This window comes from Camelus bactrianus, chromosome 34 (assembly GCF_048773025.1).
Source record: "Camelus bactrianus isolate YW-2024 breed Bactrian camel chromosome 34, ASM4877302v1, whole genome shotgun sequence".
Classification (NCBI taxonomy): domain Eukaryota; kingdom Metazoa; phylum Chordata; class Mammalia; order Artiodactyla; family Camelidae; genus Camelus; species Camelus bactrianus.
In genome coordinates this window covers 10,440,791-10,584,969 of record NC_133572.1, presented here as the reverse complement: position 1 = coordinate 10,584,969, position 144,179 = coordinate 10,440,791, and the positions used below count along the sequence as shown (strand labels likewise).

Sequence of the window (144,179 nt, the reverse complement as noted above, 5' to 3'; positions counted from 1 at the left end):
AACATAACTAGACTTTGAAAGCAAACTTTGGTAAAATTAATAATGCAAAGGAAAATTGTTGTGACCGCTTCAGCTCCTCAGCTGGACACGTAAGCATCCATAATGCTTCACAGGAAAAGAGAGTTAGGAAAAGATAGTCAGACTTTATTGGAATTACTTGTTTTTAGAACTCATTCAATAAAATTATTAGCCAGCTGGCAGCCACAGGACCAAACTGAAGGATTCCTTGTATATCAGAGCCCTACAAGGAAGACATTTTTCACCCCACTGTTATTCTGTGAATTGTTTCTAAACCAGAAAAACAAGAGGCAGGATGAGCTAGCTTCTCAATAAAAGAGGTCACATGCAGAGCCCAGAAGGAACCAGACGCAGGGTGGCAGGGAGCAATCTGGCACCGATGCTCATGTATTTTTCTGGTGCTGTAAAACCTTCAGTGGCTGCAAGTAGTTGACAGTATTTGCAGAAGAGCTTTGGATACGACCAAATGACAGCACTCTCAAGAAATCGTTCAGCACTGCTTTGGAGAAAAGGGGTGCCTTCTATTGATCGAATTGCCCATCCCTTGAGTACTCTGCCTAAGAGGATGGTTATCTTGAAGAAACTGCTATCAAACTCTAGATATTTTAAATATCTTACCTCTTTCACATATTTAATATTTCTTAGTTCTTAAAGAGTCTGTTCTTCCTCTGATACATGTGCTTGCTGCTCATCAGTGCTAAAGGGAATTAACAACAAAATGGGCCCTTAATCATTTTTCTTACTTCATTGAAAGGCGTGATTTGTGGACTTGATTAGGGCTGTAAGTGAACAAGACACTGTGAAGATTTGATGCTCTTCAAACACATCCATTGCAATAATTCGACTGGAAATTTACTGTGAAATTTTCGTCTCCTAGATATTTTGCACACAATCATCATTTAAGCATATGACAAAAATCTTATAAAAACATTAAATGTATTTTAACCCTAGTTATTTCAATAAGTAAAGCCATAAATTCACAGTTCATTCAACACTCATCCAGCATTTACTTGTAGACATCAGTTTATAATATTTACTGCATTTGAAGGAGAAGAGTTTCCTTATTTGTCCAGAAAGCATTGTGTGAACGGTGTTTTCACTAGGGTTGAAGTTTTTAAGAGATGCATACTTTTCGAAACCCTTAGCTTTGTGTGACACACATTTGTAAACTCAAGCAGGGGAAAATACTAATCAGTATAAATATACCACAGGCAACACAGAATGTGAATTCCTTGGAGCAAAGCAAAGTGCGACCTGGGGATTTTCAGCCATCCTGACACTGATTTCCTGCGCGTACCCAGCTGCCATGTGTGTTGCTGCTGTCTTTATCTGCACTGCTCTTCTCCACCCAAATGACACGTAGTTTACTTCCCCTGAGACATCTCCGCTTCCACCAAGCTACTTTATTTTGCAACCCCAAACCAGAAATGTTTACTATTGCTTCTCTCTTCCAGTGTTTCTCATGGTGGATATTGTACCACCATCACATTGTGATGGACGTGAATTTGGTAATGAACACAGATTTCAGATGATTATGAATTTGGTCTGTTTTTGTGCTTATGGAGGAAGGGTCATCAAACATAACTGTACTTACCTTTATAATTTTAACTTTCCTTAAATGTGCATTCAGAAGACTTTTGCTTTTAAAAAGAAGCAAGAGCATAACCTACATTTGGATTGAGGGAATTCTGTTGTAACACAGTGAAAATAATAATTACCTAAATACTAGAGATACAGGTACAAACTATTGTTAAATACAAATTATTTGTTTGCCTTAGTAGAAGATTCAAAAAAATTAATTTAATTTCTTAAATCAAACAAAAATAATGAATGTTAATAACCAGAAAGAAAATATAAAACTCAGTACATTTCTCATGAAGTATTATCGCCAGTTAGAAAACTTTAAAAATTTCATCCACAATAGGCACAAAAGAAAAAATTTTCAGTAATAAACTTTATAAGAATGTACAGTATCTATTAAAATTATCTGTAAAATTATTAAGAGCTTTAAAGAAAATTAAAAGAATGTAGAGGTGAACATTTTACTTAATTGAGAAAATAAAATGGTTTAAAGATATCTCTCTCCCAAATTCCTTTATGTATCTGAGATGATTTCAAGAATAATACTGCAATTTCAATAAGTGATTCTAGTAATCATCCAAAGAACAATGTGTAAAAAGAGTTTAGAAAAAAATGTTGATTTTAGTGACATAATATTAAAATATTCTAAAATAAATAAAGTATAAAATACATTTTAATAATGAGTAAATAAAAATGTGTTGGTTAATAGATAATACAATAATAATAAAGATACATCAAGATAGATGAGCAATTTTAAAGATAAATTGAATGCACAGAAACAGATTCTAGTACATATTATATTGTAATTTGAGATAATACTGGGTACCATAAGTTGATGAATCATTTAATATTAGTGCTAAGGTAGTTAACTATTTATTGAAAGGTCATAACAAATATTTAAATGAATTAAAAGCCAAATAGAATTAGCTATTATGAATACAAAAAAAAAAGGGTAGGTAACATTGGGATAGTAATAGATTTTTAAGCAAAAAATAATAATAGAATACACTAAAGATGAAAAATAATTTTTGCTGGTTAAAAGCAATCATTATTATATGCCAAATTTACCATACCCAGAACTAAAAACCAAGAGGCAAACTGAGTGGATTATTTTTAATGTTATACCTAATGACAAATATTTAAATAAAATAAAATATCATATAAGTTAATATAAAGCAGATAAATATCTAAGAGAAGATTTGACAGAAACAAAGATGTTCCATAAGAGAAAAAACTAAATGATCAATAACTATATGAAAAGGTAACCTTATTAAGAAACCAAACAATACGAGTTAAACTCTGATCACACTTAGTTCGTAAGAAAATAGTTTATAAAGTGATAACATCTAGAATAAGAATGCAAGAAAACGTTCCCTTTGGCATAATGGTTTGAGAATGTAAATTGGTAAGAATTTTAGGGACAGATAATTGACTGTGGATTGTCCTAGTAAACTGATACACTTTAGTGTCTTTAATTCAGTAATTCAACATTAAAAAAATTATCTTCAGGAAATAATCAAGAACTCCTCACAAGATTCATATACACACACATAATTATTTTATGTTATTTTTAAGCAAAAAATAAATGAATGATAATATCTGCACAATGTGAAATATTATGAAGTATTTTAAATGTTTTAATGGTATTTAATGATACAAAGAAATGTTCAAGATATGATAACAAAGCATATGAAGGAATATCTATACCATTAAATCAACTGCAAATAAAAAGGAAAGAAGGCAGTAAGGAAGGAAGGGAAGAGAGGGGAAGGAAGGAAAGGAAGAGAGGGGAAGGAAGGGAAGGAAGAGAGGAAAAGAAAGGAAAGAAAGAAAAGGAAGAAAGAAAAGGAGAGGAGAAAGAGGAGAAAAACAAAGAAAAAATATTTAATGGTTTATTTTGGTTTCATTTGTTGAATGATTTCATACAAAGTAGAAAACTGTAGTCATTCATTTTTATCATACATATTTTTAAACACAAACAAGCGTAAACAAAGTAATGTGACAGGTCTTCATGTATCTTCATCCAGTCCTAATAAATAAATAAACACGATTTGTCCCCATCTGTTATTATCCTCTCCCATGTTATTTTGAAGCAAATCTTAAATATCATATAATTTCATTCATAAGTATTTCAATATATATATTTCTAATAAACAAGGACTTTACAAAAACTATGTTTACCACATCTAAAATATATCAATAATTTCTTAATATTGTCATAAATTGTAAATGTTAATTCTTTAAACATGTTTTAATACAGTATGAAGACCCATAAATTGTAGTTGGTTGATAAGCCTCTTAAGTGTCTCGTAATCTTGTAATAATAGTTTTTAGCATCAGCGCGGTTGACATTCGAGGCTGATGACTGCTGCAGGAGACTGCCCTGTGTGAAGCTGGATGTTTAGCACCATCTTAGCCCTCTATCTAGACTCCAGTAGCACTTCCCAGGTTGTGATAACGAAAAATAACTCCAAACTGTCAAATGTCCCACGGAGAGCAAAATTACCTGCGGCTGACAACTATTAATTTATAAGATCCTCCCTCCATCCTCATCTTTTTTCCCTTCCTTGCAGATTATTCACCAAAGAGCTTGGGAGGGTTGTTGTGTGGAGTGGTCCGTGGTCCACAGTCTTGGTTTTGTCAATTAAATCTCCGTGGTGTAATGTAACACATGCTGTCACCCTCTATGCTTCTTGTAAACGGTTGGATTTAGAGGACCGATCACCTCATGGATGGCTGGAGATATTCTTATTTCTTCCCCTTCTCACCCACCAAATCAAGTCAATCCAGTCCTTTGTTATCAAATCTTTGAATCTTTCAAATTTCCCTACTTTCTTTCTTCTCAATAAACTACCCTCATTTGGGCTCACCTGGATTAATACCACAGCCTCCTACCAGGTCTCTATTTTTCCAATCTTATCCCCGTCCAATATCTTCTTTCTTTACACAGAAGCACAACTGATCTTTCTAAAAATGTTCACGTCATTATGCCAAGCATGGCCCTGCACCTCCTCAAACACTTAAAACCCTTCACTAACTCTCCATGTCCCTCAGGGTATTGTCTGAATTCCTTTCTGGGGCTTACTAAGTATTCTGTGATTGGACAATCTCTTACTTTCTAATTTTTTTTTCTATTCCCTGTATTTTCAAATACATTTCCATACTTTACCTTCATGTATGTTTAATTCATAAATAATGTATACTCTTATTTTTGTATGTGTTTAAATTTTGCGTAAGTGGTAGTGTATTGTTCCTAGCCTTTCACAATTCACTTCTTTTTAGATACACTTCTTAATTCATGTAGATCTAATCCAGCAATCCATTGTTTAAAGAAAACAATTTATTTATCTTTCTACTTCAGTATCTTTGTGTCTCTAATAACTGGCATAACGTTGCTGATTTTAAAAATGTTGATATGCATGAAGGCTAAAGATGAAGTAGTTAAAAATTAAATATCATAAATATTCAAGGATGAGGCTTAAGAAAAGGCAAAGTGCTATATTTCTCATTTCACACTTGAATCTATCTTTTCCATTTAAAAAATTTTGAAAGAAAATCTTATCTGAATAAAACTAGTTTCGTAAACTTGTTATCTCTTCTCCTTTCTCAGCTAGTGATGCCTGGGAAACATTCTGTATCGCACGATGTATGTCACAAAGAAATCTCCAATAATGTCATGACACACAAACAAAATTAAGTTAAATCTATATTATAATGAACATTTGCTAAATAGCACATTTAGAGAGAGGTGGACTATATTTCTGCAAACCCAAATAAGCAATAAAATATGGAACAACTTCCAATATCGGGAAATCCTTATTTCTAACATGTAAGCATATTCTCCTCATTATTTATTAACAATAATGGAGATAGATTGGTCAATAGTCCCAGTCACAGAATGTGAGGATAAAGTACTTTGGGAAATGTCCTCGTTAACTTTTCTTCCAATCTTCTGACACAGCATTTTCTTTGATCTCAACTAACCTTAACTTCTCATTTATTTACATGTTTACTCCTTAAACATAGAAAAACGTAAGCAGACATTGCTCTAGGGAAAAAAATAAAGGATGCTTCTTGAGCATCCAAAATAGAAACTGTTGATGTCCTATGAAATTGTAATTTAAGTGATAAGAGAATTTTTATTGAATAGAATAAAAATCGTTAACAGCAGAAGGAAAAACCAGTCACAATGTAAGACTTTTAGTATGTTCTCTACTCACGTAAGATCAACTAAAATAAGAAATTGGTGAAATCTGACAAATTTCAGATTGCAGTCTGGTAAACTTTCGATTTATTCTGAGCTTGTTGATAGCATCTACTCAAATCTTTTGTTTTATTCATGTGTTAGACAATCACTATTGACAATTAACACCTACTAATTCCACATTTGTTGACTTAAGAACTCCTTTCATTTACTTAGATTTACTTGACTTTATTTATAGAGAAGACCTTTGAAAACCAAACACTAAACCACATGCCCAGATCTAGGAAGATCTGAAGAGGTAAGTCTTGCACATGATTGAGGGAGAACAGAAAATTCTTAGCATCAAGTACACTGCAGATAACTATTGAATAAAAGAGCAGATAGAGAGAGAGAGAGAAATAGATTAGATAAATGATAAATGATAGATGGATATAAATGAGAGAGAGAGGAAGAGAGAGACACACATACATAAATACATAGATGATGGATATTATCTCTTTCAAAATCAGGTTTTTCCAGTGTTCCAAAATTATTTTATGTAAAGAAATTGCCCAAAATATCAGGGAATCCTTTATTCAATAGGCAATACCAAAACAGAGCCCACATTCAAATTGTAAATTATTTTTGATAATCCAACAAGTTAAATTATCCCTTTGTGCTTCTACTGCTTCTATTATTGAAAATAATTAACAATAGACTTACCTATTTTATGATCTAGAATTCTGTTATTTATTCTATGCCTTCTTTTTCGAGTTTATTTGGCACAAATATCATGGAAGCAATACATCTAATTTCATCATTGAAAAGAAAACCCTCACATATATCACTGCTTCTTCAGGTAGTTTTCACTAAAAATGATATGTAGAGGTTTCCAGATCAATTTTAGTTTATGTTCCAAAATTATTTTAATAGTTCAGATTAAACCAAGGTAAGAATAATCAGGATTAGGTAATTTGATATCAAGTATGAAATTTCTGATGTGAAATTTAGAGATGGAGAATAATCTGGAGAAGGGGATGACGGAGGGGAGCCTGATCTATTCCTTGAAATTAAAAGCAAATTCAGATGCAAGCTGTCAAACAAAAGCTGGACTCAATTTCTGCAAAAAAAAAAATGGTCTTTCCTTTCATTGAACACAGGTTCATCTCTCTTCTTTTAATTTCTTTTTCACTTGAACTGTATACATTTTATCAAAATTAAGGCTGATATTTAGGATCCAATTATCTACCCAATAAATAGATACAGCACTAAGTCTAACACATACAATAGAACACCTTGATTCTTATTTCAGAAAAAAAACTGACTACCAGGATTATCCTTGTCCAATTCCTCTCCTCAAATTTCCCTTTTCATTTCCAGTTTCACAAAATAGGGGCTGGGGGGAGGGTATAGCTCAGTGGTAGAGCACATGCTTAGTATGCATGAGATGCTAGGTTCAATCCCCAGTATCTGTTAAAAAAATGTAAAAAAAAAAAAATTAAAAACTGCAATTGAGAATCAACTTTAGGGAAAAAATGGGGACTCTCTTCATCCAATTGTGCTCTTGAGCTTCATTTCCTTACCTTCAAGAACCGACTCTGCCATACATTTCTTCCAATCTATATCTTCAAACTTTTTCATTCTACAGTAACATTCTTCAAGCTTTTCAAGTTTCTATCCTGTTTAAAGAAATAGAAGAGGATAGATAGATAATAATTTTGAAAGAAATATTCTTCCTATCTGCTATAGTTTTAAACTGATACAGCTTTTACTTGTACTCAAAGTTCTTAAAAACTTGGTTTACACTGGCTGATTACTGTTTCTCCAAGTAATTTAGTTTCTTTCTCCACTCCTCCACATGAAATTATTCTGACAAAAATTATTAACACTCACAGAATAAAAATTCTATAGATTTCTATTTAAATATGTACCAGAAGACTTGACCTATCTCTTCTTTGGACTTCAGGATATATACCAAACTTATCTATTAAACATACAGCAATCTAAAACCCATTCTAAATTTGAATTTAACAAGTTTATCTCAAAACCAATTTTTTGACCTTTATCCTTTCTCCCAATTAGTCATAACAACTTTTGAGTCTAGTTTCCTTCAAGAAAATGCTTATTCCCTGGCTTAGGGATTGGTTGGTATGAGACAAGGGAAGGGAAGTTTAAAGTACTAAGATGAGGGAGGAATATTTCAGTTTCTTCACCCCAATCAAACACTGGCATTACCTGGGAAACTTTCAGGAAATACTGATGCCCCAGACACCACCCCCTAATATTCTGATTTAGTGTTTCCGCATCATTCCCTATGTGCTGGACACCATGCTAGTCACCTGGGACAAAATGTTGAGCAGGCCAGGTATGTTCTCTGCCCTCACATAGTTTTTAGTCTACTGATGGAAACAATTAAGCCAGAAGTTACTTTCTAGGATAATAAGCACTGTAGTAGAAAATATACAGATAGTTGTTACAGAAAAAACTGACCAGCTAACTCAGATTCAGAAGGTTAGCAAAGGCCTCTTGAGAAGTGACTTCTGAAAGGGGATCCAAATGAATTAGCAAACCAAAGGTGAGAAGGTGTTTGTGCAGAAGGAAGGGTGTCTAAATCTCTGTATGTGTAAAACTTAGCGGCAAGAAGTGGGCATGACTCAATGAAAGAAATGAAAGACGTTCAGTGTGTTTAAAGCCACGTACAAGTTGGAGGAAAATGATTAGAGCTGAAATTGGAGAACTAAGCAAGGACCACATGATAAAGTTCTCAGTCTCCAAGGGAAGTCATTGAATGTTCCTAATGAGAGGCAAAAAATGTCAATTATAGGCTCATCAGATCAGTACCTTAATAAGCATGGTAGTGGGGAGAAATTGAAACTTTGAGGGGAGTATAAATACATAACAGGAGGAAAAACTTTTCTCTATCTTTCACATTTAAAAAGCCTTTTTCAAAATTTTCATCCTTGTGTTAGGTCAGAAATACCCATGCTACAATCCCCACAAAGTATTTTGCCAAGAATCATGAAACCAATAAACTCTCCTAAAACTCTATGAGCCAGTCTTTCTTGTTTGTTTCTTAATTACATTGTCCTGAAAGGGCCGTGACATCATGTCAGAGGACTCAGTGGATTACTCTCTACCATGTCCTCAAGCCAATAATCTGTTTGTTTGAATTTCTTTAGACTTCTCTTCTACTTCTTAGTAAGAACATAAAACTAACACTGTTAAAATGCAGTAAGTAAAATGTTTAATAAAGTGGATAGATAAAGTTAAAATCTTAAGTGGGTCCTTAGAACAAACACTTGATATAATCAGAGTAAATTCATAAAGAAGATCAAAATGATTAAACAAATGAGGAGCTACAGAATACAAATATGATCAAATCTAATTATTACTAGTTTCTCTGAAGTAAGACACAAAAAAGTGGGATAGAAAAGGGTTTTAAATGATATAATAGAAGAAAACTTTCTGAGATTATAACACTGAATCTGTGCTTAATAGGAAAATACTGTATTCCAGGGGAAAAATCATACCTTTGATAAAAAGGACTAGCGTAACAATTAAAGCAAATGTGCAATGTACTATGTCAGTACATGGGGGTAAAGATTAAATCCTACCAGTGGAATTAGAGAAGGCTTTGTGGCAGATACGTCATTTGAGATATGCCTTGAGGGTTGGATTTCTTTGGAAGATGATAGTGGGGAAAAATGCAGACAATAATTTGAGCAAAAAGAGCAAGTGAGAAATTATAAAGGACCATTTGGAAAAATATATAAATGGAAGGTTGAGAGACAGGTAGAGTTGGAAGTGGACCTTAAGAGCAGAAGTAATTAAGAAAATGTAACCAACATACTAAACCTGAATTTTATTCTGCAAGAAGTTGTTGGATTTTTTGTTAGGCTTCTACATATGTCTTTTCTATTCCAATGCACAAGTCCTACCCCTAAGCCAAGAACTTAAAATAAAAACTTTAATTAGTATTTCAGACTGAATAGCCCTTTCCTCAAAACCAGCAGAGTTTTCCTCAAAACCAGACATATATTGTCAGTAGGTCCCTATTAAAATACAAGTATTTCCATATATTGTCAGGAGGCTATTAGGTGACTGGAGAGCAGAGCAGGCTGTATTGAGAAGTGAAAACAGAGAGAGAGGAGGATAAGGAAGCTCTGAGGCCTGAGTCCTACAAGGAGAGGAGAGGTGAGTGAGCGTCCCAGTGGGCAGGCCCAGAACCACAAAAAGGCACTGGGGTGGTTAGAAAACTACTGGAGCTTAACTTCACTTATGTCACAATTTTGCCCAGGTCAAGCCAGCCCTGAACGAAGATCAGTGCCACACGTGAGGGCCTACAAAACAAATTTCAACCTGTTTTTTGAATGTCTGAAGTAAGAATACATTTACATTTTGAATGTTGATATGATCATTTCGGTTTTCCAGGTTGCTTTTTAACAAAACATAGACCGATGCTAAGACATGTTCATAGTTGCAAGTGGAAATAAAGAAACAGTGATTTTCTAACAACGATGAAAGTAAAAATACAGTAAGAAGATGAAATTGAGATTTTAAAAAGTCGCATAAAATGGACTTCTGATTATAGAGACCTAGTTTTGAAAAGAAATCATGCGTTAGAGCAGTAATTAGGTTAAACACTCTCAGTCCCGCTCAGCACTCTTACGTGTTGGGTATAGGCTAACCTGTAATAACCCAGAGGACAAGGAGGAAAGACTACACCAAGAGGTTTGGGGTTTGTTTTTGTTTTTTTAAATATTAAGTATCTATCTTTGGCTTTCAACGTGCTTTACAACAATGGGAAATTTTTTTTTAATACATGCCTTTAGAATCTTAATTACTTTCTGTTATTTGGAATCTGCTATGGGCACCTGAATAAACATAGGAATTAAAAAGCCATATGAGCCCCTCTCCCCACAAAAATCAGTTGGTCATCACACTTACCTGCAGACGACAAATAATAAAAGAAGCTCAAGAAAGTACTATCAGAATATCACTATTCAGACTTGGAAATAATTAAGCAGAGACCAAGATTTTCTTTACAAAATGGACTGGATATGAATCAATTTTATGCTTAAAAAAAATCTTGACTGGGCATATTTATATCTCCATTTGTTATCATTTATTTAATAATAACAGAATGAGTTCAGTGTTTCATAGCAATTAACACAGAATACGGGGGAAAGAAGTTTTAAAGCATCAAATAAATAAACCCTTCAAAATAAATACAAAACATAAAATAAATCTAGAGTCTAGAGGTGTATGGGTTTCTAAGCTCATCTGGCCCATCCACTCACTGTAGAGGAAGAAACTGAGGCCCAGAAAAAATTTCACTTCCTCAGCGTCACACAGAAGTGAAGCAAGGACTAAGCTGAGAACTCTTGCGTCCCAGACTCATGCTTTAAGCCAGGCAAACTACACTCCATGGATTAAATTGAATTTGCCATCTGTTTTTGTTGGGACTGGATAGTCTCTACATTTTTAATAGTTTAAAGTAATAAGATTTTGTGATACATGAAAGTTATCTGAAATTCAAACTTCAGTGTATATATATATCTACAGTTTTATTAAAAAGTAGCCACGTGTATTCGTTTGTGTATTGCCTGTGGTTGCTTTCACACAACCGAGTTATTAGTTGTAACAGAGACTATTGCCCACAAAGCCAAAAACGTTTACCATCTGGCTCTTTACAGAAAAAGTTTGTTGAACACGACTCAGAAAAAATGAATTTAAGAAACCAGTCCTGAAGCCAGCATTCTGATTTCACCAGTCAAAAAATAACCTGTATATAATTTCTAGTTAATCAAAGTCAAATTTTTTAATGCATTCAAAAAGCTCTTACCATGCTTATTTTCTGCACTATTTGGGTTTCAATTGTTCTTTGCTTCAGGCAAGTTGATTTAGTTGCACAAAACAGAGACACACTCAAGTGAGCTAAGCAAAGGGAATACTGAGGATCTACCCGGAACTCAAGGAAATCCAAGACATCCTGGGAAAGATCTCACGGCAGTGGGAGCTAAAGTATATTTCCGAATTTTGCTTAGCTGTAGCTACTTTAGAAGCAAGAAATCAAGAAACCCTTTTCCTAGGGCTCTGTCATACTTAACTCGGTCATACATCTCACAAGTGTTTATTTTTCTTCTAATAACTAGCTCTTTTGGGTTTTTTTTTTTTTTTTCACTCTATGCTACTTCTAAACTCTCCCTTATGTGTGGTCCCCTCCAGGCACCCTAGTCTGAATTCAGCTTTCATGACCTGGTAGGTATAGCAACTGTGACAAACTGAGGTGATTCTTTAGGTATCTATTAACTTAAATACCAATAAATGCATATGCTTGTCTTACCTCATCCTTTATTCTAGATAAGGGGCTGCTGAGAAGTCTGTGATTTGTCTTCCCTAAAATAAAAAATTCACACCATTGCAATCATCCATGATTCAGAAAATAGTCTGAGAATAACCTTCCATCAGGGTCTGGGGACGGGAATTTTTCCTTTAGAAGAAGCTGTTGTTGGGTTATTATAACCCAAAATGTTTCTTCTTGGTTAGCGTACATAATCTTTTTCTCTATAGCTAGATTTTACTTATTCAGGGAATAAATCACTTCTACTTTTATATCCATGATTGTACCTGATAGAACTTTTTAAGGATTCTCAAAATCAGTTGTGGCATGAATGATTATTTCTGCCAGGTACTATAACAAATAAATCAGCATACTCTGGATTACTCAGAACCAAAAATATCAAAAACAAACAGCCATGAAAATTTATTAGGCTTTTTCCTAAGTGAAAAATGAGTTGAATGTGTCTGTATTTTCACACTCTGGTGTAAAAACTTACAAGCATGGAGTGTAACCGCAGAGAAAGCAAAGGTCCTAAAAATAAATTGAAAATAAAATAAATTCAGAGAAATGGTTTACATATTAAAGATTGATGTTTATTCTCAAGGGCAAGAATAATTCTAGTTAAGAAACTGCTTACTTGGGCTTATCATAGGATATATCCCAAATTTAAGAGGTCTTCTCTTTGTTGGCCCTGAATTGAAAGCTTTTTTGAAAAAAATCAAAGCTTTACTATTAGTGAATTAATTTACAAAATGTAATATTATTTTATGCTACAACTTGACAAAGAATCATTGATTAATGCAATTTTTGTCTTTCCTTCACAAAATTGGTACTGCCATAATCCAAAATTTATAAAAGATAAGGTGAAAAGTTTCATATGTTAAAACATTGAGATAAACATTTCAAATATTAGTAGTAGGGAATAGCTCAGTGGTAGAGCACATGCTTAGCATGCACAAGGTCCTGGCTTCAATCCCCAGTACCTCTATTTAAAAAAATTTCAAATACTGTTTCCACCAACCAGGATTAAACTATATATCAAGTTAAAAACTAAATATAACTTTACAGTATTGTACATTTTTTCCTCTATAGCTCAACATTTAAAAAAATTAATTTTAAAAAGTATATACTATAACTTAATTCAGGCCCACCTAAGACTTCATATTTATACTGTACAAATGAAATTCAAGACAAAGAGAACAAAAGAACATTAAAAATTAACCTAAATTCAGCTTTTCTGAATGATTGTTATAGGCTTAGGAAAGACAAAGTCAAATATTTAAATGCATATATATATATACATAAAATATATATATATATATGTACTGGAAGATTTGTTTAATCAACTTAGATAACTAGAATAATAAATGATCCCAGACGGTGTTATAGTTTTGAAATGAAGAATGCGCTCATCTATATTGTGAATAATAAAATTGACCTTCTTTTACAGAGCACTAAACTATGTGACAACAGTGATTATATGTCTATTCCATGCTATCACGGAAATGTATCCATCTTCCTCTGACATATGAATAACACAATGCAGCATTATTCTTGCTGAAAGAAACGGACTATATGAAAGTTCAGCGTGTTGGGAAATAGCATGCCTACAAAAGTAAAGGAGACGCTCTTCTGATATGACATTAAATTCTAGATCTAGAGTTGTTCTGGGAATAGTTATTTACACTGCTGGTAAATTTCATATTAGAGGTGCTAGTCTATTGAGTACTTTCCTCTTTTTCCTATTGTGAAAAAAAAAAAAAACCTATCCACACACACACACACAGAAAACAAACATTTCTCTAAATACAAAAATCCTGTCCTGGGCTTGTAATATCTCTGTGTTTAAAAATCCCCACAAACTGCTTCTCCCTGAAATAAAATATCTATATATATTCATAGTTATCTAATAATTTGTACTATTGTTCTGCTGACTTTATTTGATTGTAAATTTTATAAAAAAGATTTTAAAACTAATTTTTTTCAACACAAAGAGCTGATATTTTCTGGCCAGTCTAGATACAACAAGTCTGTGTGCATAGTTTCTAAAATATTATCTTATTAAATGCAACCGTATTTTAATACTAAGTTGGACTTAAATTATTTAAATCATTCTATTTTTCATTGGACATATATTTATCTTAATGTTAATATGGTATGATACTGAAAAGAATGTATGCTACCTTAATAGGCTATCAAATTCTGTCCTTCTTGTGTGAATTTGGATTTATCACTGACCATCTTCCACCTCTGTCCCCCCCACTTCCCTTCTGCAACATAACTGCTTACAGGAAAAGCCAATATCAGCTTGGTTTACCAGCTGCAGGAAACATGTTCATCCTTTCTGCATACATGTCACTAAAGGATTCAATACCGATATAAGATACATGGAAACATTCTACTAATATGGCCACTTATACTATATATATATATAATTATGAATCATTTCATTTAATATTATAAAATATTAGCTTCAGAAGTCCTTTCCCTCCACATATATTTATCCTCACAAATATGTGACATAATTTAAAATGTGACAATTTTTGGGATGATTAATTTCTAACAAAGAAAGTATCTCAAGCCATGCAAGAAGAAAATATGTTGCATTGTAATTTGTATTAAAACAAGAATAGTGGCCTTATTGAACTTGGTAATTCTTTTATAACATCACGTATACATTCACTGAAGACGACATTGTCAGCGCACCTGGTAGATGAGTTCACTTGCCTACTGTCTTCCACTGAGGTAGCAAGTGGAAGAAATAGCTGAGGCCCTTTCTCTCTCAATATGAATTCTTACTCTGTGTGAGGAGGCAGAAGTTATAATAAATTTTTCTTCCAGACAAGAAAAACTTGCATCCTTCCCAGCCCCACGAATTGGTGATAAAGTAGATATAAAACAGAAGATCTGCCAAGTTGCTTTTGTTTTTACCATTAGCATTAAATTAATATCTGTCTGCTTTTAGAAAAGTCAAATACCGGAAAAGTAAGTAAGGTAGAGACAAGCAAAATTTAAAATTTGCCCCAGACCTAGACAAAACCTAAACAAATGAACATTTTTGGCTGGTTATTTTGCTTAACACGGTATGAAACAGAAAAAACTTCTGGAAGACTCTGTGCTATTTCAGTTCTAACACACATATAACGTAGTACTGTCTATCGCCCATACATTTTTAAATTTTCCAAATTTGAACTAAAATGTTTCCTACAAACTTTGTATTTTTTAGGTACCTGAGATTAAAGGGGACTGTTAAAAATCAAGAGAGAAAGAAAAAGATGGGGGAAGGAGAAAAATAAGGCAAAATCAGGGAAAGCATTGTCCATTGTGACAACCAATCCATCATGGACCTTTGTCTGAAATTCTCAATAAGCCAGAGCACAAGGTTTTTGTTTGCATAGACTTTTTTTCTTTTCTTTTCTTTTCTTTTTTTGATGACAAGCGGTTTCCCTACTAGATGACTACGATCTTTACCCATGTTATTCTTTCACAAACTAGCAGTGTTCTGTCATGGCTGTGTAGCCTCTCAGGAACTCTCTTCTCTTTCAAGCACATTTTCTAAAAGAATGGACACAGTTCTTTTCCTCTGTCCTTCTAATCTTATTTTTGCCACCAGACTAGCTTCATGTCAAAGTATTAATGTCTATTTTCAGAGAAAAATAAAGCCTCCCTGATAAGTTAAATCTATTGTCCCCAAACTTCTTTGCAAGATGCTCTGTATAAAGTTTTGAGAAATATATATATATATATATTATATATATATATATTTACATATAATACGATATATAATTTTAAAATTGTTTTCTAAAGCATTGTACATTATTTTCTTAAGACCCTGAGACATACTGTTTACCAACAATTCCCATCTATGTGATTGACTCATGATTTGGGGGCCAACTGCTCAGAATGGGTTAGCCAGTGAGCATGGACCCAGGTAAGATCTGGCCCAAGTTTCAGCTAGAGGGGCTTCACTGGGAGTAGGTGGCCCCTTTGGACAAAAATATCAAAGTATCCAGGATAGCGATTGTTGGCCCATTGTGATCTGTGGCAGAAATATGAGAAGTCACCATGGCAAGCATCAAACACCAAAATCCCGTGTTATGACTGAATTATGGGAATATGCTCTAACTTGACCTGCTCCCAGGCAGTGAGATACCCGACCACTGATGATAGATCTAGAATCTGAGTGTCCCACAACACGAAGATTTTTGTCCTTGGAGTCAAATGGAACATAAATTGCAGAATGGAAGGTGAAAGCAGAAGGTTAATAGTTCTCCTGAGAAATAACAAGGGCCTGAATGAGAACAGTGACAAAGGGGGCAGACAGACAGACAGACAGTAACATCATGACATGGTCTTGCTAATCCTGTGCGGGTGCCACAAAATGGCATTGGGAGTGCAGGTGAGAGATTTTGGGGGAGAAAGGGAGACAGAAGCTATCACTCAAGGCTGAAAAGAAGCAAATGTTTTTCATCCTATCCACTTGGTTGAGGTGAATTTAGGTTTTAAATAGTCCTTGTTTAAACCAGGAAGTGATAGCTCAGGACCTTGGAGAGTGTAGTTCAATTTAATTGTTTAGGAGGTACAATATATGCTAGTAATTAATAAAAACACAATATTAAAACATTATGCTATTAGGCCATAGATAAAATGTGTATGTATTCTGAATGCAAAACCAGGACATGTCTGATAATAGACTTTTTTTTTCTCATTTGTAAAATGAATTACACAAAAATAATTCAAAGAGTAAATTACATTTAATTATACACTTGGAGACTAGCTTTTTTTTTTCAATGTATAAAACCTGGACTGATCTGAAAAATCCGGAATGTACAGTCACTAACCATAGAAGATTTGACCACTTAAGTTCAAAACACATAAAAACATAGTTTTAGTCATAAAAACATCAATCATTTTATGAAAAATACATGAATTTGGCAGGGACTGAGGTAAACTTGGTTATCTCCACTATCCTTATGGAATTTACACTTGGGAAATAACATTGTGACTCAACATGCTAATGTACGTTATCTCTTAAGACCAGTTCAGAGGCTAATGCTACCAGTTAGTGAATTTGTTTCTATCAAGGTGCTGCTTGTCCCACTCAGATACCACTTGGTCCAAAGCAGCTTTGGATGAGTAATACAAAAATTTTTGTTCCAGTTCTTTTCTTTTTGCTTCTTTTGTTTTCCTTCCTTTTTTTCTCTTAGATAGACATGGGAATCTATACAATTTTTTCGTAAAAGCATAATGTAATTGCAGACAGCTTGTCCTGAGAGGCTATATGCCTTCATACTTTTAAAATTACATCCTCACCTATTGCTCATCCTAGATGTCATTAAAATTTTTAAAGAATTGTCTTATGATATATTATAGTATTTTCTACATATTGATTTGGATTCTGTTACACTGGTCAGAGAGAAATACCCCAAACTTGGGTCTCTCAGTTTTTAATTTCAGTGGTTACATAGGTAAACTTACATATGTGCTTTAACCTGTAAGGTCGAACTGTGACCATATCATTTTAAGTAGATCATAATCTTGTCAATGTGGATTCACTGATGTTCTTAGAAATTTTTAAAGAATACATAAGGAATGATAAAATTATCTAAAAAAAAGTCTTCACATAAGAAAACTTCCCTATCATAGGAAAGTAAATAAATGCTTGAGATGACTCTGTCACACCAATTTTAATAACATGCATCACTGCCAGTTTTTTAAAGTTCTGTGATTAAAAAAATTAATGTCTCCTGCCCATGCAATGAATTCACTCAAATACTTTCAACAGTGATCCTGGATAACAAAATTCATCCTACTGACATATTGTTTTATTCCAAGTCCACTGAAAATAAAATTGATCACACAGCTAAGTTATGGTCACTATAATTTAGTTGCTCCTTACAGTTGTATCTTAAATGTCATCTGCACTGCCTCAGATATAAAGTCAGTGCAGGATAACTCTTTGTTCCTTCTTCTTTGCCCTTATTTTACTACTGCTTAAAACTTTCAATTAATCACACATTTATTTAAAGCTTTTAGGTTTATTATAAAGCAAAAAAGCCAAACCACATAACCACAGTGACATTAACTCAATGAGTCATTGAATCACTAGCTTTGCCAGAGAAGCAAATCTTCAGTGAGGCACATTTGGCATGTCCTTTACAAGAATTTCTTTGAAAAAGAAAATTATATTTGTGTGCTATGTTTTAATGACAAAACATAAAGAAAAGCCTACAGTGACAATGAATTTTTGCACCCTACCAAAATTTCAGAGTAGACTCCTTAAAAATCACTTTTTTGCATAGTAACTTTATGCAAAATCATTTATAAAAAAAAAATCAACTTCTGCAAATTTCGAGAAATGTACCTAGAGGCACACCTCATTTTGTTGTGTTTTACTTTATCATTCTTCAAGGATACTGCTTTTTTTTTTTTTTTTTTTTTTTTTTTTTACAAATTAGAGGTTTGTGACCACCCTGTATCAGCTCCAATTTTCTAAAAGCATTTGCTCACTTCATGTCTCTGTGTCACATTTTGGTAATTCTAGCAATATTTCAAACATTTTTATTATTGTTATATTGGTTATGGTTATCTGTGATCAGTGGTCTTTGATGTTACTATTGTAACTGTTTTGACTTTTTTTTAGCAATAATGTATTTTTCCTTTCAATTTTATTGAGATATAATTGACATACAGGTTTAAGGTGTACAGCATAATTATTTGACCCAGAGATGTCATGAAATGATTATCACAATAAGTTAGTGACTATCCATCATCTCACATAGGGACAAAATAAAAGAAAAAGAGGAAAAAAAAAAAGTTTTCCTTGTGGTAAGAACGCTTAGGATTTACTTGCTTAACAACTTTCCTATATAACATACAGCAGTGTTAATTATATTTATCATGCTGTTTTTATATGCCTAATAGTTATTTATCTTATAAGTAGAAGCTTGTATCTTTGGCTACCTTCAGCAAAAAATATTTTTAATAAAGGTTGTTGTTTTAGACATAATGCTCTTGCATACTTGATAAACTACAGTATAGTGGAAGCATAACTTTTATACGCACTGGGAAGTGAAAAAACTTGAGTGACTCGCTTTACTGTGATATTCGTTTTACTGCCATGGCCTGGAACAGAACCCAGAACATCTCTGAGGTGTGCCTGTGTTATGCAAAATAAGATAAAGCTGTCACTGAGAAGTAATTGAGGTGTGACGTCAATTTGGTGGTAGCATCTGTAGTCTAAACGATTAGCAGATTCTGTTTGGCATCTGTGGTTATGAAGGAGAAGGAATCCCAAAGAACCTTGAATTTTTAACCCTCAAATCTTGAAGATCTGTTAGAATTGTGATGTCATTGACAGAGTAAAGAAGTCATAGAGAGAGAGGTTAACTTTTGGGGGAAATGCTGTAAGTTTAATTTGTACTAGGTATGCTTCCAGCTAGCAATGTCTAACAGGCAATTTAAAATAATAAGTACTCATCCATTAAATAACATTTTACATTTAACAAAGCACTTTTATAGTCATCATCTCATTTGATCACCCCAAAAAAATCCCATGAGTTGATATGTCAGGACAGATATTATCATTATCATATTTATTTGATAAATGAGAAGATTTTTGGAATGGAAACTGTAAATTTGGGAAGAATACAAAATATTTTGAACCTGCTGTTTATCACCACTATTTTGATGGGTGAATATTTTGAAACTTAACTTTGACACTTTGATACTTGACTCTCTATTTATGAACATAAATATTTTATCCTTATAGAAACTGATAAATGTTTATTTTTTGAAAATAAATGTTGGTTGTTAGAGTAAATCCACTGAGCCAGTTTAATTCTATGACCTATCTGTTAGACACTATAGTTAAATAATTTCCTTATTTCCATTGTCATTTTTCTTTTACCGAAAATGTTTTATTGGGATCATTTCTTTGCCATGTAAATTGTAGGAGACTAATTTGATTAATAAATCAATTTTTTTCCAAATCAAATATTTCAATAATTATAGTTTCTGATGGCTGGTTTTTGGTCCTGGAATTTTCATCATGATCTTGGATCTAATATTATGCATAACTACTTCAGTAAGATATTTTTCCTCACCTATTTTAAAATGTGTTCATGCACAATTACATCCTTATTGTTTTATTTTGTATTGATACTTACTGCAAAATCTGGACTAATACTCACTTTAGAGAGAGAGAGAAAAAAAAAAAGAACCAGAAAAGGATTTAGAGATCGCTAAATTTTAAACCTCATATATGAGAATCTCTAGAAACCAATATTTCCTCAGGAGATTATATTTCCTACCTCACTGCACTCCCTTTATGTTAAGAAGCAATGAGTGAAACTTAGCCTTCCCAGCCAACTGGTGCTGGCTCAGAAGTCCTGAATTAAAGGAGAGGCAAGAAATTATTTCATCAGTATAAAGAATTTCAGATGAAGAATTAACATCGATAAATTGATGGAATCAGATGGAATTTCAAAAGATGCCCACTTGGATTGCTGAGAAAAATGTCTCAGTAACTGCATTCAAATTTTGTTAGCTCACCGTTCAAAACATCTAAGGCCTTAGACTAGTTTCATCACATCTTCCAATATAATAACTTCATACTTTTCAAAAAAAACCACTTCTCATTGTTTAGCAGTGTTAATGACTTATTTGTATTTAATACGTGGAGAGATTAAAGCATTAAGATAATCAGTGTAAATGATACCATGGGAAAATAAGAAACTCTTACTCAGAAAGGCAATGACTTGAAGTTCAAGAGCCCAGGTCTTAGAGTCAGACAGCTGTTTATTCAAGTGCTTCCTCTGCCACATACCGATGGGAGCGCTTGGGTAAGTTACTCTCTCTCTCTCAAGGCCTCAATTTCCCCTTTTATAAATGAAGATCATCAGAGCTCCCACTTTTAGGTTCTTATAAGGATTAAGGAAAATGATGTAGACAGAGCACTTAAGCCAGTTCAAGCAGCATACCAGATCGTTAATAAATGCCTTTTAACTGAAAATTAAAATAGTGTATATTCTAAATGTTTTAAAATGTTTTAAGCTCTACTGATGTAATAGTTTGGCACTGAATTGTATGTCTTTGACATTATCATAGGCATTACTCTCTATTAGTATAAAGATGGCCTGTAGAATCTAGCCATTGGTGCTATAAAATACCACTATCCTACATGTTTACATATACATATATATATATAGTTTTAAAATATGTTTGCGGGGCGGTGGGTATAGCTCAGTGGTAGAGTGCATGCTTAGCATGCGTGAGGTCCTGGGTTCAATCCTCAGTACCTCCACTTAAAAAAAATAGATAAATAAACCTAATTACTCCCCCCAAAATAAAAACAAAGCAATAAAATATGTTTGCAGAAGAAGATGATAGAGATCTTTATGCAGGCATCTTCTGGTAGAACTGATTTCATATTTTAACCATAACAAGGGATACCAAACATTTCCTACATTTTATTTTAAATTTAATGATTTTTAAATTATCATTCTAAACGATACATAAGATCTTATAAAGTAAACATTTTTGATATTCAATTTTGTAAAATACAGCATGTGTATTATCTGTACAGCTCTTTAGAAAAATTGTTGCCATTTTTAAGTAAAATAAATTGTCAAACGCTGTTGCCTAGAGTAAATTTTCAGTTCCACAGTATAGTACAGAATGTTTCTTAGCCTTTATATACATGGAGGATTATTTTAACATTAAGAAAAAATAATGAAGGTGACAACCTGTTAAAGAAAAAAATTAATTTACAGGAATCAACTTACAGTTTCAATATTAATTCATTTTACTCTTGAAGAGTTATAAAAGTTATATGTTAGAATTAAAGCTAAATATAAGAAGCTCTGGGTTTTTTATTATTCCTTGAAAAGTAATTTGGTTGCCACAAAAGCCCAATCTCACCTGGATTGGCAGTGAAATCATATTGATGACTAATAAACATATTTTTAAAAATATTTTTATCAAGGTGACAAAAGAACAGATACAGTAAAGAATGGGAAAATATAAACTACTGAAATACACAATTGTATCTGAAAGAATCATTTCTAATTACAGGAAAGCCTCACTGATATATTCTACCCTTGGAGAAACCAATCTGAATTAACAAAAAGAAAATAAACTATAGAGTCTAACAGGAAATGCACATATATTACTTTCAAATTCACACTGTAAATTTAGCTGCTAATAAAAGCACTTCTAAGTAACAGACTTCCCTTGCGTGCTTTAATAAATAGGTGGGAATCATTTGAAATTAGTTAGACCCATTTGTATCACACGATGTGTTAAAATCTTTAAGAACAGCTTGGTTAAAAGCCTCAAGCAATCTTGTTTACACTATTAGCAAATCTTTGCCTCATAGATCATACAAAAGTAAATTTCAGCCTAGCCTAGTTCAAATTATCATAAATTCTGAATTATATTCAGCATTTTAAAACTGGAAGGGACCTCAGAGATCTTCCAGTGAAGTCTGTAATGGTAAGGTTTTCCTGGCTGTTACATCTAAAATACGTGCCATATGTATAAACAAACTCTAAACATTGTTGACTATTTTCAGAAATGTTAGTGGCACTCTAATGTTACCTCAATATGCTATATCTCTTCAAACTTATCAATAATTTTACTTGATATTCAGGAATGTTTTGCCGTGTGATTTAAAATCATTAGCATTGTGTTGCACTGTTTCTGTTATTTGCCTTAGCTTTTCCTTTCTTGCCCCACTCTGATCTAGAAAGTTCAGGAATAGTAGTCTTCACCCTAACAGTCTGAATAAACACAATGCGCAAATAACATAGCCAACAATTTCAAGAAGTTGTAAGAAGTCAGAGCAGAACTATTACACAGATCTGAAATCACTAGTGATGGGAGCCACCATGTGGCTTTCTACACACATGAGAGAAAGCTTACAATTTCACTCCTGTACTCTGGGCTGCTTAGGTGTGTTTCATATCGTGAGGAAATCGGAGAAGGCTGTACATGCAACATTGCTAAACGATACACTGTAGTTTCCAAGAAACTGGTTCTCTTCCTGCCAGGCTCCCTAACTGTATATTGTAGTTCTGAGAGACTTTTCTGGAACTGATGGGAAAATTATCAAAATATGCCATCACTTCTAGGAAGAAAAAGTGGGGTTTTTGTCCTTCAGCACCATCTGCCCAGTCACCGTGCTTTCTGATATAACCTACTTTATTTATCTATGCAATAAATATGCACTGAGCGGGGACCAGGTGCCCAGCATATGCTGTGTTGCCAAGAGGAATGCAGAAGAAATGTTAGACAGTTTCTGACCTCGAAGAGTTTCATGTCAGATTACAGGGAAAAACACACTTTCGTGAAGCAGCTAAATTACAGCGCATGACGGCGCGCACTACTTTCCAGAGGAGAGGCTTGATTCATGTTACAAGGAAGGGGAGGTCAGGACAGACTCAGGGTCAGGAAGGTGCCCTGAAGAAGATAAATCCAGATCTGAACTTACTAGACTGGGTAGGATTTTCTAGTCTGAGAGAACAATGATGGGCCGTCCAAGTGGAAGAATTACCTAAATGTACAAAAGGCAAGAAAATAACTCTTAAAATGCAAAATGAATACTCCCTGCTATTAAATTAAAATTAATTGAAAAAGTAAAGATTCGCTTTCTCAGTTGTAGTAAATACATTTCAAGTGCTAAATAGCCATGCATGGCTGGTGGTTGGAAGATAGGATGGCGCAAATAATGAACATTTCTATTGTCCTAGAAAGTTCTGTGTAGTATTCATTCCGTAGCAAGATCAACCTGAAAGAAGTGGAGGACTTGGGGTGAAAAGGGAGTGCAGGTCACAGAAAACTTACTTTGAGGGTCAGTGACCAGAAGCAGAAATTCCACTGTGGGTCAGAGCATTTTTGGCACTTTGTGAACTTCATGAAGCCCATACAGCATGCAGAATTTTCCCTCCTCAGAAAGATGGGCCAGTTAGTAGGAGGGACATAGGGGATAAGGAGGTAGTTTCAAAAGGGAGGAAATGAACTAGTTAATGAACTAACTTGTTTGGCGATGCCATCTACACAGTGTGAAGCTGTATAAAAATTTAGTGACATCCGAGGGCCATGAAATGAGAACTAGAGAAAGCAAGCAACCTGTGGGTTGGATGAAAATTCTACCTTGCGAGTAACAGTTGACCTGCAGACACAAGATAATGTCTTACGTTGCTGCAAGCTTAGCATGACTTGTTTGCAAGAAGAGTGAAAGGAAATCTAAATGAAATGACTGAGAGGGAAAAGGTACTAACCAGAGCAAGAGGGGACTGTTGGAAGGGCTCTGAATATTCAGTTACTCAAGCCACCCCACCACGTTGGAAAGGCAGGAAGTCTGGGAAGAAAAATTATATAGTAAGAAACATCTCTTGTCCTGTATCTCTGATAAGTAGGGATTACCAAGTACTCCTCAACCCCCACCATATTAGGACAATGTGACATCTCTTTCTCTTTCTTTAATCATAATATGTGCAGATTTATACAGAGTATCATCTAGGCTTCATCTAGGAGCCTTGTCCATTGCTGAGTTCTAATCATGGTGCTATCTGGTAACATCCAGGAGAACAAAGACCCTGGAGACACCCTCTGACCGTGTGTTCATTATCTTGACCTTGGTAACCATTCTACAGTGTATCTACATATCAAATCATTGCATTGTACACTTTAAATATATATGTTTGTCAATTATTTGTCAATAAATTTAAAAAAGAAAAGAAAACTACCCAGCTGAGCACAGACAAGCCAAAAGTGCTTCCCCAATTTCCACCCAGTCTCACAGGGTAATAATGTAACCATGATAGAATCTTAAAAATATTAAAATGTATTTATCAGGGGGGAGGGTATAGCTCAGTGGTAGAGTGTGTGCCTAGCATGCACAAGGTCCTTGGTTCAATCCCCAGTATCTCCATTAAAGCCAAAAAAAAAGAAAAAAAGACCTAATTACCTCCCCCTCCCTAAAATAAAAAATAAAATTAAATAAATAAAATGTATTTGTTTTTCTCAAACTGCAATCTGGAGATAATCCAGAATGCCAATTCTCTCTCTCTCTCTCTCTCTCTCTCTCTCTCTCTCTCTCTCTCTCTCTATATATATATATATATATATATATATATATATATATATATATTTAATGATTATGTTCCTTTATTGTCACTAAAAGGGACAACTCTGGTATTTTCCTACTGGAGGGGAAATAAAGGTAGCATGTCTCTTCTTTGAACTAACCAATACTTTCAGATTTTATTGGACTTGTTTTTTACCTTTATGGGATTTTAAAAATTATGGGAACTCAAAAGGGATTTAGAGTTTTAAATAAAGTTTTTTAAAGTGAATACTAGTCTTCAGATTATAATGTAGAGATGTAAGTTAAGATAATCTTTGGGAGTAAAGGTCTCAACATCATGTACTTTTTGCTTTAGAGCACATTTTATTCTATCTGGCTGATCATCACTTTCATTATTATTAGTCATTTGTGTGGTTCCTCATTAGTCATTGGAATTATTCATGTATAGTTCCGTTCACTTTTTTTTCTCTATATGACTTTGCTGTACTGGTTGTTCTTTGTTTATATGTGAGCCTAAACCAAGAACAGGAGAAGAAAAGATGACATTTCTTTATAATTTTGCCCTTATGAAAGTCTTAAAAATATCTGACCTGGGTTATATGTTTCAGAATTTAATGCAACTTCTAAAGTCAGTTAGACAATAAAACTGATATGTTAACAGGCAGTCCTCCAAAAAGGATTATGTGGCCAAGCAAATTGGGGAAATGCTTTGTACTCTTCTAGATTTATGATGATTTTTCATACATTAAAGACTCTGAGAAAGAAACCAGGTTACTTTTGTTCTTTAAATTTACATGGCTACAGAAATGTTTTCTTACAAAATAGCTCGTAATTGTACAAGAAACAATTTGCTTTCAGGGATCTCGAAATTGTAAAAGGCAAGGGAGCCACTTTGTTTTACTCTCCCCAAAGTTGTCTTTACCAGCTGTGCTTTTGGGGCAAATATTCCTCAGTTTTTGGGGGAAAGACTTCCACCTCTTATGTCATTCTTCGGATTAGTTCATTCCTCCGTCTCCTCAATATTACCTGGTTACCCTCATGCTCAAGCTGATCACTGGTCGATCTCAGTGATTGCAAACCTGTCTGGTCATCAGAATTGCTAGATCTCTTGAAGAATAAAACAAAACAAACAAATGAAAAACAAGTCTGGGACAGTTCCTTCCCTAGAGCTCTGAATCAGCAAGAGTGGCTGCTGAATATAAGCCAGGATGGTGAACAACTGGTCTGCCTCCAACCCTCCCTGACCATGAAAAGGAACATGTTTGGGACTTCAGAGGTTTTCATAAGGAAAGAAAAGAGGAGATACAACAACTAAATGCAGTGCATGATCCTGGATTGTATCCTTGATGGGGACAAAGAGGGAGGTGGGATGTGAAGGACCTTAATGAGACAACTGATGAATTTTGGACTGTGGATTATATAATAGTACTTTATAATAGTAGGTGATATATGGACTGTGGGTTAGATACAGTATTTTATCATGTTAAAATTTCTGATTTTGATGAATGAAATCTAATTGCAGAAGAGAATGTTTGGTCAGGGGGCAGGGGAAGTTTCCCCAGAAACACACACTAAAGTACTTAGAGGTGAATGGGCATGATGTCTCCAATGTATTCTCAAATATTTGAAGGAAAAGATGCATATATGTATAAATATAGAGATGGAAGAGAATGATAAAGTAAATGGGGAAACACATAAATAACAGGTGAACTTAGATAAATGGTGTACTACTCTAGCAACTTTTCATCATTTTGAAGTTATATCAAAATTTTTTTAAAGTTTAATTGCAGTTAAAACTAAAGGTCCTCACATTTCTCTCCAAAAAAAAAAAAAATGTAATGCTGGGCTATTATCTGATTTAGAGTAATCAAGACAATAGACATCCAAAAAAGCAGTTTGGAATCTCTCGTAACAACTGGAAATTAGAAAGGTGATTTTTCACATATAAATATCTTTAACGAGTATGATTATACACTTGAGAATTGAACAATATAGGTTAAACTGATTACAAAACTTCAGTGACGTAACAAACAAACAAACAAAAACAAAGCATAAATAAAGGACAGAAATAGACTCACAGACAGAGAATACAGACTTGTGGTTACCAGGGGGGTGGAGGGTGGGAAGGGATAGACTGGGATTTCAAAATTGTAGAATAGACTACACTGTATAGCACAGGGAAATATACACAAAATGTTATGATAACTCACAGAGAAAAAAATGTGACAATGAGTGTGTATATGTCCATGAATAACTGAAAAATTGTGCTGAACACTGGAATTTGACACAACATTGTAAAATGATTATAAATCAATAAAAAATGTTAAAAAAAAAACTTCAGTGACGTAAAGATTATTTCTTTTTTTATGAAATAAGACAACGACAAAAAAATATAACACGAAGTATCATTTTCTGAAAATCCATGAGGCTGTCATAAATTAGATAAGTAATGGAGTAATAATTTAAAGTCAGAAGATTACAAATTCAAATTTAATTCTTACTAAGTGTGAGTTTTGAGAAAGTCAATTAACCTTCCTGAGTAACAATTCTCTAGCCTAAAACAAACCTACTCAACATATAAGCCTCATTAGTGAGAAAAAATTTAGTTAAAAAAAATTGCCAATCTATTGCCTTACATATAAGAACAGAAACTTTGTCAAGTATAATATCTCAATCATGTAAATTAAATTTTTAGCCATCTCGTAAGAGCTAATTAGGTCCTAGGTCAGTGGACCTAAGAAAGGATTCCGTCTGAACTGTGAGGTGAAGAATGAGGTATGAGAAGTATGTTTCCAGGGGATAGGGAAGAGGGGATAGTGGCAGAGAAACGAATGAAGCTCTGGCTTACAGAACCATCCTACCAACGTATTATCTAAAGGGACTCCAGATATTCTGATCCAGAAAGAGAAAGGGAAAAACCCTAACATCATTTTTTGCTATGACTCTCCTACCTTGGGGTTTTTAAATCTGATTCTCTGAGATTGATTTGGAGCAACTCTTCAAATAATCTGTTACAAAGTTATGTAAATGTTTTCTGACCACTGAACCATCTGAAATCATCCTTGAATGGCTTTACACAAGAAAATACAAATTGTTTGGATGTGAAATCCTTAGGTCACAATATTATCCTTTCAGTATCTTTAGATATTTCTCATTGTCTTAGAATATTTACCTGTAGTGTCTGAAGCTAGCTGGATACATTTTTCCATGGATAATCCTTTATTTTCTTTTTTACCCATTATTTGGATACTTGACAGTTTTTAATTATGATTCATTTCCCTTTCAATTCAAAAGTTTGTCAATATGACTTTTGTATTCTCTTTTATTGTGTTATCTTGAATTTAGTAAAGTCACTCAAATCTGCTTATGCAGGTCAACCAGTCAAGTTTTCTTCTATTATATCTTTATTTGCTGTTTCTGTTTCATAAGTTTTGGTTCCTTCCCCAGGAACACTAAGAGTCATATATTGAAGCTCCATTTCAGGTCTTATTAACCATCATGTCCTCTTTGATAATTTTCAGCTTTTTATCCTGTTTTTGTATATTCTGGGAGAGCTTCTCAAGCCCATCCTCCATATCACTGATTGATACTTCTGTCATTTTTATAGTTCAGTATTCTCAATGACTTTTAAAATGTAGGCGTTAATTATCCTGTTTTACACTTAGTTTTATTGAAAGTCTTCTTATGCTTATTTATCTTCATTTTTTAATCTCACTCTGTTCTTTATTGCCTGCTGTTCCTGCTTCAGTGAGGCCTGTTCTTCTTGCACTTTATTGAGTATAGCAACAGGTTTCAGAATGTTCTCTTGAGTTGTCCAAGACATTAATTTTAGAAACATACTTTTCCTTTGGGCCTTCAAGCTGGTGATACTTTTTCCTTATTCTAGAATATTTTTTGTTACGTATTGTTTTGCTTTTTTCTCCTATTTACACATTATCAAATGGTTCACTTCCTAAACTCAGTCTCAGAATATAGAATGGGTGGATTACCCTAAACCACATTTTCTAATCAATCAGTGAGAACAAAATCTCCTTCTCAGATTACCCCTAAAAAAGAAGTTAATGTGCCCAGATTCCAGTATGATTTTTAGTTCCTAGCAGGCATTCACTCTGTTGAGGTGGTGATTTCTCTTTTACCTCTGGCCTGGTCCTCTGAAACTCTAAGATACAATGCACAACAACCTAAATGTCCATCTACCCACTGTATCCAGGATATCACTGTCACCATCTTCAGACCTTTGCAGTGAGCAGTCAGTGGTTCCACTCCATACCTTCTGCCCAGCTGTTTCTGAAGGATGCTCTTCCTGAATGGAGAGAAAGGTGGTAAGGGAAGGTGGGGGAGGTCTGAGAATAGACCTTTAAATACATCAAAAGTCAACACCTGAAAAAAATTTTTTTAATATAAAAATGTTAAAAAATAAAAAAGAGGAAAAAAAGTCAATACCTGGATAGTTTTTTTAATTGGTTGTTATAAACCCTGGATATAGACACAGTGGAATAACATAAGGAAACTACAATGTGTCTTCCTTTTCCTTTTAAGTATTCTGTTTGTCTTGAGATGAAACCTGAGGATACCAAGAAAACTGCCCTACTATTGGTTAGCGGAAGTTCCTCCCAGATTCTCGTCTTAGGTTCTTTGAGACTTGATGCCATGTTCTGTTTTTTTAGTGTTTTCTTAAGTATCTTAAGATGTAATTAGCAAAAGGTACATATTAGGACTATTCTAAACAAGTTACCCAGAATGTTCTCTCCCTACTAATAGCCTCTTGAAGTTATTACTTTTAACTGATAGTTAAAATAATGAATAAATGTCACCGGCCTAAACATTCTTACCACTATAAACCTTCCAAAAAAGCTCAATGTTTCTGTACATCACAGGAAACTGATGTGATTCTTTTTGGTGTTAAAAATTACATTGGCTTCTATTTTTCTGTCTCCTTTACTTGTCTTACAAAACTAGTGATTTTAAATACTGATAATTTTATTTAGTCTTTCTGTTCATTATTTTTCCATTTAGTTATTCATGTAGTAAACATTTATTAGGTAGTTACTGCATGCTAGGCCCTGTGATAGACTCTGAAGATACTGGTATATAAGTTCTACCTCCAAGAACTTACCATGTAATCATGAAGACAGATGATGAAACAAGTCTTTATATTATGCTGTAATAAACCTTTCTGAAGGCATCCATAGCGTGAGAAATATCTAAATACTAGTGTCAAGTAGCATCTGATTTTAAATATGCTTAGGTTGTTATTTTTACCCACAACTTAGATTCAGATTTTCATTTTAAACATTGTCTTCGGGACTGTGGCTTTTTTGTTTAATTCAAACCATTTTAATCAGCATTTAAGAAATGTCTACTCTGAGCAAGACACTCCACTTGGCACTGTATGGAATGCAAACCTAAATAGGACAAAATTTGGACCCTCAAAGTTTTTAGCTTTGTTTCTTAGTCCATTCAGGCTGCTATAACAAAAAAACACAGACTGGGTAGCTTACAATCAACAGATATTTAATTCCCATACTTGTGGAAGCTGGAAGTCCAAGTTCAGGCTGCCGGCATGGTCATGTTTTCTTGAGGGTCATCTGGTGCCTTCTCACTCTGTCCTCACATGGGGGAAAAGGCAAAAGAGCTCAGTGGAGTCTCTTTTATGAGAACACTACTTCCATTCATGAAGGCTCCACCCTCATGACTAGGTACCTCCCAAAGGCCCCGCCTCCTGACCATTATACTGGACTTTAGGATTTCAGTATTTTTGTGGGACACAAACATTGAGACCATAGCAAGCAGGGAATACAGACTAACAATAATTAACTTTCAATAAAGCACACAAAGTGTTATAGAAGCATAGTAGCAGAGAAGATTACATCAGTGGCCCTTCACTGAAGGGTGAAACACTGAGCTGGGCCATATTGAATATGATAATAATTGGTACCATTTATTGAGGAGCCTCTATAAGCTAGTTCCGGTAGCATGCAGTGTTTCCTGTACATTATCTCCAGTCTTGGAGAATGGGGCTATCTTTAACTTAACATTATCTGTATCCGTTCAGAGGGCCTAACACAAATGGAATGACATGTATTTGAAACTCTGCTCGAAAATCTTTATACCCATTTCTGGTGGGGGGAGGGGAGCTAGTGGGAGACAATTCGGCAGTTCAGTACTAAGAGAAAGACAGGGGAGACCACGATCTGCGTTAAATTTAGCGCCTTTGGCAGATTGCATAGCCTGTCTGCGTGGCTCATAGCCACCTATAGATGTAAACTTTCCAACCAGGATGCGGACTCGCAAAGAAATAGTTTGAGAATTGTAAATTGAGTAGCATCCTTTTTTGAATTGTATATATCTTACCTCCAAAAGAGTTCAACCAAGAGAAATGTATTAAGTTTGTCTCTGAACTATGAAGAGGTGACAAGTGTTTTCCACGTAAGAATTAAATATCACTGTTGGTGTTTTTTTTTAAATCTCTCAATTGAATTGAAGTACTAGCAGTAGCCAGCATTGCGGTTGGCCCAGCTTCCTAAAAGACACTATCATTTTAAAGCCTCAGATAAGTTTTCTCTCAGCAGTGGCTGATGACTCCGTTCAATATGTGGAAAATTGAAACAGAAGTGTGCAGTTGTGAAGGAGAAATTTGATCTAGGACTGCAAACTTAACAAAACTTGGTGAGGCAGCGGGCTGATGGCTTAGATCTTGAATACATCAGAACAAAGCTGTTGTGCTATTTGTATAGGTAAGAATTAGCAAATATTTTGGAAGATCATTTAGACTATTGGCAACATTTACAAGTTGAATTTTGTCATGCAACATACCTTAACCTTACAGCAAGCTGCTCCTATGGGTTGAGTCAAAAGAAATATATCAAGCCTGTGTTTTTGTTTTTCGGGTTTTTCGTTCTTTCTTACACACTACAGTGTTCCCTATTACAATAGCATTTCTCTTCTTAGGTTTGTCACCCACCTTAGGTCACTCTAAGTGGAAACTTATTTCCATTTCCTTCTAAAGGTATCATTTGTCCTTTTCAAAAAAATTCTTTTCATGGAAAAGAAAATCATCAGTGAATTAAGTCTTCATGTGGTTGTTTAATGGTTAAATAAATTGGGAAGGGACTTTTAAAATATTAGATTCTTTTCCCCAGCTGTTTGGAGGAACAGAGAGTGGCGTGTACTACTTTGTTCGGGAAGTGGTTTTCTTTTTAAAGTGAGGACAATTTTCTTTCAAACGAGTGCTAACAACATGATATTTACTTTATTTTAAATTCTGCTGAAAATAACCTCTGATAAATTATAAAAATAATCTTGGAGCCTCCTCTTGGTTTGTCCTTTTCATCTGACTGAGGTATTGAAAATTAGACTGTTTGGTTTCACTTTCTGCTTCCTTTGAGTTAGGAGGAGGCTGTTTTGCCATTTCAACTCTGTAAGAGAACTGCCAACACCATTAATCTCTTTAAGGATTATTCTTCCCTCCAATTTGTTTACAAAATGTTAAAATAAAATAAACACTGTCGTAAAGCTCCTCCGTCCTTATCAGGTGAAATTTAGGGGTTCTGAATGTAGTGATATTTTGAAAGAAGAGGCTGTGTTTCCCTTAAAAAGACATTGATACTCTGACCAAAAAAAAAAAAAAAAAATAGACTGAATAAGCTTTGTTCTTCTTAAGAATCTTGTTTATTTAACACAGTGAAATGTGTAAGTCAAGCACTAGTTCGATGTAAGATAAAGTTGTCTGATCAATCACTGCAACTTTGGCAATATCTGAACCCCTTTGGTTTGTTCCTGTAAATGCAACAGCTATTTTTAGGCAACACACAGATATATCTGAGATGGCAATAGAGCATTTTGGATTTATTCTGGGAAAAGAAATTTTAAGTTCGGTAAGATCTTACCAAATCTTAGATCAATTACCCTTCAAACTAATCCACCCCATATGCCACTGTGTATGCAGATGTGTAGGAATATGCATATTTGCCAATAATTGCAGAAAGGAGGAAGGAAAGAATTGAGAAATATCTCATAGAATCATTGGAGAATTTTTCCTAAGCCTTAAAAAGCCATTTAAAACAGTACTGAGAATCCGATGCTGCCAGGTTCAAAGTGTTCAATTTCAAAACCCTCCAAAAGACAAATATTAACTCTTTTTCTTAGGACACCAGGCCACATTTTTGTAAAGAATAAGAGTAATCTTGTTTTTGGGATTATTCAAGCTACGTTATTTCTTTAGTAGTACAAAATGGAAGAGCATCCTAGTCGCCTGTGAGTGGGCAACCAGTCCACACGACAACCCAGATGGACTCTGTGAAATGCTAGTCCAAAGAGACAGAGCGAAGGAGAAACCGGAACCCAGGCGTTTGCCAACTTGAAATATGGGTTCTCTCAAACTTTGTGTTTGCTTTTGGCCTTGGGCTTTTATTCAGTTAAACATTCAAATTCCTAGGAAAAACGGCTCACTCCAGCTCTGCACCTCAGTCCTTTGGGGGTTAAAAAAAAAAAAAAGATGAATGTAGCTATGAACTCTGTTCATCTTCAAACTAATGGACTCCCCCTCCCTGCCCCCCTCCGTTGCCTTCCCCTCTCCCCATAGCACCCTTTGTCCACTTTTATGAATTAAAACATGCACACACACTTGCACACACAGGGAATCCTGCCCATTAATTAAAGGACTTGTCAGCCCCAATCCTAGATTCTTACAGTGCAGGAAATGTCTCTCCTTTTAAGTGCAAAACCATAACATTACCATTTCCCCAAGTGCTCTCTGTTTTAGGCTGCTTTCCTAATTAGAGGGATGATAACAGCCCTGCTGATTGGCATTATAAAAGCACTAGTTTGGCTTCATCTGTCCCAGGTGTGCTGTGTAATTTTTTTCTTCTCACCGTTTCAGAGCACTACCTCTCTCCTTCATTGTTCCTTAAAGTTTTCATCTGAGGAATTAATACAGATAAAAAGACATTAGAAAAGAAACGCCACTGCCAGAGCTCATCACCGACACCTTTTATCAAAAGTACAAACTATACAAGTTAGAGGGGTTTTTTTTTCCACCCTTTTGTTTCTGAGGGTTAAGGGGGTGGGGGGGTGGCAGAGGAGAGGAGAGGCTGGGGGAAAAAACACAGCTCTGTCAATGGGCTGAATGCGCCATTAAAACTGGCGTCACTACAAAGGTTAGAGCAGATCTAACTGTCAATACAGCGAGTAGAGTGGAGTCCGGTAAGGGGGAGCTTTGGTGAGAGAGAGATACTTTGATATTTTGGAATGTTAGAAGGGTGAATGTGAAAAATTGGAGGTTGGGGATCTAATTACCCAACCATAATTGGGGGCTAGGGAATAAGTTGCAGTCCTCTCAACTCACCGCAGATCAATTATGTTAAGAGAACATCTGTAAGTAGAACTTAATGAGGTCCATTAGAGCAACATGTACTGCCTCCTCTAACAGTACTTGTCAGCTTCTTGGATGAGCTGAAGGAAGCTGCTAACTAGGGACCTGGCGAGGTGTTTAAATACTGGAGGAGCCGCGCTGGCCCAGTCAGGTTTTGTATGCAGTTCGGGAAGAAAGTGGGAAGGAGAGAAGCACATAAGAAAGACACGAAGGCAGAGGCAGAGGCTTCTTCTCATGTGTGTTGCTGAATTTCGAAGAGCGATGGTGGGAGCGTGTGTGGTGGGGGCAGTAGCCACGTCATCCTTCCCTTGACCAAGACCTTTTCCGGCACCTGGACCTTCAGGGCGTGTTCTCCTTTGCCTCCCCCCCTCACCCCCCAACAACCTGTCTGCTGCCCTTAAAAAAAAAAAAAAGACGGCAACACAGCAGAAGCATCTTTGGGACGCCACAGAAATCATTATTGAACCCCCGCACACAAAAGTAATCTGAGGTGTGTTTCAAAGAAAGAGACAGCTGAAAACTTGAAGACGTATTTAGAAATATACATACATAGATAGATACTGTTTCTTGTGGGAGATCTCCTTTGAGCAAAGGTAAGTAGTATATATCTAATCACCCCCTCAACACCCCCTCCACCCCATTCTGTCATTCCTCTCCCCTTTCCCCCTCATAAGGGTATCACAATATAAGACCCCTGAAAAAGACAGTCTGCCTTTTTTTTTTTTTTTTTCATTAAGAAGGGTTGGGGTAGGGGTGGATTAAGTAAATTCTCTCATCAGATGTAGGATGAGATTCAGAAACGGGGCACAGGAGAAAGGTAATTGGACCAAGAAGATCTACCTCTTTATGGCAATCCTTTTGCAAAGATTTCCGAAGGATCTGTAATTAAACTGGGTAGTTTACTCTCAGGAAATGAAGAAACTGCTTGCCTGGCTGGATCCAACCTTTAGCTTGGCTGAGTAAACAAAAGCACAAATTCTTCTTTCACTTTTTCTGTCTTGCGGGAGGGGTGAGACTTTGGGGTTGGGGGGAGCCGGGAAAACAGGGGGTTTGCTGAGGGTTAATGGTGTTTTTCGCAAAGTGTCAGCAGAAGATGATTAAATTCCACCTCTTGTTCACCAGATCACTTTCTGTGCACTTGTATATTTCATTGTCGGCAACCGCTGATGATCACATCTGTGCAGTGCATTAAGTGGCAAGCCTCTTCATCTGCACGGGGTTTTTCTGATGATTTTTTTCTGTGAATAATTCATATGATTATGAAGAGAAAAACTGCTATTTTCTATCTCTCTCTCTCTCTCTTCTGTAGCACAGATTAAAAAAAAATCTTGCTGTAAATTGCGTGATTGGGGAGATAGCCTGCTTTCAAATAATTTAATTCATGACAAAACCTAATTACTGTCAGGTAATACCCTGTCAGCTTTAATGCATTTCATCAGTCATAATGAAAAGAAGAGCATTTTATGACCCATCTAATTATCATTACATTTTAGGGGAAAATGAATGGCATGGAGCTGAATGTTAACTATTCCATTTTATTCCTTTACACATGTGGTTTGGCATATTATTCACTAAGTTCCTCCTCTCTCTCTCTCTCTCTTCCTTGCTTGCCAGTACAAGTGTGGGGGAGATGGTAAAACTGAGACGAAAAGGAAGATTGGGGGGAAAAGGAGGGGGTGGGAAATGCAATTAGAGATCTGGGTGTTTGTCCCTTAAAAAAAATAAGGTGACAAAGTGGTTAATGTCTTTGCAGGTTGGTGTTGATATCAGGAATCTTACTGCCACAGTCCAAATAGAGTACTAATTACTGCGAATGATGTCACCGTAGGCAGAGGAATAATCCCATCATTTAATTAGTTGAATGATTTAAACAAAGATTTGCATAGATGCACTAATCAGTTGCCATGAATTACAGAGCAGCAGTTGCCAGCGAGGGGTAACAGATCATACAGTTGGAGGGAAAAAAAATCTCATCTCCTTGAACATAATTAATTTAATTGTCCTCATTAGCTGTACCATTTGTTTTGATTTTATTTCTCCCTTTCCCCACACATACTTCTCCCTCCCTCCCGCTTTTCTTCTCAGTGCATTGGCTGAGAGGGAGAGCGCACCACACACACACACACACACACACACACACACACACACACACACGCACGCACACTCTGGGGTGTTCTCAGAGTGGCTGGAGCAGAGAGGTGGGGTAGAACAGCGGGAGCTGTGCGGATGGGCGAGGTGCATGTGTGCCTGCTTAGACGGGCCAGAAAAGCCAAACTTAAGAAATCTGCCTATGTACAGAACAAATCCACTGAAGGGGTTCTTGTTAATCTGCCGTTTGTGACTTTCGTTATTTTTCAGGTTAGTTCTGTGTTTTGTTGCCTTTTAGAGGGAGAAGAAAGCAAACAACATACTATTTTATTACAAGCCTTTAAAAAAGGGAAGGGATAAAAATAAGTCATCAGTGACGTACCTTTATTTTCTAGGAAGAGAAGCAGAATTTAGCCTAAATATTCACCAGGGCTGGGGTGGGGGTGTGTTGATTCTTTTTAAAACTAGAACTAGATTAAAACTGGTGTTGCTGAGAAGGAAAAAAAAAAGTTTTGTGGAGTTCAATAATTGAGTCTTTCTTGGCCCTTAAAACATTTCAGCCAGTGTCATTCAAATCTGGACTATTTTTAAGCTTGACCTCTGACAGGGCTTTTTAAAATCTGGTGGGGATGCTCTGATAGTTGCCAAAAAGAGAGGATGACTTTGAAGTTTGAAAACTTGGAAAAATAATAAGAGATGTTAAAGCTGCCATGGCCTTTACAGATGCAAAGGAAAGTTAAGAGGAGAGGAGGTTGGAGAGAATGGGACCTATTTCTAGGGGGGAAAAAAAGAAAAAGAAAAGAAATCTGTCAAGGCCTCTAAAACAAGCCTAACTGGGCAGTCATAGTGAAGACACTCAATGACCCTTTGACCAAGTTAGTCTTAAAAACGTGTTTCTCGGTGCTCTTGGGTGTTTTCCACTCCCGTGTGCAAATTTCAAATTGGAAGGAATTAAAGTAATGGCAGGAAGTGTTCAGTGGGGGTGGGAGGGGATTCAGTATTGGTACATGGGGAGCAAGTTCACAGTTTGGTTCTTGGACCACAGGAGGAAGGGAGGAAGGCCAGAGTGGCATCGCGGGACCCCACTCCTGTGGCAGACCTGCCCTGCGGAGCAGCGACTTTAGAGAGTTCATTAATGGAAGTCGGAGCCCGGGCGACAGCAGACACCCCCAGACATTTCTTAAAGGGGAGGGTTCTGTGCTTTCCCAGTGTATTCTGGTAGCATTTTGATTCCCTTGCTTTTATTTTAATTTCCATAATTGGCAGCTTCATAACTGGCTTTGGGAGACAGTTTGCTTTCAACGTGACCACCTATTCCAAAATGCCCCGATTATTTTAAGAGCCCTACCCTTTTCCTCCGGAGCTCTTTCGCAGGACTTCTTCTTTTGGACGGGTCCAGGAGGTAGGGTCCTTCCCCGAGTCGACTCCCGCAGAGGTCACTTTTTTGTGTGCGCGGGGTCGTCCCCGGCGTCTGGGAGTAACATATGCGTGTGGTTGTGCTGACTGCACTCGCAGGCTTGTAAATTTTCACCCTGGGAAATTAGCAACAAAGCCCGATCTGTCTTGCGGCTGCTTTGCACTTTCCGAGGGCGGCTGTACTTGACTGAGCTGCAGAACAGGCACGCGAGAGCGAGCGAGGGAGCCAGCGAGAGAGGGAGGGAGAGAAGGAAAGGAGAGAAGAGGGGAGGGGTGGGGGCGAGAGGTAAATAGTCTTAAATCGGAAGGGAGCTGCTTCTCTGTGGTCTTGACAAGCACTGCCTGGGCTCCGCCGGCTCAGTCATAACTGAGTGACCTTTTCTTTGGCTGTATTATGTCTGGCTGGGAAGGGATTGCATTTTGCAGCTGAGAGCCGGGGCTTCCTTCAGCTCGGCTCCTCGCGTGCTGCTGGGGTAAGTTGTCTGGAGCCAGGACGGAGAGAGACAGCCTCGGACTGCAGTTGCCTAAAAGGAGGACACCTGTGGCTCAGATGCGGTCAACACCATTACGTGGCGGATCCTGGAGGACCTCATTATTTTAAACTTAAAAAATAGAGATTTCCCTCCCCCTCTCTCTCTCTCTTTTTTTTTTTTTTCAAACAATGCTTCTTTTTGACCTTTCCCAAGGAGAAGCGCTACAAAGCAGCCACTGTGCTTTCTGAACGGCCTCCCCCTGGATCGCTTAATTGAGAAGGTAAGTGCAGCAACTGGGTGCACACGCGGCGGCTTATTTGTGGTGTGTGTGTGTCTGAGGGTTCGCGCGTGCGTGTGCGGATGTGGGTATTTTTTTTTTCCTTCCCCAGCCTCTCCTAATGAGGCATAAACTGGAGCTGCAGTCCAGCTCCGCACTGCAACTTTCACTCGGGCTGCAGCTCTGCTGAGACGGTTTTGTTTAAATCATGTGAGACTTCATTATTTTTATGATGAGACATGAAATAGATGCAGGCGGAAGATGTTGATGGAAGGAGGGAGAGCCGAGCGGCTGCGGCGCGGAACGTCTCAAGTACGACTCGAGTGGATAATAGTCAAAGTTCACGAAGGAACTGCAGCATATCCACACCCCCGAGTCCCGGGGAGAGACGGGCAGGGAGAGTTTGGAACGAGGCAACGTTCGCTCGGGCCCGGGCCGTAGGAAGGGAATTCTGTCTTAGGTGGGTTCCGGACCGCCCCCTCCCCTTACTGGGGGGATTCATCAGCCCCCTCCCCCAAGAGTTGAAATGACCACCTTTGGGTTCGTGTGGCCACTTCTGCCTCTCCTCACTCTGCCGTAGTAACAAAACGATGTTCCTACGAGATGGGAAAGTGACCATCTGCGGGGCAGGGGGAGACTGGGGAGAAGTGGGGACCCGAGAGCGGTTCCGTGGAGCCAGGTGCCTCTGCCCTAGGATGAGATTCAAACTGATGCGGCACATTTTTGCGGGGGCTACCCAGCTAGCTGTTATGAAATACAAGTCAGATTTATGATCTTTCTCATATTGAACATGATATGCTATGCTGACGCTGCATGTGACAGTTTAATCAAATCCATTTGTTACCACGAAGCTAAAAGGGGCCGCTGGGATTTTCGGATTACGGGCAGAGTTAGGGAAGCATGTGGCTTTGTCATTCGCCATCATTTTGCAAACTGCCACACGGCGAGGGGGCTCTGTGTGTGCGCGGTGTCTCGTCTGGCCGCCCTCGTCCCTTCCCCCACCCCCCGCCGCCGCTCCGACCCGCTCCCAAAGTGGCTTCACAATAGTCGGTCCTCGGCGGTGTAGGCTGCGCACCAGGTCCGCACTTGAGCTAAATCCGAGAGGCCCCCTTCCACTTCCACCTTTGGGCTGGGTGCTCAATGCGAAGCTGCGGCAACTCAGGCACGCCTAAGTCAACTCATGCAGAAAAAGGAGAAAAGTTTTGGTAAGGTTACGATCTATCATAGATGCACTTTGCCGGCGCTCGGCACTCTCGGCTGCTCAGAAGCCTTCCTGCTCTTCCGTTGCTTTTGTGTCTCTCGAAAAGATCCGAAATATTGTTGTAACTGCTTTGAAAGACTGCTGCTTAAACCAATTAATCTTGCTAGGTGCAACAAATACTGCTACATTCTTTGCAAATCATCCCTGTGTGGCTGCAAAGACACAACCACAAAGGGCTGGAGCATAAACTCCTCAAGGGATTCTTTGTTAGAGTGTATGTATGTTTCTTATTTTTTTTTTTTTTATTTTGCATGTGAGCTGCATCAAAATTGAACTCAGTCTTGCAAATCTCTTGTTGGCCTTTGCCAAGCACTAGCACTTTGCTGCCATGGTAACTGTAATTAAACTGATAAGAGTGGAAAAATGTCAGTATCTCTGAGCCTTGCAGCTGCATTGGAGAAAAAGGGAATCAAATTGGTTCCCAGCTCCATTGCTCAAAAAGGGAAGGGGGGTGGTGGAAGGATGGGGAGGGGGGTTGGGAGTTGAAGGGGCAGAACAGAGTTAAGCAGCTCCAGTGCCTGAGATCTGGGGACATCTATTTGCATTGTTGTCCCTTAGGGGGCTGCAGCCTGTAGGGATGCTCTGGGCCAGTGAACAGAGAGAAACAAGCTTTTAGGCCCAATGCAGTTGTCCAATCGAGGAGGGGTGGGGGGGGGTGCCGGGGAGAGGATGAAGATGGGCAGGACGAGAGAAAATCTTTTGTTTGGTACCACTTGGCAATCGAATGGCCGGTGTTGGCCAAATTCTTTTAATCTGTGTCACTGCTCCCAGCTGCAGAACCTGCATTCCCATTTTAGCATCTTCCTGAGGCACCTCATCTTTGCCAACCCCCTTTATGTCTCCCCTCTTCCTGTTCCTTCTCCCAAATCGTTCTCTGCGAAATCTTCTGACGGGGACAAAGTGTTTTCCATTCACTCTGTGTAGTTCGTCCAAAAATATAAAAAACGGTGTGTCTAAGTGCTGCAAATCTTTTATGATGATGATTTTTTCAAGCCCCTGTGTGTTGTGGAGTTGTGGTTACTTTGTTGTGTTAACTACTGAAGCTGAGACTGCGCGGATGAATGGCACAGAACAAGGGCACATAATGGAGGCAATCAACCGTTAGGCCGCCTCACAATGCAATCCAGGCAATTAAAAGCTCACCAGAGTTTAAATGAAATGGTTCTCCTCATTTCTGCACACCGCACTGCACAGGCTATTATTTATGTCTTTTTTTTTAATTATGATTTCCCTTAAACTGTCAAATAACTCAGAATGGCAGGGTCTCAGAGGCAATAAGAATTTCCCTCGGAACAATTTACATGCCAATCTAAAACTAGTTATGAGGCCTGATGGGCTGTAAGCAACTTGTGAAATGTTTCTCGGCTCCGAACACATAACTCGACCCAGACATCTTCTGCTGGGTGGCGCAGGGAGGCTGTTGACTGCTTTATGCCTGTTAGGTCCCTGGCAACGTGGTGACTGGAACATAGTTATTTTTCTGCAACTGTGAACTTGGGTCCTGCCTGTAGTGAAGAGATTTCCTCTTCAAGAGAAATGTGATGATGTCCCCTGCAAGGAGGTACCAGGATGGAGCGTAAAACACCCAACTCCTCTTGACGCCCAAGGCCAAACAGAGTGTAAGAGTTTCAAATATTAATTGGCCTCTGAGTGCTAAGTGGAAATGTCAGCACAACAAAAACATTTGGTGAAGACAAGCAGGGTAGGTGACTTGTGCCAAATGTTGGTATCCCGTCTTGGTTGCAAAGCATTTGGACTAAAGATAACTGACCTTTCACTCTTGGTGGTGGTAAGACAACTCAGAGAAATAAAGCTGAGCTGCAACTAAGAAGGGTTCTGACCCCCCCCCCCCCAAATTCAGCTTGGTGTTATAAAAAAAAATAGTCTCAAAAAGGGGATAATTAGAATAGCCGTTCTCAATATCTCTCTGGATGTTTTCAATAAGGAAATCCAGAATGTCATTTAGTAAATCACAGCTTCTCCCTCCCGCCAGGTAGATGGTTAAGAGACACTTGAGTATGTTCTATACTGGAATGAATGGGATTCATTCCTTGCGGAACCCTGCCAGGTGCTGGTAACTAGTTCTGATCGAAGAAACTTCATTTATTAGAAGTTCTAGAGAGTGAGATTCATCAGAGCCATCAAGAGTGATGATTAATCTACAGTAGCCCCCTTAGCTCGTTCAAAGAGAAGGAACAGAAAGCAGGCTCTAGGAGTACCACCTGCTCTCCTGTACAAATCCAGCTGCTGGTCTGCTGCTCCGACAACCACAGCGCTGCATCTCACACCCGAAGAGCATCTCTCCTGATGCCTCACTGCGATTCCCTGCTCCATCACTTCACCAGAGAAGTTTTTTTTTTTTTTTTTTCTAATGGAAGTTCAACATCACAGCACTGTTAACATGAAATTCATGTATTATTTGTAGCTCAAACAGTTATTTTGCTGTAAAGGTGCTGTTCCTTGATGTCCCTTATCAGTGTGATTAAGAAAGAAAAAGATGATGGAGAATGGAGGGGAGGGGAAGGCTGCATCACCAGGCACCAGAGGAAACTGATGAAGGGTGAGCTATTTTGGAGCAGGAAACATGCAGAAACTTCTCTAGATTATAGCTTGGCATTCCTTTCTCGAGACTGTTTCGAGTGCAGGCACATTTAGTGTTTTGTGTCCTTCTACGTCCAAGTTTAAAACTTTATGCCTAAGAGCTGAGGCATAATACAGCAGTGGGATCTCTGGACTGTAAGGCCACCAGGTCTAGTGCTTCACGGCCACTCAGCTCTGAGCGAGTCCCTTACCCTCTCTTTCACCTCTGTATCATCATTTGTAAAACGAGGGAACTTGGAATCACTAAGGTCCACAGCCCTTTATAGCACTTAAAGCACGTTATTTGATAAATAGGAAGCTCTGAATAGCAGGTCCAGCTTTTTGGAAAGCTGAGTGTTTGATACTTAGCAGAGAAGAAGCAACTCAAAGGCAAATATCTTTTTCATTGAAAAAAACGTCAGTCAAGTTGTAACACTCACAGAGCCCAGGTGGACTCCTTACTTGCAGTAAAGAAGTATTTCTGAAACATACAAACATCCCTGTGTCTAGTCTAGGATGGATGTATGTATGTAATATATTTACATATGGATGTTTGTGTAATTTTATATATATTTAGACTTTGCCTTCTGTTGTTTTCTCTTTCCTCTATAAAATAAGTGCATGTTTATGGCAATAAATTACATAATCCTATACTTCAGTGTTATATAAAAGTATGTAGTACATAGTTAGGAAATCTGCCACCAATACGGGCACTGACTGATGCTTGCGAATATAAATGCATTTAAAAACTTTTAGCACAATGAATACTTTGAAATATCAGAGGCACAGAAGGAAATATTCGGATGCAAACAAGTAACGTAGGATTGGTGAGCTTTTCAGGTAACTGTTCTGTTTGCTTAGGAGCAAACATGTCTAGGTTAGTGCAGCCCTATAAGGGTGCACTTTGTTTCCACCATCGAGCACATATTAAGTGACATTTTTAACCAATAAAGAAAAACTCATTTTTGTCTCCTACAGACTGTGCACAGACTAGTTTCTGAAATAGCTTTCTTTTAGATTGTTAGCCATGTTCTCCTATTTTCTCCCAAAAGGAACTTCTCTGTGTGAGGACACTATGAAACGATTTAACATTACTTAACTTTGTGTGTATAACATCAACTTAACCATGTCCAACGTGAATTCATTATTTTTTTTAACCACTTTAGGGGATGTGACTTTCTAAGTGATTTACAAGGACTTAAAAGTTCGAGCCTCTTTGTTTCCAACATTCAGTTTGATTGCAGTCCGGGCCCTCCGAAGTCTTGACACTCCTGGAAAAAGGCAATATGAAATATTTAACTTGTTGGAGGTCTTTGGACATCTTCTGAGTCCTTCCTGTAGTCGCAGCTGTCTTTTTCTGTTCTTGTCTTCCTTTAGGTATACAAATGCTCTCAGTCCAGCCAGACACCAAGCCGAAAGGTTGTGCTGGCTGCAACCGAAAGATCAAGGACCGGTATCTTCTAAAGGCACTGGACAAATACTGGCATGAGGACTGCCTGAAGTGTGCCTGCTGCGACTGTCGGTTGGGAGAGGTGGGCTCCACCCTGTACACTAAAGCTAACCTTATCCTTTGTCGCAGAGACTATCTGAGGTAGGAATTAGCCTTGCACACCGGTGATGACTGCATTCCTTGTACAATACTGTTGTAAGCGTATTTTGGGGTTTCATTTCCTTGCTACCCGCTTACATTCCTGAAAGATGTCGACCTGCCAGGTGCCTGTCTTGCAAGCAATCGCTTAAGCAATGGGCCAGGAAAGCACACTGTCTGCAAGGGTTCCCCTTTGCCTTCCCTGATGCTCCTGCTTGGGGCTAGCTGATCCCCCTTCCTGTGTGGAAACTGGCAGTTCATGTCAAGGATGTATTTGGTAGAAATCAGCATACGAGATTTTTTATTAGCGCTTAAGTGACAGGGAAGGTCGGGCACAAAGTAATTCCGCGATCTTTCTGTTTTTAGATTTGCTGGAGAAAGTCAGTTTGAAACTCTGAAGTGATAGTAGTATGTTTATGGTACAATTTTGAAAACTTGCTCCAAGTGTAAATACATCTCGCCCCAACCCATGGCATTCCAAGTGATCTTTGCAAAAGAGAGCACTGAGCGATGAGCAGCCTCAGACTTGCTGGGAGCTTGATGGGAAAATAACAAAGTAAAGACCTCCATCGTTATGGGCGACTGCTAGCCATTCTCCCAATTGTAAACATCTGGGCAGTTGCAGGACAGCGTAGATGTTCTTGCTTCTGAAGCCATGAAGCAGGGGCTAAAACAAGTGTGTCCTAGCATTTAGTCCTCAACATATGGACTAATGGGAAAAATTATTTTGCTTTTTCAGGGAACTTGGTGACTTCATTCAGCAGCAGATTACATATATTAATAAAGTAGGATCTATCAAATTAGAGAAATGATATATGGCATCATTTGGGTTTTCATATTTGATACAATTAATCATTTTTCTAGTCTGACGTTAAGTGATTTATTTTGAAATCCCCCCCCCATGACATAAAATTTATCAATCAGCAATAACTCCCCTGTCATTTCGGGAGGTGTTTTCTAGGAAATTTGGTGCTGCCTCATATCTAACCTAGTTATTTTCAGTCTGATTCAGTTTTTATGTATGAGAACATAGGGTTTGATGAACAAGAGGGTGAATCCTTTACTGTTCATCAAATTCTCCTCTTTCCCCCTTAGGACGGCTTCCTCTGCCCGCCCCCTGACTAATCATGACCACTTGTTAGGTGTTCCCAGGGCACAGAGTACCTGTAAGGTGGCAGCAGTGGGAGGGGAGGGGACTGGAGCCCAGCTTTCCCCTAGTTGTGGTGACACCGCTAATCAGAATTAATTTATTCCTATCAGAATTCACTCATCAGAATTCCAGAGTTCTTTTAGACTCTGCAGTCTTTGAATTTTCCTCTTGGAAATAAAAATTTCTCCTCTGCTCATTGTGAACTAGAGCCTGACTTACATGTAGAGTGTTCGTATTTGCTTTCAGTGATTTGACATTGCTTCCTAGTTTTGCTTTCTCGGTACCAACCAATAGTTATGGGCTTTTGGACTCTGTCGTTGACTTTGAATTTGTTTACAGTTGCAGTATCTCAAGTGGATTCATGTAACAGTTCCGAAACATGGAGTTTATATATTGTCTGGGCAAGATTAAAGTGTTCTAATAAGCAGTAAAGACAAAAATTAAGTCAAATTGAAAGAGAGCCTCTTGAAATCTCTGGATATTTGAAATCAAAAATACAGATTTGCTGATGAAATGCCTGGGTTGTGAGTGAAGCTGTTTTGCAGTTGTTAGTCTAGTGGAGAGCAAAGAAAGTAACCTTGTTTTGTTTTATTCTTCCTCATGGTAATAAGAGTAACATGTTCAACTGGTACTTGATAGTCTCAAGGAAGTGTATTGCTGAAGGGAGTTTATCTAAATAGTTTTCATCTCAGAAATTCTTTCTCTAAAAGAGTCTATATGTTTCTTTGGGGATACGACTTTTAGTTAATTTCTGATAGACTCAAACTTTTAATCTTGTTACCTTATTTAAAAAAAAAAAAATCACACTCTTTCAAATATAAACCCTGGTCCTAATTGCCAATATTTTCATTTCTCAGAGTACAATTTCCTCTTAAATTGGTCATTACCACATTAATAGCCAGTTGTTATGTTAACAGCCTAAGGGTTGTTAACATTTCAAACCAAGTTGTTAACAGCAAGCTTATCCTTTATTTAAACTGAAGGTTTTGTTGTATATAACATGACTTTTTTGGCTAGGAGTAATTCATCAACACTTAAAAATTGCAGAAGGGAAATGGGGGAATGGTATGCATCTAAAACACCGTGTTATGTGTTATATATGCCGCAGATGTGGTATCTAGTTTTATGTGGAAAGTGTGTTATCTCAGTGAAATTGTGTCTAGGATTAAAAGCGCATGTCTCTGATTGGCAAATTAAAATAGTCCAAATCTGTATGCCAAATAGACAGATACATTCAAGAAAATTTTATTTACAAATTAAATTCTTTGAGGGTGCATATATAGGCATTCAAAAATGCTTACTGGATGCCTGCTGTGTGAGAGGCATCATTTTAGGTACTGGATGGGAAAGAGAGAGGTGCATCTCAAATTGTTACCATCTAATTGTTTATTAATTACACAAAATCTGCAGTATGATCTTTGAACAAGTATTATTCCATGACACTTTCCCCAAGCTTTGAAAATAATTTTTCTCATTTCCCTCTTCATTAAGCACATTTCCTTCTTGTGTTTTGCACAGCCAATGCTTAACCATTTAAGTCCTATTAAAAAGTAGTTCATTGGTTTTCGGGTCTTTGGCCATTATGTAATATCTTTAAGACACAAAAAAAGCCCTAAGTAACTTATAGGTTTATATTTGTCTATCAAAATTATTAGGCATCTAAGTAAGAATATGGAAAATAATAAAGAAAAAATAGTTTACCCGACCAGTAAATTATTGGTTATAGATATTATCCTGGGCCAGATAATTTTTTTTCATATCTAGAGAAGAGTGAAATATTTTTTGCCAGTTGTATTTAACTTCCTAATTAACTTCTCCATCCAAAACAGAGCACGAGCACAAAAACATTTCTAATGCTGAACAATGAATCTTGAAGTTCTAACATTTTATTTTGCTTTACTCTGAGCAGTGATAGTGATGACATTTTTACAAGTTCTTTGAATGATGAATACAAGAATTTAAATCATAAGATATTTTCTTAGGGCTGTTAAAAACTATTACTGCAGTAAATTTAATTTCTCACACTTTTTTTTCCCCTCCTTTGAGGCATAATTAGCTATATTTAACAAAAAGAAAAGGAAAGATTTTTATAGTTCATTACTGAGTTTCAAATCTTACTGGTTCACTTTCCATAACAAGGCTGGAAAATAAAATATGTTTTATCTTTCTGAAGAACATAAGATGCATATGTCTGATGAGAGAGGATTTGCCAGTTTGTAAGATTGCTCTCCATCTTTGGAAACTCATTAGAAAAGGGAACAGAAAGATTGACTTTTAAAACCTTTCTCTATTAAACAAGCTTTCTGACTTAAACTGTGAAGTCAGTCTACCCATCAATATTTATATTCCAAGACCTAGAAATGTATCTGTTAAAAATGTATCCAAAATATTTATATATATATATTTTTTAAAGTTGAGCTTATGACAAAGTAGACACAGAAGCATCTTTGTACTTTGAACTAAAGAACACGTAAAGTAGATTAGCGACCACTGTGTGAAACTAGCCAAGGTTTAGTGATGGTGTTTACAGGACTGCAGTTACTGCTAAACCTAGCTGTCATTCTGACTGCAGTTTGGAAAATATGAAAAAAGTAGTTAATGTCTAATCAGAGTCTTAGGATTAATATTTATGTCAAGTGTTAAGAAAACAGAACTAGGAAATGTAGCAAAATACATCTCAACTTGGAGGCAGTATGGAATATCAGAATTTACAGCTTAAGCTGTTGGACCATGCTTGCTTGTTTTTCGGTGGAAGCCTGCAACTCCTTACTTGTATATTTTAAGCATGAAGCCGATGAAGGCTGTATCTTGTATTCTTACCAGAGAACGTACTCAAAGCTGTTTGCTGTGACACTTGCTGCGGAGGCTGCTGATAGCTCTTCCTCTATGAGAAACTGAAAACGTCTTCTATAAAATTTAATGCAGTTTGCTATTTTTATAGGATGATATGTTTAAAATGATGGTACTGGGGAAGAGTGATGTTTCATGCTCTACCACAGTGCCAATTAACACAAAGGATTTGAAACTGCTGTACTGATTGCACATTTTATATGCTTTAATATAATAATACGATTTTAAAATAGAAAATTAAAATTAAATGCTACATAGAGCATTAATCTAGCTGTAACTTTATTTCACACTGATCAAAATTGGTGCTCCTAAATTTTTATATACAGTGAAATTTATATTAGTGAATAATTCTGGTCTTAAAAGTAAATATGAATGTGCTGTTAGTATTATTTTATCTGCCAGTTCATTATACAGATTTTATTTTAATGCTGACTGACGGTGTGCATTCTGTTTTTCCTTCATTATCATCTTTTTAATATTAAGGCAGTTGAAAATATCTTCCCTGGAAAGCAGTACATTATTATTATCTGAAAAAGAACTTTTTATTGTTTTAAATTTAAGGAAATTTAAGCTTTTATATGGAATGAAACTCCTCCCAAATAAACTTTTTTCTACAAGTTTCATTTGCGCTTTCTTAACACTTTATTACAGTCATAACTTTTATGATATTTAAATGTCTAAGCTAATCTTAGTATTATGAAATATTTTGGCATATGAGTGTATTACACTTCATGGTTTGTTAAAAAGACTGCTATATTCCCTGCAAATTATCTTACCTTATTTATAACTTTATAAAAAGTTATAATTTTAAGTCCATTTTTTTCTGTTTATTGTAAGAAAGCGTTATTGCATTCTATTTCAAACGTTTTAGACCATCTACCCTTCATGGACCAGTACAAATCGAAAGTGACCATTTTATTTCGTACAATACTTTGGGAGAGCGCCCCTCACTTTGGAAAAATTTGTTGGCTTCACACTAGACAACCTAAGCAACAACTTCTCTGCAACAATCTCTGTTCAAAATAACCCATCTACTCATAGAATTTCTTATTTGTAAATTAATCTGCAATCTCTGTCCTTAATTCTGAATGCACCCATTTTCAGTGAATGAGTATTTAATATAAGTAACCAGTTTAGTTTTGTGTTTTTTTGTTTTGGTTTGTGTTGCAGACTTGAGATATTGTCACTGAAAATAATCCCCACCAAGAATATTAAAAATACAAAAATTCTTCACACTGTTTCTATCTGTCCACTGTTTTTTTTTTAAATCTTTTTATAAAGCATAGAATACTTCAGTCAGAATAGTTTTTACCGCGTAAGATGGATAACTTAAACATACCTGACTTAGCAGAAAAATATTCTGTTTCTACAATTTATTTAGGATTAAATGCATCTGGAAGAACTACATTTGAGAATTGCCAAAATTGCTTATTTTGTACTTTATAAATACAAAGAACTCTGGGAAAGAATCTCTATTTTTGGTTGCTCTTAGAGTGTATCAATGTAAGCCAGGACTTCATTTATAAACTCACCATTAACTTCCATTAAGTGACTAATAATAAATTTTAATGCTGTTTTGACTGCATAAACATAATTTATTAAGGAATCTCATTTTTTAAAAAATGCTGAAAGTAGTAATTTTGCAAATGGTTTTGATCAATATATGCATTATAGAACTGTATTATGTAGTTCAGTTTTCTGTTTCACATAAAAATTATATAGCCATAAAGAAGAATTGGACCAACCTCAATGACCATTGTATTCCTTTTTTCATTACACCGTGAGTCACTGAAATCTTATTTTTGTATTTGGTTTGAAAACATTTTCCAGGTCCTATGAGAATGTCTTCTATTACTCAAAATTACATACTGTAACCTCATCCAAACTTCCACAAAAAAAAAAAAAGTTAACATTTCTTGCTTTTATCAATCTTAAAACATGTGAATTGTAAATGGAAGGCAAAATCTTGAAAACAAGGACAGGAAAAATAAAAAGCAATATTCTACCAATCAACCATATCTTTTTAAAACATCATTTGCATTAGCTATGTTTCTTTAGGTATTTTTCCTTTCCTTTTTAATTTTTTAATCCACTTATATAAGCAGATACTCCCACTGATTCGTGGCACGTCCCTTTTAGGCATCTGAAGAGATGTAGGTGCACATGTGAATGCTGCACATATAGACATTAGAGTCTCTAAAGCTTCCGAATGAGCATTAACTTTTGTCAGAATTGACTTTCACCAGATCACTGTAATTTGGCAGTCTTTGCAACTTGTAAAATTCAGATACTTGATGTCGGCTCATTTCCCAGTATTGTAAACTATAGCACTGACTTCTTGTTATAGGGTATTCACCATTCTAAGAGGAAAGACAAGTTTTATAACACTGTAGGCGCCTAAATTTATTCCCTTGTGATTTTTATCACCCAATTCCTTTTTTTTCTCAGCTCCGATCGAGTTTGATACTGTCTGCTGTATTTCCGTTTCTACCATCGTAACATACCTGTTTTGATGATTAACTGTATGTTCCCCTTTTCGAGGTATTTATAAGAAATTCATTTTGCAGTGGAAGTTACATTGTGAAGCAAGAAATGTGGCATTTAGAGTTTTGTTTCTTACTTTAAAGCAGTTTCTTTTGCTTATTGAGGGCTTTTTGCCCATAATATCCGTATTAGTGGATAACTTTTCTCTAAATGAATTAGGACCTAAGCATAGCTTTTTATTATATTCATCCAACATATTTATTGTATTATGAACACAGTTAATATATCTCCTGCATCAGTCACTTGTGAATTCACCTGTGCATTTTTGTTTTCTTCCCTAGACTCTCAAAACTTATCGATAGACCTTTTTCTTCTCAACAATATTTTTTTGCAGTTATGTAAAGATTCCAGATCTTTTGCTCAATTCTTTTACTCCACAGTGTTAGTTTTTTCTGATGCAAAAATCTCTAGCTGTGGACTTTACTAGTTTTAAAACAAAGTCACACTTGAGATAAATAATCATCTCAGAATAGTTAGATCCCTGATTTGAAGTTGGAAAATTAACATTAAGCTGCATGTATTAAGTTAGGCTCTAACCAGCATGTGTTGTTATGATTCAGTGTAATATTAAAAACTCTCCAACTGGGCTACTGGGAAAATAAAAGACTCTTAGGAATTCAAAGATTATTTGCAGAGGAGTACACCAAAGCCATATTTAAGTAAAATTGTTATTACTAATGCAGTAAAGCATCGTCTACAGTAAAGCCATCCTATTAATAAAAACAGAAAATCAGTTTTAGTAAACATAAATATCAAATATGACACAGATTAGTAAGGGGGCAGGAAATGTCATAAAATGTGCTAATGATAACATTTAATAGTAATTTAAATACCACCAAGGAAAAATAAATTCCCATTCCATTTATGCTTGTGGAATCCCAGTAGGCAACTTCAAGGGAAAAAAGCAAGTTTTAGACATTGTTAGTTTGCTCTTATTTCTGAAAACTTTTAGAACAATGCCATCTTTTTATTATAGCAGTTCGAACAGAGGCACTTGGTATTTTTTAAATGATTTTCTTCTCTTTTTTTGTTTTTAAAAGATTTTGAAATCTCTTAAATAATATCTTTGGATAGATTGCTCACATTTCACCAAAAAACAAAAAAAATGGGGTCAAGCCTGTTAACCCTTTAAAATACCTCATGGCAGTGAACGTGATGCTTCTTTTGTGTCTATGGACCACTTAATAAAAATACATTCTGACCAACAGCTACATATTAGACCAGATGAGATGAGTGACTAGTACCTGTTCCCTTGCTCGGGTGGAGAGGTGAATGAAAAAGGAACCACACCTAACACTAAAAATGAGTGTTAGTTTCAACGGGCAGGTTTATCTGTGTTTTACAGGTGAGAAGGTCAACCATACGTATGAACATAATTTTAAAGCCTGTAAGTATTGCGTGTGAATCCACTGAGGTGTGTCCGTGCTTTGGGAGACACAAAGAAATAATATCTTACTGAATTGGCTTACAATTTATAAGCCAGTATTTTCTGTGGCCATTTATTCGGGGAAAAAAATGAAAAAGGGTCTGAGCTACAAGAACCCCTTCTTTCCACAACGTGTTCTTGCCGAGTACATGGGATTGGAGTTTATATTTATGATTACATGCTTTGCTGTCTCTTTAACAGTTTAAAAATGAAACCATTTAGTCACTTAACAAGTGTTTGTGTGCCAGTATTTCATTCTTATAAATAATGAATGTAGAATTTTGTATTTCTAATTGATCATATGTAATATACGAATACAAAGTTATTAATATTTTACTATGTAAAGAAGAAGGTAGTCAGGGGAAACTGGGAAGAACTTAAGAGCAAGTTATTTTTCAAATTTTTTACAGCTGGTGTACTCACCATTGTTAAGAAACTAAATAAAAAATAAGAAGAGTTTGAGTGGGGTTATATCACATGGAACCAGTACAGAGAATGAGAAGAGGTATAGTCAGGAACAATTAGAAAAAAAAATTTAAGAAGGGAGGTTATGAACAATAAGTAAAAATTGTGCTCTGTAAAAAAATCCCTTTGTAAACCAGTAGTCCCATTACAAAAGCTGAGCTTCAAGCTTCATAGTTCAGTTTTAAATGCAGAATAAGACAGAGTCAGCTCTGTAACTTTCATGCTGTTTGTGTAGTTTCATCTCTTGCCGCAGATACTGGTAAGTTACCAGCAGAGGTACAGTTGACACCCTTGCAAAACACTTAGCATCCTTGCTCCCCATTTTTTCACTCAACAAATATTATTCTGTATACTCTAGTTACCGTACAAAGCCCTAGGATGCAGCTCTGAATAAAACACAGAAATAACTCCTTCCCATGGAGGGGTTATATTCTAGTTGGGGAAACAGATAATCAGCAAAACAAATACTGAATACATTAGGAGAGGATAAACACTCCAGAAAAAGTGGAGCAGTGTAAGAGGTTTGCAGAATTTGGATTTATGGACTCCTTTGTGTGTAATGGGGAGGAGACAAGGATAGGGAAAATTAAACAGGGTGGACAGGGACAGCCCTGTTGAGAGTGTGACTTTAGTAATGACCCGAAGAGAGTGGAGGAGCTTGCCAGGGGGATGTATAGGAAGGACATTCTGGGCACAGGGAGCAGGCAGTGCAAAGACCTTGCAGTGGAAGCTTTTCTGTTATGTTTGAGGAACATCAAGGATGCTAGTGTGGTTGGAGTGAGTGAGGATAGTAAAGGCAAGGACAAGAGGCAGCCACTCTCTGCTCCGTGGTCCTGTGGTGTCCCTGGTCACTGTTCCAACCAAGAATGCCCCTGTACTTTCCGAAATGTCAGGTAAGGAAGTGGTGATACTTCCATCTGGGAACCACTGGAAGCTCACTCAGTTAGGCCATTCCAGACTGGGTTCCTTTTGGGAGTCACAGCTCAACTGCTAATTGGAAATGGGATTATTTTCATGCATTTTTTTTACTGGTAGTTTTTTTCTTTGTGGGAGGTGAAGGGAGAATGTCTTTTTATTTGGCCTCAGCAATCACCCTGTGTGATTAAGTAACAGTTGTGAAATATGTGTCTCAAAATAGACCTCAGGATTAGGTCATTTGTTGCTAACTCATGGGAGATGGTGTAGTTGTATGTTTGAGTTTAAGTTGACACATCTACATACATCTACTAATATGGTTAATGGAGTATTTACACGTTATAATTCAGTGTGAAATACAAAGGATTGTTCTTATTGGTGAGCGAAGGCTGCCGTTAAACTCTGCCCTGATCACAGAGTAATTGATATTTTTGAATACTTAGGTAATAAAAAAAAGTTTAATGTAAATCTTAAATACAAATCAAAGTGCTTGAGCTTGTTTTTATGTTTATAAAACGGGCTGGCATCCGTCATGGATATTGGCTGAGAAGCTGTGCTCATGTTCCTGGAATCTTACAAAGAGGCACAGCATGAACCGGTGAGCTTTTAAAACACTGGCTGTCTATACTCCATACACAAAGAAATCCCAAACGTGCTTTCCAGAAAGCTACAAGGTGGTGGCCAAGTGACTTCCCAAGTCTTAATTCCTCCTGTCACCCTGTACATCCTGAGTGTTTTTTTTTTTTCTCCCTCTTTTTGGTAGATGGGACATCTGTTGTAACTACCGTCTTGTCCTGGTTGAGTCGAAGACCTGTTTTCCTAATCACTTGGTGATTCTCACCTTCCAAAATGGATCTATTTGAGCTTCATTTTCAGGAAAAGTCACTTGATCTTGAGCTGATAGTCTGCTAGGTATTTCAATAATCTGATCAATGGTAGTTATTAAACTAACCATTACCTTTGGAATAGAGGTCACGTGCTCATTTGACTACACATGCTAAATGCTTTATCTTCTCAGTTAACTGTGGATTTCTGCAGTGACCTGAAAAAAAGTTACATATTTTGAGGAAATAAAATTTTTTTTAAAAATTTTTGATTTTTCCTCTGGGAATTTATCTACTAAGTAATAAACAGAGCCTTTTATTTTTACCACAACTTAGTTTTTCTCTGTGATTCTAAAGATACAAGCTTATCCTACGTTCATTTTAACACATACATTGTATTTTAAATAATTTCTGTGTGTTTCTCATTATTCTGCTACACTGAGTGTTATCCTGCCCTCCAAGTATCGTTAATGGCATGTTAGTCATATATGACTTATGATGTGTTCATCTGCTGTTTTCACCTTCTATAATATTAGTTTATAGAGAGAAAATGTCTCATCAGTTCTTGCAAATTCCCTAAGCATCTCCCAAACCGGAGCCTAGGTTTCAGAGGCATGTCAAGGAGCACAATGAGGAGGAATATAGGTTTGACGTCTGCCCTTAATCTGCTGCATCCCAGTTGTATGTTCCTAGGCACGTCACTCAGCCTCTCCAAGCCTCAGCTTACCCATCTGTAAATAGGAGACCCATTTATAGAACCGTCAGGGGGTGTTACAGGAATTGAAAACACTTGCCCACACTTCGATGTGAGCTACTGTTGTTAGAAAGGAAGAACTGCACTGAGTTATGAAGATAAGATAGTTGGAAAATTAAATATGAGGAGAAGATTAAAGAAACAGGTTACAATGAGGTTAAAGGATGATTAATAATCAAGAATATGAAAAGCTGCTAGCATAATAAGATCTTTCACCAACTTTTCAGCTCCAAAGAAGATAGATGCTTAAATACCATGTACTCCTGAAGCCATATGGGGAAAAATGTTTAGCAGTGGAGGTTATTGGAATCTGGAATGGGTTGTTAAATGAAGATTACAGTATATTTTACATAAAATAAGATGAAGCTGAATCTTTGGGGGAATTATTGAACATGAGATTTTCTTTGTAACCGAGGCGATAGTTTTCTAAAGTATCTTACATGCTCGCACTCTCCGTGCTTCAGCATGTGCAACGTCTATGGCCTTGTAAAGTGTGATGTTTAATATCCCATAGGGTAGAATTATATATGAAATTTTAGCTTGCTTTAGGTTTCCTCTGTAGTCTCGATTTTTATCTCTTTTTCCAGAGGTGGCAAGGACAATTGAATGTCAGCATCTTAACTGGTATTCTTTTTCAGTATTCTCTAAACATCTTGATTATATCTCTTTATTCCTCAGGACATTTAAGTTGGCACCCTCAATTTTCATATATATTTATAAATCATAAATACTCCACTGGGCATTTTTTTTAATTAAGAAAACAATGTTTAAAGATTAAGATATCAAGTAAATAGAAAGGCTATTCATTGTGTAACCATCCCTGGGATTTATGCACCCCCAATTTGGAGAGCACAATTGTTATTTAATAGCTTTTTAAGCTTGACTGAAAGTTGTTTGTAGTAATACATGTGAATAAAAAGAGGAGGAGTACCAACACTTGGGAAAAGAGTTGTCAAAGAGAGATGTGGTAGTTGTTTGAAAGAAAAGGACGTTCTAAGCATGAGGTAATATGCCTGACTCTGTTCATTTAATATTAAATCAAGGTTGGCTTTCAAGAGAAATGCTGCAGTGCTTGTGGACTCTTTCTAAGGCTGTGCTGTAGCCACTGGCAAAATTAATATAAGGCAGGGTTTCTCCCCCTCCCTGGCCTCCAACCCCCCATTCAGGACACAGTGAGATTTTAGACAGATAAATGCTAGAAGAACCCTATGTACCAAAGGCAGTGTTTACCGCATGTAATACATATCATTGTTTGTCTCCTGTAGTGAAAAATACTTGTGTCGTGCTGTTAAAATGCACTCCTGACAGACCAGTGCTTGCTATTATAGGGTCCATTGCTTAAAAAAATGATACACTGACAGAAATACAATTTAAGAAAATTTAACACCAAGGGTAGTCAACCATGTAGGCTACTATTAAGGGGCCAAAACTCAAGGCCAGGGGTTTATTTAAAAAAAGAGGCACAGTTTATTTGCTAGTAGTAGGCAAAGTTAAAAGAAAAAAAAATCAAACTTGAATTCCTTGCTCTCTAGTCTGTAGAAAATTAATGAAAGCAACAGTTCAATAAGATTTTATTGCAGAAATGTTTAAGTGAAACATTTTAAGATGGCTTTGGAATTTTTAAACAGTTACTTACCATTTAGAAAGCTGTAATACTGCAGTGCGTGGCAAATTGTTAGCCTTGGATCTGAGGCACACCCAGTGATTTTCTTAAAATGGGTAGTCAGAGCTAGTTAATCTGAAATCACTTTGTTCATTTCATTTGTGTGTGTGTGTATGTGTGTGTAGCTTGTAAATGTATTTGAGATTGACAGGTCAGCAGCACCCAGAATGACTCCAGTTTAAAATGTAAGCTATTGTCCAAGTACCCTAATGGGCATAGTTTGGTAGGTAGCTAAATGCACTGGATTTGTAACAAGGCCCTTTGAGAAAGAAAATAACCAAATATGAGATGTGATGAGATAGGTTGGATTTCAGATGAGTACAGGATGTACTAATGAATAAACTGCTACTGAAGGATGATAAAGCTTGTGTTTTTCAGCTATCACGTGGCTCTCGGATTCAGGGAGAAAATTCCATGAATGTCGATGAGATGTATTATCTAATTTTACCATTTTAAAAACAAATGTGCCATGCGGTAATATTTAATGCCAACTGTGTACGGATTACATGTTCCTTTGGGAGAAAGGTTACAAAAGTAATGCAATAAATAATCTGAGCTTCAAGGAGCTTAACTTGGGTATCAGAGAAATAGAAACAACATTGCCTGCTGGGATGGAGAATCAAAAGATATGTATCTTACATTCTCAACCCTGATGGTGTGGTCTTATGGCCGCACCCTAGGACGGGTCTAGGGAGGCAGTAGATCCTGCCAAGAACAGATGTCCCAAGATGAAATGCAGTGTCTCTGCAGATGTCCTCCAGAATGCAGTTGGCCCAAATCTGACAATCTTATGCAACAGACCTTTCTATGGACCTGGAAGGTAATGCCTGTTGTCCAGACACATTGTCCAGAGCCTCTGTGACTCAACTGTGTGCTGAAGCAGACCCAGGAGTGCTTGCTGAGGAGTGTGGGGATCCTCAGTGCTCCATTTCTGCATGCCTCTTAGTTAATGTTTCTGAAATTCCTTTATGTGAACTTTATCACATCGTAGCATCTCTGGATACTCTGTGTTCTTGCCAGAAATTACAACTTCAAATGCTGCTCTTCGGTTCTTATTTTTGAAGAAGTTATCTGAAGGAAATTGTATTTATGGGGGACTGATAACCTGAAAAACCAGATCTTCAACTATTCTGATAATTTAAAATATATCCTTTGAATGGCCTCAGAGTGCTATATACTTGACCTTGACCCCTCAAAATCTTTCACAGAATTGTGCATCAGGGTTTCACCATCAGCCTAAACTGAAGAAAGTTTTAGAAACGCATGCAGACAGTTCAGCATATCAGGGATGCAGTCGTGGATTTGTTTACTGTATCACACAATGTCCTGCAGAGTGACTGTTGAAATCTCCCCCCATCTTAGAATAAGAAAAGTTCCTGGGAGGCTAAATGATTAAATGGTGTTTTTCTTGTGGGCCTTGTGGGTCGGGATTGTTTACATTTTCCCTCTTTCCTTTGTCTCCTAGGAAGCTCAAGTCCAAATTTACTTTCTATTTTCAACAACTATTTAGAACTGTATGCTATGTTAATATATTCTCTAGCCTTTTGTATTTTCTTACCCATATTGTTTCCTTTATTATGATATCCAGAGCTGTTGATTTCATCGGAGGATGAATTTTGAATAATTACAATGAGTGAACAATAATGGAGGAAAAATAGAGGTGGGAGCAGAGTCTAATTCAGAAGAAATGCTTACAAATAGCTTGAGTGAAAGGAATTTAGGGAAGGCGGGACATGATGAAAGTCATTCTCTGGTCTGGATAGTATTTATAAAGTATAGGTGGATTTGTACAATATTTGGAGCAGTGCTTGAGCTCACTCTGTCGGATGAGGATTGTAGCAGATACATCCTTTTAAGTTCTTAAATTTTCATCTTTATTGCTGGGTGATTATTTAGCATAAATCTATTATTTTAATATAAATATATGTATGCAAATCTTATTTTATGAAGTATAATCAGTAACTTATTTTCTACAATGATGCTTTGATATAAATAAAACAGGCTGAATAATTATCTCACCAAAGGTTAAGACAGTAATTACAAACCCAAATGCGTCCAAGTTCCAGAGTCCACGCAGGTCAAATAATGTAGTGACCTGGGCCTGGCATGTTTCATCCCAAGGGAGCGGCTACGATTTTATTTAAGCAGCATATGAGCCTAATACTGCTGATTTCTCTGGATGAACTTGATTATTTTTCTAGATCTTTATGTGAAATCCCTTGAATTTGAGATACTGGCAACTAATTCTAATAGGGTATACATGCATTAGTATGAAAGTTCTTCATCAGAACCCTAGAATTCTGGTTTTAAATACCTGGCCAGGCCTTTCCACTGGCTGAGGTGTTTGAAAATGTTCCGTAGCATCCTGAATCCTTGAAGGGAGGATCCCATCTGCAGCCCACATGTACCAGGTATAGCCCTGCTTCGGGAATCTCCTGGGAGCTTTTGAAATCGTTGAAATGAACGAGTTTAAATAATCGGAGTGGGTGAACTACACCAGACTGAACTGTAGTGGAGAACTCGCTGTTCTGTGAAGTGGGAGGCGGTCCCTCCTGAGAATAGAGCTCTTGGCCTCTTCTTGGACCTCATGGCCATTACAGTTTCCCTGGGATTTTCAGGGACCCTCCTGTGCCTCTCACTTCCATTCCTTTCCCCATTCTCTGAATATTTCTACTGCTCCCTCAACGCAACACTGTTCCACTGGGTCCTCTGGAAACCTCATCTCATTATCAAGCATCATTCTGTCTACAATTTTTTTGGCTTTTTCCATCACAGCATTGTCTTTAACTGAATTTCATCATTGCTTTAACTGAATTTTGCCTCCTCTTTAAGGAGATGGTTTTCCTTTCAGCTGTCAACAGGCACACAGGACTCCTTACGCTTATAAGTCCCACATTCCATGAAACCACAACAAGAAGCTGACATTCTCTTGGATACACACAACCATCTCCTTTCACTAATGAAAATGCATCATTTTCCAATAAACCTCGTACAACTGAGTTATGCTGCTTTTTACGCTTTCTTACTCCTGCCATGTCTCTCTTGCCGTAATTGTAGGAGATTTGAAAGGGCTTAGAGTTGACCCACTGAAAGCAGTCCTAACTGGCTGAATCTCCTTAACTCTACTGAACGTCAGCCCTCTGATCCTAGAGTCACACATAGCTTCTTGTCCTGAAAGAGAAACATTCCATCTCAGGAATCTTAAACTCCATAATGTCATCTTGTCTGACTTGCAATAATACAGCTGCTCTTTGGTTTCAGATATTCAGCTCTTCCACTGAGTCTTTTTCTCCTAATTGGGTCAATCTGTCAGGCTTCTGTCCTTCCCTGGCCAACGTGGACCTAACTGTTGGTCATTCAAGCCCCACTTCCCTACCACCTCCCCTCCCACGTCTACCATCTTCTGTCTCAGCGCTCACCAAGGCTCTCGTCTGGCAAATGGGCACTGGTCTACGACTCCCTGGTTTTCTATTACAATAGCATGACTGGGCATTGCTGGAAACAAGCAAATAAAATACAGATCCAACAAATAATTGGTTTTTCCCTCTTACCTGGCCTCAAGAGGTGAACCAGTTCTTTGTACTTGGCCACCATCCTTGCCCATGACCTTCAACAGCCCTACTGAACACTCACAGTTCCCCTTGAGGCCTTTTCTTTGGATAGTTGTCCTGTCTCCTCATTCTCAGCAGATGCCTTAGCTGGACCGCCTTCAAAATTGAAGCCATCAGGCTTGATATAAATCAACTTCTTACCACTATTTACATTTCATCTACTCTTCCTTTTGTCTTTAACTTCTTTTATCTAGTCTTTGTGAATGAGGTGTTCCTGTTCCTTTTAAGACTGAGTCTACATCCTTGGCTCCATTTCCTTCATTATCCTGTGGGTCTTCTTTTTACAAGGTGCCTCCTTTTTTCTTGAGTATCTTTAATATTTCCTTTTCTGTAAACTTTTGACTCTCAACATATAAATATACTCAAGACTTTCCTGTTCTGGAAGAAAAAAGTTTTATCCTTCAAACACATCGATATTACCCAATTCCTTCATTGTCCAATTTTTTTAGAAGAAGAATCTCCTCTTGCTAGCCATACATCTTCAATCCCATCCACTTGTGATCTGGCTTCTGCCTGTAACTACTCTACTGAAATTGTTTGCCCTGATATCTGATAGGTGAAACTAATGGACATTTTCTTGGGGATCATCTTATAGTTTCTTTTCCTTTTGATAACGTTGATCAGTCCTTTTTAAAAGCTTTCTACTGTCTTAGATGCCATGACCCTACACAGTTCAGATTCTTTTTGGCTGTCTCATCCTCATCAGACACTTAAAAGAGTGAAGGAAGTTACCTTGAGAACACCGATCTTATTGGGGTATACTTCATTTTCCTGGGAGATATTATCTGTCTTCATGGTTTTAATTCCTCTCCTTTTGTGATGCCTCTTAAATCTCTACCTGCAGTACGTTACTCTCTTCCAGATTTAAGCCACGTACACTTCGCAGCTTCCGTGGCACCTGCATTTGAATGTTACGTGGGAAACAGTATCTAAAACTCAACTTATACAGAAGTAGCATAACTCTAATATAGTACCATAGCCTGATAAAGATAATATAAAGATATACAGAAATGAATTGTATTTATGGTGAATGCTTGAAAAATATTAGCAACTAGTCTCTTAGTGTATAGAATGAATAATACTCTAGGAACAGGTAAGATTATTTCTGGAGTGCAAAGAATGAACACCAGGATGTATTTCAAACTAAGTTATTGTATTATCAAACTAAAGGAGTAAACACCATGGCTATAGTAGTATGTGACAAAAAAGGCAATTGATAAAATTCAGCAGACGTTGCAAAACTTCCAGCTGAAGAGAAATAAGAGGAAGCCAGCTAAGTATGATTAAGAAAATTTACTGAAACCTAACAGTATATATATAAAACAGTTGAACACTAAAGTCATTTCCACTAAGATCAGGAAAAAGCCAGGGATAATCCACTGTTGTCACTTGTCAATGTTGTTTTAAAATTTCTAGCTAACAAGATAAGAAAATGAAGTAATCAGTGTAAATATTAAAAAATTATTTTCTTTGCAGATAATTGGGAAAACTCAAGAATTAATAAGAAAATTTGGCAGAGTAGCTAGATAAAAGACAAGGTAAATAGAATTTGTAGTTTTACTCTATGCCAAAAAATGACACCTTAGAAACGAGAAGAAAAGAAATTCATTAAGAGGTAATAAAACTTTAAAAATACATAGACATTAGAGGCCAGCATTCATGTGAAGAAATATTTTAAAAGGAAAATTCTGCTAAAAAGATTGTCCTCTATTTTTCTGTTTGTAAATCCTGGGTAAATATAGAAAAATTTCAACTAGACTGAGGGCAGAGGTGTTATAACAGCAATGGAATTATGAGGGTTGGTGTTTACCATTGTGAAGTAGAGTGAGACTCAGATGGTGGCAAATATTTTTTCAGGATCTACTGTATTCCAGATAACTGTTCCAGGGACTGAGATGGTAGCAGCGAAAGAAAACAGACAAAAGTGTTTGCCCTGTACCTCTTATATTTTAGTGCTAACTTATGAGGTATTTTCTACGAGATGGGAACTGTGCTGAGTTCTTTTCAGATGTAATCTCATTTAGCCTTTGGGAACTGTTATACCCATTTTAGAGACAAAGTTACTGAGGCACAGGATGGTTAGGTTATTTAGCCAAAATTCCCGAGGTACAAGGGGTCAGGCTGGCTGTGCTTTAACATCCAGTAACCCTAGTCATACTGTCCCATAGTGCTGCCTGTAAGAAGCAAGGGAACTATTCACTCATGCATCTGTTACGTTCGTAAGCTACTGGTGTATCACTGTTAAATTGTTAAGTTAATTAAACATAAACCTGGGAGGGTATGAAGTACCTACCAGGAAACACGTTTCTCATCAGGGGCATCAGACATGTTAGATTTTAATTCTGTCCCGAGGTTCCCTATGGTGCTTATTCATTATTTTTCTGGTTATAATTTTCTGAACAAATAGAGAAATTTAGACTATGCTTGCTTTTGGCCAAACTATTTCGTACTGGTTTCTCTAAATATATTAATAACGTGTATGTAAGGGAGTGTGTGTGTGTGTGTGTGTATATATATAGTTTAATGCTAGAAGAGAAGAAATTTTGTTCTTTTTAAAAAAAAATCCCTGTGGAAGTTTATGACCTTTGTAATCAATGTATTTTTTTTAAACTAGGCTCTAGAGAATGTTTGGGTTGGAAAAGGTCACATATTTGCAATGATATATTCTGTCAAGAGTGTGTATAAGTGTAACATACTAGACCTTAACAATGCAATATATTTCCTTGGAATAAAGAACTTTTTTTTTTTTTTTTGCTTTACATTTCAAGCAAGACTTTATTAAAGTACAGCTCTGAATGATTTCTTCTTGAATATATTCTTTTAGTGAATTAATGTGATTATTGTGATACTTCTAAATACTTCATTTATTAAGATGTAACTGACATATAAAACATTATATTAGTTTCAGGTATACAACATAATTATTCAATATTTGTAAATATTGTGAAATGGTCACCGCAATAAATCTAGTTAACATCCATCACCACATATAATTACAATTTCTTTCTTACAATGAAAACTTTTAAGATCTATTTTCCTAGCAACTTTCATATATACAATACAATATTATTAAACTATAGTCACCATGCACATTACATCCCCAGGACTGACTTGTTTTATAACTGGAAGTTTATACCTTTTGACCCCCTTCACCCATGTTGCTCACCTTCCCAACCCCCACCTCTGGCCATCACCAATCTATCTCTGTATCTCTGAGTTTGGGTTTCTTGGTGGTGGTTGTTTGTTTTTAGATTTCACATACAAGTGAGATCATGCAGTATTTGTCTTTTTCTGTTTGACTTATTTCACATAGAATAATGCCCTCAAGGATCATCCACATTGTTGCAAATGACAAGATTTCCTTCTTTTTTTTTTCTTTTTTTCTGTTTGGGGTGGGGAGGTAATTAGATTTATTTATTATTTTATTTTTAGAGGAGGTACTGGGACTTGAACCCAGGACCTCATACACGCTAAGCATGCGCTCTACCACTTGATCTATACCCTCCCCCCTTAAGATTTCCTTCTTTTTTATGGCTGAATAATATTTCATTGTGTATATGTGTATGTACCATATTTTCTTTATCCATTTATTCATTGATGAACACTTAGGTTGTTTCCATATCTTGGCTATTATAAATAATGCTGCTGTGAACACGGAGGCGCAAATGGCTTTTCAAGTTAGTGTTTTTGTTTCTTTGGGTTCAATACCCAGAAGTGGAATTGCTGGATCATATGGTAGTTCTAGGTTCAAATTTCTAAGGAACCTTCATACTGTTTTTCATAGTAGCTGCACCAATTTACTTTCCCACCAGGAGTGCATGAGGGTTCCCTTTTTCTCCACATCCTCGCCAACACTTGTTACTTCTTGTCTTTTTGATAATAGTCATCCTCACAGGTGTAAGGTATGGAACTGTTAGAGTCAGACCTGATCCTGAGCCAGACTGAGATGGGTCTGTACTGAAGAGAGCACAGCTTCCTCCCCTCCCCACCCCTCCCTTTCTGCCTGCCTCCTCCATCCTCCCCCAAACCTACTTAGCATTGGAGAGGTGGGAAGTTATTTTGAATTTAAATTGTTCAAATGAACTAAGTAAAACAGTATTTCCCAAACTTGAGTAGTTTATGAGACCCTTAGAAGGAAAAAAAAAATGATCTTAGAATCCCCTGAATATTCCATTGAGTTTGAGAAAATTGGAGTAGTCACTTCGGGCAGTTACTTAATATTTTCCAAGTTGAATTAAACTCTAAGGGTTCAAAGGAAAGCACAGTCTCTGTTGGTTGGGAAGACTTACAGGAAGAGATGAGACTGGCATGAAAGATGAGGAGATGACACATTTCAGATAGAGTAACTGTCTACCTAGCACTGGAGTCCACTATAAATTTAACAATGAGGCAAACGGGCTGATCCAGTTAGGGGTAGAATTGCCAGACAAATTCCAAGATCCCCAGTTAAATTTAAATTTCAGATCAGTAATAGATTTTTTTTTTTAGTATAAGTGTGCCCCATGCAATATTTGGGAATCCTTAATTTAGAAAAGGGAAAGGGTTAGTTGTAGTTGTTCAGAGTTCCATCCTGGGCAGAATGAATATAATTATGTGGGTAATATGGAGCCACTGAAAGTCACTGAATGTATTAAGGAATGAGGAAATTAGTGATTTAAGGGAAAATCATCTTTCAGATGTGTGCAGACTGGCTTGTGATAAGGAGAGAATGTACTTTTTTCTCACTATCGTGCCTCTTTGTCTGTCATGCCAGCACAAGACTGCAGAAGTTTTGAGGGCAGGGAAATGTCTTATTCATTTGATCGTATCCAGCATCTAGCAGAAAACCTGGCGGGTAGTAGGTACCCAATAAATATTGACTGGAAGGCAGGAGGGAGTGGGGGTAGAGTGACATATGTAGCAATGCCTAAATGAGTGCAATCAAATGGCAGCACAGATAATAAAAATAACAATGAATAATTGTCAGATAGTTAGGGAAGTGTGATTTTTAATAGCTGAGCTTCATGTTATAATTGCAATGAAGAGAATGTTCTGGAAGCTAGAAAGGAGATTTAGGAGATAGATCTGGAGAATAAGAAGGTGTTGTGCTTCCTCATAACATTGAGGCTGAACGTTGGCGGGCTCTCGGAGCTGCCCGCCTAGGTCAGGGTAGTATGGCTTATGCTTTGTGTTACTGTTTAGAATAGGGGGTAGTGATGGTCAAGAAGTTATCACCAGAGATGGTAGTTAGAGGTGACACCAGTTGCAGGCTTTCTGCAGCTGCTGGTCACACTTCTGATGTTGCCACCTAAACCATCTGGAAGGTGATCGAAGACATACCTAATTTGTTCTGAGTTTCAACAAGTAGCTAATGATGTTGCCTGACGTGGTCCTGGTGTCGCTTTGCTTAGCGTAGCTTTGCCCTTACTGCGTTATTTCTATAAGGTAGAGTTCAGGAAAGGACAAGGGGATGGTGGTCTAATCTTCGTCTTTGCAACAGCTTCTAAATACTTTTGACTTCCACCCACAAGTGTTAGTGTCATTATACACTGAGTTCAGCTTGGGATTTCCAAAATAGGTGATATGAATTTAGTAAGTATAAGTGAAATTCCTATAGGAAATCTATGTAGTTGTCAGGGGAGGGTGCTAATTTCCAGTCTGGCCCTTCTCTGTAACCCAGTCATTTAAAGCATAGGAATATTACATGTGTTGGCTCTGAGGAAAGGGGTTGTCAGAGAGCTTACTATCCAGCACGAAAGAGACAAACAGAGGACAGCAACTAGTACAAAGGCTGTCAGGGCCATGCAGTATATGAAAACAGGTGTTTAAATAGGCAAAGGACGATGTTAGTCATTTTGCCTCAGGGAAATCAGAGGGACTTCACGGATTCAGTGGCATTTGAGCCGAAGATAGAGCAACAGCAGTAGTTCGCCAGGAAGAATAGATTTAGCAGGGACTCAACAGGCAGGTGTGATGGGAGGTCAGGCATGAAAGGAGACGGCCAGTCCGGGGAGGAGAGGCCATTTTGGGGATGAGGTGCCATTGTGCACGGGAAGACTAAGGCCAGAGTGGCCCTTTCATGTCTTCATGGGTTGATTCCACATGCAGTGGGGAGCTGCAGAAGGTTATAGGCAGAAGCAACAAATTGGATCTGTGTCATGGGAGGGTAACTGACTGCAGAGTGGAGCGTGAAGAGCACGGGAAGGCAGACTGGTAGAAAAGACCTTCAGCTGGGAAATCACAGCCTGAATCCAGGGGAGAAAGGATGCATGTGAGAAGAGGGTCTCTGAGAAGGAAGGAGAAAGGGAATGTTCTTATGGTATTTGAGAGAGAGAGCTAGCAGGGTTGGCTTTGAGGTCCGAGGAGAGGAGGAACAGAGATGAATTTGAGAACTCTGGTTTCAGGGACTTACAGAGGGTCCCGACGTTCATGTTGACATTGGACGTGACGGGGCAGGGTGGGGATGTAGCCTGCGGATGAGAAGGATGTTATACATAAGGAGAGTTAAGCTTGTCCCGGAAAACCTGGGTGAGTGGAAGGTCTAAGGAGGCAGAATTTAACTTGAAGTATAAACCCTTCCTAAAGGTCAGAAAGTGAAAAGGGGTCCCTAAGAGGTGGAAATAGTGAATTGTTCCTGAAGTTCCTTCTATTCTGTTGAGGAACGAGGGGGAACCGTGGAGTTCAGCTCTGGGGCTACTGCATACGTCTGAATGCCTCACTTTCCTTATCCATGAAATGGGGGAATGAACTCTGACCTGTGTCATTTGGTTGTTGGAGAATTAATGAGATAACCCTTGTAAAATGCTTCGAACAGTGTCAGGTACAGAGACAGGGCTGAATAAACATTAGCCCTTACACGCTAAGCCCTCACGTAATTGACCAGGTTTCATATTGATATTGATTTGAGATGTTTCTTTAAAATGTAAGCACAGGAAAATCTTTTGACCGATTTGTCTAATTTGCTGAGGTCTAATTATCAGCACGGACTTCGTCTTTTAGTTGCTTTTTCCATTAAAAATGCTTTGTGGACAGAATTACCATTAGTGTGTGGAAATTGATCTCAGCCTTGTGTTTTCTAAAATCAGAAAAGCCTCAGTTTTAGTGGTGCTTTATTCTTATGCATTTATTTATTAATTTTGAGATCTAAAAGAGAATGTTGAGCTTTTTATTAAAAAAAAAACAAAACACGACAGACATCATAATGTTAAGCTTAGATTATGCCTTGGATGGCAGTGCTGGGTTAGGTTACACATTGGATTTCCCTGTCATCTTTTTTCTGGGTAAGAAAATACTTTTTCATTTGTATGTTTTTTGTGTTCACTAGTTTATCACATAATCTTATCTATTATACCTGGATTGAGGGCAAGAGAGGAGGTTCAATATGGAGTGAGCACCAGACTGGGGATCAAAACAGAGACCTGCTAGGTTTCCATCAGTGCTAGTAACTGAGTCTAACTTCTGAGGTGAGTCACTGCTGCCTCCATGCCTCAGTTTCCCCAGGTATAGACTGGCTGCCACCTCTCACCTTCCAATAAGTACGGTAAAGATTAATTTTCCTAATACAAATTTATATACGAAGTTTTTTGTAATGGCCAAAAAAAAAAAAAAAACCCCAAAAACTTTGCCATTGGAGACAAGCTGTTTATTTCCCAGTGTTCCCTGCAGTTCATAGAGGACAGATAGGAATTAATCCCATTGTCTCAGTAAGAAAACTGAGGTTGAAAATGAAATAGTGGGAGAAATAAACAGTTCCTAATTCAGCACCCCTACCCCCTCCACACCTAAAACACATTGTTCGTGAGGTGCTTTGAATCTGTTAGAAAGAGAGTGAAGGAAAAAGCACCAAGTAATACCAGCCCGCCAGTCCGGGCTGTCAGGAGTGTCTCTCATGCCATCTGTCACAGGAGGTTGCAGGGCGGAGAGCAGCAAATCCCTGACTGGGGACTCAAAGTTCCGAAGCAGAAGGTCTGTCCTCTCTCCCGCACACTGTGCGGCGCCTAAATCGTGATCGGTTTTCAGGCGTTTTCAATGATCGTCGTGAATCTGCAACGGCATAAAAAAAGAAAGAAAGAAAAGAGAAAGAGAAAAGAAAAGAAAAAAGTAAAGAGGAGGGAAAAAAAAAAAAAAAACTTGAAAGAGCCTCCTTTAGAAACCGGTTCAGGAGTCTTGCAATTTACATCCATGTGATTACCATACGTAACAGCAAATTTCTAACCCTACCGTCTTCCCCCAGCTGGCTCTCCGGGGTTTGGTGGTGTCACCACTTCTGCAGTCGTGGCAATGGGCAGAGCGGGTGGAGGAAGGCTGGTTTTCTGGAGGAAACAGGTAAGCGGCAGGTCCGCCGCGTGGACACGGCTGCTACTTGGGAAAAGACGAGAGGCAGCAATTAAGGCGGCGGAGTAATGCGCTTCGGGGCGCGGGCTCCGGTCCGTAATACATTCCTTTCTTAATGCGACTTGATGTAGATGGAGTGAGGGCCTATCAGGTGTGAAAAGCCCTGCTGCTCCTGGCGTGGAGTGGCCTCCAGACGGTGATTTGGCCACGTCAATCTAGTCATGCTTGATTTCGACACTTAACGTGGTAAAGCAGGATTTCTCTACCCCCGATCAACTTCTCAATTAGCAAGCTGCCTTGTGTAACGGCCTTGTTTTGCAATCCCTCAGGGCTGCTTCAGGGGTCATTAGGGTGAGAAAACTTGAACACCAGCTCGGGCTGGAGCAGAGCGGAAAGGGAGCCTGAGAGCTTTCCTAAATACATATAACCCTTTTTCAAGTTGTTTGCTTTCATGGGATTGATTCTTGGCACATTAAGAAGCTTAAGCCTCCAGTATCTTCTTTAAACTGCCCCCTTATCGCTTTTGCAGCTGACAGGTTTTTTTGACAGGCTGAGAGTAAAAAGAGATAACTAGTAGGTTAGTACTTTATTTATACATGTGGACACACAAGCGCGTAGAAGGACCTGCATGCACACCTTCAAATATCTTTGAAGTTGTCTTTTCAGGGCCTCTGGTTACCAGTTAACATCCCCTGTCAAATGATTTCAGTACCTCATTTCTCTATATTCATTATATCTGAGTTCAAAATCTTTATTTCTACTATGTCTGATTTTATTCACGCATGATTTTAAATTGTGCGTGCCTTATTCAGTAATTTCTCACTTAACCCCAGATATTACAAATATATGTTAATAGAAGGTTTATGTAATAGGCATTTATGAATCAACGTTGAAATATTTGTCATTAGTATATTTTTTCCTTATCTATGATTTAACTCTTCCCAACTTTAATAGAAAAAAATTAAAATTTCAAGTGATTTTTAAGCATAATTTTTTCCTTCCTATAATGGATAAGAAAATGCATAATAAAGGCATAGAAATGTACTTTGAGAATTGTAGTCACTACTTTGACAACATCTCTACTTTCAGTCACTGTAGGTTTCATATTTGTAATTTCCTATTTTAATAACCCACTTGCCTATCCACTTGGCATTACCACATTGTTAGAATATTTAGATGATTCCATTTTAAATATTTTTAGCAGACTCTGCCTTAATGTAATATTTTTAGAGTAAATTATTCTAACATATATTCCATGAACAGGTTTTCCCAAACTGGTTTGCCTAGATTTCTTACAAAAATATTCACTTTATTGACACTGAGCAGAGCTTTATAGGGTTCCTAATATATGCATGGTTCTAGGTATAACTGAACTCAGTGTACTTTATAAATTGGAAGTGGGTTATATGTTGCTATTATACACCCCAGTACACTCTCTATTTATGAAGAGTTTGACATCCAGCTTTAGAAGTGTTTAAGGAATAGTTAAAATTCTGGACACTGTGGCATAGCAATTCCTAAGAAGTACTTCAAATAATAAGTCCTAAATGTGACACACAAAGGAAGTACCTCTGTAGCTCTGTCTTTTATAAAGAAGATACATGCACATTCCAAAAATGAAGTCTTTACATAAACTCAGTGCTGGGGAAATCATATTTTACAAAGGAAAATGTTTTTAAAACTATGCTGCTGAAAACATCATTTATATATATGACTGATGTTGTCTGTTCATATATAATAATATAATCTGCAGGTTTGCTTGCAATTCTTTTTGTATAGTTTTACTGCACAAAAATTCAACTTTCATATTTCTCCTCTGTAATACTGTATTGAACGTTGTGCTAGTTTATTATGGAAAGCATCAAGTTTGGACTAATTAATAGTCAAGAATTATACCTCTTCCTTCCCCAAAATTGTTTTGTTTTTCTTCTGTCTTTATTGATGTCTTGTTTTCCAAAAAGGAACTTGTCTGATCCTACAAGTAATTGTTTCCATGGCTTGATTTTTATAATTCTTCTAAATACTACTTTAAGGCAATTCAAAAATCCTTTAAAAGATTCTCAAATTAAAAGTTCAATTTGAATATATATAGCATACATATGTGTATTTTTAAAAATGTTAACTCGTGTTGAATAAAAGTTGTATATCTTCCCTTTTAACTGGGTTTTAAGAGAGCATGACAAATTTAGTCTGACAACTAAAAGTCAAATTCTCCAAATTAGCTTTTACCTGAATCATCCAGCTACACTTCAACTAGAATAAAAAATCACAGAATTTGAAAATTATACAAAAGCCCTTGAAGGGCATGTAGTTCAACCTGTCTATTTGGGTCAAACAAGGGACTGAGGAACAGAAAGTTTGAAACCTCTGAATTCTAATTGATCTTTGGTTTTACCACAGTTGCCCTATAATTTTCTATTCAGCCCAGGACACTTTTGATAAGAGCACTGCTGAGAATTAGATTGGGCCACAGATTTGTACACTGGATTGTCCTGGACAAACTGACGTAGGACTATCTTTGCTGTTACAGATAATTATCCCATCTATGATTTTTCATTTAATGATAGTTTTGAGAGCACTTTCTTCTAAGAATTGAGGACAATTGTCCATTAAAATCCTAAAGCAGTAAATGATGTCAGATGTTGAATTTGCTTTGCAGAAAATAATTTTTTTTTAAAGAGAACAAATGAATTATATTCCATGAATCTTTGGTGATTCTGTTAATGGAATTTGGAGTTAAGGTATACACTGCTGTCTCTATAACAAAATATCCTCAGTTAAAAACAAGGGTGAATGTGATAACATTTCTCCACCTCTTTTCTTTGGTAAAGTTAACTTGTAAAATCAGTTACAGTGTCCCAAATCCTGCTGTTTACTTTAAAAGAAAATGTTGTAGTTAAGTTGTTTCTTCAAAGAAGTAAGGTAAAGGATTTACATAAAATTTGAAACTAAATTGCGGGTAATATAGGCTCTTAGGTTGTCACTATTCTCCTGTAAAGCACTTTTTCTTTGAAGTAAGTCATAATTAATCCTAGAAGAAATGTTTGTCTGAAATTTTACTGGCTAGTTGCAAGAATAAAGAAATGCATTACCTATTCTAGGTTATGTGATTTGTTTACCCTTTATAAACAATCGAGCAATTACTGTCACTAACTCATAATCTCTGGATATGAAAGATGCACTTTGCATCAGAGTGAATGCCTTCTGCGTTGCAGCTCCGATTGCACCGTCGTCATGCAGTCAGTGTTTCCCAGTGGAGCTTCAGTGAGTCTTGGTCAGTGCCTGAGTGAATGAGTGAGTGACACTTGGAAATACGGTGAAATTGACACATGAAAATATTAAGTGGCTTATTTGAAAAAGATCGAAGAGAAGGTCTTTCCCGTGGTTAGTCCTCAAATAAATGTTTGCAAAATGACCTTTGTCACCTCCCTGCAAATACTTTTTTTCTCCTCTTTACTTTTTTCTTTCTGTTGAGACATTACAGTACTTCAAGTTCATTAGTTAAGAAGTGGGTAAAAATACTATTTTCAAGTAAGATACCGCTCCACTTACTCTTTTGTTCTCTTTAATATATGGTATATGAAAAGAAAAGTATACAAAAGAGAAAGAGAAGGTAGTTATGGGCCTCTTATGAAGTCTGTAAAGATATCAAAAGGCTTCTTTACTGTGTTTTAGGAAAATATTGCTTACTTAAAAAGTTTCCATCTTGAAAGTCCTATACAATTTAAGGTAGACAAAACTTTTTGAAAAACCATGATAGAACAGATTATCACTTAAAAAAATTATTTACAGTCTTTACTATAAAATTGTATATAGCATATTTCAATTAGCATTTATTATACTGTGGCTAAAACCAGTGCATAATTTATTTTGATCTACCAGCAGCTTCCCCAGTTATATCCAGGGAGAGATATATAGTAATTAAATTACCCACAATATCCCTAAAAATAGTCATAGATTTCTATGCTCATATGATTGTGACTGATTTGTCCTCCCCTTCATTAAAAACTGAAAATTAGAGCAGAGAAGCTGTAATGATTTGTTGAAATATCCACCTCTTCTAGCTCCTATATGTTAGCCTTTATTTTACTCTTCCTTGCTGTTTCTTCCTCTGATTATTCCAGCCTCTTCCATAAATACATCTAACACTTTGAAAAACCTTGTCTTTTAAATAGCACAATAAATAGCAACCTTGACACATTTCTTTTGCTCTAGCTACAGAAGATTCTTCGGAGGACTAAGATTTTATGATTCTATGAAATGTTGGTACAATTGCCATATTTGCCAGGAAGTATTATCCTCATCAACCGCTGAAGGAAAAATATTCAATTTTACTTTTCTCCCAGTCGCTTCTCCCAGTAGGTTGCTGCGATGAACATGAATAGCAGAAACACCTGCTCATAAGGCTTTGGGAAATGGGCATGAGGAGAAATTGACAGTTATTTGTTGAAAGTGAAAGTATAGTGTTTAAACACTGTTTGCAACTCTTAACGGAGTCAGGTGTGGAAAGAGATGCTGATTCTAAGTAGATCAGCCGTCTGTCAGGTCCGCGACCTAGAGACGTTTGTCCAGTGCAACCCCTTCCTGCCACGTTTTTACAGAAGAAAACAGCAAAGTGTAATAAGAAAAGAACCAGATCTGGATGAGGAGGGTCAGATGATCATGCTGGCCCTGATGCTGAACAATGACGTAAGCTTCTGTATGTAGACATGGGGGCGTCCCCTGCCCTTCAGAGCAGAGCCGGGATGGGAGGCAACACATGCTGTCAGCTTACTTTTCTTTACATGTTATTCTGTTGCTGCCTTCATGGAGCAGAAAATAGTAAGTTTAGAGAGAAGTTAAAACTGAATAAGCCTAAAACTGGAAAAATCAGTGGGACATTTTCTTTTATGTCAGATATGGGTGTGCTATAATGATTCACACCATGAACATACGTAATTTTAAGTCGGCATAAAATAGTTCTGGCCTACAACAAGGATTTACTGTCTAGCACGGGGAACTGTGTTCAAGGTTGTGTAATAACCTATAATGCAAAAGAATCTGAAAAAAATAAATATGTATAAAATGGAATCACTTTGCTGTATACCTGAAACTAACACAATGTTATACATCAACTTTAGTTCAAAAAAATAAGGGGGAGGGTATAGCTCAGTGGTAAGAGTATGTGCCTCGGATGCACAGGGTCCTGCGTTCGGTCCCCAGTACCTCCATCAAAAATAATTAAAAACCTAATTACCTCCCTCACAAAAAAAAAACAAACAAACAAAAAAAAAACTCTGGCCTTTATTTTTTTTCAATCTATAAGCACAGAACACTGGCAGAGATTTCTAGGATGAGTTTCGATTAGAAAATTCTAAATCTCCATTTGTTTAACTGTTTTAACCCTTGTGATACCCATGGATACAAGGAAATCTGAGGCTATAGACCAGGACTGTCCAATAGAAACGTAACATGATCCACGTAGTAATTTTAATTTTTCTAGTAGCCCCATTAAAAGGAAAGTTTTGTAAAGGTGAAATTAATTTTAAAAACATATTCTCTTTAACCAAATGAATTCAAAAGATTATCATTTGGGGCATGTATAATCAATATTTCAAAAATTATTCATGAAATATGTTACTTTTTCTACTCTGAACCTTGAAATTTGGTGTGTATGCCACACTTAGAGCACATCTCGATATAGACCAGTCCCCTACCAGGGGGTCAGTAGCCACCTGTGTCTAGCGGTTACCGTGCTGGTCAGCGTAGCTGCACAGAGTGAGTGAAACCATAGCTTAGCGAGCAGCTTGATTGGAGGTGAAGAAGGCACCAGCTCTGTGGTGAAACTGAAAGTCTGTACTCAAGGTACGGAGGCTCTTGATGTTTTGTTTTGTTTTTCCTGGACTATCTAAGGTCCGGAGCAACCCGTTTTGAATCAGTCTCCAGACTGGAGCAGATTCTGTGATTGTTTAGGGCAGGGACACCCAGCCAGTCATTCATGGAGCTTGACTTGGCTCTTCTGCAAATACAGTGTTAGTGGGGAATGCAGTCCTCCTAGAACGCTTCCTTAGCCTTTCCTTTCCCTAAAAGTGCAGCACCCAGAGAGATGGGTGACAGTGCCTTCCACCAAAATCTCCTTCGCCTTCAGCATTCCTTTTTTATTTTTCTGTTGTACCCAATGTAGTGCTAAGTATATAGATCATAAGAATTCCCCAAACTAAAATGTTAAATTTTCTCCTGTCCTGTTCAGGGATAACTTTTTACTTCTAATTTTATCATCCCCACCATGTTGTTTGAATGGGTTGGATTACGAGCTGATACTCAAATCCAACTGGGGGTTGGCAGGTGCGTAGGAATTCGCCCTCTGGGTTGGATTGAACACCCACCCTCACGCTGCCTGGGGCGACTCTGTCTGATTCAAGGGAGAGTGGAGCTTTGCCAGAGCATGGGTGAGGGATCCATGCTGAGCATCCTCTCAAAATACCGCTGCCCCGAACATGAAGCCTCCATCAGTCAGGCCAGAGTCACCCATCCAGGATGTTCAGGCTTCTCTTCCTCCTCAGTCTAGCCTCAGCCTATGAGACCTCTCTCTTATTTACCCTTCTCAAAACTCTCCTTAAGTATAACTCTGACCTTGACCATCCCCGGGCTCCTGCTTGCCCTCTCACTTCCGCCTGAGGTCCCCGCCTTTCAGTTCCCACCAGCTCTCTACCTTCTGACGTGGTACCCATCATTCACGTCCTGCTTCAGATGACGTCTCTCCCCTGGCTCTGCGGCACAGCCACCCTGTCTTGACTGCAGAGCACGCCTCTCATTCATTCTGCCCTGGTGCTGTCCTCACTAGTGCCCAGCCGTGTTCATTGCAGTGTGTCTCATCCACTTTCATTAGCAAGGGTTCACTGAGCCTGAGCTTTCTGTCTGTACTGTAAGTTGTCTCTGGGATGTATTTTAACATATACACAACTATACCACGAGGGCCTTGGGTAGTTTGTTATTGAAATTGTAGTTAGGCACTTAGTAAGTTTTACTTAATTTTTCCCTTTCTTTCCTTTGTTTTCAATGTAATATCTGCCTACCTAGGAAGCACACGTGTGTATTCTCTGTATATATCTATTTGTATACATCTCTGAATATAGATACATAGAGAAATCTTATCATATAAAAATCTTACATAGGGAATATACACATATATGTGAATATATGTAACAGACACAGAATATACATATATACTATACATGCATATATTAATATACATTAAACATTACTTTCAGCAAATGGCTTTTATGTATCTATTTGGCTTTTATGTTCATGTTCTGTTGCATGACCTATATAGTTAATAAAAACTATCATGTACTAAGGCTGAACTTAATAAACTAGGGTTAGTGTCATAACATCAAAGTGCTTAATTACGAAAGGAATAATCTGTAAGGCTCCTTTAAAATATGGTCAATTTTCAAGCTTTTTTCCAAGTGTAACTTTAGAAAAATTTAAAATCATCTATGTGCACAAATGTATTCTAAAAATATGTGCTAAATAGTCTAACTGTGTAACATTTAGAAACATAGTTCAAACAAATGTTAAAAATGTTTTATATTTTCCTTTGTACGTTTTCAAATGTTTCGGGTTTCCTTTTTTTCTTCCTTCTAACTCCCCCGTTATCTCCATCTCTATGGCTGGAGTGCAGTGCTAAGACCCAACAGGAGACAGAACAATAGGCCTTGTAATGGGTGAGCTTTTCCGTTTAAAACAGAAGAATTGAATGTTTAAAGTGTTTTCATTTTCTATCACTACATTCCTTAGTTTTAAAGAGTGAAATAGAAAAAGAGATGAGAAATACATTTGTAATAGACAAAAAAGCAATTGCCCTTCTCAATCTGTGAAAATGTTCCATTCCTTCCCACATAACAGATTCAATAAAACTGCCCCATTCAGCAGTCAAAAGTTAAAGATCCTTTCAATTGATTACAATTTCATATCCTTAGAAAACTAAACTTTCCTTTCTCTGTTCTCCTGTAGTTATTCTGTAGAGGGAGAGTTTTTTTTTTTTAAACATATGATGATAACTAAAGTAAGTCTTATCCTTGGTATTTAAAAAAAAAAAATTTACCATTAATTATATTCATGTGTATTCAAGTCACTAAATGAGGATTTGAATCCTAGAAGAATTCCTTGATCTTTGTTCAAAATTAAGGTTGACTGCAGTGATATTTATTTATGCATTTTTCCCCAAATAATAAATTAATTTGAGTCAAATACTATGCTTTCCATTGGCTTGGGGGAATTTGATTTAGTGACTTGAGCCACTGACCTGGTAAAAAATCTATAGAAACATCTGGTGCTGTGAAATAAAAGACACTAATACAATGAACACTCATTTTCCCCCCAATGCCTGTAGTAAACCATATTCATTATTGCTCTGTTAAATGATTATATGTCTTGAGTTCTTCTCTCCCCCAACCCCTGGGAACTTTAGTAATGGGTATATACTAACCCATACAGAATTCGCTTGACGGATGACTATATTGCAGAAACTGTTGAACACTTAGTAAAAATGCAAAATTTTCTGGGTACCTTTAAAATACATAAAAAGTGTGTTGTCTTGGTTCTTGCTATGGTGCCCATACACAAGAATTATTTAGTATTTCTCTATGCACGCTCACTGCAGTGTGGGAGGTGTTATGCAGCATACAGATAGGCTGAGTTCTTACCCATCCGAAAGTTGTCTGTTTGGTTTTTATCTTCGTGTCTGTGTTTAGATTGTCAATAGCAGGTAGTGAAAAAGAAAATGGAATGGAAAAGGGAGAGAAGCATCCTTTGGGATTCCTACAAACAGTAAGACGCACTGATTCTGTATAGATGATGGTTGTCGCCTTTTATATTGGAGGTTTACTTTGGATAATGTGTCAGAAACAAGATAAAGGTCATATTGTTTAAAGCCTATTATAAGCATAAATGATAGAGAATGGTCCAGCCCATGAATTGGCAAATTAACCCCTGCCATGCTTTAATAATCTGTAAGACATCTCAAGATGAACAAAATGGATCAATGACCTTTTTTTTTTGCCCCTTCCTGTAAATTTATGAGCTGGTACTCTATGATTAATTTTAGATCAAAATTTCAAAATGATTTCTTTAAATAAAATTTTGTCTGTCTCAGGGTACTGCTTACTAAGATCGCAGAAGCACTCTAAACAAGAGATGACAGATATCTCTAGCTTAGATGGGAAAGTGGACCTGTTTTAACATCCTTAGAAATGAGTCTGGGAGTGAGGAGCGGAGAGGAAGGGGTTACAAGGATTTCTCGGACTGTGACTAGTCTAAACGAATTAGATGATTAAGAGACTATTCCTGAGTATTTCTCAGACATATCTGAAAAAAATCTTGCAAATGAGGACTATGCATGCTTTCAGCTTAATTGATATATTTGAAAATTCCTTTTGCCTGAGACTCCAAATGTCATGTTTGAAAACCGAAGGATGCCGTTACATATTTTGAAAACCCTGTTTTGTAAAATAGTACTTTGCTTCCTCCCCCAGAGACTCTTGGGTTTGTTCCACTGAGAAAAAGGAGACCGTGAACGTGGCTATAGAATGATCTCTTGATCCTTGGACAAAACTGAGGAAAAAGTCTAACAAATGCATCGTTTTGCAATAAATTAGATCAGATTTCCGCATCTCCGCACTCAGTCTGGGAGCTGACAGTTCAGTAAAATGTTCCCTTGTAAGGTTCGCCCTCTTAGGAAAAGGGGCAATAATTCATCATTAGGATTTCAGAGTCCAGGTGTAGATGGAAACTGATGGAGCCTCCAGTGAGGCAGGGAAACTGCGTGGAAGAAGAAAATTTTATCTGAAGCCTAATTCCCTGGTTACAGCAGAGAATAATTAAGATAATATTGCTTCAAGAGTCCTTTAATGATTAAAAATCACATATGCAGAATCCATAAATTGGAGGGCAACAAATTGGAAGGCTGTAACGTCAGAGGACTGTTTGGTGCACATTGTAGTGGAAAGTGCACTAGTGGCAGCGTGCTGTACGGGCAGCCACCAGAGACCGGGACCATTCCAAGGACTTTGTTTAGATGCAACAAATCATTTGTCTGTTATTAACCCAGAGCTTGTAATTATGCAGATTGCCATAGATTTTCCTGGGCCTGGAAGTGAGATTGAGGGTTGTTCGCAGGATAGCAGGCAGCTCAGGGCTGGCCATGCATTACCGAACTTGCCACATTTATCATGTTGACTGATGGCAGCAGAAGCAGGTCTCAGGTCCCAGTGGTTAATGTAGTGGGTAATTAACTGTCATTTGCCTAGTAATAGGCTGATGATCAATGGTTTGTGTGGAAACAAATTCTAATCAGGTAGCTGATAAATGCTCAGCTAGCGAGAGCAATTGAAATTGGGGGAAACTATGTCCAGAATTTCAAAATGGCATTGTGTGTGTGTGTGTGTGCGTGTGTGTGTGTGCGTGTGTGTGTGTGTGTGTGTTTATTAGGTCTGAGCCAACTGAGTCGCTCTTAAAAACTGCTTTCTCTCATACTAACCATATTTTATATCCACAAGTGCATCTATATTTGCAGAATATAGAACTTTTAAGATTTCCTCATTTCTCCAAAATAATAACAGAAAAAGAGAAGAAACAAATGGCACGCATAAGTGATGTGAGTCCTGATCATGTGGAGGATGCGGAAAAGTAAATGTGCAGTGTTAGAAGGCATGAGGAAATTCTGCTGACAAAAGAGGATGAAAGCTTTCATTGGTGATTTCATTTTTAATGATGCAGTAGGAAATGGGAGATACTACATTGTCAATGAAGTTCTTTTTAAAGAAAAATTATTTCCCAGAGTAGGAACTGTAAACTGAGAGCACAAAGGTTATTAGAGATATTTTCGTTAAGATAAGCCTATTAAAACATTTGAAAAAGTCATTCAGAAAAATAAGCGTTGGACAATTTTGAATTTAGTCTTATTGTATATAAATAAGCCTTGCTTACATTTATCAAGAGGACAGATTATGCTAGCAAACTGCTCAAAAAGCATCTGTGGTCTCTACCCTCAAGGCGCTTCTGTTCTTTCAGAGACCGTCTAACCAAAACACAAGCATAAACATTTACTACACGTTTTGCCAGACACTTAGAAGCTGTTCTCCCAACGCTGCCCAACAGTGGTCATTAGCCTGGTAAGAGGAAATAACCATAAACTTGAAAATGAATAGGCACGCCTTCAGCAAAGACCTGCCTTCTGAGCAGACAGGAAGTAGTAAGAAGAGGAACTTCAGCACTTTTGAACGTAATTCTTAAACTCAGTAAAATGAAAGGCTAAGATTTTTTTAAAGTACATTTTTATAACGAAAATGAGTTTTCTCCATCGCACCTTTGAATTCATTAGTTTAGAACTGCTTTTAATTTGGTCTTTCCCATGAGAGCCATTATATTTTTTTCTCCTGTCAGCCTGATGCTGGAGAAAAAAGAAACTGGCAGATGTGGTGTTTTTCATCTAGTTTGCTTCCTAGTTAAAAAGTGCATTAACTTGTATGTGCAGAATATTATTTATAAAAACTTCACCACCACTAACAACTTGAAAGAGACTTGGTTTAAACATTGCCAGTGCAAATGAATAAAATATTTTATTTCCTTCTGTTATGAAACTAGAGAGACATCTTATTTTGTACTATTTTTTAGGCCATTACAATAACTATTTTCAGGAATCTACAGAAATAGGATTTTTTTTTTAATATCTTTTTTTCCCAGACAATTCCAGTGGCTCTTACAGTATATTATATTTCAACTCCTGGTCTACCTACGTGTAGTTTACAGCTTCATTTACTTTAATGTGCTGTGTGAATCACATAATCACAGTACAACTATGGTATAGGGCCATGAGGGGCATGTACTGCTAATGTTTTTTGACTATTTAAATGGCTTGTTCGTAAATGTTCTTTTAATAATGGCAAAGCTTTTAGTAACGAAGTATCAAAAGGTAGTGAGTCATTCAAACGGGTTTCTTTGCCAAGGAAAATGTTGACTGTGGCGTTGATCTCAGAGTTATTTTGCTTCTCTATTTTATATTCTAACAAGTAGAAGATTTTGGGTGTGAATTCACCCCTGTTGACTTCTGTTTGTGGTGCAGTGACGTAAGCTTCCTCGTGTATTTGTCTTTTCCTTTTCTTCTCCAACACAATGCGATTTTTATCAAGAAAGGTCAACCAAGTACGTATCACCGAGGAACGTTTATGTACACACCTAGGATAAAACGCACTTGCGGACACCGTCAGGCACTGTGTATCGATAGCTTTACGGGGTGTTATTGGCATCTTCTTTAGTCGCCAAGTCAGATTTCCCTGGAAGAGTTTGAAAAAAATGTTTATTGTTCTAGGCTCTTCGGTGTAACAGGAAACTGTGCTGCGTGTAGTAAGCTCATCCCTGCCTTTGAGATGGTGATGCGGGCCAAGGACAATGTTTACCACCTCGACTGCTTCGCATGTCAGCTTTGTAATCAGAGGTAAGCAGATTCCAGCTTCAACAAATGGGTAAACCCCTCTTTCCTGGCCATTTCTTTAATAGGTGGGAATTATACTGGTACACTGGACTAAAAGCAGTTCGTGTCAGCATTTTCGTGTTCTGCAACCATTCATTCAGAGCCAAAAACAAATCACTGAGGTTTCTCCTTCGTCTTGAGAGGACTCTTCTACCCCAAAGAACTCCCATCATGTTAACAGGATGTGATAGGAATGCAAACATGTCTATAAACCTTCCATCTTCTTGGTCACTCTTTGCCTGAGAGTTTTTCTGGTCTTTTACAAAGTGGGTTTAAAATAGCTTTATGTTTAGTTGCTTCTGTGAGCAACCAAATTTGCACTGAGGAAAATATACAGGAATTTGTGGCAGATAGTGTGTATTCGTCTTATTTTTCATATTTATAGTTGCCCTGTCTCTTGATTTCTTATTTGAATTTTTAACTGTGGTTGTATATGTACTTTTAAAGTCGCTCCAAATCTCTTTGGAATCAAAGTTGGATGCAGCTAATAATTAAACAATTGTCAGCATCAGGGAGGCAGCCTTGGAGAATGGAAAGAGCATTGCGCAGGGAATCTAGCAACGTAAGTTCTAGTCTAGACTCCCCCTAACAAGATGTGTGAGTATGACCCAGCCGTTTTGGTTCTCTGGACCTCAGTTGTCTCCTTTGTAACATGCGGGAGCTGGAGTAGTCAAGGTCAGAGAACTCTTGCATCTCACAGTCTTGTGACTTCATTCTGTTCTTCCTTATTGAAAATTATAACTTTTATTTCTGGCGGAAGCTATGTACTATGATACCTGTTTTACAGGGTAAGTTCAGAGGACATTAGAATATCATTAAAAATACATTTCAAAAATTACTACACTTGATGGATTTTAACGAAAAATCAATTCAATGCAGGTGTGAAAACACCTGAACAGCAGTAAATATTAGTTTTGTTGAGTTCTCAGTTACTGTAATTGTCCCTGTTTTACTGTTCAATGCAGTATCTTCTTAAGAGGTACGCAGAGTCATAGAAATAATATGATGTTTACAGGAAGAAATGGATTGAAATTCCAGCCCCATCGTATGTTTCCTGTGTGGTCTTGGGTCTGGTACTTCATTTCTCCGAGTTTGGTTTCCACATCCTTAAAATGGAGAGACCACTAACGCCTATCTTGCAGATTTTGAAAATTAAAAGAACAAATCGTATAAGTATCAGGAACACAGTAGGTTCTCAGAAATTAGTTCTTTTACCTTGATATTTATAATTTATTTTTATCGTATTATATTTCACTAACTTGGTTTTGACACCAGATGCCTTGATAACGTCTCCTGCTAGATGTGGTTGTTCAGAATGTGGCCCGATATACGTGACAATATGTAATTTACCCAGGAAATACTTCAAGAAGTCTTCTCGCAGCATCTTGCAACTTCCCAATAGATGCTTGGAATCAAAGCAGGTTGCTTCAGTCTGTGATGATGCTCAGCCAAAAATAAACTGGCCAGTGCACGTGTTGTGTATTGTAAGGATGTGGTTACGAAACACAAATATCCACACATCCTTACACAACACATTTATATGCATGTGTACATCCATGTGTATGTTTTAAAGGTGTATTAGCAGTAAAGTTAGGATACTTTCGTTCACTTATCACAATGACCCACTAATAGCACTTACTAATAATACAGTTATCTTTATGCAATAATAACATTTATTGCTTTTCTACTTATAAAAGTTTACATATTTCTAGTGGAAAACTTAGAAAATAGAAGGTAATAAAGAGTAACATTGTCCCGTGTCTCACTACTCTAAAAGAAAATATTTTAATATTTTGGTGTGTAGCTAGCCACATCTTTTTCTATGCATATATGGCAAATGATATATAGCATATACCTTGTATTTTTACCCACAATTAAGCAGCTTAAAGGAAAGTAACAGGGAAGAATCCTCATACTTGGACTTCTCACCTACCTTTGAAAATTCTTTTATGATATTTTAAGCTTTCTTGTGTTCAGTTTATGGATAAAGCTTCATATTTTCTTAAATCAGTCTTCTATCGTCAGATGTGTAGATTTTTCCCTTCAAATTTTTATGTTATCAGTATGATCAGTATAATACAGACTTTGTAAACAAATACTGAAATCTTGGTCAGGATAAATCCACAGGAGCCTAAATAATTGGACAAAGCGTATAACAATTTATAAAGGCTGACACTGTGTATTGCCAAAATGCTCTCCAGAAAAGTTATACCAATCATTCTCACACCAGAAATGTAGAAATACTGCCTTCCCTCACATAAGGTCTAACACTGGGAATTATTAGTTTAAAAGAAATCCTTGTCACCCTGAGGGAGGAAAGATGGCATCTCATTATCATTTTAAATTAGCATTTATCTGATTACTAGTGGCCCTTGGATGTTTCTTCTGTTAAGGAACTGCCTGTTTATCCCTTTTGTCCATTTTTCTGTTAGGGCAGGCTTACCTATTTTATCCATGTTCCACACAGAAAATTAAAGCATCCTTCAAGTGCTAAACCCAGCCTAAATTCTATTATGATGCAAAGTAACTGTAGGTTGTTAATGCTATTTACAAATCGTATATCAATTTTATATCACCATTGAAATAAAAAGTTGCATTCACAATTAAGTCTATCTCCTCAGTGGAACTCAGTCAAGTAAGACAAACACTCCTAAATTTTGACTCTAAAACTGTTCACATTCTTATTGCTGCAAAATACTGGCCTAGTATCATTATTAAAGTACCTAATATATTTCTGTGTTCGCTTCATTCATTACCTGCCGTAATGGGACTGCGTATCTTTAGTGCTGGTTATGCACAATTAGCACTTAGTTATTGTCTTGTCACTTCGTCCCTACAAGACAAACTTCTTTCATGCAAGGAGTCAGCTAATCTTCATCAGTCAAGCAAAGCGGACAAATTTTGTTGCTCTGAATCCAGAAGGTTTTCAATATGGAGATTCTCCTCTTACTTTGATGTTTCTTGGGAAATCTCCCCCGTGAAGCCACCCGGCCAGGGAGCCTGTGCCCTCAGGACAGATCGCTGTCCTGGTGAGTGTGCCTCTTCAAATGAACACAAAGCAAGAGAGGTGATTTTGGGGGCATTTTCCCTTAAGCGAACTTCCTTGACATCTCAAATTGTGGTGGTGTACGTTCTTACAAATTTTATTTAACAAGTCATTTCATCTTAACTTTTAAAATTTTATTTTATTTTTAATGAATGCACTGGGGATTGAACCCAGGATCTTATGCATGCTAGGCATGCGCTCTACCACTGAGCTATACCCACCTCCCCTGTCTTTTCAATCAAAATATCACTAAGATCTAAAGCATTTCCGAATGTTTAAGAAAGATAGTAGTAACAATGAACTTTCAGGATTAGTGAATCTTCTCTGTCCTTTTTAGAAGAGTATGGCTAAAAATGTGAATCCTGAATTAAAAGTCTAAAAGTTTATCTGTTTTAAAAGGGCCAGAGAAAGATATTTTGAGCATCTCGTATGATAACTTGAATCTCATTCAGCATTGGAAAATTCCGAGTGATAGGTTGATTTCTTACAAATGAGTAAGCCCCCCATCCTTAGAAAATGCTATAAAGCTAAATGATGGTATTATAAAAGAAACAAAAATGCTTGTTTGTAATGAAATTGCCTCAAATATGTAGATCTGTGTAACATTCAAGAATAAAAGCAGTGTGCTAGGCTCTGTGGAAATAGGTAAATAAAATCTGATTTCTCTCTTAGGGATATTCGGAGCTATGAGAGAGACAGGATATCAAAGATTCACAGAAGAGTGCAATTGATGCTAAACAGATCTATAAGGAGGGAAGAGAGGTCCGTCCTTGAAGTCTTACAGAAGCTTCAAAGGGTAGATGTGCAGGGTTTTAAAGAAAGACTCTCCCAGACTGGCTGGGATGTAGGAGGTGGGTCTGGTGGGGGCAGAGGAGATGAGGAGGCCTGGGAGCAGTGAGGAAAGGGTTTTCCAGACAATATGGAGCAGCAGGCAAGACACAGAGGTGTGAACACATGAACTGTGTCCCGGAAATGAAAAGTGGCTCGGTGTGCTCGGAGATTAGAGGGGGAGTCTCGGACGGACGAGGAGCAGTAGGGTTTGGAGCGAGGAAATCGTAGTTAGGAAGTCGGTGAAGTGAAGTCAACGTGAATACTAATTTAAATTATTCATCAAAAACACCTTTGTAATTTAAAACTATTCCGTTCTGAGCTAAGTCTTTTTAATGGAGGTACTAGGGATTGAACCCAGGACCTTGTGCCTGCTAAGCATGCGCTCTACCACTGAGCTCTGCCCACCCACTCTGAAACAAGTCTATCTTAGCCATCATTTGTGGACCACCTACTGCAAGTGGTAGTACAAGTTATGGTGGTATTTCAAAGGGTTCTGAAGAAATACAACTCGTCATTTCCCTTAGCACTGCTGTTCGAAGGAGGAAACCTGTTACACATTCATGAGAAAATTTGAAATGCCAAAGTGAATGATGCACCGATAAATACGTGCTTTGGGAAAGATCAGGATGCGTTGATGGGGTCAGGGAATATTGATGGAGGAAATGGAAACTAAAGGTTTTACTAATTATTTACTTATTTATATTTTTTAGTTTAGTGACATACAGTTGCTGTACACATTAGGTAAGTTACAGGTGAACAGTAGAGTGATTCACAGTTTTTAAAGGTTATATTCCATTTATAGTTAATGTAAAATATTGGCTGTATTCTCTGTGTCGTACAGTGTATCCTTGTAGCTTATTTTATACCTAATAGTCTGCATTTTTTACTCCCCTACACCTATACTCTCTAAAAAAAAAAAAGAATTTTTAGAATTTAGGTAGATGGAAAAAAGGGAGACATATCCCTGCCCACGGAACAGCTAAGCAAAGATGACAAAATTGTTGTTAGCAAGCAACGATAGCAAATTCTTACATAGGGCTGGTCACACACCAGGCATTGTTCTGTTTTACATGTGCTAACTCATTTACTACTCAAAATGATCCATAAGTCAGTACTATTATTAGCCTTATTTTATAGATGAGGAAACTGAACTACAGAAAATTTAAATAACTTGCCCAAGATTACACAGATAGAAAAAGATAGACTCAAGATTTGAACCCAGGTAGTCTGGTTTTAGTTTCTGGGCTCAGAGCCAGTCTGAGGGCCCTGGCCTGCTTCAGGGCGGGTGTTTTATTTTTTGACCCGGTGGATATAAACCATGGAGTTTAAGGTAGATGTTAAATAATTGATAGCAGGATTTGGGGTGTGGGTAGTGCAGCTTGGTACAGAAGAGACTGTAGGGAATGCAGTGTATGATGACAACCCGCTGTCATTGGAAAAAGATAGTAAATTTGTTCATAAATGTGCAATGAGTATACAACATGCACCTGTTACTGAAAACAAAGTGCAGTATCAGAATCTCCATCTTTTAGGAACTGAGGATGCTAAATAGGACAGTAGAGACTTTGAAAATATGAACTGGATCTCCTCTCTTTCTCAAGTGCTGTGGAAATGGAAATTAATTATAATTGGGGGTAACTAACCTGAGGAAAATTAGATGACTAAGGTAACATTTTCGTTCTTAGAAAGGGTGTCACAATGGAAGCTTCCTTATGAGGCTTTTGATAACCTTCTCAAAACTACTCTAAGCCCCGTGTTTTGTTGGGATGATTTATTAATTATACTTATTTTCTGTACTTTTCAAGTATCTGAGACCATAAGAATTCAACTAGTATCCCTCCAAAATATCTAGAAATTAAATCTGTGATTAACTCTAAAACATTAAGATCAGATGGCTTAATAATCTGACTGGGCATCTTTTATTCCTTAATGTATTTTTTAAATGAAGGTAAAATTAATTGAACTGACTATATCGCATGAGCCATTAGGATTAGATTATAAGGAAGATTATCAGTTTATTTTCAAGAATTTTAGCTTGACCTGTCAATATACATACATACAGTATCCTCTGGCTATCACTATTTTTATAGTATTTTTCTGCAAATGCTCAGCCTCATCAGGACCTGGTTATACGGTAATGGAAATTAGCCTTTCTTACAAAGTCAGTTATAGATTATTTTGTTGGGTGGGTGAGATCTGCATTACTGTTTCTCTGATTTCTTCATGTTTATATATAGAACAATTTAAAGGAGGTTTCAATCCTCATTGCAAAGCAGTCATAATCTGCTCTTAACCACAGCTTTCCAGGCTGTTTTGTTTAAGTTGTACATGTGTGACATTCCTAACCTCTGTTCCATCTTGACCTTTAAGTATAAATTGATATGCAGGTAAAACATACTTTATCCAGTTGACAACATATTAGTGACAAAATATTTCAGGAATATTTTAAATGAATTTCATTTATATCACCAACATCTCATTGAATGATAGATCTTTTAAAAGTCATGTAAAGGAGTTATAGTAAAATTTTAAAAACCTGTGTAACTTCAGAGCCTCATGCTCTTACTATCTCCAGGTAAAAGCATGGATCTTGGACCCAAAGAGACCAGGGTCCTTTTGCTTCCTCTGTCATACACATTCTAGCTATGGAACCTTGGGCAGGTTTTTTACAGTTCTGGTAAGAAGACTTAGGCTTTTCATCTGAAAAAGACGATGTTAATATTTACTTTCTCAGTTGGATGTGAGAAATAAATGCAATCACTGCATGCACTTGCTTAGCCTTAGCGCATGGTAAGTACTTTATAAAATGTGGCTGTTTTAATTATCTACGTTCCAAACATTGAGGGCAGGCTTTACATACTTCTCATCTTTACCACCGACTTACAAAGGATACTGATATTAAAGATAAAAAAAAAATCTTGAAGTTTAATTTCAGTATCATAAGTGAAAGGTTGGGATTTGAACCCTATTCATTGCAGATGTCTCTCTGCCTTTCAACTACTTCTCATTTTAACATCCCTCCCATCCAGTGATGCAGCTGTTGTATCTTACCCATAGAGAACTGACTCAGAGAAAGTATGAAATGCCCCTTTTCTTTTACATTGGGTAGGTGATAGCCACAGGGCTCAACACGAAATCCCTAGGCTCTTGGTTCAACATAATGATCCTGAATTTATTAGTCTACAAATAAAAATTATCTAAATTTCAAGGCCCCTGCAAGTAAGAAGGACATGACATGACCAAAAAAAAAAGTTTTTATTTGACAGCAAATAGAATTTGGGAGTTTGTTAAAAAAAAAAATTAAAGCAATATTTGAGACAATATGGAATTGAAAAAGTACTTCCCTTTAGTTGGTTTTTAGGGAAAAAAGATTCTGTAACAACAGCTGGAACACAAGAGTATTTTATTGTTTTTGTTTTTGTTTGTGATATTTTATTATTAGCTTATTAGTTCAAACTAATTTCAATGGTAATATAAGCTGAAAAATTTGAATGGTAATCAAATATATATCCTATTTTATAGAATCTCATAAAATGTAAGTATCTAATTTGGTACTTAGAACTGCCCAACAAAAGAAATACTTCCTTTATACAGCATATTTTAATGATCAGGATAATCTACAAAAATTAGTTTATTCAAACACCAGTTTTTAAGCACAATGTTTAAAGTTTATAAGTTTGCCACTGATAAAAAGAAGAGCTACTTAAAAGTCCAAACTTGAATGTTCATTGTATCCAATAGCCTTGACCACAAACAACGCCAGGATTTCAAGATCAGCGCATAGTCTGTACTTTCAATCAACATCATCAGCAGGCAGTAATCCTGGGGAAAAAAAGTAAATTCCACAAATAAACAGACCAATCTTCCTTTAAGAGGAAAGCTAATTCTTTTCAATCTACTTTTTTTATTACACTATTTTCCCCTCTATCTGCTTAGCTAGAATAAGGATAAATTTCCAACACTACCCAGTTGGAAAATAAATAGGTTCGCTGTTTGTCTAGCATTCCAATCTTTGCAAATGTAAATCAGTCCAACTGCTCCTCATTTAAACCTTCAACTTCACAAAACATTAAAGGGTGGCTTTCACTACACAATTTAATCTATCCACTAAGATTTCTGCTCGAACATCATTTGAAATTGACCAGCTGATCAAGAGAGACCACTATCAAAGGTCAGTGAGATCAGCTTGTATAATTACAAGTAGTTTTACTGGATCAACTCTACCAGACACTGCTGTTTGAAGGTTAAATTGTTACAATTAAAAATATATACAGATCTCCCCAGAGTTACTTTATTGTTAAATGTACCGGAAACAGCACAAGCATTTATTTCTGACCTTAATTGTGTCCAAAGTGTCACCACTGGGAAATTATACAAAAAGAGCACTTATTAAAAACATTACTATCTTGCCCATTAAACAGTGCTTTATAGAATAAAATACATAATTAGCTACTGGAAACTAGTTTATTTATCACATCAATATTAAGAAGTTCATCAGGTTACTCCCTTTGGTTTAATTGCCAGTGCTCAAAGAAATACAGTTACTATTTCATAGTTGGTGAACTTACCACAAACAAAGGACTGTGGCCCAACATTCCAGTCCGATGCTAAAACAACTTTCACTTCAGAACAATCACTTCCAAATTACTAGAATTTAATCACTTTTTAATAACACAGAGAAAAAGGAAGCTTTAAATGAGAAGCTTTAAAATGGGCTATTTTCAGGGGAGGGGGCGGGTATAGCTCAAAGTGGTAGAGCACCTGCCTAGCATGCTTGAGGCCCTGGGTTCAAGCCCCACTACCTCCTCCAAAAAATAAATAAGGTAACCCAATCACATCCCCCCCCCAAATAAATAAATAAATAAAATGGGCCATTATCTAATCATTCGATTCATTTTAATGCCTTTTCCTTTTTTTTGTAAAGTGGATAAATGGGCAGTGATAAAAGCTTCCATAATCACTGCTGTGAAATATCATTATCATTCTTTCTTCTATTTTAATAAGTGTAAATATTGATCAGTTCTTTTTTCTTTCTAACGTGGTAAACAAAAAAAATCACCTTTGCTGCCCCAAGGTGTTTTCCTCAGTGTTCCTGTGATTTTTATGCAGGAAGGTAGGAATTCAAATTTTGTGTCCAGTGTTTCATTGCATGACCTGAATGGTTTCATTTTGACAATAAGGGCAACTTTCTAAGCCGAGCTTTCAAATTCAGGGAATTACCATATGAAATGACGATTAGGAGAAGAAATCTTCTAACCTATAGATCTGAGTGAGATGGTCTTAATGCCTTTTATTTTATTTTTTAAAATGTTTTCAGATTTTGTGTTGGCGACAAATTTTTCCTAAAGAATAACATGATCCTTTGCCAGACGGACTACGAGGAAGGTTTAATGAAAGAAGGTTATGCACCCCAGGTTCGCTGATCTATCAACATCACCCCATTAAGAATACAAAGCACTACATTCTTTTATCTTTTTTGCTCCACGTGTATATAAGGATTGACACGGGAACCAACTGAATAGCGTAGATATAGGAAAGCAGGATGGTTATTTGGAATAAAAGGCGGACTGCATCTGTATGTAGTGAAATTGCCCCAGTTCAGAGTTGAATGTTTATTATTAAAGAAAAAAAAGTAATGTACATATTGCTGGATTTTTTTGCTTGCTATTCGTTTTTTGTGTCACTTGGCATGAGATGTTTATTTTGGACTATTGTATATAATGTATTGTAATATTTGAAGCACAAATGTAATACAGTTTTATTGTGTTACCATTTGTGTTCTGTTTGCTTCTTTGTATTGTTGCATTTAGTACAATCAGTGTTTCAGCTTACTGTATATTTATGCTTTCTGTATCGACCAGCTATTTTAAATGAGCTGTAACTTTCTAGTAAAAAATTGAAGAGCAAATCTCACTAATGATACACATATAGATAAAGCAAGTCGATCCGCATTAAAAAAAAATACTGAAAAATAAAGACACACAAAGCTTTTTAGCAACATCTACTCTTATTGCCACAATGATTTAGTCTATCGGTGTTCTCATTATAACCCCCTATTTTCAGGGGGTTAAAGATCAGCTTTAAAAAAATGCATAAAAATTTCATCTTAAAGCACTTTCGTTTTTTACCAACGTGAAAAGTGCCATTTATAGAATAACCTTAAAGCTTAACAGTTGTCCTCTTATCCTTTTCTGTGCTCTTTACCTAGTCAATGGCTTTGTTTTGTTTCTTTCAGCCATTCACCCCTGATGTGAACTAGTGCCTTTGGGTATTATGTAAAATTTTTCCAAAGGGTTACTTTAAAAAAAAGAAGAAGAAGAAGAAGTGTTACCGCAATTATGAGATAATTAATTTTAAAATGATAAATTTCTTGTCCAGATGTTGCCCAGATTTCTCCATAAGAGCTAAGGGTTTAATAACTTGATGGCTTGTTACATTTCTGGCACTAAAAGGTTTTGAGTGCGCATCTCCTGAAACCATGATCGTGGACGTTGCAGCTCTGATGCGATCTGAGAAGTGAAGTTCATTTTGATCAGAGCAACCTAGTGCTCACATAGTCGCACATAGTTGTCTAGAAGAAGAGAAACAAAGGGATTGATAAAAAGCTGAGCATTGGTGATTATATATTTTTCTGTATTTATCTGCCACTTCTTTTAATGTTCAAAAGTGAACACTTGAAAAGTTTGATGTGTCTTACTCTCGTTCCTTCCTCTAAGTCATTAGCCACCCAGAATGACTTAGGCTGAAATCTGTCGTTCCCTTTTTGTCAAAGGTGAAAAATTATTCCCTTACCTCCGTGATAGCTGATAAAGAAGAAAGCTTTCTAGAGACAAAAATTGTGGAGACTGATTACTTAAGTGACAATTAAGGAAATAAAAATGAGACTATGTTCCCTTTTTCTGGGTTGCACACACTTGGCTTCTTTGCTTCCGCTGCCTGTACTCGAACTGCTTTTCAACAAATCTAATTCCACGCGGGCACAATGAAGCGTATTTTTAACTAGAGCAAATTTTCGTGGTGTAGCTTTTCTTTCATTGTTTTTTTTTCTTTGATCACTTGTAGAGGAAACAGTATTTCCCAGTGTTATTTGCCTATATACTTTGTCCTGCCAATATATGCATTGCAGCTGAAAATTAAATGTGATACCTGAATTCTTGGTTTGGGGCTAAAATATTAAGCTGAAAATAACGCTGGTGTGAATTTGAGTTGTCTTCAAAGCTTTACTCTGAACATGCATGTGAACCTGAATCTTGCCTCTCATTTTTTAAGAAAATGGTTCTGTGAGAAGTGAATGATACGTACTTTTACAAATGCGTCATGATTAAGGGTGTTTAAGTCACATGTCCCCCACATTTGAGATACAGCCAAAAACGCTTTTCAAAAATAGCAGCTTGGGGCCCACGAAATAACTGTTGTTTTAACCTCAGAGCCTTACATTTGTTTCATGAAAAGACTTGCATCATCAAAACCAAAAACACAAAACAGAACAAATGCGAAGAGGATAGAAGAGATGTGAGAAGCGGTTTTCATAACCCAGCCCTGCTCGTCCCCATTGAGTTGTTTGAAATTCATGTGGATGGAAAGTTTTCATTGTCAGTATCTTTTGCAAATGATCTTTTTTAGATTTAAACGGCTTCACATATGTTTATTGATATGTCAAAATACTTGTAAACTCTGAAACAAACTTCCCTCAGCTTCTTGAAGGTGTTCAGTTATCCCTGACACCCAAAGACCGAACAAGGTTTTTACTGCCTTTTCGTTTGGACTAATCCTTTGGGAATTAATTCTTATGCTTTTTGCTACAAACAAAATTACTCACCTGGGTTAAAGATTAAGGCCTTAATCTCCTTAGATTATCTTTAATCTCCATGAAATGGTGAAACAAGACAGAAATAGACCGTTTGATAGCTAATTACCCCCTAAATAGTAGCATTTTTGACCTGAAATACTAAGCTAATTGTCTTGACTACTCAAAGTCCCTGAATTGTTGTCAACTTTCCTCTTTGTGTTGTGTAGCCCTGACATCACTTAGCTTGTTATCTGAAGCCTCCCGTAGGACACCTGGGATGGAGCTTTGATTCGTCAAGCAGCAAAAGCCCCCTTCCTAACGTGCATCTCCCATAGGCGGCCTGTGATGCAGGACCAGGCGTCTCCGCGCCACCAGAGTGCTGGCTGAGTTGAAAAACTGACCTGTGTTTGTAATTTTACTTTCATCTTCCTTAATAAATATCTGCTGGATTCTTTCATTCTTTTTTTTTTTTATATATTCGGATTTATGTTTTTAATAAAAGGGGTATTACATTGTTTGATTGCGTTTAATTGGCACAACCTAAGATGGTATCTAGAAAGCGTACGTTCAGTCCGTGAAAGAGGAAAAAAGTGTGTAAGGACATTTACTTTCAAAAGGTAAATCGTGACCAGCACCAAGGACCTCACATGCTTTCTCCAAATGTTATATTGAAGATCTCTGAACTAGGTATTTGACTGCCATTTATTTTTGTGGGAAAAAATAAAACTCTCAAAAATGAAGGTAGCAATTGCTGGGTTCGTGTACATTCATATAAATTTTAAGTGATCTTTCTGAAAGCAACTGGGTTGCTGTTGTCAGACTAAATTTCAAATTTCCTTTTTCCTGTGTAATGAATTAAAACAAAAAACTCAACTAAATCCTACCTTTTCCAGGATGGGATCTAGTGCCTTCACGGAAGCAGGAGGCTGAAAATTCCATCTGTAGTAAAACATACCATATACAAGTGGTTTCCTTTTAACTGTCACTTGAGGCAAACCACTCCCTGGATAGTCACTTAACAATTTCATACAAGTGATACAGGCCAACATGTTTCGTGTTCACTTCAGTAAGTTGCAAAAACAATCTGCATGTTTATTGTAATAGGCCATTAGCACAGAATACAATTTTAGCAAAAGCTTTTTGATTATTACTTTTTTAAAAAAAAATGCCATTCTAGATATTTCCTGGATGTGATTTTAATACAATTGAAGATAATGGAAAGCAAAGCTTTAATACAGCCATGATTTCAGTTGACATTATATGGAGTATCTACCATGTGACAGGCCTCGCCCCAAGCATTCAGCCTCCTCTCGGGCAGCCTTAGGAAACTTTAGACATCACCTAACTCTAAAGAAGCTCTTCGCTGGTTTGTACTCATCCCAAACCTACAAATGATGAACACACAAAAGCGAATGCCGTCCTCTACCTATTCAGCAAATCATCGGTATGAAAGCCCCAGAAAATATCTCAAGTAATCAATGTGTTCAGAGAATTATCTCACACAAATTACTCATTAACTCAATAGCACATAATAAAAAAGGACATCAATTAATTAATGAGTCACCCTCAGATCGCTATGATTACAACAGCGCTCTGTTGAAACAGCCGTTATAAATGGAGCTGCCTCCTTTTATTCATTGTTTGCAAGTGGCCCATTATTTGGCTGAAACCAGTGTCATATTTAACACGTGCCTGTAGGTAATTGTGTGATTAGTATCATAAATGAAGAATTCTGAAAGTCTGCTGCTTATCAAACCTTATAAATGGTCAGAAAAAATTTTTTTGAACTCTCATTTTTGCTGTAGTGTCTTTTGAAGCCAGGCATTTGGAAGGCTATTATCTCTCTAAAAGGTATATTTTTTACATTTATAATCAAGATGGAAGTGCTCGCCTCGGCAGCACATAACACTAAAATTGGGATGATGGAGAGATTAGCACGGCCCCTGCTCAAGGATGACATGCAAATTCGTGAAGCATTCCATATTTTTTAGCCACTATGTATATAGATTTTTTTAAAAAAAAACTTTTCTTCTGTATAGCACAGTAAACTATATTCAATATCTTGTAATAAAATTTAATGAAAACGAATATATGTATGTATATGCATGACTGGGACATTGTGCTGTACACCAGAAACTGACACATTGTAATTGTGTCACTTCAATAAAAAACAAAGCAAATAAAAACAACAACAAAAAAATTAAGAGCATATTATAATCAAGACGGAAGACTTCCATGTTGAACATTATAAGGATTAGCTGCTAAAACACTTAAAAGTAAATCTTGCAGGTTTTAGAATACACATAATTTCAGGAACTTTTCACAAAGACTAAAATACGCATGACCAGTTTTAAAACATTTTAGTATTCCCCCAAAAAGAACATTTTTTGCCTTTGGTGGGCCAGGTTAGGGAGAGTGCGTGGGGACTGGCAGCCATCAGGGATGAGATGAAAAGAAATGCCAAATACTGCATACAAAGTCACCCACCAAAGTTTCCCAACTACCTTGGTAACTGCCATTTCACTAAGCTTATAGAATAATTATAGCAGTTCCCTTAGGTAAGTTAGAAACATCTGTTGGCAACACATAGCAGGTGTTAACAATTACACATACTGAAATTTTTAAAAATGTTTTTAATTAAAAGAATTCTGTTTTCTGAAAGGGAAAATATGTTCAGTTCAAAGATACCCCTGTTTTGAGCGTGCAGATCACGTAATGCACAAAATTGTAAAGCCCAAATCATCTTGGATCAACTAGGTTTCGTGTTTGGTTCAGATCGTTGCAATCGAAAGAGAATTGGAATTCATTGCACTTTTTACACAATCGGGATTCTGGGCTGAGGAACTGAATACTCATGAAATTGGCATCACAGCGCTGATTGCAGAGTATTTTGGCTTTATTGGCAAGGTGGTTTCGTTAACGACACCAAATTTAGTGGACACAATATGAAGAAAAATGGGGGTGAGAAGCATGCAGAGAATAGATTCTCTGAATCTTTTTTAACCCTGCTTCGGCAAAAGACTTTAAATCTACATAAAACAGTCCATTTGCAACGTGTAACATTATCATATACCCCTCCGACAATAGCTTCTAGTAACAGCTAACACATAGCACTTAAGATGTATCAGGTTTTCATTGCCCAGTTAAGTTCCACAACACCCTCCAACATGGGTTCTATTAACCTCCATTTTGCAGATTTTAAATAAAAGTAAAGAGGTTACTTAACTTGTCCAAGGTCACACAACTAAATAATGAGATTTAAACATAGGTTTTCTGACTAGATCTTAACCACTGTACTGTCATTATGATTGTCACCATCATCATCACTCATTATTATGTTCTAGCCCAAAACTAGAAGTAATCTACCCCTGAGCAAAAATTCCAAACATTTCAGAATTAATGCCATCTTTAGAGGTGAAAATTGGAAATAAGAGTGATCATATTTTTCCTAAATGCAATCCACTTGGGAGCTCCTTCTTTCAACCATGAAGAGATTTATTTGAAGCAGCAAAGCCAGGAAGAATAGGGGATCCCTAGTACAGCAGAATCAGGCACAAGAGGCGGTCAGCATAGACTTGAGGGTATGGGTGGGATAATAAAATTGGGATGTTCCTTGTCTTTGATATTTTATAACTTACTTCCATAAGATGATAGGAAAACAAACAAAAAGTCAGAAGGGCAATCTGTGTCTAACTGTCGGTTCACTGGTCCAAAATACCCAAAAGTCCAGAGGATGCTGGGTCCAGGTCAGTGGCCAAATAAGTAAGGATCTCTTTAGTCTCAGATTACAAGGGCAAGCCATTGTAATAGAGGACAAAGCAGGTATCCTTAACTTAGGCGAGAGCAAAATGCAATGATCCGCACGCTCGTATTACCAGAGAAAAACCTGCGAGACATTCTTCCTTCCGCTGCTTCAATTGCCTGCTGCCGTCACCACCACCACTTCCATACATTGGGGTCCTTTTAACCTAAATCATTGCAGATTAAGTGGTCCTAAGGGGAACTTCCACCCTGCGTGCGTTCCTGTATTTTTAGTATATAATTAGTACTTAATCTGAAGAGCTTAGAGCTGTGATGATTATGGAGGAATGTGGTCAAATTCAACTGCATAAACAGTGTGCATTTTCTCAACTTAGAATGCATGGTGGAAACCCCAAGAATTCTTAGTTGCATGATCCGTTAGGTTAATTTCAACATGACTTGCTAAAATATCCCTGAGAACACCCAACTTTCACAGCCCACGTTTGGGAGAGCTGCTAGGTTATCTCAAAGTGAACATTGACCTATAAATCCTATATTCTTAGAGAATCTTCAGTTTTGTATCAATAGTAGAAGGGGCTGGGTGAAGACAGATACCACATCTCGGGTAGTTATTGGTACATGAGAATAAAATACGGGGGAATAATTGAGAATGAGGTATAAAGTTACCTGGAAAAGCCAGGAAATTTTGTTGAAAAAAAAAAATCATTGGGTTCCTGCCATCTGTATAGAACCATATTAGGCATTTCTAAGTTTTCTCTGCCTGAGAAACTTTGGTGCATGAAATATGATGTTCACTGCTATTCTCTGTATAATGCCCAATTTATTAAACCTACCACTCTAACAAACAAAATTTCTCTAAACATTTGTACACCATTTGAAGAGCTAATAAACCAAAGCTTGTAAATTTAATAAGTCAGATCCAACCATTTAAACATTGATTAGCAGCTTAGTCAGATTCTCAACATTTCAATAAAATCCCACCTCGTAAACTTCAAGCTCTTTCAAACCAGACAAATTCTCACGAGTCAAAATTTCTTTAAAAAAAAAAAAAAAAGATTTAAAGCTGTAACAAAATTATTAATTTAAATTCATGTTTCTATATTCTTTCTAAGGTTATATTAATAGTAGGTAATTTCTTTAAAAACTTAGAGGATTGTCTTGACTAGCTGTGCTTAGTGGATCTGTGTTTTTGACTGTCTGAACCTTGGTTGAGGCACAAGAATGAGCTGCTCTGACCTAAACGATTCGCACTTGAGCCAGTGCCGTTAAGTTGGCCATAATTGAATAATCATGCTTCTCTTTTACGTCGCTAGAACGCGTCCAAGTCCAAGTCCTTCACCTAGGTTATAATTTCCCGTAACTCAATGCTTTTTCCTAAATTGCTATGTGCTGACATTATTGAAAGCTTGTATGTGCCGTTTGAATATCTCATTATAAGCTATAGGATCATTTAGAGATTTTTCTCTCCCAAGAAATAAGAAACTGAATCTATGCAGTCAAATTTCCTATTAGGACATTCGGTTAATCCTCTTTCTTGCGCAAATTATTGGGGTTTCTTTTGAACTGACTATTGCGCCTTACCACCTGTGTTGTTTTTTACTTTGTGTTCTTGGTATGGTTTGACTTAACCATCCTCCACGTTTAATCTTCTCTACTTAGAAAATAGAGATGAATACAAATTGGTACTGTATACATTCAGTAGAAGAAACAAGCCACATATACCATTTTACTTAGCTTTTTAATATGATAACTATTTTGTGTACTTTCCATTACCTTTCCCCTTTTTTGAGTTCAATCATAGATCCATGGCTTTCGTAGACTCAAATGCATTGCAAGTGGATTTAGTAGTTGATTATGTTTCAAGTATTTGTGTGTGGTGTGTGCGTGTGTGTGTAGTTGTCACTGTAGGTGTCAATCAAAAAGTTTGTTTTGAAAGACACTCTCTTAGAAACCCAGAAAGCCAAAAATAAAGAGCTTGAGAGAAAATGAAGAGTGCTCACAGCAGGGTGAGCAAAGGGGACCTGTTCCAGAAAAGGGAACTCAGCCTGAAAACCTCAGAGACCAAACAGCTGCAGTGTGAAAGCCCAAAGAGGAGAAATCACTGAGAGGGAGGGCATGCGTATTGTCCTACACCAGTTGGATGTTGAAAAGAAGAGAATAAGGAGCCAGAAGGAAAAGTCAAGAGCTGACACCACGACTTACCCAGCCGTATCTGCAAGAGCTCACCTCCCTCTGCACTAAGGATATTTGACAAGATTGTATTCATGCTATGCTGTCATCGGTGGGTTTAGGCAGACCTTGATTATTTTTTAAGTAAGTATGACTATTATTTATGCCAAATGTAATTTTCTTAGTCCCAATTAACCCTTAATTTTTTTTTGCACTGAAACCATTTGAGACCATAAGCATTGTGGTTAACAGCATCAGCTTTGCCTTCAGGGTAACAATCATCTTGAAAAAATTACTTAGTTCCATTAATAGCAGTTTTCTCATCTGTAAAATGAGTAATAATACTTACTTCACAGGGTTTAGTGAAAATTAAATGAAACAATCTATATTAAGTCCTTAATAAATGCCTAGTATATAGTGTTCAGGTTATTGTTATTATTATTATTATTATTAATAATAATAATTATTATTATTATTATTATTTCCAAATCCTTTAAGAGCCCCTTCAGTGCTATTTGCCCCAATGGAGGTTAATCAGCCTAGGTGATTATTTATGTCCCAGTCGGCAGACAAGGGACAAAGAATAACAATTACAGGTGAACATTCAACAAGCGGGCTAGAAAATTCCTTCTAAGTGAAATACTGAAACTCACAGAGGAAATTCGGGATCTAACCCATGGTCAGAGATGTTGGGTGGCAAAAATGTTCTTATTGTCTTTTTTTAACTCAGACTTGTGTGTGTGTGTGTGTCTGTGTGTGTGTGTGTGTGTGTGCACTGCTGTGTATGTTCCTAGCATTTCTTCTGGGAGAGCCTCCGCCTCTGATATTTAGCCAGAGGGACTCAATAATCACTATATCCATATGTCAGTCTTACCGACAGTGACTGGGCACCTACTGCAGATTCCCCCATGTTCCCCAAGGAATCCAATGAATGGATACTCCCTGCCCTTGAGGGAAGACAAGCCAACAGCTGCTAGCCATGCAAGGTGACAACGTAGAGAGCAGAGATACCTAGTAAGTGCTCTGGAGACATTGAGGGAAAAGTGATGTTTCCTGTCTGGGCATGTGAGGAAAGCCTTCACAATAGACATTTAGATTCCGTCTTGAAGAACCACTGGCAGATGGAAGGCATGCTGGTGTTCTGTAGGGACCACCCTTAGTTTAAGTTCACCAGCCAACTAGTTCCATGGTGACTCACCTGGCTGATAGGCAAGAGAAAACCATCAACGATTTTGAAAAGACATAGAGCATAACAAACACCAAAGTTTCAGAAGACTGACTCTAACTGAAATGTATGGGTGGACTCAGCAGGGACAGGAGGGGAAGCTGATCGTTCAGCCAAGAGGCCTTTGTCAAAAGCAAGGCAAGTGCTAAGCGTTTACACAGCCGAGCAGCCCCTGGGGCATAAGAAGAGGAGGAAATTGATAGAAAAGAGACAAATGTTTACCAAACATGACAGTTAACTAAATATAAAGGGAAGAAGGGAGAAAGGTCAAACATGTAGGGATCTTTACCCTCTTTTTTTTTTATTGAAGTTGATTTATAATGTTGTGTTAATTTCTGGTGTACAGCAAAGTGATTCAGTTATACACATAATCTTTTTCATATTCTTTGTCATCATAGGTTATTACAAGATACTGAATATAGTTTGCTGTGCTCGACAGTAGGAGCTTGCTGTTTATTTTACCCTAAGTTACTGTAGCTAATGTAGCAAACAGACCCGGAAAACAGAGAATACGAAGAAATGCATCTTTTCCGGTGACACTCTGGTTGTAAGGAGCACCACAACTTCTGTGAAAGTGCAGAGTTGTATTCCTGCTTTAGAAATTCTTTGGACCTTTAAGGAAAAATGAACCATGATACTGTCGGTTACTGTTGCAGACCTCACTGGTGGTCCAGTCCACAGCCCTTTTGCCCTTCATTCTTACTAATAGCATACGGGGCCGTGATGTGCCAAGGCAGACATTTTCACTTCACTTCTGCATCCAGGGATGACCATTTGACACAGTTCTGCATGATGGGATGCAAACACGAGTCACTGGAAGATTTAGGGGCAACGTTAGCCTTTCCTGATCTAAACACCACTTCTTCCTCTCTCTTAGTCCCTTCTTCCCACCTGGAATGTAAATGGGAGCTTGTGGTGGACCAACCACCTACCGCATAGATGATCAAGAGGGTGAAATTACAAATCTCAAAGAGCCTGGGCCCTGATGAAATTGTGGAGCCCTTGTGGCAGGGCAGATTTGAATAGACTTGAACTTGAACTGTCTGTCCATCTTAGCTCTAGACATCTTGTCACTCTGGTTGGGTTACCTCTTGTCACAGTGGCTAGGTTCCTGTTACACATGGTCCAAAGCGATCCCTAACTGATTGTTTACAGAAACTTGAGAAGTGTTGTTGGTGCATTCTATGATTTCAGGCTTAACCTGATTCAGAGAAGGGGAACTTGGCACTGAGATTGTAAGACCCAATATTGTGGTTTCATTTCTTCTCCTCCCAATTTCACTCCCTCCTGTCACATGACAATCCATAATCCTCTGACAAAAGAAGCAAGAAAGTACATTTTCTTTAGTTTTCTTTAGTTTGTGTGTCTTACTTTCTCTTTGATCTTACATAACCCCAAATCTCTACCCTGACTTTTCCACATAAAGCTAGCATTTCCGTTAGAATATTGCAATTTATCTAATTTTACATATGGTCAGTGGGGAAGGCTGAGTTCTTATTAGACTGTCATAAAATGATATAGGCAGAAGGATGCAGGGAAATAGCGAAGGTATTTTCAAGTAATTAGTTGGAACTACAGACAGATCAAAAAGAAAGCCATTGTGCAAATGTCAGGCCATTCAAGGTTATTTCACCTTGAGGAGATAATGTCAGATCCCTGCTTCGGATATAAAGGAAGTTTTGAAAGTCTTTCTGCCTCTCCCGAAGTCCTCTTTGAAGATCATTCCTGATCCATGAAGTTTTTCTCTTGTCTGAAGGGAAAAAAAAGAAAAAGAAAATATTTACGTATGTTTTACATACCCACATTTGCTCAAAAATAGTTCTTCAGTCTGATATTTACCTTTCCCCCTGTCAGGGGGGTCCAAATGGCCTTTTATTTATGAAAATACAGCGACCGTTGATGATAGGTTTTGTTCTTTATTATCTTACTTGGAGAAATAAACAGTCACCCATTGCATTCTGTTTTCCCTATTAAAAATGCATAGATATATTTAAATGCGTATATATAAATGTGCGGAATCCATTAACTTGGGGGTGTTTGGTTGTAAATCCACAATCTCGTTTCAACCTCTGTCCCTCAGATAAAACCTCTCTGTTTCTTACTAACCTTCCAAACCAATCTTATGCTTCACCCTGCCCAGACTCCAAGTGCCGTAGGTCCCTCGGGCAGCAGAAAAGTTAACCTGATAATTCCCTTTCCTCCAAAGCATCATCTCAAGAGTATCTCTGTTCAACATGTTTCCTTCATCCTCTTGCTTCTAGAAACACTTACTCAGTACTCTCTATAAACCAATCACCAGGGACACGGAGAGAAAAGAGATGGAGAAGAATAAGAAACACCATGCCAAGGCGCCGAGACATCCCCTGCCCTCAGGTTGCTCGCAGTCTGTTGGGGGAGTAAGGGTATAAATCAGCTCCAGACGGATGTGATGTATTAGAACATGGACAGGGTACTTTCGGAGCAGAGAGAAAGAAGTGCCTAATTTTGACAACGTCAGCCATAAATAAGGAGAAAAAAAAAAATCAGCTGAGTCTTGAGAAGTAGGAGTGGTTCAAGTAGATTAGGGAAGGGGAAGGAAGGTTATTCCAGGCGTGTGCAAAGACTTGAAAGTATGAGAGATTCCAGCGGGCTAAAGATTCCAGGAATTAACATGAGGAGTTAGAGGTTAAAATCCAATGACAGAGGATCTTATTTCCATACACCCGTGTAGGATATTGGTCTCCAGATCTGGGGAGCCTTAAAAGTATCGATGAGTGTATATGTGGATACATGCATACGTGTGTGTATCAGATATTCTAACTCCACAGTTATGTTGTCATACCCAAGATCTACACATTTGAAAACCTCCACTAGTGTTTCTGATGATTCATGAGGTGGAGATACCACCACCAGAGAAGATGAGGGACCCCTGAAGGATGACAAGGCAGAGGACAACATGATCAGATTTACAATTCAGGAAGTTCCATCTGGTGGCCTTAGGAGAGATGAAGTGGAGGCAACCCAGACCAGAGGCTGGGAGACCAGCTGATGCAGTTGAAAAGGAGGAGGATTTAAAAGCAATAGAGTAGAGCTCGAGAGAAGGTGCACTTCTGAGACACTTAGGAGACCGTCAACACAGGAGCGGGTGGTAGTTTGCTGGGGAAGAAGATGAGTTTTAGACACACTGCTTTTGAACTGCCTTGGAACAGAACTTGGAAATACAAGTATTTACACTTGAAAAGAAAATTCACGATGAGGAATCTGAAGACACTGGATTTTGTGCAGCTGGATGGCAAACACTCTGTACTCTTTAAAGTGTGTCACCTAGAGGACCTATTGAAATCATAAGGCAGATCTTACCTTCTTGAGTGTAAAATCTCCTTTAAAATTTTAAATTTAATCTGAAGCTGGTGAGATAGGCAAGGGTTAATGGCGCAAAGAAATCAGAGTGACAGAGTATGTGTTATCCTAACCCACCATATTAATTTGACTAAGATGTCATGTCAGGACCTGTTGTGGGACCAAAACAGAATTCTGACCAGAATTACCAGTTTCTATTAGTCCTACATGATCCCAAGAACAATTCCTTCATGTCTTTACTTCTCTCAAAACCATTTCTTCCCCTTGTCCTTCCAAAAGACTACTGGGGTTGCAACTCGGTGAAACTGATGATTCTGAAATTTTGGATTTCATTTATCCACTTAGTTCTTTCACACACAGTCAGCCACCGGAAGTGCATGACAGATGATAATGCATCAGTGTTACTGATCACTTAGAGCTCTGCTTCAAAGTCAGAGTATAAAACTAAATGGGTAAAATCATTTTTTAACTCTGTCAGTAAAGTGTCCCTAAACAAGGAAATAGCTCCTTGTGTAAACTCTATCCTATTAAAAGGGACAGCTAGCATATGCCTGGCTTTTAAACAGGAGCACGCATACATACAGGCCAAGTTACCGAGATTCTACCCAGGTCATAGATGGGGACTAAAGTGACCCTTTCCAATGGCTGACAGCCCTCTCAGCCAACATCGCTCCTTTCAGACCTAAATCCTTTGTGTTTCACTTTCAGCCTTTTCCCTTCTCTTCTGCCTTTAGTGGTGATTGAGAGAAAAAAAAAAAAAAGCTTATCAACTGCTCTCTGAATAAGAAACTTGAAATACTCATAGGTCATCTTGAAAGTGTTCCTCATCCAGAATAATCCCCCATCTTTCAGCCTTTTCTCAAAGGTCTTGTTTTCCAAAACTTGGATAATCTTGGTGGCTTTCTTCTGAACACTTGTGATGCTTCCAGATATATTTGGGTTGTGGAGCTCAGAGATGGACCCAGAAGTCTGTCTGGTGGGAACCGTATCAGCAGTCCTAGCTAATGGGCACCAAATCTTAGCACTGCTGCTTTACGGATGACGTGAACATCAAGCTTCTTTTTTCCCAGTGCAAATGCAACTTCATTAATTCATGGCCAATTTGAATAGCGCCTCTATGCACCAGAGATACTTTTTTACACGTTGCTGGGGAATTCCATGATGTTTGTATAATCTGATTTTCTCTGTCTTTGTCACAAACGAACATGTGCGTCCCTATCTGTCATGTTGAAATTTGATCGAGCACCATGGTGAGTATGTCTTCTGTTTATACTAAGATTCTGTAAAGTTCTTAGTATTTCCCCCAAATTGCTTACCATCACTACCTTTCCCAAGCATGTTTTATGGGCTCTCTTTTGCCAGCCTATCCTGTTGAAAGGACCAGCTAGCATATGCCTGGCTGCTGAAGAGTCAGCCCACGGCTGACTCTTGCGGAAACTACCTGTTCATTGATGGTCACTCTTTGGGGTCAAATTTTCAGTTTTGTGTCCACTAGGAGACATATAAATGCCACCTTGGTGGGTGGAGGGAGAGTTGCCAAAACTAGGAGGTGGGCTAGGGACTAATTAAGAAGAATTATTTAAGGCAATGGGGAGACCAGAACCAAAGGTGAGAGCACAGATTTTTAAATGCTGGAAAACGAAAGAACCAGAAAAGGACCAGAGAGAGGCACTGAGTTCAGGGTCAAAGGCTAGGATCCAAGTCATCAAATTAAGTATATGTGAGGGTAAATGGGTGGAAGGGAGCAGACACAAATCCAAGAACAATCGATCCCACAAGTACTCTAGGCTTACCATGAAGAACACATCTGGTAGAGTTTAGGAATATGAGAGATCGCCCAGCTTAAACGTCTTGGGGTAATGGACCAAAGCTGGTATGGATGGTATGGATGAATTTCCCCATTTATTACCTACTATGTTATTAAGGGATCAAGTGAAAGAGAAAGTTCAAGTTGAGAACAGCTATCATTTCCCATTGATCTTAGCAAGTCCAGCACTGTCTCTTAAACCCAAGAAAAAGGTCATCGTTTAGAGAAATAAAAATGTAAAATTGTTTCAATCATTGTGCAGTTATATTTCCTGGGTTAAAAACCAGCGCTTAGCTATTCCTTGCTAAGGGGAGGTTATTTTCTGGCTCTGTGGAAAGCCGTCCCCGTGCCTGCTACATGCAGTACGTAAGGGAGCATTTAGCCTCGTGGTTCATATGCCCCCCCTTGCTGTACACAGCCCCCTAGAATACATAATAAAAAGACAAATGAAAAGCACATTAGCAGTGCACCCAGTGGTGGGAATCCAGCCAGCGTGGACTGCAGATGTTTTGTCTGAAGCAGTGGCTACACTGAGGGGGAGATATGTCCTTAAACAAAAGAGAGTATTGCCAGAGAATTCTGGGAGGGAATAACATGCTGTGGCAAATACCATCTTTCTCTCAAATATGCACAGCAAGTGTCTCATTTCATCTAAGTTTCTTCTGGATTACCCTCCTCGTTACACTTAGATCCTATTTATTTATTGTTTATAGTTATCCTTTTGGAGTGTTTTATCGGTACGGCTTTGTTACATGTAATAACAATGCAAGGATGGACTTGACTTGAGTTGGCACTCCACTGCCTGAAGGTAGAAGTTAAAATTCTATAGCTTCCAACTCCCCCCAAATGGCAAATGTGGCTTCCTATCTTCCAGACTGATCTTCCAGTTTTCTATAGGCCTTCTGCTCCAGCCACACTGAGCTCTTCCCTAAATAAGCCCGTTTCGTGATGTCCCCTGTTTCCATCTATGCTGGTTCCTCTGCCTGGCCAACACCCGCTCACCTGCCAAGTGCCTGTTCTAAAGAAATTGCTTGTGGGAAAGCTCCTCTAATCTTGAAAACAGAGTTAGATACGGGCCCCTCCGTGTTCCTTCACCCTGGCACGCACAGCACTGTCTTCTAACTGGTTGCAAATATGTTTTGCATCCTTCACTAGACCATGGGTGCCTTAAGGGTTTTCCAGGATGTAAAACAATGCCTGGCATAGAATCGGTGCTTAGTAAATGTTTGACGAATTCCTCCATCAATTGGACAATGAGATTGACCTGGAATCTCCAGATCAATAACTCATGGCTAACGTATTCCACAAGGTGCCAAAGAGGCTGATGAGCTTGGAGGAAACAGGAAAAAATTTAACCTGGAATAAAGCAATGCTCAGTTTGCAGTAGGGCTCATGGAAAAGCCGATGCTCCCATTTCCAGGGGCAGACCATAGAGACAAACGAGTGGCCGAGCCTCCCAGCTCCTCCATCTAAATGTTGCAGCCACAGGCGATGCTGATTCCACAAATCAAGGGTGTGCAGCCTTGTTTTCACACCCAAAGGCTCCCATGAACCTCACCTTTCCCATTTCTCCTGTCCACGACTATCACAGTGGAATGCCAAGTTAGCCCTGATTCCAGAAAAATGGACAAAAATTAGGGTCCTCTGTCTTTTACATGCCAGCTCTCTGAAACAAAACAAAATGAAGCAAAATCAGAAAATCAGATTCATTTCTTTCTTTCTTTTTTTAAATTTGTATTCTTTTTTGTTGAAGTACAGTTCACAATGTTGTGTCAATTTCTGGTGAACATCCTATGGTTCAGTCTTACGTGAACATACACACATTCATTTTCATATTTTTTTCATTATAGGTTACTACAGGCTGCTGAGTATAGTTCCCTGTGCTGTACAGAAGAAGCTTGTTGTTTATCTTTTATATATAGTAGTCAGTATTTGCAAATCTCGAACTCCCAATTTATCCCTTCCCAGACTTGTTTCTTTAAATACAAATTAATAACATGCAGTCAGCTCAACTCATCAGCTTTATTTCAAAGTGGCAGGAAGAAGAAGGAGGTGCTGTGGCAGCGAAAGGTCCCCAGCTAGGGTAACACGTTGTCTTCAGCATCACCTGAGATTCAACAAGAAGACATTTCTTATTAACGTTATTAATAATCTCTCATGGGATCTGTGGCAGGTCTGAAACATACAAAATTTCATACGTTTGGCACAGATGTATGACTCCGAATATTAAGGTAAAACAGAAATGTTTTAGGTCTTTCGGTATTGTTTTATACACAGAATGTAAAATAAGATGAACAGTGCCTTACGTGAAACAGCAGACTTGTCAAAACGCTCAGGTAGTACGCTATGGAAGAGGTGGAAAAAACAAAAACATTTATCTAATCCAGCCTCCAGAAAATGGCAGAATTCCAAGTTGTTTGGAATAAGAACCTGTGTTGGAGATGAACCTTTGTGGACCCCTGAACACTCCAACTCAGTGTACAGAAAATGTCTACAGTCCACAATGATGAAATCAACTGTTTATGCTTCTGTTTTATAGCTCGAAGTTCCCTTTCTTCCTCTGTTGAAAAACTCACACATTAATAAACATAAATGAAAAATATTTCTGCTGTAAAATTAAACCCTATAGCTTTGATGGATCATTAAACCCCACTTACAGATTCTTTCCTCCAATCTGAAGTTTTTGTGGCGAGAATGTTAATTTTTTGTAACTCCCAGCAACCATTTTAGCTCAATTTCTTTAACAGAGACGACCAGGGACACGGAAGGAATGAACCACTTGGCAGGGCCGGCCTTGGTGTTTTTCATGCCCGAAGCAAGCAAACAAGAACAAGATTATAGTGGCCCTGAATGGAATCAGAAATGGGAGAGAGGTTTTCTGCCCCCACCAGAGGCTTCTTGAAACAAAACCACTTTAAGATGCAATCTGTATCTGGGAAGCCACTCGACGCCTGCTGGAAGTTCCTGTGATTTTGCAATCCATCCAGGGCATCAGCACCTGAAGACAGAGCCCCCAACTTCTGCTTCCTCCTGGACATGAGTAACTGCCTGGTTTGGAATTCAGGAAGCCAGGGGCAGCCTAAACTCACTGACAGACACATAGGAGATGCCAAAGGCTGCTTGCAATTTGAGCCTGGAGTTTTACACGTGAAGAAGACAAATGAACTGCGTGACCTGTTTACTTCAATACTGACAAAGGAAAAGCCTGTGTCCCCTTGCACCTGTTAATACTTGCTTCTCGTACCGACGTGACCCACGCAGCTGCTCATTTCAGTTAGCCCAGGGCCAGCCTTGGCATTTACCCACAGAAACAAGACCGCGCAAAGACGTGCCTCCGTGCCTCCGCGCTGGCGGGCCTCCAGGTCCCACTCAGCGTCTGCGCGTCCTACCAACCTGCCTCCCTGAGTGCAAGGTCTTGCTGGACGCCTCGGTCCCTAAGCCCTCCAGGAGTCCTTCTGTTTCACTTAATGGTCCTTGTGATTTCTCCTTCTGTAGCTCTGTCTTCTTTGCGCTTCTGTTTTATTTTCTCAGTCTTCATGCTTCTCCTTTGTACTGCCAACCCAGAGAGACCCTTGGAACCACGCTGGTTTGGGTTCTCACTTTTTCCGCAACGACATCAAAAAAAGTGAAAGTGAAGAAAAACACTCCTTATTTGTTGGACGAATGAGGCACACGGGAGCACCAGGTACCAACTGCGCTACGTCAGATAGATAAGCAGCACGGATTTACTGTATAGCACGGGGAACTCGGTTCATTATATCTTATAATAACCTACAATGGAATATAATCTGGAAAAAATAACTGACTCCCTTTGCTGTACCCCTGACTAACACAATATTGGAAATAACTACATTTCAATTTTAAAAAGTTGTTGCTAGATTTTTAAAAATTTAAAAAAAAATTCTCCTGATTTTAAAATAATACTTTTAAAACTCTAACTGGGGGAGGGTATAGCTCAAGTGGTAGAGCACATGCCTCGCATGCCTGAGGTCCTGGGTTCAAGCCCCAGTGCCTCCCACTGAAAAATCAAATAAATAAATAAATCTAATTACCCCCCCCCCGCAAAATAAAATAAAATAAAATAAGCAAAAAGGAAAATATTAAAACAGAAATTAAAAAAAGAAAACTATCACTAAACCAGAGGTGATGACCCAGCCTGTATCTCTTTGCTTCAGTGTTGTTTGTTTTCCAAAGTAGGTCTGCTGGTGAGACGGAGTTATAGACCCTCTCACTCCAGCTCAGCTCTACTTGGGGGAGGAGGCTGGTGGGATGGAGACAATCTCTTTGTGTATATTCAGTGATGGAAACGTCTATGGCAGCTTCCTCCTTGAACTGCTGCTGAAAGCACTGCCATTCTCTGCCTCTCCTTCCCGAGCACCAGCAGACATTACTTTTTCATATGAGTTATATTGAATGTGCCCTTTTATGACATGCCTAAGAGAGGCTTAGAGACATTTCTTTATTCACTTCCCAAGTCTTCACTGTTGCTAGCACGGGAAATTTATCACCTCCTGGGCAAAGACCAGGCTCTTACTTTTAGCGAAGCTCTAATCTTGCTGTGAAGACATTTGATCTATTCCCGGTGCTGGAAAAGTTCCTTCATTCAGATAATGAGGGGTGGGGACCTTTGAAACTACCTGTCTGCTCTATTACACATGGATGGAGACATAGCCTGCTCTGGCCCAACGGGGGCGAGTTCCTTCCTTTTGCTAGAAACTGAGCCAGCTGACTGGGTCTGCCTTGTGTCTATGCAGCCATCTGGAACACCATGTCAAGGGGTAGGCAGACATGTTTACCGTGCCTTCACCGCCTCCATAAACCGGCCTCCATGGGGAACGTCTCCCTCATTTGCCAGGAGATACATCTGCAGACAATCTTGTTTTTCAGTCTGAGTGTTTACACATTTAGTAAGAGGGCAGGTTCTATAAAACTCCTGTATCTGCATATATTTGCTTTGCTGTCAAGTTCCCTGTAGTTTTTGTTTGTTCAGGGGCTGAGTTTGGAGCAGGTGTTTGGAACAATTAACTGAAGCAGGGATACCAGTAGTGGGCAAAGAGTGGAAGAATATGAAACAAAAGCTTGACATTTTCAAAAACAAAGACCCTTAAAAAATACACTCAAGGACTGCAGACTAGAACACACCAGTATTTTCGCTTAATCTGTTCTAATTCAACTATGAATGCATGCCTTGGCCATAAGATACTAGACCAAGTGTGAAAACATCATATTTATGAATACATTTTATATGATTTCTTTTGAATACTAAAACCATAGTCGATAGGACTTGTAACACTTGAAAATTGAGACAGAGATCAGATCTGTCTACGCAAGTGACAGAATCAGTCCATCCTGTTTGCTCCAGGTCGGGAAGGCGCACGTACAGGGAGAACAGCCAGGAATGCTTTGAGCGTTTTTGCTATTTGCAGAAACTTATAATCAGATGGAAGGAGCCTTTTTGCGTCTGTGTGGGTGACTAAGATAGTTAACTGGCGCTGTGCCAAAGAGTCTTTTTCATATCAAAGCAGTTTGGGGAAAATTATATTTATTTGGATGGTTTCACACTTTGAGTTTTGATTTCATTAAAATCAGCATGAATTGACAATTATAGATTTCTAACTTATTCCATAAGCATAAATGCCAACTCATTTCTGTTCTAACAAATAACACAGGCCCAAACACTTTGCCTAGAGAAGAATAATCGGTTTCAACCGGAATAATCGGACTCAACCCTCTGTTTTTCATTATTTTAATGAAAGAAGTTTGAGCAGCTCTTTCGACTAATAGTCACTGACCATCTCTTAAGTGACAGACATTATTAGGTGCTGGGGTTACATGCATAGGGGAGATTGGGCCCCTGCCTGAACCAGTTCCCCCTTTATCTCTGGAGACAGACATATTAAAATGTATAAAATACAATATAATCATTGACAGAATTGTGGACCAGTTACTCCCAGAAGGAAGAGTAGCACTTAATTTTGCTGCTAGGGTCATAGACTGTCCTGTTGAAAAGGTAACATTTTAACTAAGCCATAAAGTATAATCAGAAAGAAGGTACCACATTAATTTTTTTCTTCGGGTGCTTGAATTAGCAGAATATCACTGGGTTGCTAAATAAAGAGACCAGTGGGCTATTAAAACTATTGAATGATCTCTATAGTGAAACAAGTCATCCTTGTTACAATGGTGTGGATGCCTCAAGAAGGATGAAAGCAATTTCCCAAGACCTGGTGAGCAAGAGACAGAGAGAGAGAACGAGACACTAAGAAAGAAGTTGTAGTACCATAGGGGTGAATAGCCAAAGAGAAGGAAAAAATGCCCCCAAATTAGTCGTCACATATAGAACAAAGGCGGTTAAGTGGATTAATAAAAGGGTAGGATTAAGGTCAATTTAGGTGCCTTCTCTCCCCAAATCATCAAAGCTAAGAGCTCTCACTGACTTTCATTTTCCAATAGAGTCTTATCTGTAAGGACCTAGCCGAGGAGTTGATTGTTTTTCATATTGGTCCAGGATCAGAGAGATGTCAAATCAAAATGGCATTCACCCTCTACCCAGGCTTACCCCCTTCTCCAATCAACATTGACTCTTCTTGGGTTCCTCACACTCCCATTCTTCATGGCGAACGCCCCCTTTCATTCGAGCACAGATGTCTTCCTAGACCAAGTGATGAGTAGATTCCCATGACCAGCCTTACTAAGCATTGTCATCTAGAGTATATGGCGAGCACTAAAATGTGATTCTTTCCTATCCTTTTACCTAGCTCATCTTGCATTACACGTTCCTACTTATCAACGACAAGCTGATTATAAAGTAAAATTCATCATCTGTGGCTGGTAAGCCAGCCACCATAAATTGATAGCATTCCCAAGAGAACAGACATATGGTTGGCTGCTTGGATATATGACACTCAGAGAAAGAAAACAATGCTTCATAAATATAAGAACATTTTCTCTCTCGTATGATAAACTTCTTGAGCATATAGGTCCTATCTTTAGTTTATATGGACCAATGTCTGGTTTTATTTTTATTTCCCATCTTTGAGCTCTGTGAAACAACTTTCTCTATATAAATTCCTCCCCATGGTACTGCCTCTTGACTTAGTTTACCACATGATGATATATATGTGGTTGACTGTGGACAGTAGTCATGAAACCAGGCAATGCAGCTAGTGAAAAATGTATGGGTTAGCCTACAAAAATGAAGAGAGGTGAACATTGCTTTGCCCGGAGAAACCAAGCCAAAATGATCTGGAATTAATTGTACTGTTAATTCTCAGTTTGCCTAGGTCTACAATACCTGCCCATTCTAAAGAAAGCAGCTCAATCAACCCTTCTTCACAGAGCAGAGAAATAAGGTTCAAAAGACCTGGACTTGAGTTTATCTCATGTATTTCCTGGCTCTACAAACTGAGATAAAGAACATAACCTCCTTGAGTCCTACATTGCTTTTTAATGAACTGGGGATAATGTCACTTTTCCTGCCTGCCTTATGTACTGTTTGGAAAAATCAAGTAAGGTGATGTACGTGCTAGGTTATTAGATTGTGCTGGGCCAGACTACCAGGGCTGATTCTGTTTTCAGGATTAGTGAGAATGACCACAACAAAGTCTACGTGCAAGTTATACAAGAAAGGTGAAGGAGAGGAGAAGATGTGATTAACATCTCCCTGATGACTTCTTGTTCCCACTGAATGTAAACCTGAAGTCTGATAGTCTTTGCAACCCATCAAAGAATCCACCAAGTCAGAAGATTCCAGAACTCACTGCATTTTAAATCATTTAAGGCTGGTAGAGCAGTGATTGGATGGGTTACATGGCGTCCAATTAGAGGAGCGATTGGATGGGTTACATGTGTTGCAATGATCTAAATTTAACATCTTGATTCATAGTCTCTTGGGGTTCCATTTTTATGTAACCTATTAGATCCATGTTAAGTTTCCTAGACAATTTCAAAATTTTCATGCAGCGAACCTGACCATGGCCTATCACAATACCAAAAATTTTTTAAATATGATGTTAATGCAAGACATGACCGCTATTAGGTTCATATGGTTTGGACCAACAAAACACTCCAATTGCTTCTAACTTATTAAAGAGCAAATTGTGATGTTGTGGATTATCTAGAACTTTAGAATTTATTCTTTTTCCTCTTCTGGAGTACTTTTAAAAATTCTTATTGAACATACATAAAGAGACTAGATATATAAGAGTGGGAATAATTTATGTCGAAGCAAACACCACCATCGTAACACCAGCACCTGAAAATGGGCCCAGGGAGATCTTTTTGCTGATGTGCAATGAACTCAAGATGAAGTCCTGCCAGTCTCCTCATTTCTGTCCTGGAGCTAGACAGCCTCACAGCCCAGGAAGTCTTCTCGAGATGGACCTAGACGATGAAAGATGTAGCCGCAATGGATTAGTCATAGATCTTGACTCAGTTCTTTCGGAACCTAAGTTCCTGTTCACGATAGAGGTGGCAGATTTTGCAGCAGGGGTAAAACGTGATTGTAACACACCAGCTGCTGCAGCTTTAAGTCAGATCCAGGCTCAAAGCCTTCAAGACTCACTTTTTCTATGTTCTGGCATTTAAAACAAACAGGATTTATCCCTTCCTAGCTCACCCTTCACAAGGCTCTTTTTTTTTTTTTTTTCTTTTTTTTTTCACAAGTCTCTTTAAACCAGTGTTAGGACTTATCTCTCGCTGACTTATGCCTTAAGACCTGGTTGTTACTATGACTACTTTACTTAATTTCTGGTGAGAAAATAAATTCATATTTATAAGTAAAAACATGACCAAACCTTAGTAGTGAAAATAAAATCATGTTTGTAACTTATAAACAAAAACATACTCAGTATGAAAACCTTAACATGTTTACAATGAGTTTACTTTTTTTTCCAAAGGAAGATAATCTTTACCACATTCTGTAGGAAATTTCTCAAGCACACTCTGATTTCTTTCAGTGAGATGGTGAGAGCATCACAAAGGAAAGTCCGTGCCATCATCTCCTAAGCCACACACCACACTGGGGACTGGACGACAGAGGGGAAAGTACACACCAGTGGAGGGAAGAGATCTTTGTTTTAACCTGAGATTTGGCCTTGTAGCTTCGTGTAAGCCACTAAGCTTCGGGGCATCTTATGTTGGGTTCCATCATCCTTAAAGTCCTTTTCTGGTAAAGTTCCTGGTCTATGAGATGAACTCAATAACAGTAGCCATCCACAGGGTTGCAGTGAGGATTAAATGATGTTCAGGACAGAGTTTATTTTAAGGACATTAACAAAATCTCAATCAATTAAATATTTCTATAATAATTACTTTGTCACTTATCCTAGTAATTTATTTGTTGTCAAGACTATCATTCTACTATGATATGAGCATGCTACATAGGCATGTTGACTATAGAGAATATGAATAATATCAGCCACGTGTAGAATAGTTGGATCTGTACTGTAGGTGGAAAATATACTGGAAGTGAAGACCCACACCTTGGGGTTAAAATATCTTAGAAGTGTGGGTTTGATTTTGAACAAACTTACCATCACTGCTTTATGAATTCTAGGAAACAGCCAAACAAGTTTAACAGGTTTTGTGTTTGTTCCCTCCGATCTGGTTTCATTGCGTTTAGTATCTGATTGGCGAGGACTTGGACGTGAACTGGTGTGGTCAGCATCACCAGGGAACTTCTCTGTATACAGGGAATTGATGGCCACGATTCCTTGGCCTCAAGCATCATTAATCAATATGCTTTTTCAACCTCTACAACATATTCAGCTCCTAAGGAAAGGGACACTTCAGGGGAAACAGAGTTATGTACTTTATTCCCAGCTGTTTTCTTTCCCAAACTTGTTTCCAAATGTTTTGGACTGAAGTATTGCAATATGATTCATAAAGACATTAACCTACCTTAGTGTTTATAGACAAGGATGTTAATTTGTAAATTCTTATTTACATGTGCAATTCATACATTCTCCTGTGGAGCAAAAAATTTATTTCCTCATTTTTAAAATGCTAACTCGTTCTCATCTCTGGTTCCAGCTAACGAAGTACAAAAACACTCTCACAAATTTCAGTTGATTGAATCTTTAATAGTAACTTAAAGTCTGAACTGAGGAAAAACTTGAGATGTTGACAAGGTAAATGTTCAAAGATGAACACGACTTTCTTGTCTAGAAACACTTTGTAACTTACTAGGACGAGACATATCAAATGTGTCTATAAGAACATGAAATGAACAAAATACTTACATAATTATGTTGTTATATTAATATATCAGCATTTATAATAATTGTTATTATATCAAAATAGAAACTGTTTTCCAAAGTACTTACCTCACCAGACTATATGCTTGTTCTAACAATGCTGACATAACTAAAGCATTTTTGAGATCTCCTCTCCCGGAATTCTGTTTCAGTAAGAAATTTAAATAATAGGGAAGTTTACCTGAAGAGTTAAGTCTCTAGTCTTGATTATTTGTCTTCATTACAGGAATGCCTGTTAATAAATTTGTGCTTTTTCCAAAAAGTCAGGTACATCCTCAAAAAATAGATATTGGCCATATTTTGGGGATAGTGGAATAATATGTGAAATGGGATCACAGGTCCTTTTGAAATATACAATTATGAAATATTTTTAAGTACCAGAAAGCATTACCAAAACTAATGCAAAAATAATGTCAAACAAAAGGTTATGACCATGGGCACAGTGAGTCCACTATGGGCAGAGGTAGGCAAGAGAGCTTTGCGGAGGAGGTGGAATTTGGGCACGGCCTTGGGTGATGGACGGAGCCGGGTGAGTATGTAACACTGCGGAGTAATGTGTCACAGGTGCTGTATCTTAGATCTAGAGGAAACTCCCTAGTTTTACTGATGACGAAACTGACAGCCAAAGAGATGTTACGACTTTTTCATGGAAATCCAACTAGTTAGGGAGCAGGAATGAGTCTGACTAAGGGTTGGTCTAGGGCTGTTTTCATGATGATTGGAATAACATCTCTGTGTCCAATCAAACCCATACGTGGTTTGGAGTATGGAAGAGGATTCTTTATTGACAGCGTTCATAAAACTAACAGATGGTGTGTTAAACTCAAATCCAGCAGTATATATCTGCTAACAGTTTTAAAATTTTCTTTTCAAGTCTAAAATGTGTTACACGCTTTTCAAGCTAAAAAAAGATGCATTCATATTTTATTAATTTCTAGGTAATTATGACTACACTCGTGAAAATTAGTAATGTGACTGTCATGGATGGCCAGGGTGGGAAATGTTCGGTGTGTGTAGCAAAGGTGCTCTCTGGAGACCGATTAATTCCCTTTAAAAAGAAGGCAGACAAAAAAGGGTTCTAGGAGGCCAAATTTCTCTATGTGGAAAATGTTTTTCTTATAGCCATCAGCACCCTTACAAAACTCACATCTTATTGCAAAGGTAGAGTTGAAACTCTTAAAGCTGCCGAGATTACTGTACAGAAGCCTCCGTGTTGAACTAGATAGAGCCTTTCCCGGGGAAAATCATTTCCTCAGCCCGTGTTATGAAGGGGTTAATGATGAGACCTGAGATAAGGTGTTCGCACATCTGGGCACTTCATCAAGCCATGGAGTCAGGAAACAAGGGAGAATAGATGAAGGTGCCGGGGATCATAATGATGGCAAGTAATGATTTCCCTAGAGGTGAGCTGATCTATGGCCACGAGCAAAGAGAAAAAGGCTAGAAAGTACCATAACATTACCTTGGAGTACTTAACAGACTCCAAAGCAGTAACCCTGTGTCAGAAAAGGCCCCCCAGCCTGCTCATTTTAGGTAAAAAAGAGTTATGCCAAAGTACAAGCGGGGAATGCAAAATTCACAGATGAAATTAAACAGCTGAAAGGTATGATTTAACAATGCTCCAAACTCAATAAGCCAAAGATAAACAGCAAATTAGATGACTCAATGTCAGGAGGAAAAAACATCTTCCATCGATCCTATCGTCAAAAATTAATCTGCCTGGGAATGCCCTCTGCTCCAATCCCCGAGCTGATGAAGAGTGGAGAAATGGAGTGAAACCTATGTAGGAACGCATCACCTCCAGGCTAGACCCTGATTACAATCTCCTGTGAGACATTTCAGCATGAAGCGCCTCTCATGTTGGGACTGCAAAATTAAATTGCGATCAATACTTTACAAAAATAATTGGGGAAAAATGTTCAGAAGTCGGAGCTGCACTGTGGCCACAAACATATGAAAGTTATTTTTTTTCCTACCTTTCTGGGGGTTATTCTTCAGGATAGATCAGTTCAAAGGTGTCTCCTGACAATAGTGTTCTTGGAATGGTTTCGCTCACCTTGTTAGGGAATTTTAAAAGCGGAGGTGCATTTACAGCCTTACCAAGAGTGGGATCTTTTTGCTGTGTTCTGCCTTCTTGCCTTTGGAGTGCTAATCTCAGCCCATAAATTCTTCTGGTCTCCTCTCCCTTTGATGTGGACTTAAATTCCTTTGCAAATTAATTCTCATCATTAAGCAGAAAGGACGGGGTAGGGGTGGGGGTGTAGGGGGAGAATCTTAGATTGCAACAAAATTTAAAAGACAAAACAAAACGCAAAAAAAGATTCGGAGATTTTGGAAACTGCTTAAGATTTGATTCTGAATCCCTCACTCCATTTAAATGTTGACCTCTGTAGTTAAATTTAAGGTAAAATGTATTGAATCAAACTCTTTGCTGCCTTAAGTAATGCTTAATATTCAGCTTTTCCTTCTTGTCTCCCTCTGAATGAGTTCTTATTTTTTGGCAAAGATTTACTTTTTAAGCCATGAAGAGAGAGGGAAGTGGAAAATGGAAATGCTTAAGTTAAATTCTTGCTTCTTCAATAAGTGGTCATTTTGGGTTTTGTTATACAGAAATTTCAAAACATTGTACTTTTGTAATTGCATTTCGGGGATCTACACAGCTTTCCTGGGTTTTTGTTTGGAGTGAGACCCTTCTGACAAGAAAGACTACTGCTCGTCCTCATACAAATCATTTGTTATATCCTGAGTCACACAAACAGGAATAAAAGCAGTTGCATTAAGAATACATGGTAGGGACTGCACTGAAGTAGGTGGTATGGAGCTAGCTCAAGGGGAGGACCTAAGAGGAGTGATCAATGGCTTGCTGTCATCCTGGGAAAGGGGGTGTACCACGTGGGGTCCTATAGGGCGTCAGGATTGGGAGAAGGAATTGAAAGTGCTTATTAAGTGGGAAAATGACAACCCCTTGGACTAGATCGTAAACATCTGAGAAGATGTGACTACCATTTCAAGTGACCTTCATCAAGGAAATGACAGTGCTCTCAAGAACAGGGGGCAAGGACAGACTTCACTGGGCATCCCCAAATGAAACAGACAACCTGTGTCTCGTAATTTAACTATGATGAATTTCAAATCGGTTTCCCACCGCCACTCGTCATGAACAATGTCTTCACACCGTTACTCTGATCAGAAAGATAGAATGCAACGCGATTTTCAGATTCACTGCAGGTGAACACAACAAAGATGAGAAAAAAATATACACCAGGATTGAAAGGGAGAGGACGGAGATACACTTCCTCATAAGAAGGAAGTTGACCCTTCTCTTAGAGAACCCAGGTCCCCACCTTCTGGGTCTTCCACACAGCACACTCACACAAAATACACTTTCTAATCACTGAGAAATACATTCTCTGGACCATAACTTCACAATTGCAAATGCCTTGCACTGACCCAACCCCTCAAGTCTCTGTTCAGACATCTGCTGTTCTAGAAAAGTTTCCGTGGATCTCCCCAATCCCATAATTAGGCATCCTGACCACGTGTATACATTTATTATGGCATTTTCCCAGTTTAGCCTCGGTGCTGGCATTATCAGCAGAGCTCTGTTGATACACGTATTTCCTAATGAGTCAAACGTTTGCAACAACCTCGGGCCTCTGGGTAGGAAGTCCACCTTCCGGACTGCTCAGTGTCTTCAGGCTTTGGATTAATGCTCTGGAGAGAAGTGCAACCTGAACCACTTTATTTTGCCCTAAACATCATGACCATTTGTGAATCCCATGGGAATGTCACCATCTGACTGGAATAAACCAGTGATTTCTCTTTGATACAGGATGCTTATGCTAATCAGACAATGGCCAGAGTATCCTTATAAAAATCTGTTATAGTCATTAAAATTTGTGTTATCTGTGTAGAGCATATAGCAACAAGCATCACAGAAAAGACCCTACTATATGGAATATATATTTTAGTGAGGGAAGTAGTTTTTTTTTTTTTTTCTTTAAAGAAGAAATAAATGCAGGGGGGAGGGTATAGCTCAAGCAGTAGAGTGTGTGCTTAGCATGCACAAGGTCCTGGGTTCAATCCCCAGTACCGCCTCTAAAAATAAATAAACCTAATCACCTCCTCCCACACACACCAAAAACAAACAGAAAAAAACCCCAAATAAAATAAAATGCTGGCTTAAAAAAAAAAAAAAGAAAGAAATGCAACATTGGGATAGTATTAATTATCATAAATAAAATGTTTCATAAACAAATGAGGTAGAGTGAAGAGGGGAGAGGGGGGCTATGTCAGACACAGGTGTCACAGGAACCTTCTCATTATATTTGAGTTAAGGGCTGAATAATGAGCAGAAGCAAGCCACGTAAATGTTAGGGGAAAGAATTCTCAGGCAAAGAGAATAGTAAGAGCAAAGACTCCCAGGCAGAGGCAACTTTGATATGTTCTCAGAAGGGAAGGAAGAGCTGTGTGGCTTAAGTGATGTAAATGAAGGGGAGAGTCAGAGAAGATGGGACCGCAGGTAGATGAGTTGGAAACTGGTACGCCACATATGAAGTTTAGATTTTACTTGAAGTGAATAATGTGGAAATGCCGAAATTTGTTAAGCCTGGGAATGACGTGAGGGCACACAAACACTGGGTGATCCTCCCATAGGGAGGCAATCTGTATTTACGTGCATTCTTCTATGTTGAAGGCTGCAGTGTCGCATCCATTGTTTTGGTAAATGTGTCACTGCCCAGAATCTGGTCCTTGGGCTTGTAGGACGAAACTTGATTTTTTCTATCACATCAAATAAAAATACATCTCTTTGGGTTAAACACACCCTACTCAAGGACTTAAGGATCTATATACAAAACCAGAATGTCCATATACAAATCCCTAATAAATGATCAGAGGGTCTAAAAAACACAAAGTCCATTTGCTACAACCCCTGGCATTGATCTCCACTTCGGCAATGAGTCTGGAATTCGTGCAAGTCCACTGACTATATCTCTCTCCTCTGGATGGTGTTCAGATGGGCACAGGAGCCAGTTGCATGTGACACCCTCCCAGGGCCATGTTCCCATGATTAGCAACCTGCCTTCTAAGGAAAATATTCTCTTTGAGTCTCATATTTTCAATCAGATGATTGTGAAGTTTGCTGGTCTGGGAGCCATTCTGCCTCTTTCCAGTGACTTTACATGTATATTCTCTTTCAGCGTAACTCCGATTTCATTCATGTCTAGATTCCAAGGGGTCATCCCACCGTAGACACCGAAAACTGACCGCAAGTGTGACAAGAGGCATGTAGAGCTAAATCACATAGTTGGTTAAAGGAGGATGGACAATCCTGACTCCCAGAGAGCAGGCATGCTCTGTGAGGGAAGCGAGGGCATCTTGGAAGTGGTTGACAGTTGGACGTCTCCACCTCCGGAATCTATTTCTTTCGGACTTTGACTCTCTCAACCCTGCCTCATTTGTTTTATGACCGTCAGGCTTGGTCCTGACCCACCTGAGACCTGTCAGCACATCGCAGCTCAGGGAAGCCCTTCTGGGATCCTCCTCCTCACTATGACCTCTTACCACCCGGAACTCCCCACGAGGCCTGTTGTCTTCGTCATGTTCCAGATTTATTTTGACCTCAAACCTCATGAGGGGAACTCCTGGAATTTCAGATTGGAAACCACCTTGTGAATGGCATAACCCTCCCCTCAGATTTGCAGATGCAGAACTGAGGCCCTGAAAGGTTAAACAACTTGCCCAGTTGGAGGCAGTTCACATCCGAGACAGAACGAATGCTCAGCTCTCCTGATACCTAGCTGAATATCCTTTCCCTAAAATCTTACCAATGTGACCTCATCCCTTAGGGTCCGGTCAGGCTCCTGTATCATCAGTTCATTTGAGTTGGAGTTTTACAGCTGATAATAACTTGATATGTTATTTCCCTCAGATAAAACTTGCGCTGAATGGAAAGACTAATTCTGGGAGCATCATCGATTAAAGGGACAGTCGTTTGGGACAAGATGTACCAGGCATGTCAGACTCTCTACGTGAAATGCTCTTACCCACAGCCCACGCTTGAGACCCAGCCCAGTGCAGACCCCAGAAGCCAGAACTGCCTGTATCATTGCTGACCTTGCCACCTAAATGGGCTAAGAACTCAGGGGAGGGTACAGCTCAGTGGTAGAGTGTGTGCTTAGCATGCATGAGGTCCTGGGTTCAATCCCCAGTACCCCTTCTAAAATCAGTCAATCAATCAATTTAATTACCTCCCTCCTCTGCCTATATATATATCATATATATACATATATATTAAAATAAGTAAACTTAAAAAAATACATTAAATAAATAAATAAATAAATGAATAAATAAATGGGTTAAGAACTCACGATAAGTCCTAGCATTTTAAAAAAAAATGAGCAATTAAAATTCTTCTTTTTAGCAATTTGTAATAGGAAGTATAGAGAGGACCAGAGTGAGCAGTCAAGGCTAAAATTACAAATAAGTAATGAGGAGTTCCTAGAAGTTCATGAAAAGCTGAAGTTATGAGGGAGACGAGGGGGCTGAGTAACTCTGAGCAAGACGAGGAGGTAGAAAGTATCAGTAGGCAGAAGACATAGTGTGTATATTTATCCATACATGAATGACCTATTTGATAATGATACGGAGAGAAGCAAGTGTGCAGAATCTTAATCATTGCTCCCTGGGAGGAAGAATAGATGAGTCACGAACACTGGCTCCAAGGATGCTGGAGACAGTGGCAGATATACCCAGTTACCAAACTATTTCCCTCTGAGTCCTGGCCCTCGGGCCATATAACTGAATGGCTATTCCTGGATTCTCACGAAATTACTGCTTCCTTATTTCCCAGTATATCATTTTAATGGGACAATCCATAAATAACTCAGGTGTATTTCTATTCTTTCAATGACTAAAGCCCAATTAAGTTTAAGATCGTGAGTACATCTCAGTGCTGTCTGTCATACTGCCTGCGTGGAAAATGGTTATTTTATTTATATAACAGATCAACTTTTTGACTCTTTGAAGAAGTCCAGTGATGCTGGGCATGGCTTCTGTCTACCTCGGTCCCTATCAAGGGATCAGACTTGAATGGACTTCATGTCTTGTGATGTCATACAAAGATTTCATATTTTTAGGGATTAGTGAAAATATCAGATAAACAAGTATTTCTTTTCAGAGATGAAAAGGAATCATTACAGAAGATTGGAAAATAATCTGAAATAATCAACATTTTGCAGTTTAAAGGTGGTTTTACATTGTTTTGCTGCTAAAAGTTACCACAATGAATCAAAAATTCAATGGGAAAAATACCATTAGTACTCAATGACAACACTGCTGTATTTTCCAACGCAGCAGAGTGTCAGAATCTAAAATTTAAAAATGTAATCAATGGAGATGTTTATCAAACAGACCTAGTGTTCTCCAGAAATGAGATTATCCTAGGAAAACTATGCTTATTGGAATTTCTTATTGCTACCAAGTACAAGTCTATCACAAACCCTTCCCATCATCCACGTGCACCTCCTTCACCACGTGCGTTCTTGGTGTACACACCCATGCATACTTCACAGAGGCAGCAGATAAAAGGAGTCGGAGGGAAAAAAGGAGAACTAGCAATCTCAATTTACAGTCATGATTTTAGCTGTCCGCTGATAAAGTTGTAGATTATTCGGTCTTTTTTAAAAAATAAACTTTGACCTGAAACCAAGACAGTTCTCGAAATCCAAGTAGCTTTAATTATTTCTAAATAAAAATTCAAAATGACATAAATACTGAATGGCTCCTGGGCAATGACGTGTGGTTGCAGGTTAAACACATTTTGCCCTGAAGGCTGCAGTTCATAGGGGAGAGATAAAAAGAGGAATGAAATTGGCGATCCTAGCTAGTCCCGACTGGATATTAACATAGATCACCTACCTGTCTCCAAGTGTGACCCTCCTTTCACTCTCAGTTTCTCTGTCCCTGAGAAACAGGGAGAGAAAAAGAGGACGGAAAAGAGACAGGAGGATCCTGTAGTGGTGAGAAGGGACATTAACAAGACTGAAAAACTGGAACACTTCTCCTGATCTATTCTTTGCATTGTCTCTTTTAAGTACAGGGAAGAAGAAACAGCACCTCCTTTCTTAGCCTAAAGGGAGCACAAAGAACCATGTCCTCTAGGAATGCAAGGACATTTCCATTTTTTTCTCTCTAGTCTTTCTGATATTTTGTTACTAAAGAGGGGAAAAAAACTCCTCTATGATTTTTTTTTAAAGTTTAAAAAATCAGCACTTACCGATTATTGCCAAATTTAGCTCCTTGAAAACTGAGAGAAAAGAAAAAAAAAATCAGCATAGGTAACTAAAAGAAGACTGGATAGAGGATGCTCTAATCCTTTAGGAGCCAAACAAAATCTATGTTTCTGTACTATTAAGTCAAGTATAAAAAAGGCCAAGTCATGGGCACTAGCCCCAGAGGGGCCAGTTAGCTGGACTCAAATTCAAGGCCACAGAATGTATATCTCACTTTGCTGCTGGCAGTTAATTATGTCAATGACCATCAGGAGGAATAGAAAAGTGTCTTCTTGGTGCCTATTTTAACATTGCCTAACACATTCAGCTTGGCTGTTACCACTGTCAAAAAAAAATTGGAAGTAATTTTAAAATCATATCAATGTTAAATGTAGACATATTTATGAACTGCTATACAAACATGACATTTGTAAAATGCAACTAAGTATCTCTTTTGAAGATGGGATTTTAGTATTTTATTTATTCAAAGCTAAGACCAAGTAATCTGCTCTTGCTCCAGAGTTCACAGTGGTTTTTCTCATTGTAGCATCTCCACTACAAAAAAAAAGCTTTAATGTTGTATTAAAGAATCATGAGAATTTTAAAAAGTCCTAACAATTGTTTTTGCTTCTCCTTTCTAAAGTATATCATGGCTAATTATTAATTTTCAACTTTCTTTACGAAAAGACTTTGTTTTTAGAACAGGAAGAAATACCTAAATCTTAGTTTATTTTCTGCTTTAGTGTAATTTTCATTGTTTTTACATAATAAGATATAAAATGATTTTACAATGTCATAGAAAAACTAGTTTCCGGGTTAAGCAAAATTGTCATTAAAATATTATAAGAGAAATGCTATGGTGGTCACAGGGAAATGTTTAATATATATTTTCAAAGTTCACATTAGAGGGGTCAGGTGTAGCTCAGTAGTAGAGCACTTGTTTAACATGCATGAGGTCCTGAGTTCAATTCCCAGCACCTCCATTAAAAAAAATTTAAAATAAGTAAGTAAGTAAGTGAACTTCACCCCCCCAAAAAATTTTAAAATAAATACGTATTAGAAATGGAAAACCAAGTTTCGCATTCTGATAACGGTGATGGGTGGTGACACCAACTGCTGAATAAACTGAATAAAGATAAACATGACACAATATTGAAATATTGTAAACATAGTTTACTGTTTCATCTGTAACTATTTTTGCACAAATTAAAAAAAAAAGTTTGCTAATTGCTATTTGGTAACACTGTCTTGACAATAGACTGTTGAAAGTACCTCCTTCCTTCCTTCTTTCCTTCCTTCCTTCCTTCTTCCCTCCTGCTCTGCCTCCTTCCTTTTTTCTCCCCCCTTTCCTTCCCTCCTTCCTCCTTTCAGTGTTGAAATACACAGATCCCCGTCATACCTGCTGCATTGACAGAGCCCACTGGCTGCTCTGGAAGTCAGCAAGAAAGAGCCAGGGTAACTAACATATATATAAAATAGATAAACAAAAAATTTATACTGTATAGCACAGAGAACTATATTCAATATCTTGTAATAACCTATGGTGGAAAAGAATATGAAAATGAATATATGTACGTTCGTGTACGGCTGAGGCATTATGCTGCACGCCAGAAACTGACACACCGTTGTAAACTGACTATACTTCAGTAAAATATATCTTGAAAAAAGAAAAAAGAAAAAGCCAGGGGTATCTAAGTTTCCTTAAGGTTCGTGTGAGAAAATAGTAACTAACATTTATTGAGGATGTACTGTGTGTCCACTATGTTCTAAGCTCTTTAGGTAGAGTATCCTATTTAATCTTCCTGAAACTTCACTTTATATTAAACGGAAGAAATTGAGGCTCAAGAGAAGTATATTAACTTGTTCAGAAATTTAGACAGATAATAGTTATTATAGAGTCAAGATTCATTTCTTTATTCTGTCTCCTTTGTGAGCAGGTTTGAATACAAAGCTCTGAATCATTCCTGCCTAAGTGTTTCCAAGTTGAGAACTCTGGAGAGAGGGTGTACAACTCAGCGCAGCGACTTTTATCTTTGTTCCCTTAAAGTTTATTTCAGGCATGAGAGACAGTCAACACAATTGACGGTAGAAGAAAACATGCTCCTGTAAACAAAGAATGTGATGGGAGCACACTCGGACATGGAGAGATACACATAGACACAGATGTGGATGGTGTAAGGTCCACCGTCTGGCTGGTTTACCCACTCTGGAGTCACAGATCTTGACAATGGTTGTCAGCTGGGGTCCAGCCAGGGTACACATCTAACTCAGTACCGGTGGGACTCTGTAGCGCCTCAGTTGTGAATGACAATGACTGAAGCTACTCTACGAAACAAACTAAAACGTTTACCAGACTCTTCTTGCGACTGACTGCCTAGGACTCTGCTTTGGTTTATTTTTAATGTTCAGAAGCATGAAATCCAAGATTGATGATGACACAAGAGTGGTAACAGGGGGAGAAAGGTGAAAAAGAACGAAGACATGGAGAAAGAAACATAGCAATAAAAGAAAGATGGGAACCCCGTGGGAATTCCGTTGCTTGTCTATTCATAGCACTTCTGTCTTCCCCATGGAAGTGGGGAGAAGGGCCATGATAATTAATTAAGTTATATTTCATTATTAACTCTGTCTTAAGGCAATGAGACAAAACTGGCCATATTATGTTATTTTAAAAAAACATCTGAAAGGGTTAATCAACATTTCCTGTTTCCAAGGAACAATGATGTTTAGCCAAATGTTTTTTAAAAAGCAGACAACAAAAAAACAGCTTCAATAATTCATATTCATTCAAGTCCTGTGGTTAATGAGGCAAATGGAGTTCTCTCAGAGGGGATAAAAGCACAGAGCAGCGGCATCAAGAATCTTCAAAGCATTTGCTGGCAAAGGATCCTGAAGTCCAAAATACCCCCCAACCGCCTACTATTCATACTTTACACTCGGGAAAAACTTAATACCATTCTAATTTTGCAGACGGTAGCTAAAACAGTGCCTATACAATTATAACACAAATAAGCAACGGCTTTTATTCTCTATGGTTTGGTTTTTAGCCTTCATGACACCATCCAATTCGTCTGAGATGTTGACTGTGTTAAGCATACACTCATTTGATCAGGCACGGAAGTGGTGAGGCTGTGATCGGCTCCGTCCAGCCCAACAGTGAAAACAGTTGTCAGGCTAGAGACGGGTCAAAGTTGAAAACCAAATCCTGGGTTGGATTGCCAAGTAGAATGATGAATCGTCAGTCTGAGCTGTTTAGAAAGATGATGGATTCATCAGAGATCAGTCTTGCTGAAGTGTAAACACACGTTCATTTACTCACGGGAATTAGGCAAGGGCGACGTAGTACGCGTTGGGTACTGTGCCGGGCACTAGGGGTAGGAAAAGGAATAAAACGTCCCCGGTGCATTCTGAAATTCCCTGCCACTGACAGGGCCAGCACCATTCCCCTGGCTTTAATGTAATAATGCGACCTGCACTGGCGACACAGTGCTCTGGGGAAAGTCGCAGGCGCAGAAGGGAACTCAGCTTCACACGGGTGTTCGGTAGTTAGGTAAGTGGGGGCACCGGGCAGAGAGGTGGGGGAGACGGAGGGTGGTCTGCAAGATGGCCTTGTGCCCGCCTCCGGCACGAAGGGACTTTACTCCTAAACGAGTGCCAGCAAGAAACCGGTTAGAACCTGACAGCCACAACTGCCAGTAGCAGAAAGGGCTTACCCTGACCTGCCCCAGGGTTCACTGTATTAGAGTTAACGTTGTGGTTTAGCTCCCCCACCCCGTGGATTCTTCTGTGTGCGCCTTGGGCAAGGGCATGCGCAAAGGGGCCAAACGTGACTCAGCATTCCAGCGGCCAGAGCCATCAATCAATCAAGAGACCGCCCCTAAGTGAGGGTGGAAGAGAAAGAGGAGGCAAGAACCACCGTCGTCACCCCCTCGGTTCAGCCCGCCTCCCGTTCTTGGAGGCATACTTTTCCTTTTTGAAATAAATCTTTTAAAACCTTTTGCTACACAACGCACCGTCTCCCAGCTGTACACGTCTCTTTTGGGTATGACGAGAACCGGGGTCTTTACCTTTTGGGGGAACAAGGAGAAATTCTTTTTTGAGCTAAGTTTTAATGAGTTAGGAGGAAAGAAGTTGAAATTGTATTCATTCATTCATTGATTCATTCACCAGCTATGTACTGAGCATCCATTATATACTTTGTGGTACTTTAAGAAGATACTGATGATCAAAATATGATGTCTGCCCTCAGGCTGCTTATAGTCTGGTGGGGACTCCGAGTGTGTGAAGAGCTCTGTCACACACACACACACACACACACACACGTAAAAGCAAGTTGAATTCAAGGAAATATAAATACTTTGATGTGGCTGGAGCACAGGGTGCACAGAGAAAGGCAAAAATCCAATCCTGTCCTCTCTTCTCCTTTCTTACTGCTCACTCCTCCCGCTGCTGCTTCATTCTGGTGCTGATTATCTCACCCCTGAGCCAATAAAACAGCATCCCAGCTGACCTTCCTACCTGCAGTTTCACTAATTGTCAAACAATGCCATATAAGTCTACGTCAGTGGGTCTCCTTGTTTCAGGATAAACTCCACAAGGCATTCAAAGCCTTTCCTCAACTTGCCCCACACCTGCCCAGCCCTTTCCTGGCCCATCCTCCACCCCCCACCTCCCCACCGCCAACTGCGTTTTCTTGCACCTAATGTTTTCTCTCTGCCCACCACCTTGGTTCAGGGGTATCTTCTTCCTCAGATCTCCAGGCTCTTGCACACTCTGCTTCCTGTATCCAGACTGCCCTTCTTTCTGAATCTAGGGAAGGTCTCCTCATCTTTGAGGACTCTCTGCTTTAGGAAGCTCCTCTTACTCTCCCAATCTGCAGAGGTGCCCCTTCTGTGGACTCCCAGAAATCCACGTGGTTACATCTGCCATAGGGAAGTCCGTGGGATATCATTGTCACTGCTCTGGTACCTGTGTCCTTCATTGGTCCTAGAACCCCTGCAGAATAAGGGCCACATTTTTGGTTTCAGTAGCATCAACATCTTGTACCGTGTCTGATAACAGTAACTCTTCAAACGTATTTGCTAGAGGACATTATGGAGGTTCCTTAAAAAGCTAAAAATAGACTTACCCTATGATCCAGCAATTCCACTCCTGGGCATGTATCTGGAGAAAACTCTAATCCAAAAATATACACGGACCCCAATGTTCATAGCAGCACCATTTACAATAGCCAACATGGAAGCAACTTAAATGTCCATCGACAGATGACTGGATAAAGAAGATGTGGTGTATATATACAGTGGAATTCTACTCATCCATAAAACAAAGAATAAAATAAGCCATTTGCAGCAACATGAATGGACCTGGAGAATGTCATTCTAAGTGAAGTAAGCCAGCAAGAAAAAGAAAAATACCATACAATATCACTCATATGTGGAATCTTAGAGAGAAAAAAAAAAAAAAGACAAACGAACTTATTTACAAAACAGAAACAGACTCACAGGCATAGAAAACAAATTTATGGTTATGGTGGGGAGGGGGTGGGAAGGAATAAATTGGGAGTTTGAGATTTGCAGATACTAACTACTATATATAAAATAGACACACAACAAATTTATACTGTATAGCACAGGGAATTATATTCAATATCTAATATCTCTAATGAAAGAGAATATGAAAAGAAATAAAGGTATGTATATGTATGACTGAAGCATTATGCTGTACACCAGAAATTTATACAACATTGGGAAGTGACTATACTTCAATCAAAAATGTATTTGTTTAGGGAATGAATGAATGAATTGTTGATTCAAGTGTTTGATTAAAGTATTTTAGATGTCACACTAACATTTAATCTATTGGTCAATAAAGAAAAAGTAGCCTTTTTTTGTAGTCAGAGAGTAAATATTTTAAGCTTGGTCTCTGTTGGAACTATTCAGCTTAGCCCCGGCAGCACAAAAACAGCCATAGGCAGTAGGTACATGAATAGACATGGCTGTGTTCCAATAACATTTTATTTACAAAAATAAATGACCAGGTGGCAGGCTGTCATTTGATGACCGAGGCTCTATACCACGGGTCACAGACTCACATCCCACAGATCAGATCTGCTGCAAAATAATGTTGCTATTGTTGAAGAGAATTCTCCCCGAGTCACTCACGTTTCTGCACATGACATAGGCAGAGGCACTGACTCCTGGGTTGCTCCGGGCTCTCTTCAGAGGGATGTTTGTACAGTGAACAGAGTTCAAAGACAGAGACGGTATCTTCTTCTAGACTGAAGGGCACACAAGTGTACTGCCCATTATAAAACGTTCAGGTTCCAAAGCCCAGCGTTCCTCTTCTGTAACACAACCCTCTCTGTGTGCAGGTTTCTCATGGTCCTCTTCATGTCACTTTTCTGGAACTGGGCTTTAGGAACCAGGAGACATGCTGACACTGGCTACTGCTATGACCAGAATGAAGACAGTCCTTTGTCTCTCTTGTTCTGTCAGCATCCATGAAATCATAACAGACTAAAATATAGAAGGATAAAGCATCAGAGTCCTCATAGTTCTTGGAAGTTTTTCCTAAATCACACTTCAAATACTTAGAGCCAATTATTTAAATATGAGAGATTCTATTTTTAAAAATCCCCAATTTTGCTCTTGAAAAAGTGAACTATTTGACAAGATTGGACCTGCGTTTCCACGTGACAACAAGTGGCAAGAGCTGAGTGGCAGCTGTCTCCACGGTACCTGTGCCTCTGGGCTATTTCCTGACCCAGACAGCTTCACTGATTTCTATTCCATTTCTGGGTTCTATGGGCCTTTGATTTGGTGACCCCTGCTCAAGGCAATAAGGTGCCATCAAGTGTATTTATTTAAGCATGGAACTCGGTCTGGGTTTTAGAAAGACAACTCTGCTAACGACGTGTAGATGAATTATAGTGAGAGAAATCTAGAATGAAATGTTGGAGGGTAAGGTGATACTCCAGAAAAACACATGAAGACGACCTGCACTAACGCATTGACAAGTATAGTAGATGCAAAGGAAGTGATTCCATGGAATTGTCCAGACTTGGTTCCATGTTGGTATATCCTGTGTGGGAAAGAAGGAGATTGTGGATTAGGCTTGGGTGAGCCATTGAATAGTGATGCCCTCAACGGAAAGTGAAATTGGGAGGGACTTGATATAGCTTCGGTGGAGAAAAGGAATCCAAAGGTAAGGCTAAGGATCTGAAGGACCAAACTTAAGGAGCCTAAAGAAAATTCAGTTAGAGATGGTAATAGACAGTTGAGTTTATCGCTCTCAGGTAGATTGGCAGCTTGTCTATGGGTGAACCTCAGGGTGTTTGTAAAGCCTGAGATGATAAATACAAATACAAAACTTGGTACACTTGTTGTCTAGGTGTCTTTTTCCTTTTTCTTCCTGGAAATGGTGTTGATGACTTTCATTAGACTCTAAGGGATCTCTGATAACTCTCTAGCACAGGTTGGCTGGAGTGAAAGATTTGAGACGCATCCAGGAAATAGTTGAAATTATCCTCTGGAGAGTGTATATGGTAAGAAGATAGGAGAAGAAAGCTAAGGAAAAGCCATCAGAAAAACAAACATAAAATAGTTTGTGGAGACAGAAACAGAAAAGTTTCAAAAAAGAATGTCAAGCCTTCAGAGAGGTCAAGTAGATTAAGGTCTGAAAAATTGCCATTAAATTTGGTGACTAGGCATCGAGCAGGTGTGGAAGCCAGGTTTCACTGGGACTTAAAAAAAAAGAGGAAGATTAGAAAGTGGGGGCAGCATGAGTAAGCTATTTTTATGGGCTGAGTCTGAGGATTAGGATGAAGATTGGATTTTAAGGAAATTTGTAGGTATTATTCAGGAGGATAAGAGACGAGAATGTTTCAAATTGAAAAGGAGACACCAGAGGAAGAAGGCAATTAAGATGTTACAATAAGGGCAAAGCATATTAATGTGTGAGCTCTCAGAGCACCTTTAAATTTCTTACTTTCTCTTCCCTGGGCCCCACATCCTTGTCTCCACCCTAGCCTTATCAGCCATACTGGGGAATCAGTGCAGGGGAGAACCAGATAAGAGACTGAGGGACTTGCATCAGAAAATTAGGGGGAAAAAAAAAGGGAAGGGTAGAAATTTACTTGAGTGATAGGATAAACCTGAAGGAAAGAGAAAAGCAGAAAAGGAAAAAGGCCCTAATGATAGGCACTTCACGATGGGGAGTTGAGAATCTGGAGGTAGAACGTAAAAGGGCTCAAAACAGCAGGTGAGAAGAGGAGCACGGCGAAGCGGATTTAAAGAGTGGAGCTGTGGATTCTAAACAAGGTTTCCTTTCACATTCTTTGAGAACCAAACGTGAAGCTCTGGGTCCCTTTTGACTCCCATTTTTTTGGGACAGTGTTTCGTAGAGTGTGCGAGATTTACACTGGACTCCTGGGGGCTGCACTGTTTATTTGGGTCAAGCAAAAAATGAGATGCCTTGACAGTACAATTCTGAGTAGGTCCAGAAGTTTCTTTTCCAGAAGGTACTTTGTATATTCTAGGTCCCCAGTCCCAGCGCAGTATAGCAACAGTGTTTAGGTTGACAGGATGGACAATTATGAAGCCCATGGTAGGAAGGAGATGCGAATGGTGAAAAGAAAATTTTCACGTCCTTTATCTCATCCTAAAAGCCAGGAGAGTTGAAGGCAAAGAAAAATGGTGGAATGATTGTCTTATTTGTGCTTTGATTAGATTTTGCAGATTATCACCTCTGGTCTCTTCCTCACTAAGCTGGGGAAGAGAGAACAAAGATTGGAAATGGGGAGGCATGTTGGGGGCGGGGGGCAGAACATTTATGAGTGAAGCAAAGCTAAGAGTGGGGAGAAAAGTAGGAGAAATACCGTTTGGCCAACAGTTTTATCCTCTTTTCCCTCCCTTAAAGTCAATCACCTTGACACTCCCACCCAACCCTAACTATTTTAGGGAGTGACAAGGAAAGAAGAAAAGAAAAGGAAAAATAGAAGGTAAAATGTATCCTCTTAAAATTCTCCTTTAACTTCTTCCGCTTTCTTCTTCATTTTTACTTGGCACCGTCCACGTCAGCCTCATCCTGGATCCTCCATCCAACAACACATTCTTTGGCTTGTGCCCGCACCTGCCCCCTCATTTCATACTGCTCTACCTCGAGATCCTACAGCTAACACCAGTGACTTGAGAAATTCCGTCTTCCTCTGGCCATCACGGAGGGAGAATTCTAAAATCTGGGGACTGCAATAGGCAAGACATGCTTCTGATACCTGGAGTCCCTGTTCCCTTAGTCACATGGTTTCTGCCTCAGATCCCTTCCAATTCAGACAATATCTAGTATAATAAATGTGGGAGGGAGACAAGCAAGAAAAGAGGGGGTTGCTTCTATTTCAAAGGCCTCCGTTTGTTTTCTAACCATTTAGTAAAACACTGTCTTTGTTTGACTTCATTGCTTCTTGATAGCTGCTTAAAATGCAGCATTAGCAAAGTACCACTTTGAATTGGTTTCTTTTTCCCTTTGTAATTTATCAACCACTGTTTTTAGTCATACGAAGCTTTAGGGCTATATTCAAATACCTATTTTTCATTATATTTTAACTTATCCAAACCAGGAAGATATTATCTCAATGAATGGTAGCTGTAAAAATATTGTGGGTTAAAACTCCACCATAGAAAAAAATATTTGAGGTTAATTTAAGCTAAAGTTGTAATTCCACACAATTGTGCTTCTTCACTAGGGATTGGAATGAATAATTTCAAATTTTCAAACTGAATCAAAAGCCATACATTCACAGTTTTGTCTCAAGTCAGCCTGAATATCTGAAAAACTTACAAGCTTAATGGAATGAGTCTACATAAAAAAAAAAGTGGATCGTATTTTTTTTATCCTGGCATAGAATCTCTTCACAACCTACCACAAAAGTTAAAAAGCCATATTTATAAAATATTTGCTATCGTTTGCCTGTGTGTTTCTAATTATTTTTGTATCTTGGAACCAGTTTGTCTTCTGCAATCACATAAAATAAACAGCAAAACATGGTTTTTATTTGTTCAGATTTGAGCTGTAGACATTGCTTCTCAGTAATATTAAATAAGTTATTTAATTCACTTTTGTTTAAATATTGATAAAGTTTATTATTTGTACTCCAGATTCTTCCACAACCTAGAATAATTTAGATAATTAATAGAATTTTTGATACATTTTAGAATAATTTAAATTAATATTTAATTCACAGTTCTGTTTGATATCATATAAAGTAATGATAAATATGAGTTTTTTGGCAACCCGTAATTCTTTAATAGCATTCTCTTATGGAGATAAAATGTTTAAATATTAATTAATTTAGTACTATCAGAACTGCATAGTTATTAGGCATTTCCAAATTTGGAAGAATTTTCATTACACAGTAACTTGGTAATGAAAAAAGAAGACTGAAAGTCCTCCTCTCGTCCTTATAGGGGACAGATCAAATGAACATTTCTAATAATCTGGAAGTTTCATAATTGAACCCTTAGTAATCATTTCCAAAACAGCAAATATAACGCTTCATTGTTGACTAGGAATTTCAGAGTACATTCATGTCTGTCGCTATACCAAATAGGTTTTCATTACTCGAGTAGCATATGGCAGTAACTGAACCAAAAAGGCACATGTTGCATTATTTTCCTGCATTAAGTGCCCACACTATCTTTGCCACATTGTGTGCGTGGTTTTACGCAATGAGAATCCTTTTAGAGACAGTTTGGAGATGCACATTCTAAGTAACATACAGTATGTGAATTACGCCCAATTGAATGATCATGCCGTTCTTTGGGAATTTATTCCTAAATGGTCGCTATTAACATAAACAAGTCAATTTACATGTCACAGTCTGCTTCGGGTTAGAAGAAAATGTATAATGGATTTCTGTATATTTGCGATCTACTGTAATCATGCTTTTATTTTAAAATACAGAATGATAAAAAGAGGTACTGATTTTTCTCTGCATAAACTTTGCTCTTATAATAGCAATATGAATAGTCAATGATAGTTTTCACCATCAGTCTCATATATTTGTTGAGTGCCTACTATGTGCAAGCACTGTGCTAGGCACAGACCTTCAAAGCAGTAAGTCTCCGCTCTGACAACAACCACTCTGAACTGATTTCGCCCCAGATCTTCACAATTAACAACTGCCAAGGTCTAGAGGGGTAAGCACGACCGTCAGAGGGCAGGGATGTCTGGCTCATGAAGCGGGTACTTTTTCCATTTCGAAATGAGACCTTGCAAAATGAGAGAAAACTTGAGTGTGATGCGAGTGAAATTTTTAAAAATAAATTCAAATGAAAAGAATTGAAACCAGTTGAAATGTGTCACTAAACTGATGAAGTCAGCAAGAAAACAGGCACTATGGAAGGAGGAAAAAAAATTACAACATGAATATAGAATCATTAACCCAAATTTTCCTCAATCTTTTAAAATTAAGATGATTCGCCAGGCTCAGGGAAAAAGGCCAGAGAGAGTTATAAACATACTTTCTAAAGAGGTAAACAAGTATCATGAAAAAAAAGTTAAATGAATCTTGATGTGCGAGGCAATTTGAGCATTAAAGATATATGGTTATTCAGTTGTAATGTCTTTTTCCTGGCGTTGCACCAGAGCATAGGCTATGTTTTCTGGAAATTTAAGTTCTATGAAAGGAAGACATGTGACAGAGAAACATTTCCAAGTAAGGCAGGAGCAGGATCTCCTTTTCTGGAGGTCTGCAGGGAGCAGGATTTTGGTTTTGGCTGTGTCTATAAAGAAGCCACATAAGTTGAAAACTCAAACCGCATTCAAGCAAAAATTAGGGGTTCCTGGTCTAATTCCAAGTAACTGCAGTGGTTATTTTCCCTAGATTTATCATTACTGCAGAGCCATGTGCCTTGTTCTATCAAAAAGCACAGGAATGATTTTGGTTGGTGGCTTTCAAAATCAGAACTTTATAGGCAAAAAAAAAAAAACAAAAAAAAACTGAAGCTGATTATGACAAACTTTTTATTATACTCTAAGGGAAAGAAAATGAAAGAGAATTTACATTGGCTGGAAGACCATCAGCTGGTGTCAGCTGGGGTATGACATCTTATTCATTCATCTAGTCAACCACTCATTCTTTCAACAAATACTCATTATGCATTTACTGAGATGGAAGGACACCAAACAAACTGCTTCAAGAAATCTAACTTACGTGCTAGAGCAACACGATGGAGGGCAAAATAAAGACATTCTCTGTCTTCTTCAGGGAGCTCAGAGTCTGATGTTACCATCCGAGCAGGAGGAGGAAGAAGAAGATAGGGCAGAGAAGGAAAAAGGGAAGGAGAAATCAGTCTTCGTGTACACGGGAAGGCTGAGAAGAGCTGTTGTTATAATGAAAGCCGCTCCTTTTCTGATTTAGTGTTGTCTCTGAGCCATCGCAACCAAATCTTTTCTATTTTCCAACTATAGTGGTTACATTCTGCTTAACTTTCGGCACATTATTTTTAATGGCACAATTTTGAATTTTTGTTTTTAAGTAAGATGAAGCTGCAAGTGCAGTTTTAAGATAGAAGGAAAGTGAACTAGATTTGGGGAAAAAAAAACTTTTCTGGCAACCATATAATTTTTAAAGAATTATGAATCATTCACAAATAAAGTCCAGATTCACTCATGAAGCTACTTCCTAGAATTCAAGACTCCTTGTGATTTTAAGGATCTTCTTTATAAAGATCAGAAGTGACCATCAAACACCTCCTTTTATATCTATTCCTACCTTCAACACTTATTGTAATTAAAAAAAAACTCTTTTAAACTTGACCAATTTCTTTTATCAACCTGTACAACTAAACTAAAAGGGCAGGGAGGAGGGAGCGTTTTTCTGGTGGCTTTAAAAAGAATGTAGTGCTATTGTGTTCATAGTTTAATCTACTGGGATTCCATAGCCAAGGAAAGATGGGTGTCAGATCTCCACACATAATCTTCAGAACATCCGGAACTGAGAAATGGAGGTAGAGCAAATGAAAACAAGATAAAACCGAAGCAAGTTTGTCTTTTATTTTATGAGAATGTGAATCAAATAGCGTAGAAAAATAAAAGCCCTCATCGGTTTCAGGATTGGGACGGAGACGCTGGCTCCACCTGAGCTTCCTGTGTCTGCTCTGAGCAGATACTGGTCGGGTGCCCACTGAAATGGGAAACAGGAGGGCAGGGGAGCCAGAGAAACCTTCCCCCCACCAGCCCCAAATCAGATTGAAGTGCTAACAGAAGCCATGCTTCGACAAAAAGCAGAGAAACCAATGGGGACAGAACACCCACAAATGCAGCTGAAGCCCTTCACCCAGTCCTGGTAAAATGTTCTGGATCTGATACCTTTATAGTTATCTCAGAAGGAGAGTGGCGCTGCCTGCAAGACTGAATATTCCTTTAGAGGGAAAAGATACGGAAACAAACACCTGTCACTTCATCCTACTTGATGAAATTGAGACTAACTACTGAAAGTAAATAAATTTTTAGGTGTTTAGACACTGAGTTAATTAAGTAAGTTTTGCATTAGCATAATAAAAACACTTGAAAATGCTATTGTTATGGCACCCAATTGGAAGAAAATACTTAACTGGGAGAGATTATATGTCAAAAACTGCAGGCTCCTAAAAACAAAACAAAAAACAAAAACACATCAGGAAGTAACTGAATTACTTTTTGCAAAGCATCTACCCTAAAAGTCTCTCATTAAACACTAAATGCTATTCTTTTAAAATAGCATTTAGTTGTATTTTAATTGCAACTCTGAACTTCTTTTCCAGGAACCCTTTAGATCTTAATACACTCCATGTCTTTCTTTATGTCACCTGAGTTCTCTTTTTAAGTCAAGCACTGTTTCCAGATTCTAAAGGTGCTACTCGAACGTTCGTAAATAGTATAACACACTGTTTGAAATAGAGATGGGCAGTTGCGTTCGTAGACTGTGGAGATTTGGGCTTGTTTCTTTTTCTGTTTGTGTATGAGCCGCCCTGGCTCAGCAGTTACTAAATCAAACTGACTTTTCCATTACTTGTACTAATACATTTCAGTTTCTTTAAGTCTTACTTCACATTGTATTTCTTCATCCAATCCAACTTTTTCTAACTGCTGGCTGAATTTATGTTACCAAAATTTGATACCAAATTACCATTTCCAAACGTTGCTTTTCCTTTGCATTCTGCCATGCAAGCAGCGGGGAGATGCTGTGGTCTTGATTTCAGCCTTCTCTCTTGATCTCAGACCGCGCCTTCAAAGTGTCCTTATGACTTGCTTTTGCTTCTTTTCCACTTGCTGCTCTTGCTTTCCTGGGTTGGCTTTTGGTTTTGGCTTTCTGATGCCTCATTAACACTGTTTCACCTCACGGGGTCAGAAAGAACTATTATTTGCTCTGTCGCTTTTCTGTTTCTCTCGGTGACTCTCAGCTTCTGTTTCTTATTTTGGGGGCAGAAAAGAAAAAGCCTGTGAATGGTGGGTTCTGATTTCAAGACTAGCCCTTTAGAGAAGCTTTCCAAATTGCCGAGCATTTGATTCAGAATCACTCAGAAATCTTACAAGGAATGCAGATTCCCTGGAGCTGGAAATTTCTTTTTCTTCTAAAAAGGCAAAGTTTAGTCTTAGACAAACATCTCCTAGCCTTTTTCCTCTCTGTAATCTACAACTTCTTCCTCTTTTAGCAGTATCAGTTAATAGTAGCTAAACTTTAGACATCTCTGATTTTTTTTGTTGTTGTTGTTACATAAGTTAATCCATTTATTACAGGCTAGCAGTGTTTCAAATGGTGGTGCCTCAACTGACCTTTCAGTTCTTTCAGTCTTCCTATGACGGACTTTTCTGTGCTTGAAGGTAGGTCCAGCCCTGCAGGCTATTGTTTCCATGCAGGGACCACAGTGCCAGATTCCCACAGTGAGCCTCTTCCTCTTGGATTTGCAGCAGAAGGTAGCAAGTGTACTTGGTGCACTGACTGATAACCAATTTTCTTCACCATTTTCCTGAAGGAGACATCACAATAGGTCCTGTATTTCACAGATGATTCTAACCTTCTTAGTGCATTTAGCCACGTGGCCACAAATCAGGTCCAAGCCCAGAGAGCTCTGAGGTTTTATCAATGTTGTTGGATTTTGTTTGTTTATTTGTTTTTAACAAATACCAATTTCTTAAAGGACCTGTAAGACTTTTGTTTACATTTTTTAACCTCCTATAAGTTTTATTCCTTTAAAGTTAAATTTAGCTTTCCCCTTTATCAGAATTTCTCATTTTCATTTTTCTCCTACTCAAGCAACCATTCAAATGTATTTAAAATATATTCTTTTGTTTTTATATGTTCTTGAAAATATGCCTTGCTAGTTTGAATGTAAGAATCTCTACTGACATAAATATTACGTTATAAGTTATTGTTACTTTTTTACTCAGCATTATATTTTAAAGGTCCACACATGTTGCGAGGTGTTCATCTGTGTGGTTCGTTTTCTCTGAGTGCTGCCCAGTATAGCACGTGAGACAAGCCACCAAACTGGGTCTGTCCACTCCCCTACAGATGGTCCCCCAGACTCCCTCCAGCCCTGCCACCATAAATGTCATTAGGGTTAGCATCCTTTTACAAATTCCCTTACAGCTTTGTCTGAGAATTTCTCTAGGGTATACACCCAGGAATGGAATTGCTGAGTGGTCGGTGGGTAAATCCTCAATTTGTTAAATGTGCCAGGTCACTCTCCAGAATGGCCACACCAGTCCACGTGTGCCTGTGGGTCATGAGTTTTGTTATATATCTGCATCCCTGCAATGTTTGGCTTTCTCCAGCTTTCTAATCTTTTTTTTTAAGTTTCAGTTTATTGTTGGCATATGCTCTTTTTAAAATTCTTTTTTTGGGGGAAGGTAATTAGATTTGTTTGTTTGTTTGTTTACCTTTAGTGGAGGTGCTAGGGGTTGAACCCAGTGCTTAGCATGCACTCTATCACTGAGCTATACCCCCCCGACCGCCAGCTTTCTAATTTCCCATTTTGGTGTTATAAACTCATAAAAAGTGTATGAAGGAAGGAGGACTATAATGAATCAACAGCCCTTATTGATTAGGACAAATGCGTCACATTGTCCCACATGCTGAAACTGTAAAGCAAATAATACATCCGTTCGGCATTCAAGGAACAGGAAACGTAACAGAAAAGAGAGGCAGAAGACACAGTCTTCTGTGGAAAACCTTTGACAGCAGAATGAACACAGTGTGGAGAAGTGTAAATGGAGGTCATGGAGCTCAGACAAGCAGAATCAGGGTAAATTTTCTGCAGAAACCGCCCCTGTAGCTTGAAGGGGCGAATGGTCCACCTCTGCTCGGAAAGTTTATCTTCCTCCCCCGAACGTGTGATGTTAGGCATCACGCCCACAGAGCTACATCAACCCTGGACATCAAAGTCCCAGATCCCCTTGCATTTTAAAAGCTGGGTAGCAGTTTGCTATGCTGAACACTGAGCAGCGAGAACAGCACACACAAAGGCAGTGGGAAAGGGGTACACAAAATCCCAGGGATCAGCGTGGACACGAGGCCAGGCAGGTACTGCCTGCTTTGAGTGCATGTTCTCTGTGAATCCCAGCAGTGTGGGGTATTGGCATTGATTGTCATCTTCTTTTTTTTTTATAATTTTTTCAAATGATTTTTTTGGGGGAGGGGGGAAGGAGAAGTAATTAGGGTCATTTATTTTATTTTTTAATGGAGGTATTGAGGATTGAACCCAGGACCTTGTACATGCTAAGCACACACTTTGCCACTGAGCTATAACCTCCCTTCCTTGGTCATCTTCTTTTTATGTTAAGGAAATAAGGCCTCAGAAAAGCGTATTTCCCAAAACCATAGAGCTAGTAAGTACTTGGTACAACCAGGATTTTTAACAAATGTTTGTTTGTCCTCAAAGTTAATGCTTGTTTTTTGTTGTTGTTTTTGTTTAGTTTCCCTGGTTAAAAAAGTAAGAATTGACATAAACATTGCCTCTGGGGCAAATGAATTCTGTTTTAGTGAATTAGAAGCCAATTAAGAAGGACCAAGTGCAATCCGGCTTCTGTTTGATGATAATTTTCAACTATACCTTAAATTCTTGACACAGATTTCTTTAAAATATTGACATGTGCCAATGGAATTTTAGAGCATACTTGGATCTCTGGAAAAGGAGACTCTGACCTCCTAATAAATGCTTCTAATGGAAACTGGCTTGTATCAATGGTCATAAGGGCCACATTCCCTGTAAGGCGCAGAGCTGTGGAGGTGACAGGCCCATAGCCTGCAAAACCATACAATATAACCTCTCATTACAATTAAACATTAATTAAGTATTTTGTCCAATTTTGTCAATTTCCTTGCAAAGAATTTTATAGATTAACCTATTTCTATTTTTCATCCGAGTCTTACAATGAGTAAGTCATTGCTGTTAGTCATACTTAAACTTGATAAAATATAAAATGTACAATGAAATGTTGTTTTTGTAATTAAGGCGATAATTTATCAGATTGTAGATAATTATGTTTCAAAACATGGATCCTCTCAAAAGAAGATATCATGAGCATTGAAACTGCACGATCATTCACACGCATTGCAGAGACATCTAATATTTAAAAATAACACTGAAGGAAATCCAGTGCTTTTCCACAGGACATATTCTGCATCTATAAGCAGGTAAAGGACAAGCTTCTTTTTTGTGTGTGAGCAATATAATATTTCTTAGAAACATACATTTTTATATTCTTTAGTTTTAATCAGACAGCATACTGCTATTATACCATTAAACTCACAAGAGATTTTGGGCTATATTTTTATATTGACGACACATATCCAGCATTAAGCCAGTTGGAAAAAAAAAAAAAAAACAGGCACCCTCTTATGTTAAAGTAAACTGGAATGATTTGGATCAAAGGCAGAGAAATTTAGATTGAGGAACTAAATCTCCCCTGGAGACAATCTATAAAGGTTCTCTTTTAAACCTAGATATTGAAGCTAAAATTAGGCAGCTCTTTTAGTTTCAATAGCATGTGTTCAAGCTGGCATGAAGTTGCAAAGAAGACCTCTGTTTGTATGTTTGTATCCCCCACAGTTTCAAAATTATGATGATCTGAAGTCCCAGCTATAACAGATTCTTCAACGTTTGTCTTCAAATGGCTTGGGACTTGTTGAGGCTGAGATGGTACAAGGCTGAGACCAGAGATTCTAGAAATTTCTTGAGAATACCCCTATTCAAAAATTAGGTCTCTGGCATGGCCAAGTGAGAATGTTTTTTAAACCAAAATTCTAATCCATTCTCAAAATTGTCATAAAATGTGTGGTCACCGTCATATCAGGACTTCACCAATTGAAGATGACCAGAAACTCGGTTCAAGATAACTTAAGCCTGTTTCCCAACCTTCTGTGTAACAGAGTCACCTGGGTGGCCTGTTAAACCTTTGGGCCCATCCCAGAGGTTCTGATTCAGAAATGAATTGTCAGGTGATGTTACAGCTGCTAAACCAGGGACCACTGACTTGAACAAGTAAATAAAAAGCAAAAAAAAAGGCTCATGGGATTTTTAAGTCCAGGAGTCCTGTTGCTGCATTGGGCCTGGATGGCCCAAAGGGAGAAACTTAAATACTGTAATGAGAGCTCTGTCTCTCAAATTATTAGGCAGAGTCACCCAGTGAAGCATTCACACCCATGATCATGGTACACAAGATTAGCAAATTCATCTGAAAGACACAGTCTTACCCAATTCTCTGTGAGGACGGTCCGGGGAGGGCTCTGGGTGGCCTCAGCCTATTCACCTGCCTCACTGTAGGGGAGAAAAACAAAAAGGATTGAGCCTGGGATGTTGGCATCTTGTGATTGTGCAGGCCTAGGTATGTACATGTCCATCAGTCCAGAAGGAGTTCCTTCAACAGTCTTGGTCTTTTCAATTCTCTTTCTCTTAGGGTGGCTCGTGCTTGTGAAATCCCTCCACGCTTCACGTGAGCATCCATGGCAGTAACGTGGCCAGATTCTGCCTGCAAACCTCCATATCCAGATTGGAAAGATGGTCCAGACTCCAGCCCTGGGACCTATTTTACATATACGTGCAGCAGTTAAATGACCTTAATGATAACCTTCTTATTTTTCGTAATATTCTAAGTATGGCAGTAGCAAACATTTTTAAACAGTCCCTTACAGTGTCGTTACTAGCCAGGAAAAGAAAGGAGTCAAACAATATGAAAATCGGTGAATGCAAATGACCACAGACTGGTAGCTCAGCCGTGTGACTGATTTCTCTCCTCAGCATAAGGCAAACTCATTCACATGCAGAGGTCCTTTAAATGACATGATTCAACGTGACCAAAAGAGGTACAGATGGCACTACACTGCCTCTGCTGGGAGAAGAGGTCAGGCAGCAATTGGCTGGAACACAAGCCACACTAATGTACAGCCACAAGCTGCCACATCAGGGTCCATCTTTCTGAGAGCCTGTTAGTGGGGGTCATCAAGCACAGTGACAGTGCTCCCCAGATACAGGAAAACACAGTGACTTTCGTGCTCCCCTAAACGCTGTCAGACGCTCGCAGAACGACTATTTCAGGAGCAAGCTTTTAATAAATTATTACTTATTTATTGGCCTAATAAGAAACCAAATATTATAAATATTAGGTGAGAAATCTCATTTGAATCCAGCGTCCTACTGATGAATTTTTTCATACGAGCATCGAAGGATGAACTTTAAAATTACAGTTGCATAAGTATTTATACTTCTAATACGTACCTTCATCAAATGTAATCTGTATAAGCACATACTTTAAATAATAAGGATGAGAGAATTAAACCAAACAACACAGAAGGCCTTTGATATAGAAAGGATATAGAAAGGATATATAAAGGATATATAAAGGATAGTTGGTCCTACATTGATATTCTAAACTCAAAATTTGTCTCATATGCTAATGAGTACCCTATAGAAAATGACTATTGAAACACCTTGGCTTTCAAAATATTAAAGAACAGAAAAATGTCATCATCAAGAAGAAAAAGTTACCGATCATTTACTTCATGAAGGAATCTGTATAGAGGGTGTGAAGAAAAAGGAACCGTCTTACACTATTGGTGGGAATGGAAATTGGTGTAGCCACTATGGAGAGCAGTACGGAGGTTCCTTTAAAAACTAAAAATATGATCCAGCAATCCCACTCCTGGGTATATACCCAGAGAAAACTCTAACTCACTAAAATAAAAATGTACCCCAATGTTCACAGCAGCACTGCTTACAATAGCCAAGACATGGAAGCAACTAAATGTCCATCAATAGATTAATGGATAAAAAAGATGTGTGTATATATATACATGTGTATATAATATATTTAAAATGGAATATTACTTAGCTATAAAAAATGAAATAA

The 144,179-nt window shown here is 38.0% G+C and overlaps 1 protein-coding gene and 3 non-coding genes across 11 annotated transcripts; all 4 read left to right on the top strand.

Moving 5' to 3' along the window:
• Positions 1-36,794: 36,794 nt before the first annotated feature.
• Positions 36,795-93,480, top strand: LMO3 (LIM domain only 3). Of its 8 annotated transcripts, XM_010946485.3 has the most exons (6): positions 36,800-36,946; positions 37,722-38,078; positions 38,779-38,845; positions 44,061-44,274; positions 81,136-81,261; positions 90,492-93,480. In XM_010946485.3, the coding sequence occupies exons 4-6, from the start codon at positions 44,069-44,071 to the stop codon at positions 90,595-90,597; spliced, it is 438 nt and encodes a 145-aa protein (XP_010944787.1). In that variant the 5' UTR covers positions 36,800-36,946; positions 37,722-38,078; positions 38,779-38,845; positions 44,061-44,068; the 3' UTR covers positions 90,598-93,480. The 8 variants fall into 8 exon arrangements, with proteins under 8 accessions (XP_045366239.1, XP_045366241.1, XP_010944787.1 ...); XM_045510283.2 differs by lacking the exon at positions 37,722-38,078 and having other exon boundaries at positions 36,795-36,946; XM_045510284.2 differs by lacking the exons at positions 36,800-36,946; positions 37,722-38,078 and adding an exon at positions 38,391-38,565.
• On the top strand, positions 73,923-73,996 carry TRNAP-CGG (transfer RNA proline (anticodon CGG)). The gene has a single exon. It is a non-coding gene; the product is annotated as a tRNA-Pro (tRNA).
• A 1,366-nt stretch (positions 93,481-94,846) lies between the features above and the next one.
• On the top strand, positions 94,847-94,951 carry LOC123614483 (U6 spliceosomal RNA). Its single transcript, XR_006721893.1, has one exon. It is a non-coding gene; the product is annotated as a U6 spliceosomal RNA (small nuclear RNA).
• A 14,257-nt stretch (positions 94,952-109,208) lies between these two features.
• TRNAA-CGC (transfer RNA alanine (anticodon CGC)) lies at positions 109,209-109,282 on the top strand. Its single transcript has one exon. It is a non-coding gene; the product is annotated as a tRNA-Ala (tRNA).
• The last annotated feature ends 34,897 nt before the right edge of the window (positions 109,283-144,179 follow it).

Bases quoted from the DNA above. Each gene is read 5' to 3' on its own strand.
- LMO3 (XM_010946484.3), top strand. From the start codon at position 40,023: ATGCAGAAAAAGGAGAAAAGTTTTG. The intron at 40,048-44,060 runs GTAAGGTTACGA...GTCTTCCTTTAG, and splicing joins GAAAAAGGAGAAAAGTTTTG to GTATACAAATGCTCTCAGTC. The intron at 81,262-90,491 runs GTAAGCAGATTC...AAATGTTTTCAG, and splicing joins TGTCAGCTTTGTAATCAGAG to ATTTTGTGTTGGCGACAAAT.